Source organism: Eulemur rufifrons, chromosome 30, assembly GCF_041146395.1.
Source record: "Eulemur rufifrons isolate Redbay chromosome 30, OSU_ERuf_1, whole genome shotgun sequence".
NCBI classification, from domain to species: domain Eukaryota; kingdom Metazoa; phylum Chordata; class Mammalia; order Primates; family Lemuridae; genus Eulemur; species Eulemur rufifrons.
The window spans coordinates 44,228,257-44,370,506 of NC_091012.1; the positions used below are offsets into that span (position 1 = coordinate 44,228,257).

The 142,250-nt window shown below is 46.7% G+C and overlaps 3 protein-coding genes and 1 pseudogene across 4 annotated transcripts; 2 read left to right on the top strand and 2 right to left on the bottom strand.

Moving 5' to 3' along the window:
* Positions 1 to 1,914: 1,914 nt before the first annotated feature.
* ZDHHC9 (zinc finger DHHC-type palmitoyltransferase 9) lies at positions 1,915 to 36,260 on the top strand. 2 transcript variants are annotated; one of them, XM_069464564.1, is made up of 11 exons: positions 1,915 to 2,079; positions 2,442 to 2,510; positions 3,688 to 3,989; positions 14,854 to 15,014; positions 19,241 to 19,399; positions 26,149 to 26,286; positions 27,215 to 27,261; positions 28,369 to 28,473; positions 30,490 to 30,593; positions 30,998 to 31,094; positions 34,577 to 36,260. In XM_069464564.1, exons 3-11 carry the CDS (start codon positions 3,823 to 3,825, stop codon positions 34,691 to 34,693), a joined length of 1,095 nt encoding a protein of 364 aa, XP_069320665.1. In that variant the 5' UTR covers positions 1,915 to 2,079; positions 2,442 to 2,510; positions 3,688 to 3,822; the 3' UTR covers positions 34,694 to 36,260. The 2 variants fall into 2 exon arrangements, with proteins under 2 accessions (XP_069320665.1, XP_069320666.1); XM_069464565.1 differs by lacking the exon at positions 2,442 to 2,510 and having other exon boundaries at positions 27,215 to 27,263; positions 28,371 to 28,473.
* A 17,222-nt stretch (positions 36,261 to 53,482) lies between these two features.
* SASH3 (SAM and SH3 domain containing 3) lies at positions 53,483 to 67,984 on the bottom strand. Its single transcript, XM_069463300.1, has 8 exons — positions 67,777 to 67,984; positions 60,475 to 60,570; positions 59,980 to 60,126; positions 57,944 to 58,085; positions 56,215 to 56,369; positions 55,857 to 56,066; positions 55,554 to 55,704; positions 53,483 to 55,028 (listed from the first exon to the last, which is right to left on the bottom strand). The coding sequence occupies exons 1-8, from the start codon at positions 67,831 to 67,833 to the stop codon at positions 54,838 to 54,840; spliced, it is 1,149 nt and encodes a 382-aa protein (XP_069319401.1). The 5' UTR covers positions 67,834 to 67,984; the 3' UTR covers positions 53,483 to 54,837.
* Positions 67,985 to 77,103: 9,119 nt separating this feature from the next.
* On the bottom strand, positions 77,104 to 100,965 carry XPNPEP2 (X-prolyl aminopeptidase 2). Its single transcript, XM_069463527.1, has 21 exons — positions 100,917 to 100,965; positions 99,255 to 99,328; positions 97,642 to 97,752; positions 96,390 to 96,453; positions 95,283 to 95,387; positions 94,941 to 95,027; positions 93,897 to 94,043; positions 91,114 to 91,215; positions 90,362 to 90,443; positions 89,844 to 90,039; positions 88,998 to 89,087; positions 87,936 to 88,045; positions 87,203 to 87,280; positions 86,020 to 86,091; positions 84,279 to 84,339; positions 82,938 to 83,007; positions 82,251 to 82,355; positions 81,749 to 81,808; positions 81,105 to 81,181; positions 78,196 to 78,285; positions 77,104 to 77,633 (listed from the first exon to the last, which is right to left on the bottom strand). Exons 1-21 carry the CDS (start codon positions 100,963 to 100,965, stop codon positions 77,439 to 77,441), a joined length of 2,025 nt encoding a protein of 674 aa, XP_069319628.1. The 3' UTR covers positions 77,104 to 77,438.
* An 18,356-nt stretch (positions 100,966 to 119,321) lies between these two features.
* Positions 119,322 to 120,286, top strand: LOC138378884 (apoptosis-enhancing nuclease pseudogene; annotated as a pseudogene).
* The last annotated feature ends 21,964 nt before the right edge of the window (positions 120,287 to 142,250 follow it).

Here is a 142,250-nt window from a genome sequence, read left to right on the forward strand (position 1 = left end):
AGAAGAAAGTGCTATGGAATGTTTGTCCATATAAATTTTTAAAATTTTTCTTTTAGTGTTGAGCATGATTGTAATACAACAAGCCTGACTTACATAGCCACTTAATCCCAGAGAGTGTGACCCAGAGCAGGGAGGGGCAGAGTTCAGGAATGTGTTGCTGTGACACATCGATTCCAGGACTCTCCAAGCTTCACCTGCACCTGAGCTATGAACAAAGTATGTTTGGGTGCTGTGGAGGGTTATTTTTTACTGCTCCACAGTCAGAAGGATGGCAGCTGGGGTGATCATACTATTTCCAAGGGCATTTGATATACACAGACTTGGAAATCCAGAGAGATTTCTCTCCCTTCCATACCAAGTGTGTGCAATACCAGCACCCTGCAGAATTCAAAGGGGAGAACTGGAGGCAATGATACTGATCATACACTTCATAAGGCATAAACTGATGATTATAATCAGCCTAAGTACTAAGGAAAAATAGAAGCTTTATAAAGACATACTTTCCTCTACAAATTAATTATAACACATGTCTCTCATAAGAGAATTACCTAGTGATTTTTTAATCCTTCTAAATTTTTGATTGAAGGGTGCCATGAAAGTATCAAATGTAATTATCATTATGTAGTTTTTTGTTTCATATCGTGTGGGACCCAAATACTGTTAAGGAGAAATAGTTCTTAACCATATATATGGTCCTTCAACTAACAAAAAAAAAAAACTGCCTCAGGAAGAGGTTTGGCAGTCTCTTCTGTACTGATTCCAAATACCCTCGCCTAGAGAAACTTTTGTCAAGCTTAGGAAAGCTAGGCTGGTAAGGTAGGCGCTCTCTTCCAACAGTGTGGCAGGTAAGGAAAGGCCACCTTCAGTGTTATATTTTCTCTTACATCGGAAGGCAAGAGCCATACTAGTGGAAACAGACCCAGTGCCTTTTAAAGTCACCCTAAAATATAATACTGTGGTTCTCAAGTGTTTCCTCACTCCAATCTGAAACTTCTTTCTAAAGGATGCAACTCACTCAAGTTGGATCGGTAGCAGTGGCTTAGGGTGACAGTAAGCACAGAGGGAGGTGGCAGAAGGAAAGAATCAATCTGGTTGGTGGGTGAGAATTCTGCTTTGGATTCCTTCCCCTCTGAATTATCATAAGCTCTTCAAATCTAATAGAAATTTACAACTTTTTTGGTAATCTTTACTTCATTACCTACATGCAAGGATTTATGTCCTCTCCGTGGAGTTTCTCTAACTCCTTTAATGCCAATTACTTGTTTACGGTGCTGCAAAAGGATTCTAAGTTCTTGGGGACAGTTATCCCTTTTAACATCCTTTTTATGTTTGTTTGTTTTGATCTGAAAGTCTTAGGGATGCAGGCCGGGGTTACTGGGATGGAGGTGGGGGCCCAGCTACTGAATGGGACTTGGGAGGCAGAGGACTTGTCTTTATGCTGATGAAGAGTGAAATCTCGAGTTTTGGTTGGTTTTAATCAAGCAGAGCTGGCGAGGCCCAGGGAAGACCTAGTTTGGGATGAGCACCCGGATCTGTGAGCTAGTGTTGCTTCAGCATCTCACCACGTATGTGTGTAAGGGGGGGGCTGATCCCCGCCCTTCCCTGTCCCATTGGCACTATCCTTCACCTCCGTCTCTGCGTAACTATATTAACAGAAGGCTACATTTCACATACTGGCGCCCAGATCCCAAAGAGAGGCTGGCAGTAGCTTGGCAGGTGGGCATGTAGCAGGGAGATGGGTGGGGGAGTGGGCGGAGTGATGGTTGAGTGGCGTTCGTGGTGGCCAATGGCAGTGCGGGGCAGGGGCGACAGGGGAGGAGGCGCCGAGGCCTATCAGCCAATGGAGGGCGAGCAACTACTGGAGCGACCTAGTGACGTGAGGAGCGTTCCATTCGGCCAGCGGTGGGCGGTTGCCACAGCTGGTTTAGGGCCCCGACTACTGGGGCCCCCTGTCAGGAGGAGACAGCCTCCTGGCTGGGGAGGAGAAGTCGCTGCCACCTTTGGCGGCCGACGGCGGTCCCCTGAGACGGTCCACTTCCTGCCCTCAGTTGCCGGCCGAGTTCGGTTTCCCTCGTTCAGGTAACAAGGGGTGGGGGTGGGGGTCTCCTGGGCTCGGCTGTATGGTGGGCTGCCTCCCCTTCAGCCGCGCCGGGACGCGGGGACGTTGGCACCGCCCTTCTCAACTCGGCAGCCACCGAGCCCCTGGCCCGGGGTGACTACACGTGGCGGGGCGTGTGTGAGTGTATACGAGCGTGTGGATGCGTGTGCGTGTGGATGTGGCGCGCGTCCCAACCTGCCTGGGGCGGTGGTCCGTTGCGTGGCGGAGGCAGGGCGGGCCTCCTGAGGCCGCACCCGCGGCCCGGCCCCGGACTCGGGCCTCGGGCCCCCGGCTGGTGGGCCGGTCGCTGCTTCCCGACGGATTTTGATCTTTGTTCTCCCAGTCCAGGCTTCCCCTTCCTGGTCTCTCTTCTCCCGCTGGGCCGGTTTATCAGGAGGATATTGTTTTCCAGGTTAGTTTTACACAAAGGAAGTGTTCTCTGCACCTCTGGGTCCCCTTTCCCTTTCCAAAGCCTTATTCCTTCTCATTTCCCTGCCTGGCTCCTAGTCTTCTTTTTGGACCCTTGCCCTCTCCAGCTCGGGAATGATCTCCGTCGGTTTTAGTCAGGCTGCTGGCTTCCGCCTCGGTCTTGCCAGCGTGGGGCATGTGGTGTCAGTAAATAGAGGCCATAGCACCACACCTGAGAGGAGGAGAAGGGTGGCAGTGGTTGAGAAAGGCTAGGCCTGGGAATTCAGGATGCTAAGTAGAGATGGTACTTATGAAATGTCCCAGAAAGCGCCCTTAAGACTTTTCTTAGCTGCTGCCATCCCCCCATCCCCCTACAAACCACCCATCATCAGTCACTAATCCTCCCACAATCTCTCCTGCTTAGGTCAGCCTTTCACCTACAGGTCTATGATGTGGTTTCATTAAGATTCCCACAAATGTTAGGCTAGACCAGCAAGATTGTTTCATTTCTCGGACTCAGGAAGTTACAGAGGGTTTGATTAGGGGAAATCTGTTTTGTGTAAATACAATGTATGTATGTGTACAGAGTGTCCAGAACCTCGTAGCCCTGCCAGAGGGTGACTTGTTCCCTGCTGTGATTCATATCTGAGTGGCTAATTGAAGAAAGATGGTGAAGCAGTGGAGGCGAGGAGGGAGGCTCCCTAAAGACAGAAACCCCAGTATTATTTTTAGAGTCCTCTTAATGATGATTGAAGAACACTGTGGCATAGTGGAACCTGCCCTGGACTGGAAGTCAGCAGATGTGCTTTTTGCTGCTGTGTGGCCTTGGATAAGTTATTTCCTCTCTCTGGTCCTCAGTTTACTCATGTACAAAAGAAAGTAGTTGGGACAGTCACCTATAAAGTCCTCTCAGGTTCCAAGGTTCTAGAATTATCAGATCATCAATATTAGATTGGAAGCACAGAGGTTTATTTAAGAAGAAATACTAGCCCTCTTTTTTTTTTTAAAGAAACTTTAATCATTTCTCCTTTTAGAAGACAAACACAGATTGGAAATAAACTTTTTCCACTTCTCCATCCCCACCCCCTCAGGCAGTGTTCATCTTTCTGCCTCTGACAAAGGAGGGTTGAACTGCATTTTCTTATTCCTGCCTCATTTTTTTCTTTTGTGCTTTCTTTTAGGACCAGAAATTGGACTTTTGATGATGTTTGACCCAGTGGCTGCAATAGCAGGCAACGTGATTTCAAAGCTGGGCTCAGTCTCTGTTTCTTCTCTCGTGTAATCACAAAGCCCATTTTGGACCAGGAATTCTAACCATGTCTGTGATGGTGGTGAGAAAGAAGGTGACACGGAAATGGGAGAAACTGCCAGGCAGGAATACCTTTTGTTGTGATGGCCGTGTCATGATGGCCCGACAAAAGGGCATCTTCTACTTGACCCTTTTCCTCATCCTGGGGACATGTACGCTCTTCTTTGCCTTTGAGTAAGTTTCCATTGAGTAGAGTTGCCTGATATGGTTACTTTGGGTCCAGGGGAAGAACTTTCTTTCTGGGGAGTTTGTGGCCATTCCTTGGGTGACTTTTACTGTCTTCTTGAACAATGTCTGTAGATCATGTCAACTGAATTCATTGCTTTGTGGTTATAGCAGAGTATGTGCTTCCTAAAAAGACTGAGATCTTTGATACTAATTGTATAGCACTGATTTGGGGCTACCCCTGACAAACTTGGGAAATAAGAGAGTTTGTCTTAATGACTCACCTCCTCCTTTTAGTGGTCTCCTGAAGAGCTTAGTGACAAACTGTCTTCTCCCCACTCCTTCCAAGCCTTTTCTGTTATTCTGGGTCCTATTTCCATAGGGCACAGCTCTCAGCTAGCTGAAAAGCCAGCTGTATTGGGAACCTGCTGATTGGTTTCAGCCTCAGCTGTACTGCAGATTAGCTGTGTATGTGGCACATATGTGCATACTAAAAGTGACTTGCTCTTTCTTTCCATCAAAATCGCTCAACATAAACAACTCTCTATTCTGTATATGCCTGATACCAGCCTTGGAGTTATTTTTTTCTGTGATGTAATAACTAGTACTAGAGCCACTGTTTGAAATCTGTGTAGGTCACTGCTCTAGGGAGGTGGCCAGTTGGATTCTAGGGCACTGTGGCGTGACAACTGGGTGTGCTGAGAATGGTCTACACTCTAGGGATGGGAGGAGTGCTAATTGTTTTGAGATTACTGTGCGGAGGGCCTTGAGGAGCCAAGAGGTGTGTGTGTCAATTGTGAGCCACACCTGATGTGAGCCTGCTATAGTGTATGTACCTGGGTGACCTGGAAATGGAGCTCCCATGCAGGGGCGTGGCCATGAGAGGTGGGAGGGGGCTCCTTGGCCAGCCTTTCTGGGTAATTAAAATGAGCTCTGATCCCTTGGGGCTCATTTTTGTCCTTCTGTAAGGGCTTCAGACTTTCCCAGTACATCCAGAGTGATTTTCAGGCTGCTTTGCCAGACTTTTTGATGGTTGCAGCTGGCTTAAGTAACAGCAGGGGGAGGAGGGGGACCCAGTTTATAACAGGGCTGGGAAAGTAAGGTCAGAGGAGCTGTTTGTTAAAGACCCTCTTGCTGCTGCTGCTGGTGCTGACTTTGTGAAGTATTTGGCGAAGTCAGGCAGGTTACAGAAGGCTTCTTAGTTGCCTTCCAGTTTGAGTTTCATGTCTGAGTGTGCATGTGTGTGCATGTGCTTGTGTGTGGTATGAGTGAGCATGTGTAGTCAGGTAGGCATATGCAGAACACTAGACTATTTTTTCCTTCTCCTCACCCTTCTCTCCAAGTTTGCTTTGCTTTGTTCCTGCCTTGCTTCTTTCTGGAAGCGTAGAGCTGAACTCTGCTCTCTATCATTCTTCCTCTCTTTCACCCTTTTTGTCCTCCCTCCACCTCTGTGGTTAAATTTTTATGATTGGAACCATTCAAAACACACATGAGCCTTGTTTCTAGGCTCTGAGTGAGTTGGTAGTTCTGGGCCCAGGAAACCTCAGGTTTGACTGGCCAGGGCCACCTGGAATTTGGAGCTATTGCTGTTTGGCCCTTTTTGTATCTAGGAGCTAGTGAGAGAATCTTATTTGGATCTGTTATTTTTAGGCCCCTGAAGGCCCCTGAAGAAAACTGCCGGTGGGATGAAGCTTATAATTAGCCAAGTTACTGTTTGACTGAGACAGGCTGAGTTTCCTACTAAGATGACTTTTCTCCCAAAGTTATTTCTTAGCTTTGCCCTCAGATATGAAGGGCAAGGTTGTTTGTAAAACCGCCCTCAGTTCCAGCTGTCTGTGTGAAAAAGTAAATATTTTTGAAGGTAAGGCTGGGGGAGGAGTAGGGGAGAAGGAAGTAAATGTGTTAGCTGAGGAGTGGGGTGGGGAAGTATAAATCTGACCAAGGAGGAGAGGACCCTGATGATGGATCCTTTTTATTGAGAATGGTGGAATCTGTGTGTGTGTGTGTGTGTCTGTGTCTGTCTGTCATATACAGACACTCCACGTTGTGGCTGTGTTGTGCCTAGCCAATGACAGGCTATGCAAGGTATACTAGCATACTTCTGAGAAATGATGTCTTTTTCTGGTTGATATTTTTCTTTGGAGTCTATAACTTACTACCAGCCACATAGTGGGATGTAGGACTTGGGGGTCAGAATATGGGCTTCCTTGTTAGTATTATAACTTAGTGAGACCTCAGAAAATCAGCTGATCTAGCCCCCTGCCTTTAGGCAGGTGAGGATGTCTGAATAGACAAACAGCTGTCTATTTTCATTCTTAAATTGTCCGGGAGCATAAACTCTACATCCTCTGGCTGCTACATTTTTGCCTGGTGGGAAGCTAGTCCAAATCTTCAGGCACATCTGGATCTGCATTTTAGTAGCAGGGTCCTGCTTGCAGCAGGTGCTTAGGAACAAGTGTGAGTTGATTTATAGCTGCCCATGACACAGCTCTGGGCCAGCCAGATGGCTTAAGAAATCTGGTCAGGCTTGTGGGTACCCCTTAATGAAAAACATGCAGTGTTAGTAGGGCTGGTGGATATCCTTTTATTTTTGGATTTTGCCTTTACAGATCTTCTGGAAGACTTTTTAAAGGAGGGACGTGTAATTTTCTGTGGACAGACAGTAGGTTGAATATATAAAACAAAAAAGGTTGTCCACTTAGGAGCCAGTTAGCTCGGTATTGTTCCAAGTGTTTCAGAAGAAGCTGGATGGATATCTCTGAGGGCTGCTATCTGAGGGTGGAAATGGGGCCAGATACTCACTAAGCCTCTTGCAACTCCAGGAATCTGAAATTCTGTCTAACTCAGTATCTGATTGGAAGATTCAAATGCACACAAAAGGAGAGTCTAGATTACCAGTAGGTGGCTATATTTAAGTATAATTGTATTCATTGTAAATATATTTGAATTTAAAAGCAGAGTGAAAATCATACAACGCTTAAAGAAAAAGGATTTCCTAATTAATTCTTAGCGTGAGGTATTTAGGAAATGTGAGTGTGTATGTTAGTTTCAGCTTTCAGCACATGAACCATTTTCAGTCCTTTTTGCTGAAGCCCTGTCCAGCTTGTGTGATGAACACACAGCTACTAGCTTGGCTTGGAATGTCAGGACACTATAGCACAATGACACTGACAACCTGTGAGCTGTCCAGCTACTCAGAGGCTATTGTGATATTCAGTCAAACTCAACTTTCTAATAAAGTGTGGTCCTAAGGAAAGGACTAAGTGTATTGTCTTCTGGAATTGGCTTCCTGGCTTTCTCTTTTAACTTTCTGACCAGACCACTAGTGGGGTCAAGGTCCTTAGATTTCTCTTGTGGCAAGAATGACTCTGTGCCTCTTAACCCTGAAATAGAAGTAGCTTGCTGCTGTGATCAGTGCTTATGCTCTCTCTGTGCCGTATATGGAGGAAATTGTATCAAAGCACTGTCAGACCAATTTCTGTTGGACTGGTCCCCATGGGAGCGTTTCATGTACATATTGACAGAAGAGTCATTGAATTGGATGAACTGAAAAAAGCTTTGTAATACTGCTTAGTAATCAATCATCCCAATTCTCCTAGCCTATCCAAATTCTACCTCTCTTTCAAGTTCTTTTTCGAGTGTTCCTTCATGAAAACTTTCTAGTAATTTCTACATTCATTGGGCCAATTGTACCTACCACTCATTTAACAAATAATCATATGACATTTCTTATATTTTGGAATTCTATGGTGATAACACTTTTCACTTGTCCCCCACAGCTAGATGTGATCCCTTTCAAGGTCAAGGACTATCTCCTATGGCTGTGTAGCCCCTGCAGTGCCCTCTACCAGGCCTCACATAGAGTAGGTGGCAAATATATGTTGCTGAATTAAAACATTCTGGATGAACTTAAAATTTAACAATCTTGACTTACAGAATCATAGGATGGTAGAGCTGGAAGAGGCTTTGGAGACTATCTCCATCCTTTTGTGGGAGAGGAACCCAGGCCCACAGAAATAAGGTTACTTCATCAATATTGGTTGGCCAGCCAGTGTCTCTATATGATACTACCTTTTATCTCATTGTTACCTTTTGGCTATGGAATCCTGAAGACATTCAAATGCACATGCTTTAGCAGACCCAAATGCTAGACCAGCATATTCCAGGTTCTTGTGAGCTAGTGTGTGTGTTACCTAGTGTCATCTAGGTTATTTGGGTCTCCCAAGCTCATGTTCCTAGTAAATGTAGGTGTCTTCATGGAGAACTGACAGCATTCCAGCATGGCATTCTTGTAGCCTTGCAGGGACAGGGAAGCCCTTCTCTGAATGTGAACTTAGAATGTAAGGAGCTTTATGAGTTAACAAGGAATCATCACTGCTTTGGCACCTCCTAGTCCCTGCTGCTAAGGTGAAGATGGCTCAGAGAAAAATTGAGCAATGTGTGCTCCCTACCTTGTTACTCTGTGGGTTATTGTGATGAAAGGGGCATCATGTCCTTGCAGACAGATGGAGTAGAAAAAGTAGATCTGACAATATGAAGTCACCAGGTTTGAGGAGACATAGGATGACTATGTAGACCAAAGCCAAACTTTGACATGGTAGAATGTTAGCCCCTGTAGTGACAAGGTCCAGTTTCCTGTAGAATATCCTTAGGTGAGATTGGAAGTAGGAAAAAGTGTCTTTATTGTGATCTCTAACCAAGAGAGCATTCTCTAGAGAATTACCCTATGGAGGTCAATCTTGTGCTTCATCTAGCCTAGGATTCTATCTGGGACTTGGCCAACCAAATGACAGCTTTAGAAAGGCATAGTTGCCTCTTTGATATCAATTTGTTATAGTACTTAGCTAAACTTAACTTCCTGATAAAGCATGTTCTCTGAGGAAGGGTTGGATTATGTCTCCTGAACATTGCTTTCCTTTAACAATTCTTTATGGTTCTGTCATTCAGAATTTCCCTGTATGTTTTTAGTCTCTACTACCTTTTGTAGTAATGAGTTTCACACTTTCAGTCTCCACTGAATGCCTCTACCATCTTTTGAGAATGACTTTTAATTGGGTATAGTTATCCTCCGTTTTGGGAAAAGCGAGCTGAAAGAACAGGAATGTCCCTCACCATGTTGACATCAGTTGAGCTGTTTATTGAGGGAGAGAAGAGACCTCCTAAATCTTCCTCCTCAGAGATGCCACAGCTGGTAATGTATTTAAGAACAAAGGAGGCACCTTATGCCTTTTAGAATAGCAAGAAGTGAGCTAATTCAAGGTAATTAGTGGGATGTTTCTGCAATAGAGCAGTGAGAAGACAGGAGCCTTATGATGATGATTAGATAAGGCCAGTTAATGGAGGACCTCAGAATATTGGTCTGTGGAGTTTGGTGGTTAATATAGTAGGCAGCAGGGAATGGTTCTAAGTTCTTGAACTGGGGTATATTATAATTAAAATTTGAGCTTTGTTATTATAACTGAAATTTGGCAACTACTGAGAAGGTTTGCCTGGATAGAGATTTTGATCCTCCTCTGTGAGAGGATGGCTTATCGCCTTAGAATTGAAAATGTCCCTGTTTGGTTAATTTTCTTCATTGCTATTAGAGCAAAAGAGGGTTGTGCATTTTTCTCTGACCTTTGCATAGCAGTAAATTTGGAGGCGAATTTTAAATTATGTTTTTAGTGGTAAGGGAAACTTTTTCCCTCTCAGCAGACTCTGAGTGTCATTAGAAGAACTAGAAGAACCTTGGAACAATCTTATGAGTGATTCTACATGTTTATTGTGCTCTAGAGATAGTATCTTGATCTGTTCAGGCTGCTATAACAAACTATCATTGACTGAGTGGCTTGTAAATAACAGATATTGATGTCTCACAGTTCTGGAGGCTGGCAAGTACAAGATCAAGGTGTCTGAAGATTTGGTGTCTGGTGAGGGCCCGCTTCTTGGTTCATAGATGGCCATCTTCCCTCTGTTCTCACGTGGCGGAGGGATGAGGGAGCTATCCAGGGTTTCTTTTATAAGGACACTAATCCCATTCATGAGGGTGGAGCCTTAGGTAATCTAACCGTGTCCCAAAGGCCCCATCTCCAAATACCATCACTCTGTGGGTTAAAATTTCAGCATATGCATTTTGGAGGGGACACAAACATTTTGTCTATAGCAAGTAGATAGTAAGAGGACAGATGGTCATCCATATCAGGGAGGTCTTATAGCAAAGGCTTATTTCTCTCGTGTGTGACCAAAGGGCATCATGGGGCTCTGATCCTTGGGCCCTTTCTGCTGTTCCAAACACAGCTCTTCCTTAAAGCCATTCCTAACAGCTGCTGTTTGAGCAGTTTCAAGCAGCCACCAGCTTCCGCAAGAGAGCTCTTCTCTGACCACTTACAGTCCCTAGAGTCTGAGTCACCATTCAAACACTTGATTGTTAGTCTTATTCTTTAGCTGTTTTATATGTTAGTTATGTTTTCCCCAACAAAATTAACTCCTGTTTCTCTTGTTCTTCGTTTCTTAGGCCAGTAAATACTTGTTGGCTTATTCATTACACTGATAAAAGAACAAATGATCAAAAATACAGCAAGAAAGCTATTAGGGAGACTTAGAAACACAGTATTGTATAGAACAAAATCCAAGCTGCCAGTCTGTGAGGTGTGGAATCTGTCCCATTTCTTACCAACTCCACTCACGAATCTCTTTTGAGTTTTCTCATGTGAATTGAAGTCTGTGTCATTATCGTCATCTCTCCAATGAGCTAGCATGCTAGGGATGGGGGATGGGACATGACATACCAGCCCAGCCTGGCACTGCTGGTTACCGCTGATCAGTACCACCATGTGGCCTGTGGGGACATGTGGCAGTCTAGTTGTCTAACTCGGCTATGGAATCCTGAGCCCAGTCAAGAAGTTGGTAGAGGATGGCTTAAAATGATGATGTCTCTTCAGGTGGCAGAAATGAAGACTTAGTTGCAACATGGTTGCATTTATAAAACTCACAAGGGAGAACAGGAACTTCTAACCCCCTGGAAGGAGGAAAGCCTCTTGGTACTTTGAAGACAAAGGACAGTTCTGTTCCAAGAAGTGTATGGATGTCATTATTCCAAAAAGCGATATAGATGGAAAGCACTAGAAGGTTTCAAAAACAATTAGCTTATGTTTGTGGATGACAGATCCAGTCTTTCTCTAAGACAAATTAGTGATGTTTGAGGATAGACTTTTGAGGTCAGTATAGGGAATTAACATCAAATCTTCTCACAGCTTATTCCTCTCAGAGATAGACTTACAGCTTACTGCAATTATGGGACTAACTTGGGGAGGTATTAAAATTTTTTAAATTGATGAATAAAAATTATATATATCTATGGTATACAGCATGATGTTCTGATATATGTATACTTTGTGGAATGGCTAGATCAAGCTAATTAATATATGCTTTATCTCACATATTTATTATTTTATTTTTTGTGGTGAGAACACATAAAATCTATTCTCTTAGCAATTTTCAAGTATGCAGTATATTGTTATGAACTATAGTCCTCATGCGGGGCAATAGGTCTCTTGAAATTATTCTTCCTTACTGAAATTTTGTGTTCTTTGACCAACATCTCTCCAATTTCCCCACCCTAGAGGGGTGTTTTTTTAATCATAACTTTTTTTTTTTTTTTTTTTTTTTTTTGAGACAGAGTCTCACCCTGTTGCCCAGGCTAGAGTGAGTGCCGTGGCGTCAGCCTAGCTCACAGCAACCTCAAACTCCTGAGCTCAAGCGATCCTCCTGTCTCAGCCTCCCGAGTAGCTGGGACTACAGGCATGCGCCACCATGCCCGGCTAATTTTTTCTATATATATTTTTAGCTGTCCATATAATTTCTTTCTATTTTTAGTAGAGGTGGGGTCTCGCTCTTGCTCAGGCTGGTCTCGAACTCCTGAGCTCAAACGATCCGCCCACCTCGGCCTCCCAGAGTGCTAGGATTACAGGCGTGAGCCACCGCGCCCGGCCTAATCATAACTTTTGATGACAGAGGCTACCAGTTGTAGTTCCCAATAGTCTTAGCTACTGGCTCTCAAAGTTTCCCCTTACTCGGAGTAGAAAGGCCTGCTGGTCCCACATCTGCATTCCCAGCCACACCCACTCACTAGAGACAACTGGCTGCCAGTGCCTCATCTCTAGAGGAGAACAATACAATGGGCCTGTTGTGTACTTGTTGACATACAGAGTGGATTGTTTTAGCAGGTGCAGAAGATAGTCTGTGTGGAGATTACAGAGACCTTTATCCTTGATAGCGTAGCGTAATTCAAATCTAAGTTGTCCTTTGTCTGGCCTATAAGCAGGTGTTGGAACTGGACTTAGTTAAGCTTGGGTCCTTCTGTGCAGGGGGCCAGCATTAATTTTGAATTGTTTTGTGATTGTTCTACTCGTTTTGTATCTTTTCCCTTTAATAAAAAATTAAACTCTTTTTGGTGACCAATTAGATAGGTCTGATTTTTCTAAGACTTTTGATTGGAAACTGTATACCCAGGGCAGTTTGAGTCCTGGAGACATTACTACTTTGTCTTCAAGAGTGATCTTAGTGATGGGCAGCAACTAGGAAGATGGCTATTTACTGTTTTTTTTTTTTTTTTTTTGAGACAGAGTCTCGCTTTGTTGCCAGGGCTAGAGTGAGTGCCGTGGCGTCAGCCTAGCTCACAGCAACCTCAAACTCCTGGGCTTAAGCGATCCTACTGCCTCAGCCTCCTGAGTAGCTGGGACTACAGGCATGCGCCACCATGCCCGGCTAATTTTTTCTATATATATTTTAGTTGGCCGCTATTTACTGTTAATGTGGTGATTTTACTTGGCTTATTCATGAAAGGAAGCCTCATGCTCCTCCTGTGTCCTTCGGGTCCCTGATAAGTGGAGATGATTTTCATTTCTGAATTCCCTCTTTGATTGTCTGTACCAGTGAAGGAGTGCAATGGAAAAGAGGATAATACACAAGCTAGTGATATTCAAGAACCTTGATTACCCTGAACTCAGAGCTGCCAGATCCTTCAGTTCCCGAAATTTTTCTCCCTACCCTTGGCTTTTAGGAGAAGGAAGTAAATCATTAAAAAGCAAACTAAGACCAAGGATTTTGTTAAAAATAAACAAACAAACAAAAAGCCACTAAAATCATCTAGGTTCAATACCTATGTTCACCTTCATCACAAACTGCTTAGCCTAATATACACTTGGTTTGCATCCGTCCATGCAGTTGTGTGTGTGTGTGTGTATGTGTGGCGGGGAGGTGGGGGAGGCTCTCATGGGGGTTGTTCGAAAACTGCAGCGGATATACAACCCGGGGTTAAACATTTGCTCTGAATGGATAGCAGCTTGCTTATTCCCTATGCTGATGAGGTAAGCTTTTTCCTTTAGCTTACTTTCTCTGCTCTCCCTCTGCTCCTTGCTCATCCACTTATAGTTTGCCTCCAGGAAGTGAAATCTCTGTTTTCAAGGAGAAATGTGCCTCAGGAGGAGGAGAATAAAAATAGGTCAGTGATAACTCTCATCACATATTCCCATTTATTTGGTTTGAAATTCAGTTCAGATCAACAAGTATTTATTGATAGCTTTGTACCCTTACTTGTGTTTAGCTCTGGGAGATACAGAATCATGATGTTAGCAGCTAACATTTACTTAGCGTTTACTATGTGTCAAGTGCAGTTCTAAGCACTTTATTTATATGAATGCATTTGATCCACATAGTGACCCCATCAAGTACTGTTATTATTCTCATTTTTCAGATAAGGAGACTGAAGTTAACTAAGTCACCCAATTAGGAGCTGGTAGAGCCAGAATTTGAACGTAAGCATTCTTGGTCCAGTGAGGCCAGGTTCTTGCTCTTATACAGTCCATTTGGGGGAGATGCAGTGAACATGTTGAGAAATAGCTGGGAAACCATACAAGGCTCTGGAAATGAGGATTATAGGGAGTAGGGAAGGGAGAGATTAGTGCAGCTTAGCATAGGCCTTTTGGAGGAGGCAAGACTTCTCTAAGTCCGAGATTCTTCATCTATCAAATGGGTGTAATGGAATCTGCTTAATAGGTTTAGTGTGAGAATTGGACAAGATAATGTATATAAAGAGCTTAGTGCAATGCCTGGCATATGGTGAACACTCAATAAATTGTAGTTGCAATGATGACAAAGATGGTACCTGAAAGATGAGTAGAGTTGGGATATCCAGAGAGGAAGAGGAGTGGTGCATTATGAGGAAAGAGGGGAGTGAACATGATGTTGGGAAAGGGTACTAAGGACATAAGATTTTCTTATTCCCTTGCTGATGGTCATTAGTCACCTACTAGTTGAGCTAATTAAGGAGATGAGGAATGGATGTTGCAGAGTCAGGAGTCCTGAAGCTTTTCACTGGTTTTGAAGCCAGCTGAGAAACCCTCTGCCTGACACTGTGAGCCTGCTTCCTGATTGGTCCTCATCTTTTCTCCCGCCTCATTGAGCTCAGCCCTAATGCCAGATGAGTGAGTGTGAAAAACCCTGGACATCCCCAGAGTGAGATCAACCTGTGGTGCTTACAAATCCAGGTTCAATTGCTTTCCTGTCCTTAGCAACTGTGAGCCTTTCCTGAGGCAGAGGAAATGTGCGTCCCGGCGGGCTGATAGAACTGGAGTTGGCAGGGTAAGGGAGGTCCTTTGAGATTGTCTTTTACATGTTATAGGTAGCATCAATCAATGAAGTATTTGTCAAGCTCCCACTATGTGTAGAACCATATGTTAGAAGTTTTGGGTAGTTCAAGAGAGGTAAGAAACATGGTCCCTGCCCTTGAGGTGCTGCTGGTTTTGTTGTGGAGATCAGATTGATACAGTAGTTAACAGTTGGAGATCGGCATAGTGTAGGTATAATTAAATATTGGGTTGTCTACATTCTTCAGGTGCCGCTACCTGGCTGTTCAGCTGTCTCCTGCCATCCCTGTGTTTGCTGCCATGCTCTTCCTTTTCTCCATGGCTACGCTGTTGAGGACCAGCTTCAGTGACCCTGGAGTGATTCCTCGGGCACTACCAGATGAAGCAGCGTTCATAGAAATGGAGATAGGTGAGTCTCCCAACCAGCTGGCAAACTGCTGTGCAGTAGGTGGCCATAATCAATAAGAGAATGGAACTATAATAGTAGTTGCACATTAACAATCACTTCTAGCCTTTTCCCTCTGAGATCATGACCATCCTGTGAATTTGGTAAGGCAGGTGTAGTCTTCCTTCCGTTGGGTTGCATTTCAGAAAGGATTTGTTACCAAGGCCCTGCTGCATTGTTCCCAAGAGGACGGTTTGGTTGGCTGGTTGGTTTGTTTCTCTCTCTCTCTCTCTCTCTCTCTCCCCCCTCTCTCCCCTCTTTCTTTCTCTGTTTCTTTCTGTCTGCCTTCCTATATTGCTCAGGCTAGTCTTGTACTCCTGGGCTCAAGCAGTCCTCCCGCGTCAGCCTCCCAAGTAGCTGGGACTACAAGCACAAGCTACCACACTGGGCTGGTTTTTTGATGAAAGCCATAAACCTTCCCCCCAAAATATTCTTATATGCATGCATATACACACAATTTTGGATGTAATTTAAGAGATTCATAGATCTTCTGAAGCACATTCATGCCCTCTACCTCCTACCAAAAATTCCTGCTTTAGGAGAACATGCACAGTGAGAAGGGGGCACTTAGGGAGCCAGGAACCCTGAGGGTTCTAGAAAGGGTAAAAGAAGCAATTGCAGTCTCAGTTCAGTACAGACTGTAGCTCAGGATAATAATCTTTGGGACAGAGATGATGTGCTACACTATCCAGGAGCCAGGGTGGCTTCATGAATGGAAGCAGAACATCCCAGGGCTAGAGGAGGGAGATATCCTGGGAGCTCAAAATAGAAAAGAAGGGTATGATGTAAGTTCGAGGGGAGTGGGAGCCCACCAGATCAATAGCAGTGCCTACCTAAATAGTTCTCAAGTTTGGTACTAAGAAGTTATGCCAGTAGAGTACCAATCTGTGGCTAGCCTTTAGTTCTTTGAGGGCCCTTTGAAGGCTTCCATGCTTTTGTATTTCTTTTGCTTTAGCTGTGTTCCCCTAGCTTCTTAGTAGATTGCTTTGTGAAACATACAGGCCTGTTTTAGTTGGGCTAAGGAGAAATTGATTTGTACACATGTGAGCTAGAGCTACTTGGGGGTGGGGTAAGGGTGGGAATAGTGGGGAAAAAAGCAGAGGTAAGGTGTGTTGGCATGTCTGGAATTCTGGGGAGAACTGGTAGAACTGGAATTAGTTAGGGACAAGATGGTGATAGTGAGGAAGAGTTGTGAGTGCTGTTTTTCTCCATCTTGGTTATTTTATAGTCCCCTCTCCATTCACATATGGAGAAACCGAGGGTCAAAACAGTGTGTTGACTAGTCATCTTGCATCTAACAGCAGGTTTTGATTAACAAGGTTAGCTCTTTTCTGCCCGATCACTGGGCCTGGGGCCCAGACTCAAGCTGTCACATTGTGACCTCTGCATTTAGCATGTTTCTCTCAATAGAAGAGTACATTCTTGAGTTCTTCATATGTATGTTTATGTTAGCAAGTTTTTGTCAGCTTATATTCAGTCGGGTACTGAGTATGCTGTGAGCGGGGGATGGAGAAAGAAGTCATGTGGTTTGTTTGCCTCTTAGCTCCTCCTGGGGACAGTGAACTATGAACTCTATCTCCCAGGTGCCCTCATGTAAAGCATATGCAAAGGAATATTAAGGTGGCATGCTGGTACTTATATCATCCTCTAATGAATAGCTATCCCCATCCTTTTAAGACTTATGACACACTGTTATTGTTTGATTTCACAGCATCCACCCCACTCCACAAAAAAAGGAAAAATGTTCCATATGGCAGATATTTTTAAAATAAAAGTGAATTGAAAAATATTCTGTTTTTAGAATTATACTGCATGGTGAGGGTGCAACAAGACAGGCACTCTCATATGCTGTGGATGGGCAGGCATGCAAATTCATACAATTTGTCTGGGAAGCAGTTTGGCAATAAGGAATATGGGCTTTAAGGGTTCATACCCTTTGGCCCAGTAATTGCACTTATCTAAGGGTTTAAGCTAAAGGAAATAATCAGAGATTTTTACAAATTACTGTAGAAAAATTTTTAGTGCATCATTTTTCTTTTTCCTGTTTTTTTGGTGTTTTTGTTTGTTTGTTTGTTTGTTTGTTTGAGACAGGGTCTCACTCTGTCACCCTGGTTGGAGTGCAGTGGCGTGATCATAGCTCACTGCAACTTTGAAATCCTGGGCTTAAGTGATCCTCCTGCCTCAGCCTCCCAAGTAGCTAGGACTACACATGCATGTCACCATGCCTACCTAATTTTTTTATTTTTATTTTTTGTAGAGATGGGGTCTCTTTATGTTACCTGGGCTGATACCAAACTCCTGGCTTCAAGTGATCCTCCTGACTTGACCTCTCAAAGTGCTAGGATTCTACTGTTCCCTGCCTTTTTCCTTTTTTTTCTTTTTATGATAATATGAATAGCTATTTTTTTTTTTTTTTTTTTTTTTGTTGAGACAGAGTCTCACTTTGTTGCCCAGGCTAGAGTGAGTGCCGTGGCGTCAGCTTAGCTCACAGCAACCTCAGACTCCTCGGCTTAAGCGATCCTACTGCCTCAGCCTCCCGAGTAGCTGGGACTACAGGCATGCGCCACTATGCCCGGCTAATTTTTTCTATATAGATTTTTAGTTGTCCATATAATGTCTTTCTATTTTTAGTAGAGACGGGGTCTCGCTCAGGCTGGTCTCGAACTCCTGACCTTGAGCAATCCACCCGCCTCGGCCTCCCAGAGTGCTAGGATTACAGGCGTGAGCCACCGCGCCCGGCCTGAATAGCTATTTTAATGCCAGCAAATTCATATATTACTGCTCAGACTTCAACATGCTTTTCTTTTTTCTGTTTTAGAAATTAATTTTAACACATGAATATATTCTTGGAAAGGAAGAGGGGACTGGGATTAGGGTGGAAATCAAAGGGGATTTAAGCTTTTATCTGTAATGTTTTAAGGTTTTACATACAACATCATTTAAATAGTAAAAAATCAGACACAACTTAAATGTCCAACAGCATGAAATGTTTCAATAACTTATAGTACATGTACATGATGGAATATTGCCAATAATGATGTTTTAGAAAAAATTAACCATGGGAAATGTTCATAGTATAATGTTAGGTAAATAATTCATGGTATAAAATTGCATTTATAATGTGATTTCAAATTTTTAAAAATCATGAATGTTTATCTGTAAAGAGAAGATTGGAAGGAAATATACCAAAATGTATGAATATCTCTTGAGTTGAGGGACTATCAGTGATTTTTATATTTTATTTATATATTTTTTCTAACTTTTTTACAATAAGCATGTATTACTCCTATTTTAATAACTGTTTTTCTAATTCTAATTACCAGTCTTTGTTCATGCATATATTTTGTTTGCAAGATAGTATCCTTTTATATATATTGCTTTTTAGCATGCATTTTCATTTTGTGATATATTGTATTTTCCTATGTCACCGTTTTTTCATCTATATCATTTTAAATGGCTGCATTATATTCCATTCCATGCATATATCATAATTTACTTAACTAGCCTCTTATGTGACATTGAGGTTATTTTTAGTTTTTCACTATTAAAAGGGACTCTGTGACGAATATCCTTATAAACATTTTTTGTATATCTCTTTATAATTTTGAAAAGTTCCCAGGAGTAGAATTGCTAAGTCAAAGAGTATGCACATTTATGGGCCCAGCACACTTCTGCTGTGCAACTCTGCTTACACATTTAAATCTTTGGTGGCTGCTGTCATATTCCTTGCTGGTAAGCTATAAGAATGACCTTTGTCCACCCTTGCCAACACTGGGTATTTTTATTCTTTTTACTATTTTGCTATTTGTTAACATAATTGGTAAAAATGGTATCTTTGTGTTTTAATTTTTATTTCTCTGAGTATTAGTGAAGTTGTATGTTTTCATTTCATATATTTTTTAGCCATTTTTTCTTTTATGAAGGTTTTCTTTGTACTCAGAAAAAAAAAAACCTTGAAGAAACACTTTTTTGTATGTGCACAGCAGAACTGCATGGCACTCAGTGGAATTTTTTTGTGAGGGACACTCTGCGATCTTAAAAGTATAGTCTGGAAATGCTCGCCTGGAGAAGACAGTGGGCTAAGGGAGCCTTTGATCACCCTCTTCCCCCATTGCTTTTGGAGAGGTGGTGAGACTTTTGGGCTCAAATAATGGCTAGCTGTCATGTTAACTTCCCTTACTGATTTACAGAAGCTACCAATGGTGCGGTGCCCCAGGGCCAGCGACCACCCCCTCGTATCAAGAACTTCCAGATAAATAATCAGATTGTGAAACTGAAATACTGTTATACATGTAAGATCTTCCGGCCTCCCCGGGCTTCCCATTGCAGCATCTGTGACAACTGTGTGGGTGAGTAAAACCAAGGGGGTGTTGCTTGGGGGAAGGGCTGAGTTGAACAAGAAAGTCAGGGTGGTCACCAATTCTTGGGAAAAATCGGTGGGGGTGGGAAGATAGGTAGATGGGAAACAAGCTAGATTTAGATAGGAAATTTAGATAGGAAACAAACTCCTAAACAACTGCAAATCAACTATACTTGTGTAGATCAATTCATAACTTAAATATCTCCTAGTCTAAAATTAAAATAAAACCTCTTTGGTAAATGGGAAAATAAACTTCACCTGTTTTTGAAATCTGGATTTTCATCTACTGGATCTGTTGCATGTGGGGCCCACCTTACACAGGGGAGGAAAATCCTAGTCCACTGGAGGGCAGTATTGAGGAAGGAAGGCCTATATAAGAAGCAGTGTTCACAAGAAGAGGAAAGTTGCTAGAATTTATTGAGTTTCTACTACATACTGGACACTGTGCTAAGTGATTTCCCTTTCTCTCATTTAAGACAAGTAACAACCCCGTGAGATCGGTATTATCCCCATTTTACAGATGTGGAAATAAGTGTAACACCTCTGTGTAAGTTCCTGTAATTTGTATGTGATGAAACTGGAATAGGTGTGATACCAAACTGCTCATTTCTTCTATCTTTGCTGCTGTTGCAAGTGTGTTGGGTGTATGTGTGCATAATGCAGGGGTCTGTGATTCCATCCACATATATGTAGCTTAGCTGTAATCACTGCCTACTGTGTGCTGAACCCTGGGAAAGATCAGAAACAGGCCATAAATATTCCTCTTGATAGGCATATATGTGAAATTGCTTATGTTAGCACTAGGCATACTTTTAACATTCTATAAACCATGTAGCATGTCTGAGGACATTGCTTTCCTCTTACTAGCCAATTATTCTTTATTTTTTTACTTTTTTTTTTTTTTGGGACAGGGTCTTGCTCTATTGCCTGGGCTAGAGTGCAATGGCATCATCATGGCTCACTGCAGCCTCAAACTCCTGGGCTCAAGTGATCTTCCTGCCCCAGCCCCTCAAGTAGCTGGGACTATAGGTGCACGCCACCACGCCTGGCTAATATTTCTATATTTTTTGTAGAGTCTGGGTCCCACCATATTGCTCTGTCTGGTCTCGAACTCCTGGCCTCAAGCGATCCTCCTGCCTTGGCCTCCCAAAGTGCTAGGATTACATGCGTGAGCCACTGTGCCCTGGCCTGTACTGGCCAATTCTTTAGGCCAAGGTTGGGAGATATATCTTGCTTTATATGTTAGCTATATGTAGATAGGATTTTTATAAATCGAAACTCATTTTTATTTTTTTTATTTTTTTATTTATTTATTTTTTTTTTTTTGAGACAGAGTCTCACCCTGTTGCCCAGGCTAGAGTGAGTGCCATGGCGTTAGCCTAGCTCACAGCAACCTCAAACTCCTGAGCTCAAGCGATCCTCCTGTCTCAGCCTCCCGAGTAGCTGGGACTACAGGCATGCACCACCATGCCCGGCTAATTTTTTTTTTTTTCTATATATATTTTTAGCTGTCCATATAATTTCTTTCTATTTTTTTAGTAGAGATGGGGTCTCGCTCTTGCTCAGGCTGGTCTCGAACTCCTGAGCTCAAACGATCCGCCCACCTCGGCCTCCCAGAGTGCTAGGATTACAGGCGTGAGCCACCGCGCCTGGCCAAAAACTCATTTTTAATTAACCAGGAAACTTGATGTTCAAAGAAGGTCTGATTGAGGTTTTCATAAAGAATTCCCTATCCTTATTAATAATAATATTCTTAACTATAAAGAACTCATGTAAATCAACTTTAAAAAAAACACTAACATTCAAGGAGAAATATGGAGAGCTTATAAAATAGGAAATATAATTGACTCATTAACATGAAAAAATGTCTATCCCTACTAATAATCAAATAAATATTAAAACAGGATGCTTTTTTAAATCTAGAAAATTAGCAAGAAAAACCTGATAATGCATAGTGCTACACTGGTAGGAGTGTAAACTGGAACAAACTCTTTGGAAGACAACCTAGTAAGAGTCATCAAAAGCTTTAAAACATGTATATCCTTTGATGCCAGTGATTTACTTTCTAGGGACTCTATCCCATGAAATTGGAGATATGGTAAGATATTTAGAAATGGAAATCCTAAGTAAACCTCAGGATTATTATAATGAAAAGTTGGAAAGAACCTAATAGTCCACCGATAGATAAGTGGACAAATAAATTATGGAGCATTCATACAATAGACTTGTGGAAAGAGCTCATACCAGAAAGGTAAATGACATAAAACAGGAAATAGGCTGCATTTACAGTATGATCTCAGTTACATATTTAAAAATATAAGAATGTGTGAAGAAATATGTAAGGAAGTACACCAGGATGTTTATAGTTCATTATCTATAGTTTGTGGGATTATGAGTGATTATGTTTCCTTCATTTTTCTTTTTTTTTAAGTTTTCTACAATGAGCATGTATTACTCATATTATCAGAAAAGGTGTGATTTAAAATACTGTAAAAAAGATATATCTGTATAGCCATTCTTCTCTACACCTTCCTTCCCTTTAACCAGGAGATGTACCATTCTTACAGCCTTATTTTTTGACCAGTACACAGCTCACTATTTTTTAAAAATGATGTATTTTATTATTTGTAGCTTTTTTCTTTTCTTTTCTTTTCTTTCTTTTCTTTTCTTTTCTTTTCTTTTCTTTTCTTTTCTTTTTTTTTTTTTTTGAGACAGAGTCTTGCTCTGTCATCCTGGCTAGAGTGGGTGCAATGACATCATTATAGCTTACTGCAACCTCAAACTCCTGGGCTCAAGAGATCCTCCTGCCTCAGCCTCCCAAGTAGCTAGGACTACAAGCACACACCACCCCGCCTGGCTAATTTTTTTATTTTGCGTAGAGATGGGGTCTTGCTCTTGAGCTCAGGCTGGTCTTGAACTCCTGTCCTCAAATGATCTTCCTGCCTCAGCCTCCCTGAGTGCTAGGATTATAGGCTTGAGCCACCTCACCTGGTCTATTTGTAGTTTTTTTGATTCATTAAAATAATACATGGTTATTGTAGAAAATATGAGAAGTACAGAAAGTATAAATAAAACTTAATCTTTTTTTTTTTTTTTTTTTTTGAGACAGAGTCTCGCTTTGTTGCCCGGGCTAGAGTGAGTGCCGTGGCGTCAGCCTAGCTCACAGCAACCTCAAACTCCTGGGCTTAAGCGATCCTACTGCCTCAGCCTCCCGAGTAGCTGGGACTACAGACATGCGCCACCATGCCCGGCTAATTTTTTGTATATATATATTTTAGTTGTCCATATAATTTCTTTTTATTTTTAGTAGAGACGGGATCTCACTCTTGCTCAGGCAGGTCTCGAACTCCTGACCTCGAGCGATCCACCCGCCTCGGCCTCCCAGAGTGCTAGGATTACAGGCGTGAGCCACCGCGCCCGGCCTAAAACTTAATCTTAAAATCACTCTCCATTTGGCTGTATTTCCTTCCAGTCTTTCTGTGAAATTAGACCACATATAATAGAATTTTTAATCCTGCTTTTGTCATTTAACATCCTATCCTGAGCATTTTTCTACATCTTAATAAATGTGTTTTGAATATATTTCTTAATGACTACATAATCCATCATATGGTTATAGTCTAGTTTATTTAGGCAGTCTCTTGTCATTAGACATTATTCACTCTTCCATTTTATTCATTATTATAACACTATAATCAAAATTATTAAATTTAAGGATGTGAAAAAATTGGAACCTCCATACGTATCTGGTGGGAATGTAAAAGGGTGCAGCTGCTGTGGAAAACAGTTTGGCGGTTCCTCAAAAAGTTAAATATAGAATTACCATATGACCCAGCAATTCCACTCCTGGGTATATACTCATATTAGTCTGCTCTGGCTACTATAACAAAATACCACAGACTGAGTGGCTGAAGCAACATAAATTTATTTTCTTATATGAGAAAGTTTTTCTTATCTAGGACAGTTCTGGAGGCTGGAAGTACAAGATAGAGGTGCCAGCAGGGTTGGTTTCTGGTAGGGCCTCTCTGGCTTGCAGATGGCTGCCTTCTTGCTGTGTCCTTACATGGCCTTTTCTCTGTGCTCACACACTCCTGTTATCTCATCTTCTTATAAGGACACCAGTCCTATTGGATTAGGGCTCCATCCTTATGACCTCATCTAACCTTGGTTACCTCCTTAAATGTTCTGTCTCCAAATACCACTGTATTGGGAGTTGGGGCTTCAACATATGCATGGAGGGGCCATTCAATCCATAACATACCCAAAAGAATTGAAAACAGGGACTCAAAACATATTTGTACACCAATGTCCATAGCATCATTATTCACAATAGCCAAAAGGTGGAAACAATCCAAGTGTCTATCAACAGATGAATGGATAAACAAAATCTGGTATATACATACAGTGGAATATTATTCAGTTATAAAAAGGAATGAAGTACTGATACATGCAACAACATGGATGAACCTTGAAAACATGCGATGTGAAAAGAGCCAGACACAAAAGGACCAATATTCCATTTATATGATTCCACTTATATGACATATCCAGTTTAGGCAAATTCATAGAGAAAGAAGATTAGGGGTTGCCAGGGGCTGGGGGAAGGGAGAAATGGAGAGTTACTGCTTAATGGGTACAGAGTTTCTGTTTTGGGTAACGAAAAAGTTTTGGAAATAGATAGTGGTAGTGGTTCCACAACATTGTGAATGTAATTAATGCCACTGAATTGTACAGTTAAAATGGTTAAAATGGCAAGTTGTATGTTATATATATTTTATACAATAAAAAGTTAATAAAGAATTATTGAACATAAAATTTCTGCATACATTTCTATTTCCTTTTGAGAGATTATTGAAAATGGACTTAATTCTGCCACAGAGGTATGAATATTAAAGGCTCTTGATACGTACTGCCAAATTGCTTTCTGAAAAGGTTCTCTCAGTTTTTACTCCCACAAGCAGTATATTAGAGTGTTTTACCTTATTCTCACTAGCGTTGGATATTATTATTTATATTCTTATTTTGATGGGCAAAAAAGTATCAAAGTATCTTATTTTACTAGTATTGTACTAAATTATTAGTGAGTGTGAAGAAATTAAATATATGTTTATATGATATTCATTAACTGTTTTTGATTTCTTTTCTTTTTTTTTTTTTGGTTTGTTTTTTATTTTGTCTTATGCACAGTTGACCCTTCAACAACATGGGTATGAACTATTGGGGTTCACTTATATGTGGATTTTTTCCCCCAATAAATACAGTTGGCCCTCCCTATTGACGGGTTCCACATCACAAACTGGGTGAAGGGCACACTTATAACTTTGACTCAAACTGTACAAAAGCAAATTATGTAACCAAAATGTGTGTATCCCCACAAAATCCTGAAATATAAAAAAGAAAATACAGTTGTCCCTGGGTATCCTCAGGGTATTGGTTCCAGGACCGTCCTTGGATACGAAAATCCACCCATACTTAAGTCCCATAGTCGGCCCTTTGGAATCTGCGGACACAAAAAGTCAAACCTTCATATATGCAGGTTTCACATCCTAAGGATACTGTCTTTTCTTTTTTTTAAGAGAAAAGGTCTCATTCTGTCACCCACGCTGGAGCGTGGTGTCATGATCGTAGCTCATTGTAACCTCAAATTCTTGGGCTGAAGTGATCCTTCCACCTTAGCCTCCTGAGTAGGTGGGACTACAGGTGCACACCATGGTGCCCTGCTAATTTTTAAATTTTTTGTAGAGACAGGGTCTCACTATGTTGCCCAGAGTCATCTTGGTCTCAAGTGAGCCTTCTGCCTTGGCTTCTCAAGATGTTGGGATCATAGGGGTGAGCCATTGTGGCCAGTCTTTTATAGCATTTAAATTTTTTTCTTACCAAGTTGTGAATTAAGTTTTATGGTATTTTTAACATATACAATTTTTTTTAAGTTTATGGAGTCAAATCTGTTTTTCTTTGTCATCTGTGTTTTCTTCCATGACTTTTATGCTTTGAAAGCCCTTCTGCATACAGAGGACAAATGTACATTTATTTTTTATAGTTATTTTATGGCTTCACTTTGTTTTTACATTTAACTCTTTAATTCATGTGGAATTTATTTTGACAAATAATGTGAGGACAAAAAATCTAACATTATTTTCCACCAAATAGCCAATTGTCTCATAATTGTTTATGGACTAATATGTCCTTTCATCTCTGAATTTGTAATGCTGAGTTTATCAGACAGTAAATTCTTATATATTCTAGGGTCTGTTTCTGGGCTTTTTCTGTTCCATTGAGCTATGCTGCACCATTTTAATTGTTATAGTTTTACATTTTTAATAACTGGGGGTTAAGAAAAACACACTTCTCATTTTTCAAAATATCCTTGGCTATTTTCACCTTGTTATTCTCCCTGAACTTAGTAGGCCCATCTGCTAAGGTTTTTATTTGGAAAAGCAATGTCTCTGCTGTAAACTGGCAAAGTGAAGCAGATCGCTTAACCCCTCAGTGCCTTAGTTTCCTCATCTGTAAAATGAGGAAAAGAGTATCTCCTTTTGCCCAACTTCTAGAGTGATCGTAGGGATAAAATGAGAGGTTAGGAAAACATTTTGAAAAAGTAAAAAATAGAAACCCATGTTTTTTTACAACTGCTATAGGCAATGACCCTGGAGGTCTTTGAATTAGGTATCCCGGGGATGGCAGGGTTGCTTTTTGTTCTGGAGGCTTTGTCATTCGACTTTCTCTTTCTTTTTACAGAGCGCTTTGACCATCACTGCCCCTGGGTGGGGAATTGTGTTGGAAAGAGAAATTACCGCTACTTCTACCTCTTCATCCTCTCTCTTTCCCTCCTCACAATCTATGTCTTCGCCTTCAACATCGTCTATGTGGCCCTCAGTGAGTATGGAGGGCAGTGCCTGTTGTTGGAGTGGGGGCAGGGTGGGGTGGGGGAAGACTTAAGGACAGCTTACGGGGGTGGTTGGGTTTCTTGGTGGGACTTTTACCATTGTGAAGGCACCTTAGGACTGGTTAGAAATGAGCACTACTATCTGTTCTTGAACAGGACTGCAAACCTCAGCTCATATCAATAAGTATCTACTGAGTATGTTGGCTGTCCCCTGGCCATCTGCTGGGGGCTGGGGACATAATTACTTATCTATAGCCAGAGCACTGCGCATTTCTGAGGTGATCTCAAAGGTTGGGGGTGCATTTTGGCTCTGCATATCCTCTCTTCTTCTGTCTTGTAAGACCTGCCTTATGCTAGGGGGCAGAAAGGGTTTTGCCTGAGAAATGTCTTTTAGTAGCTTATGATCTAGTTTGGGAGATAGAAAATACATACTCACATGTGTGCACATTCACAACACACACATACAACAATCAAAGGGCAGATGGGAGGTGGAGTTGAGAGAGTAGTCTTAAGATAGCTTCCTGGAAAGAAAGGAGTTCTGAGCTGGATTTTCAGCAAGGGGGGGTAGGGCACAGATTGGTGAGGAGAAAGGATTTTTCTTGGTATTTCTGATTTCTTTCATCTGTTAATATCCCACTGCATGTCCATGGTTAGGGGCTAGGGAAAAGGGAAAGGAGCCTGATGCTTGGCTTCTGCCCGACTCTAGTTCGGGCTTGGCCCTGCACTGGAAATGGGAACTCGTTGGTCATGACATTACCAGTTTGGAGGTGACATTCTTCACCCTTGCCTGAGTGAGAGCTTCTTTCTTGTCAGTGTGTAACACAGGCTAGGGAGGGAAGGAAGTGAGTAGGCACTAGGATAGTATGTAGTTTTGACTAAATTCACTAATTTTTCTTTCTACTCCTCCCAATTTCACAGAATCCTTGAAAATTGGCTTCCTGGAGACATTGAAAGAAACTCCTGGAACATATCCTCCCCTGGCAGTATGTCCCTGTGAAGCCTTCTTAAACTACTTTCCAGCATGCTTTCTCCCCACAGTTCTCCCACCATCTAGTTTTTCAGACACCAGAGAATGCCAAGGTCTAAAATAAAGAAAATGTAGTCTTAGTGGTAGCAACCAGAATGGAAGATGGCCAGGGCTTAAAGGGAGGTCTTTTTCTCACCCTCTTCTTGGCTGCCTCCCTCCCAAGTCCTTGTGATCCCAGACTCAGCTCTGTCTTCTCTAGTGAGCTGTACTTTGCCTCAGTGCACCTTTTATATCACTTACTGGAAGCCCCGCCTTCCCGTTATAGCCAAGGCTTATTTTGGACAGTGGCTGCATTTTTGTAAAGGAGATTCAGATAAGATTTCTATAAATCACATCTTTTTATCTCACTAATTTTTCATTTATATAATTTAATTTTTTTTTTTTGAGACAGAGTCTCACTCTGTTGCCCAGGCTAGAGTGAGTGCCGTGGCGTCAGCCTAGCTCACAGCAACCTCAAACTCCTGAGCTCAAGGGATCCTCCTGTCTCAGCCTCCCGAGTAGCTGGGACTACAGGCATGCACCACCATGCCCGGCTAATTTTTTCTATATATATTTTTAGCTGTCCATATAATTTCTTTCTATTTTTAGTAGAGATGGGGTCTCACTCTTGCTCAGGCTGGTCTCGAACTCCTGAGCTCAAACGATCCGCCCACCTCGGCCTCCCAGAGTGCTAGGATTACAGGCGTGAGCCACCGCACCCGGCCTTATATAATTTAATTTTTGATGAAATTTGCATTGACAGTTACGGCCAACATTGTTTAGCTTGGGCCCCTCCTAAACATCCCCTTTAAAGAGCCAATGATGAATAAACAGGCAAACAGTTAAATACACTAGAGATCTACTCATAAGGAATAAATAGAGATCCTGTACCTTTCATAAGGGGTCTATCCAGCAAGTTCAGAATTCATCTGTTGATATATACGGATACTTGGTTTTTTGTGATACACATTCCAAAAGGTAAAGATGGTATGATTGGTGCCATGAATATGGGCTGAGGCCTGGAGTCCCCTGGTGTGGCTTCTTCAACATTCCTTAACCTCACCTCACTGTTCTAGAAGTGCTCATTTGCTTCTTCACTCTCTGGTCCGTCGTGGGACTGACTGGATTTCACACTTTCCTTGTGGCTCTCAACCAGACAACCAATGAAGATGTGAGTCAACTTTCTCTTCTCTTTACCACATATTCTTCTCCCCAAAGCCTGTTCTCTTGTTACCTGCTAGATAACCGAGTCTCCAAGGCCTAGGAGAATGAGGCAAGCAGAAACCTGGTATGCAAGATTATTAAATCAGATGTGTGGAAGAGAAAGCAGAGGGCTTTGTTTAGAGCTGCGTGCATGTAGGGCATTAGGAAGAAGAGCTTGAAAAGTTGGGTGGGTACAAGGCCTTTAACTCTTCATAGGTACTTAAAGGCTAGCTGATACCTCTGGATTTGGAATGGAGAGGGACAGTGCACTGAATGAATCCTTGCTTTTAAAAAGTACTGATTAATCACACTCATAGAAAATCAGAAAATAGGCCGGGCGCGGTGGCTCACGCCTGTAATCCTAGCACTCTGGGAGGCCGAGGTGGGCGGATCGTTTGAGCTCAGGAGTTCGAGACCAGCCTGAGCAAGAGCGAGACCCCATCTCTACTAAAAATAGAAAGAAATTATATGGACAGCTAAAAATATATATAGAAAAAATTAGCCGGGCATGGTGGTGCATGCCTGTAGTCCCAGCTACTCGGGAGGCTGAGACAGGAGGATCCCTTGAGCTCAGGAGTTTGAGGTTGCTGTGAGCTATGCTGACGCCATGGCACTCACTCTAGCCTGGGCAATAGCGTGAGACTCTGTCTCAAAAAAAAAAAAAAAAAAAGAAAATCAGAAAATACCGATGAGCAAAAAAGAGAAAATAAGCCCCTCTTTACCTCCTAGATATCACCTTTGTTAATGGTATGATTCATATAGTCTTCTGGACTTTCCTAGACTTGTTTCCATGTTTGTATGTTTATATTATGTATTTTTTTATCTTTGTACCTTTTATTTATTTATTTATTTATTTTTATTTCAGCTCATTATGGGGGTACAAAAGTTCTGGTTATATATATTGTCCATGCCCCCTCATCCCCCTGAGTCTGAGCTTCAAGCGTGTCCATTCCCTAGACAGTGCACATCGCACTCATCATGTAGGTATGCACCCATCCCCTCCCCCCACCCCCATCCCCCCGAGTCAGAACTTCAAGCATGTCCATTCTCCAGGCAGTGCGCATCGCACTCATCAAGTAGAATGAAAGTAATACATATCATTCAGTTATCTGCTTTTTTCACTCTATGCTGAACATTTTTTCATGGCTGTATATGTATTTTTTGTTGTGATAAAATATACACAATATAAAATGTGCCATCTTAACCATTTTTAAATGTACAGTTCAGCCCTGGTGATCAGTGGGGCGAAAGATGTCACAGCCAGATTGCCCTTACATCCTAAATGTATAGTTCAGTAGCATTCAGTACATTCACATTGTTGCGCAACCATTACCACCATCCATCTCCAGAACCTTTTTTTTTTTTTTTTTTTTGAGACAGAGTCTCACTCTGTTACCTGGGCTAGAGTGCCATGGTGTCAGCCTAGCTCACAGCAACCTCAAACTCCTGGGCTCAAGCCATCCTCCTGCCTCAGCCTCCCGAGTAGCTGGGACTACAGGCATGCACCACCATGCCCGGCTGATTTTTTCTATACATATTTTTAGCTGTCCATATAATTTCCTTCTATTTTTAGTAGAGACAGGGTCTCGCTGTTGCTCAGGCTGGTCTCGAACTCCTGAGCTCAAACAATCCACCCACCTCAGCCTCCCAGAGTGCTAGGATTACAGGCGTGAGCCACCACGCCCGGCCCATCTCCAGAACTTTTTCATTATTCCATCCTGCATGTATTTCTTCAATGTAATTGTGTAAGAGTTTTAATTTATTATTTTATTTTATTATTATTACTTTTCAGAGACTGGGTCTCTCTCTGGGTCATCCAGGCTAGAGTACAGCAGCATGATCAGAGTGCATTACAGCCTCGAACTCCTGGGCTCAGGCGATCCTCCCGCCTCAGCCTCCCTAGTAGCTGGGACTACAGGCATGCACCACCATACCCGGTTCTTCAACATAATTTTTAATGTAAGCCTGGGCTTTTATCTTGCAGATCAAAGGATCATGGACAGGGAAGAATCGCGTTCAGAATCCCTACAGCCATGGCAACATTGTGAAGAACTGCTGTGAAGTGCTGTGTGGTCCCTTGCCTCCCAGGTACTCAGGGGACCGAAAGGTCCTGGAACTCTTGGGATGAGCAACTCAATCCAATCTTGTTACCTGGTCTGATGGATTATCATGAATGTGGCCCGTTGGTATCAAATAGGTCTTCCCAGGGCATGTCACTTGGTACCATATCTACATGGACCATAGACCATGGGCTGGTTGTATGGAAGGAATGATCTTTCACTCTTATTTCATGTGTTTATTTCCTGGTTAATGTGGCATTCCCTGGTTTGTGGAAGAAAAAGTGAATGGAAGATAGGAGGCATGTGCTAGGATCAGGCCAGATTGCCAAAAGACAGGTTTATGTTTTCCAATTTACACAGCAAAGTTGAGTAGGCTGGGTGAGTAGATGTGGGGAATGCCAAGTCCATTGTTAACTCTCTTGTCTCTTTCAGTGTGCTGGATCGGAGGGGTATTTTGCCACTGGAGGAAAGTGGAAGTCGACCTCCTAGTACTCAAGAGACCAGTAGCAGCCTCTTGCCACAGAGCCCAGTAAGTGTTCCTGACTTAAGGCTGAGTCAGTGATGGAGAGGGTGGAGGCTAACTTTATAGCTTGGAAATATAATTAGGCAATTTTGTATCATAGTCACCCTAGCTTCCCTGTCTTGGCGTCTGCCCTGACATTGTCTTCAGATCTTTGTGCCCTTGAGGTAGATTAAGATTTATTCATATCTTTGGCATATATTACGTAGCTACTCTGTGCCAGCTACTGTGCTAGGTGCTGGGGTTCACACCAATGAACAAGGCAAATGATGGCCCTGCTCTTAAGGAGCTCATTGTCTAATGGGGATGAGAGACAAGAAAATAGACCATTGTTCAACATTGTCAAAAATTCCTTGATGAGGGAAGCATAAAGTGCTAGAGGAGCAAAGATAGGGGTCAGGGGATCATGTTGGATTAGTGATATGGTTACCTTGGTAATCTTAGAAGGGGGCTTCCTCATTGGAATATGCAGATGTTGTGGAAACTCTCCCAGCTGTCCTGCTCAGGATATGCTTTATAAAGTATTTTCCTAAAAAGTTACTATTTTAACTTTCTTTTTTAAAAATAAGAGCTTTATTGAGATATAATTCACATACCATATGATCCCTATTTAAAACATAATTCACTGGTTTGTAGTATATTCAGAGTTGTATAATCATCACAACAATCAGTTTTAGAACATATTCATTCCTGTTTCCCACAAAAATCCCTATATCCATTAGCAGTCACTTTCTCTTTCCCCCCAATTCCCCCAGTCCCATCTCTAGGCTACCACTAATCTACTTTCTTTTGCTATAGATTTGCCTCTTCTGACATTTCTTATAAATGGAATCATGCAATGTGTGGTATTTTGTGACTGGCTGCTTTCACTTAGCATATTTTCAAGGTTCATTTATGTTGTAGCATGTAGCAGTACTTCATTCCTTTATATGGCCTAATAATATTCCATTATATAGATATACCACATTTTATTTAATCCATTCATCAGTTGATGGACATTTGGGTTGTTTCCACCTTTTGGCTGTTATGAATGATGCTGCTATGAACATTCATGTGCAAGTTTTTGCATAGACAAATGTTTTCATTTCTCTTGGCTATATACCTAGGAGTGAAATTGCTGGGTCGTATGATGACTTTATGTTTAACCTTTTGAGGAACTGCTGTACTTTTTTCCAAAGTGCCTGCACTGTTTTACACCCCCACTAGCAGTGTATGAGAGTTCCAGTTTCTCTACATCCTCGGTAACACTTAACTATCTGACATTTTGATTCTAGCCATCTTAGTGGAATAGATGTGAAGTGATATCTCATTGTGGTTTTGATTTGTATTTCCCTGATGACTAATGATGTTGAACACCTTTTCATGTGCTTGTTGACCATTTGTATATCTTCTTTGGAGAAGTGTCTATTCAGAGCCTTTGTCCATTTTTTAATTGGGTTATTTATCTTTTTTAGTGTTGAGTTGTTAGAGTTCTTCATATAATCTGTATACAAGTCCCTTATCAGATACATGATTTGCAGATATTTTTCTCCCACTTTCTTGATGGTGTCCTTTGAAGCACAAAATTTTAAAATTTTGATGTGGTCCAATTTATCTAGTTTTTCTTTTGTTGTTTGTGTTTTTAGTGTCATAACTAAGAAACTATTACCTAATCCAAAGCCATGAAGGTTTATACCTCTTTTCTTGTAAGAGTTTTATAGTTAGCTCTTACAGTTAGGTCTTTGATCCATTTTGAGTCAATTTTTATATATGGTATGAGGTATTAGGGGGGGTCCACATTCTTTCTTTTGCCTGTGGATATCCAGTTGTTGCTGTACCATTTGTTGAAAAGACTATTCTTTTTCCATACTATTGTCTTGGCATGCTTGTCAAAAATCAATTGACTGTAAATGTGAGAGTTTGCTTCTGGACTCCCAATTCTATTCTATTGATCAATATGTCTGCTCTTATGCCAGTACTACACTGTCTTCATTACTTTAGCATTATAGTAAGTTTTGAAATTAGGAAATGTGAGTACTCCAACTTTATACTTCTTTTTCACAATTGTTTTGGCTATTCTGGGTCCCTTAAATTTTCATATGAATCACCTTATCAATTTCTGCAAAGAATCCAGCTGGAATTTTGATGGGGATTGCACTGAATCTATAGATCAATTTGGGGAATATTGCCATCCTAACAAGATTAAGTCTTCTGAGCCGTTAACATGGGCTGTCTTTTCACTTAGTTAAATCTTCTTTAATTTCTTTCAACAATATTTTGTAGTTTTCAGAGTATAAGTTTTAGACTTATTTTGTTATATTTATTCATAAGCATTTAATTCTTTTTGATATTATTGTAAATGAAATTGTTTTCCTAATTTCATTTTTAGGTTATTTATTGGGAGCGTATAGAAATACAATTGATTTGTATATATTGATCTTGTATACTGAAACCTTGCCAAACTTTTTTATTAGTTTTAATAGATTTTTAGTAGATTTGAACTTTGTTTTAAAATAGAATCCTACTTTTATTTATTTATTTATTTATTTAAGACAGAGTCTCACTCTGTTGCCCAGGCAAGTGCCGTGGCGTCAGCCTAGCTCACAGCAACCTCAAATTCCTGGGCTCAAGCGATCCTACTGCCTCAGCCTCCCGAGTAGCTGGGACTACAGGCATGTGCCACCATGCGCGGCTAATTTTTTTATATATATATATTTTAGTTGTCCAGATAATTTCTTTACATTTTTAGTAGAGACAGGATCTCGCTCTTGCTCAGGCTGGTCTCGAACTCCTGAGCTCAAACGATCCACCCGCCTCAGCCTCCCAGAGAGAATCCTACTTTTAAATGAATGTTTTTTATAAGGTAGATAATTGTTCTCTACTTTGATTTTCCTAAATTTTGAATTTTCTTTTTAAAGTACAGAAACCCATGTTAATATATTATTGTCATAATTTGGAATGTCATTTTTTTCGATGAGTCTCATCTCAAATCATAACAATCTAGGTTAGTGATTCTTGGTTGAATGTGGGGAAGAGTGGTATTTTAGAATCAATTAGGGGCATTTCCAACCATATGTGATCATCTGAAGATTTTTACACCCCACCTTCTTTGGCTGAGAATCATTATTCTAGTGAGCTGTGTGTTAGGGCAGAAACAGAATTGAGAACCATTGGGTCAGGCCTTGTTAGAAAAGTACATTATGACATCTTGTTCCGAAGGGTTGGGGCGGGGGGACCTGTGTAATTATTTGTGATCCCTGTTATTATCATGAATAATAATGGAAAATATGTCCACAACAGACAGTTAAGTATATAACTCAAATAAACTTCAGTTGCATTCTGCTGAAAAGACGATAGCCATATCTTGATTCTGAGTTTGGTGTCGGTGGCTGCATCTCTGTAGCATCAGTGTGGTCAAGGGGTTCAGAGAAAGAGTTCAGTGTCTGTGGATTATCTGCATTTGGATTTTGAGAGAGATCTTTGTGTTGAATCTGGTATCGTTTCCTTCTCAGGCCCCAACAGAACATCTGAGCTCAAATGAGATGCCGGAGGACACCAGCACTCCCGAAGAGATGCCACCTCCAGAGCCCCCAGAGCCACCACAGGAGGAGACTGAAGCTGAGAAGTAGCCTATCTATGGAAGAGACTTTTGTTTATGTTTAATTAGGGCTATGAGAGATTTCAGGTGAGAAGTAAACCTGAGACAGAGAGCAAGTAAGCTGTCCCTTTTACTGTTTTTTTTTCCCCCCCGCCTTTGGTCTTCAGTCACCCAATTGCACACTGGCATTTTCTTGCTGCAAGCTTTTTAAAACTTCTGGACTCAAGGCAGTAGCAGAAGATGTCAGTCACCTCTGGTAACTGGACAAATGGGTCTCTTGGGCCCTGGCACTGGTTTTCCATGGCCTTGGCCATAGGGTCTCCTTGGACCCCCCTCTCTTCCTTCTAGAGCCTAGCTCTCCTGCTTGGGGTCATTGGTCTCATTCTCGGGTTAAAGGTTGAGACTGGCTCAAATCCTCCCAAGCTGCTGCATCCTAACTGGGTTCTTGGAGCCTTCAGAATTGAAGAGGATGGAGAGTGGGGTTGGAGGATTCTCCTGGCTACCAAGTGCCAACATTGCCAGCTAATCCTTTTAGGAATGGGGCAGGTAACTTCCACTTGTATTTATTCGTGTAGTTTCTCCTTTGTCCCCCGACCACTTCCTAACACCCAAGCCCACTTTTCCCATTAGATATATGTAAGTAGTTGTAGTAGAGCTAACAATTTACATTTCTCGTAGACTACCCAGAGACTTTTTAATACCTGTGCCATTCTCAATAAGAATTTATGAGATGCCAACAGCATAGCCCCTCACACTCTCTGTCTCATTTCTCCCTTTTTCTCATTAGCCTCTTTTAATTTGTTTTCCTTTCTACTCTTGCTCTCATTGGGAGCAGGAATGGCAGTAATAAAAGTCTGCACTTTGGTGGTTTCTTTTCCTCAGAGGAAGCCCAAGTGCTCACTTAAACACTACCCCCCTCAGATTCCCCGTGTGAGGCCTGCAGAGGCCCTGAATGCACAAATGGGGAAACCAAGGCACAGAGAGGCTCTCCTCTCCTCTCCCCTCCCCCGATGTCCCCTCAACAACAACAACAAAAACAGGAAAGAAAAGGCTAACCAATACTTCCACTAAGCCTCGGCTGAGTAAGCGAAAGCCCAGCACTGCTGCCCTCCTGGGTAACCCTCTCCAAGGCCTCAGCCCACCGTGGGCTATGGTAACCACACCAGGGGCTTCCTTCAAGCCCCACTCTTCCAGCACTTCCACCGGCAGAGTCCCAGAGCCACTTCACCCTGACTAGGGGCGGGCTGTGGCCCCCAGTCAGCTCTGCTCAGGACCTGCTCTATTTCAGGGAAGAAGATTTATGTATTATATGTGGCTATATTTCCTAGAGCACCTGTGTTTTTCTCTTTCTAAGCCAGGGTCCTGTCTGGATGACTTATGGGGGGAGTATAAACCAGAACTTTTAATCTATTTGAAGGCAATTAAACTGTGTCTAATGCAAACTGCCTGCCTCCTCCTTCCCCCTTCTATTTCAAGAATGTTTGTGTGTAGGGTGGGGGTGGGGGTTGGAAGGGGTTGCTTGTTACTACCCACACTTCCCAGGGTCCCCTTGGGTTGCAGAGAGAGCTCCCAAACTCTCCATTGATCTATACTACATTCTGGGCTGAAGTTTATCTTACTCTGGACCATGAAGAAAGGACTTTCAAAGCAATATACAGTATGAACAAGATCAGGAGGGTGAGGGGATTATATTTACTTAGGAGAACAAGCTCTATATTAGGATGTTGTTTTCAACAAGATGGATGCTATTAATTGCAAGTGAGTCTTGGTTATTAAAGCAGGCTCATAGGGCCTCCCCTTGGAAATGTTTGGTTAGTGGTCTTTTACAAGTGACAGCATATATTTCTTTTTAAATGGTGTGTAATCCAGATTCTTTACCAATTCCTATTTCACACTTCCCAGTTAATTGGAATTAATGAAATTTGGCTGCTTCCAGATTTTTCTCTATGTCTTCCTATTTTCCTTATAGCAGGAATTGAGTTGAGCATCCCTGAGGGAGAGAGATTGCAAGAGAGACTGACTCAGATTCCTCTTCTATCTGCCTCTCCTTTCCCATTCATTTTCTGGCTGTGTTTTTTCTTTTTTCTTTTTCCTCACAGTTAGATTTTAGGTAATTCAAAAGAGCACCAAGCCCGGAGAGTTTGGAAGTTATTAGGTTTTCTCATTAACCTGGCACTCATATGAACCCCTTTTTAGTCAGTACTCAGCCTGTCTCCTCTCCTGGGCCAAGATGAATTTCTGTTCTCCCTCAACTTACCTCAGCCACTCTCCTGCTGACCCTTAGGTCAGTCACAGAAGCTTTTTCTTTCTGATGTGAAGGGTCAAAATGGAAATATTTTATCTCTGGTGTGAAATGATCTTTTTAAAGTTTCTCCTTTTTCATACTCCCTGCCCTCTTTCTTTTCCTTTATAAATCTTCTGTATTTAAGACCTTGGCCTGAAGCTCCATCCCATTCATACCATGCACCAGCTGGGACTGTCCCTAGTCTGAGTTCTGATCAGAGGAGAGATTGAAGAATTGATCTTTCTGGAGGGGAAAAGGGCCTTAAATTGTTTGATCTTTTCAGTGGCTGACACTCTCTCCAACTCTCCCCTTCCTTCCCCTTCCTCAAGCTTCCTTTGCACCCCACTTCCCCAGGCCAGGATGGTTGGCACTGATCCCAAACCTCTGGGGGTGGGTAGAATTTGGCTCTGTTGGGCCATTTCTTCATGTCCATTTGGCTCCGAGGCCTTCCGGGCCCTAGCTGAGATCATCATTGTCCCCCTCCCCGTTTCCTTTTTTCCCAGGAGCGGGGTTGGGTTAGAGGTGAGTTCTAATTCTGTAGCAGCTAAATTCCATTCTTCCTGTCCTGACTCTCCTGCCTTTACCTCCAAGGCTCCTTTTCCTACTGACCAAATCTCTTTACCTTGTTGGAGAAAAAAAGTATTTTGTTTTTAAATCTATTTTCTAACTTAAATGCAATTTAATATGTAAATCTCTGCACTTTTATGTGAGCCTACAAATGTGTATGTGTTGGGGGTTTTTCACTCTCTGGTATTTCTTAATAAAGAAATCTTTCTTTTGGGGGGAAGCCAATTAATGAAGGAGACTTGAATGGTTTTAGAAATGCAGGGCTGTCTGTTTCTTTGTGCTTCTGCCTCATTTCTTTACTTGTGCCTAGTGTGAGTGATCAGCCTCCCTCCCCCACTCTTTGACCCCCTCTTTTGAGAGGGCCCTCAACTTAGTGGGGCAGAGAGAGGGACCTGTCCTGTATCTGGTACCCCTCTGGGACCACTTGGATTGGCTCAAGCAGTAACCTAGCAACCTAGCCCCTTCCTTCTCCCCGTGGCCTGGCCCTGTTAGTCCTTTTCTTCCGGCTCAGTTCATTTTATACTCCTGGGGCTGGGGCCAGGCTAGGGAAAATAACCAAGGGAGCACAGTAAATGGTTTTAAAAAATGATAATTTGTTCTCATGCCACGGTGCTACTAAAGAAGAGCCATGTTCCCAATAATTCAAAAACATTTGTGTCAGTTTTAAGAATATGTTCTAGGAATCTCTTGCTGTTCTTAGGTGATAGGTTTTAGAAATAGTGTCAAAGGCTAAAACTCTGAATATCATTAGTTTTAAAGGATACAAGCCCAACTCACACAAAAAAATCATTGTGGATTTCATGTTTTGAATAAATATGATAGGGGAATGGGAACTATAAAATCTGCATTTGTAAAACTTTGAATGCCCTACCCAACATTAATGTAAGTGGAAAAACCTGGTATAATTAGCAGGGTCTAATTATTTTACAAATGAACACAAAACGTTTTTACAGTTTTAACATATACGCTGAGTTTCCAGGAGTGCAACAACTGTGTAAATTGCGGGAATATGGTATTTTATTTTATTTAGAACTTTACCAAGAGTTGCTCGTGACTTTTGAAAATCATGTCACTGGCGGCAATGCCATTGATGGGGTGTTTAAGTTGCCAATACAACATACTTGGACGAGTCTTGATTTGCAGTGATCGCATTCGTGGTGATTTTACATATAGGTAGAAGCAGCTCGCTAATTTATTATATTTTTTAGTATAGTCTTGCCCCAGGTATTTGTATATTCAAATACATATTATCTTATTATAAATCACTTTTATTTCTTCTTTATAGTATAATTAGTATATTATTATTCTTGAAATTATGTATATGAGCAGGTCGTATTAACTGTGAGGTTCATTTCAGGGTGGCAAAGGGTATATTATAAAATACTGTATATGCCAAGGAAGGGTTGGAGCTGCTAGGGTTGAGAACCACTGGACTAGATTATCTCAAAGGTCCCTTTCTAACTCTGAATATTTGGAAAGCTTAGAGAGAAAATAAGCAAACATCTCCCTCCCCTCACACCTTTACTGTACTTTTTACAATTTTAAAAATAATACATGTTCATTGTTGAAAGTTGGGAAAGTATAGGAAAGGCAGAAGATTTTTAAAAATCACCCATAAATTCATCACCAAGATACAATAGTCACTGTTAATGTTTTGGTGTATTTCTTTCCATTTTTTTTCTGTACAAGTATGTTTTTAAGTATAACTGGATTTCAACTATAAATATAGTTTCATAAACCTGCCTTTTAACTTAGTATTTCCCATATCATTAGAAATTATGTGAAAATACTTATTAATAACTCCATAACATGTACATAACCCTCCCCTAATGTCATACATTTAGGAGTTTCCAATTTTTTATTATTGGAAATAATGCTGTGATGAACTTCCTTATATATGGGCATATCTGTGATTATTTCCTTAGGATAGGTTCCTAGAAGTAGAATTATTGAGTCAAAGGGAATGCTTTTTTAAATGCTTTTGATAAATATGAGCAAATTGCTTTACAGAAAGGCTCTCTCTGTTTTGCCAGCAGTATAACAGAGAAGCTGCTTCAACCCATCTCATTTAAACATTTGGTAATTTGATAGTTGTAAACTTACACGTCAGTGTCATTTAGTTTCTATTTCTTTGGTTAATAGTGAGGTTAAACACTTTCTGTACCTCTCATCTGCCTTATGTTTATTACCATTTGCATTTCTTCTGTGAATTGTCCCTCCAAGGCCTTTGTCTGTTTTTCTTCTGGTATTAGGATGTTTTCTAATTAATAAGTTAGATCTTAGAGCTCACACTTCACCATGGGCCAGGAAATGAGGGGGCCTTTGATTTAGAAGTAACTTTACAACTGTAGAACATGGAGTAGAATCACCTCCTTGAGATTCCATGTCCCTTCACTTTCTTCACGTCCGTTTCTCATGGCCTTTTCTGCCACCCACTGCCCCATCGTCAGCTATTTGGCTATTTCAACTTGGTTAAAAGGATTGGAGTTTTGTGCCCAAATAAGAGACATTATAATTATTTGTCATAAAATACAGGTTCTGGCCAGGTGCGGTGGCTCACGCCTGTAATCCTAGCACTCTGGGAGGCCAAGGCGGGAGGATCGCTTGAGGTCAGGAGTTCGAGACCAGCCTGAGCAAGAGTGAGACCCCCGTCTCTACTAAAAAAATAGAAAGAAATGATCTGGACAGCTAAAAATATATATATACAAAAATTAGCCGGGCATGGTGGCGCATGCCTATAGTCCCAGCTACTCGGGAGACTGAGGCAGGAGGATTGCTCGAGGTCAGGAGTTCGAGACCAGCCTGAGCAAGAGCAAGAACCCTGTCTCTACTAAAAATAGAAAAGAAATTAGCTGGACAACTAAAAATATATAGAAAATATTAGCTGGGCATGGTGGCGCATGCCTGTATTCCCAGCTACTCGGGAGGCTGAGGCAGGAGGATCGCTTGAGCCCAGGAGTTTGAGGTTGCTGTGAGCTAGGCTGACGGCATGGCACTCTAGCAAGGGCAGCAGAGCGAGACTCTGTCTCAAAAAAAAAAATAATAATAATAATACAGGTTCTGTTGAACAACATAGCTGAAAGAAACATGTTGATCATGTAGCCCCTGCTTCCCCCTCTCTCTCTCTCGCTCTCTCTCTCTCTCTCTCTCTCCCCCCTCTCCCCCACCTTGATTTTCTTTTTTTTTTTTTATTTGTTTTTTTTTTTTCATCTTATTGTTATGGGGGATACAGAATTGCAGGTTATATACGTTGCCCATGTACCGCCTTTCTCCCCAAGTCAGAGCTCCAGGTGTGTCCGTTCCCCAGACAGTGCGCATTGCACCTATCATGTAGGTATATATCCCTCCCTTCCCCACCCCCCCTTCCCGAGTCAGCACCTTCAAGCGTTACCATTCCCCAAAGGGTGCGCAACGCACTCATTGGTAGGCATACACCCATCCCCTCCCCCACCCCCCACCTCAGTCTGATATCCGATTGGTGTCGTTCCTAGATGTGTATTTAGGTGATGTTCAGGGAAACCAATTTTCTGGTGAGTACATGTGATGCTTGTTTTTCCATTCTTGGGATACTTCACTTAATATAATGGGTTCCAACTCTCTCCAGGAGAACCATAGAGATGTCGTATCTTCATTATTCCTTATAGCTGAGTAATATTCCATGGTATACATATACCACAGCTTACTAATCCAATCATGTATTGATGGGCATTTGGGTTGTTTCCACATCTTTGCTACTGTGAATTGTGCTGCTATAAACGTTCGGGTACATGTGTCTTTGTTACAGAATGACCTTTTTTCCTTTGGGTATATGCCCAATAATGGGATTGCTGGATCGAATGGCAGGTCTACTTGAATCTGTTTAAGATACCTCCATAATGCTTTCCACAGGGGTTGCACTAGTTTGCAGTCCCACCAGCAGTGTATGAGTGTTCCTGTCTCTCCACATCCACGCCAACATGTGTTGTTTTGGGTTTTTTTAATAAAGGCCATTCTCACTGGGGTTAAGTGATATCTCATTGTGGTTTTGATTTGCATTTCTCTGATGATTAGGGATGTTGAGCATTTTTTCATATGTTTGTTAGCCATTCTTATATCTTCTTTCGAGAAGTTTCTATTCATGTCCTTTGCCCACTTTTTGATAGGGTTGCTTGATTTTTTCTTGCTAATTTTCCTGAGTTCTAAATAGATTTTTGTTATCAGTCCTTTATCTGATGTGTAGTATGCAAAAAGTTTTTCCCATTCTGTAGGTGGTCTGTTTATTCTCGTGACTGTTTCTTTGGCTGTGCAGAAGCTTTTTAATTTAATCATGTCCCATTCATTAATTTTTGTTGCTGCTGTGATTGCCTTGGGGGTCTTCTTCATAAAATCTTTGCCTAGGCCAATGTCTGTAAGAGTCTTTCCTACATTTTCTTCTAGAATTCTGATTGTATCACGCCTAAGGTTTAAGTCTGTTATCCACCGTGATTTGATTTTTGTGAGAGGTGAAAGTTGTGGGTCCTGTTTCAGTCTTCTACAAGTGGCTAACCAATTCTCCCAGCACCATTTATTGAATAGGGATTCTTGTCCCCAGAGTATATTCTTTCCTGCCTTGTCAAAAATTAGGTGACTATATGAGGATGGTTCTATATTTGGATTTTCTGTTGTGTTCCACTGGTCTGTGTCCCTGTACTTGTGCCAGTACCAGGCTGTTTTAAGAACCACGGCCTTGTAGTATAGTTTGAGGTCTGGCAAATTAATACCTCCCATTTTGTTTTTGTTGCTTAAAATTGCTTTTGCTATACGGGGTCTTCTCTGGTTCCATACAAAGTGTATAATTATTTTCTCTACATCTGTGAAGAATGATGTTGGTAATTTAATAGGGATTGCATTGAATCTGTAGATCACTTTGGGTAGTATAGACATTTTAACAATGTTGATTCTTCCGATCCACGAGCATGGTATATTTTTCCATCTATTTGCAAGTTCTGCTATTTCTTTTCTCAGTGTTTCATAGTTTTCCTTATAGAGGTCCTTTACCTCTTTAGTTAGGTATATACCTAGATATTTTATTTTCTTTGTTGCTATTTTGAAGGGTATTGAGTCTTTAATTTGGTTTTCTGATTGACTGTTATTGGCATATTAAATGCCTCTGATTTGTGTATATTAATTTTGTAGCCAGAGACTTTGCTATATTCGTTAATCAATTCCAGGAGTCTCATGGTTGAATCCTGGGGGTTTTCCAGATATAGCATCATATCATCAGCAAAAAGTGAGAGTTTGATCTCTTCCTTCCCTATTTGGACTCCCTTTATTTTGCTCTCTTGCCTGATAGCTCTCGCAAGGACTTCCAATACTATGTTGAAAAGTAATGGGGACAGTGGGCAGCCCTGTCTGGTTCCAGTTCTAAGTGGGAGTGCTTTCAATTTTTCCCCATTCAGAATGATGTTGGCTGTGGGTTTGTCATATATGGCTTGTATCATTTTTAGGTAGGTTCCATCTACGCCTATTTTGTTAAGCGTTTTTATCATAAAAGAGTATTGAATTTTGTCAAATGCTTTTTCTGCATCTAATGAGAGTATCATATGGTTTTTGGTTTTGCTTCTATTTATGTGGTGAATTACATTTATAGATTTACGTATGTTGAACCACCCCTGCATCTCTGGGATGAAGCCCACTTGGTCGTGGTGGATTATTTTTTTGATAAGTACTTGGATTCGATTTGCTAGTATTTTATTGAAAATTTTTGCATCTATATTCATGAGAGAAATTGGTCTGTAGTTCTCTATTTTTGTTGCGTCCTTTCCTGGTTTTGGTATCAATGTTATATTGGCTTGGTAGAACGTGTTGGGGAGAATTCCATCCTTCTCAATATTGGAGAATAGTTTATGTAGGATGGGCACCAATTCTTCTTTGTATGTATGGTAAAATTCAGGTGTGAACCCATCTGGACCAGGGCTTTTCTTTTTGGGAAGGTTTTTTATTGCTGTTTCAATTTCGGTTCTTGATATTGGTCTGTTCAGGTACTCTATTTCTTCCTGGTTGAGCCTGGGAAGACTATGTGTTTCTAAAAATTTGTCCATTTCCTCCACATTCTCCAGTTTGTGTGCATAAAGGTTTTTGTAGAATTCATAGATGATATCTTGTATCTCTGTAGCATCGGTTGTGATTTCTCCTTTCATGTTCCTAATGGAGGTTATTAGAGATTTTACTTTTGTGCTCTTGGTTAGTCTAGCCAGAGGTGTGTCTATTTTGTTTATCTTTTCAAAGAACCAACTTTTTGTTTTATTAATTTCCCTTATAGTTTCTTTGTTGTCCTTTTCATTTAATTCTGATTTGATCTTAGTAATTTCTCGCCTTCTGCTGGGTTTGGGGTCGTTCTGTTCTTCTTTCTCCAGCTCTTTGAGTCTATTCGTTAGGTTGTCTATTTGCAGGTTTTCTGTCTTTTGGATATAGGTATTTATGGATATGAATTTCCCTCTCAGGACTGCTTTAGCTGCGTCCCATAGATTTTGATAAGTTGTATCTCCATTGTCATTTAATTCAAAGAAACTTTTGATTTCCATCTTGATTTCTTCCTTTATAGAATAATTATTCAGGAGAAAGTTATTTAGCTTCCATGACTTTGAGTAAGAGTGAGGGTTTCTGTTTGTGATCATTGTTACTTTTATTCCACTGTGATCTGAGAAGATGCATGGTATAATTTCTATTTTTTTGAATTTTTTAAGACATGCTTTATGTCCTAGGACATGGTCAATCTTAGAGAATGTCCCATGAGCTGATGAGAAAAATGTATATTCTGTGGACTTTGGGTGGAATGTCCTATAGATGTCAGCCATGCCCATTTGTTCTAGCATTCTATTTAGGTCCATTATATCTTTGTTTATTTTCTGTTTAGAGGATCTGTCCTGTACTGTCAGTGGGGTGTTAAAGTCTCCAGCTATTACAGTATTATTATCTATCATTTGGTTCAGATCTAGTAGGGTTTGCTTTATGAATCTAGGTGCACCTAGGTTGGGTGCATATATATTGAGTATAGTCATGGCTTCTTGTTGAATTGTGCCCTTGACCAGTATGTAGTAGCCATCTTTGTCTTTTATTATTTTTGTTGGTTTGAAAGCTAAGTTATTGGAAATTAAGATTGCCACACCAGCTTTCTTTTGGTTACCATTTGCTTGAAATACCGATTTCCATCCTTTTACTTTCAGTCTAAATGCATCTTTGCTCGTTAGGTGGGTTTCTTGAAGACAGCAGATACTTGGCTTGTGTTTTTTTATCCATTGGGACAGTCTATGTCTCTTGAGCGGGGAATTCAAGCCATTCACATTTATTGAGAAAACTGATAAGTGAGACGGTTTTTTGTTCAGCTTGTTGGGTAGAACTTCATTGCGATGTTTTCTCTCCTGAGCCATTGTGGTATCTGGAATTTCATCTTTAGCTCTTGAGTAGTTTTACATTCGTGGATCTTTCTTGTGCTGATCCGTGTGTAACTCTCTTTTGAGTACTTCTTGTAGGGCTGGTCTTGTCTTGGTGAATTCCCTCAACCTTTGTTTATCTGAGAATGTCTTGATTTCTCCTTCGTATAGAAAACTTAGCTTAGCTGGGTACAAGATTCTAGGCTGGGCATTATTCTGTTTCAGAAGCGTGAAAATGGGGCCGCAACCTCTTCTTGCTTGTAAGGTTTCAGCTGAGAAATCTGGTGTAATTCTGATGGGTTTTCCTTTGTAAGTTACCTGTTTCTTTCTCCTTACAGCTCGGAGAAGGGACTCTTTAGTGGATATTTTGGTCAGCCTGATGACTACGTGGCGTGGTGTTTTCCTATTTGCTATGAATCTCCCAGGGGTCCTTTGAGCTTCTTCAATCTGTATGTCTAGAGTATTGGCAAGGCCTGGAAAATTTTCCTCCATTATGTCTTCAAATAGCTTGTCCAACCCTTGCTTATTATCTTCTTCACCCTCAGGAATGCCAATAACTCTCAAGTTAGGTTTCTTCACATAATCCCACATTTCTTGAAGACTCAGATCATTTCTCTTACTTTTTTGATCTATCTCTGTGACTGACTTATTTAGTTGGAAGGAGTTATCTTCAATTTCTGAGATTCTTTCCTCTGTTTGATCTACCCTGCTTTTGAGACTTTCCACAGTGTTTTGTAGCTCTCTGAGTGAATTCTTCATTTCTAGGAGTTCAGTTTGGTTTTTCTTCAATATTTCAATTTCTTTAGTGAATTTTTCCTCCAAATCCTGTATTTTTTTGTGTGTTTTCCTTGTGTTGTTTATCCATTGATTCTTGTATATTATTCAGCTTGTTTATGATCCATAATTGGAATTCTTCCTGTGACATGTTGGTGTTTTGAGTCTGGTTTGTGTCAAATGGTTGAGAGCTGGTATTTCTCTTTGGGGGTGAGCTTTCTGTTTGATTCTTTGTGCTTCCTTTGTTTTTTCGCTGGGCCCTTCCCATCTAGATTAATCGTTGGATCTTTTCTTATAGATTTAGTCTGGTTAACAGCACTCTTTGTGCTCTATTCTTAGGCTGTGAAGCAGTCTAGGTATATTGCTTCCTTTGGCAAGAGGGGAAGACTGTTGTGAATTGTTTAGAGATTTTTCTATTTCAGTTGGGGGACTGCTTCTGATGAGTCCAATCGTAGAGGATTGGAGTGATCCAAGACTGCTTTGGCGAGTTAGGACACTGTGTTGTGGTCTTTCAGAAGGCAGGCAGGGTCCACACTAGTAGTAGACCGAAATTCTCTTTGTTTGTTTGTTTCCCTTTGGTTCTTCCTCTATAGGGGTGGTTTCTGTCTCTATCTGCAGGAAAGATACTAGCTATGGGGAGTGGACGGTGCCCTCGCTCGCTCACCGCCCCAGTTGCTGCAGCTCCCACGGGCAAAAGTCTGCCTTGGCCCAATGTCCCCAGGGACCAGGCTCCACACTCTCACTTCTGGAGAAGTAGTCAATGTTTAGACATGGGCGGGGTCCCTATATAAGGTCTGTGGACCAGGGGAGGGGGCCGTCCAGGGAGCCTCTTGGCACCCTATTGCTCCGCAGTGACTTGGCTGTGGGCTCCAAGATGGCGATTGCGTGCCCGCAGATCGCCGGTGTTGGGGGTGACTACTCAGGTTCCGGTATGTACCAGAGCCAGGGGCCTGGCCCGTTCCGAAGCTCACCGTGGCTTCCCAGTTAGAAGGCAAAAAGAGAGAAGAAATAAAGAAAAAAGAAAAGAAAAGACTAGCACTCTGGGAGGCCGAGGCGGGTGGATTGCTCAAGGTCAGGAGTTCGAGACCAGCCTGAGCGAGACCCCGTCTCTACTAAAAATAGAAAGACATTATATGGACAACTAAAAATCTATATAGAAAAAATTAGCCGGGCATAGTGGCGCATGCCTGTAGTCCCAGCTACTCGGGAGGCTGAGGCAGTAGGATCGCTTAAGCTGAGGAGTCTGAGGTTGCTGTGAGCTAAGCTGACGCCATGGCACTCACTCTAGCCTGGGCAACAAAGTGAGACTCTGTCTCAACAAAAAAAAAAAAAAGAAAAAAGAAAAGAAAAGAAAAAAAGGAAGAGAAAAGAAAGAAAAGAAGGAGAAGAAAAAGAAAGAGAAAAGAAAAGGAGAAGAGAAGAGGAAAAAAAGGAAAAAGAGAAAAGAAAAAACAAAACCAAAAAAAAACCACAAAACAACAACAAAAAAAAACCAAAAAAACAAATAACACAAAAAGACCTAACCCAAAAACACCAAAAACACAAACACAAAAGAACAAAAACAGAGCTACACAGCACCACAGCACATCGCTAAACAAAGGGATACACAAATCTGAAGTATATAGTTCAGCGGCTCAATGATTGTGTTTTTGCGCCTTAGCGCAGCTCCTCCCCTTCACGCCCGCTCCCTTGGGTCCCGAGCGGGGACTCAATGTTTTTTTTACGTCTTAGCGCAGCTCCGCCCCTTCACGCCCAGCACGGCCCCGGCGGAGATGGGGCGGGCCCAGAGACCAGCGGAGGGTGCCGGGGAGAGCCGCTCGGCACCTTATGGCTCCCGAGCGGTTCCGCCTTTGCTTTCAAGATGGCGCCCACAGCGCTCCGGGGTGGGAGGGGGACCAGCTCCCTGGCAGGCAGAGACCAGAGACCGCCGCTGCGGGGGGGGGGGGGGGGGGGTTTGGCGGGCAAAGCCGCCGGGGGCCACCGGCTGAAGAACCACCGACAAAAGTAGCGCAGAGGTACAGCGCAATTCGCTGATCGAGGATCCTTCGTGCCCCTCGCCCCTGGCGCAGGTCCGTCCCTTCTCGCCAAGGGCTGTCTCAGCCGAGACTTCCCAGGTTCCAAACTATTCTCCCGAAAAAGCCTCCTGTCTGCAATGCCCTACGTCTCCCTCGGTGATTCTGCTCTGGCTTGCGGGGGGTCTCCAAGCAATTGGGGGTGGAGGTCAGTGAGGAGCGCAAGCCGCTTTCCCAAAAGAGTGCCCCCGCCCCACCTGGGGGCGGGCGCAGCCGGCCGAGCTCTGCTGGCTACTGTCTGTTCCGCGCCTTCCGCAGACTTCCGCGATCTTAATTTTCTTTCACCTCAGACCTCACTTGCTCTGTTTGTCCCACGCTGATTCTCCGTGGATTCACACCGCTGTTCCTGTGTGGGAGCGGTCCTCTAGCGTTGTGGCAGGTCCGGATCCATGGCTTCCTCGCCGGAGCGCACATCCAAGCAGTCACCACCACTCCGCCATCTTCTCGATCTCCCCTTTTTTTTTTTTTTTTTTTGAGACCGAGTCTCACTCTGTTGCCCAGGCTAGAGTGCCGTGGCATCACCCTAGCTCACAGCAACCTCAAACTCCTGGACTCAAGCGATCCTCCTGCCTCAGCCTCCTGAGTAGCTGGGACTACAGGCATGAGTCACCATGCCTGGCTAATTTTTTCTATATATTTTTAGTTGTCCGATTAATTTCTTTTTATTTTTTTAGTAGAGATGGGGTCTCGCTCTTGTTCAGGCTGGTCTTGAACTCCTGAGCTCAAATAATCCTCCCGCCTCGGCCTCCCAGAGTGCTAGAATTACAGGCGTGAGCCATCGTGCCTGGCCGCCCCCTCCCCCCACCTCCGAATTTAGTACCATGACTTACCCAAGACCACATAGAGAGTTAACTGGTAGAGCCAAAACCAGAACTTCGATGTACTGATTCCTAGTCCAGAGAACTTTCTGGCCTAACTCACTGCTATTCTGACAAGCAGGTGTACACAGATAAGAGTTTGAATAACTACAGATGTCACTTGAATGAAATGAATCTTTCATTTATTTAACATTCAATAAATACTTGTTGAATACTGTGTGCTAGGGTTAACTTTAGGAGGAATTGCATTACCAGCTCCATTCTCTTGTTAAGTTGAGAAACAGCAATGCTTTTAGGATTATTTGCCATTTTGGATTAATATTACTGATGAGCTCTCCATTTTAGGTATACAGAAGACTGACTATATATAGTAGGGCTGATCTGGGGGTGGTTGTTGGGTTTTTGTTTTAAACTTAACTCTCTTAAATCTTTCTCCAGACCCCTGCACTTAGGTTGAACTGATGGTGGGTTTCTTTAGCACAGAAAGTCAGGAAGTTGCTTTGCCGCGTTCCCACAGTCAAGTTGGCTGTCCCTTTGTGAGGACCATTGCCCTGGGCTCTTTCTGACGCTATCCCTGGCAGGTCCCAGAGGCAATGGTATACAAATGCTATATTGGTCACTGTGAAGTTATAGGAAAAGGTGAAGCTTACATATCAAGTGCTATAGAATTCCATTTATTTAGGTCCTTCCTGGAGGAGGAGTCTTGGCTGGGTCTAGAGGGGAGGCAGTTCCTTCCCACTTGATTGTGTTGTCGGCTGAATAATATGTAATGTGGCCCACGTTGTGTGAGAAGCTAAGGTAGCCTCTATTGTGAAGGAGAGGTGGGAGAGCCACTTCTTTTCCCCAGCTGGGAAACCTCATACCTCATCCTGAGTTTCCTGACTTGGGAGGGGGGAAAGTGTTGGGCCTTGTTGAGACTATGGTGATCAGTACCCTTTTTTCCCCCCTCAAAAAATACCTTATTTAGCCTTTGTTTTAATTCCCTGGGTCTCTAATAGCCCAACTGCAGCCTCCCCTTCTGTGAAGAGCCTGGGCATCGAGCTCTATGAGTGAGAAGTTGGAAGCCAACTCGCAGGGCCTGGGGCCTCTGTGCCATGTATCAGCACATGGAGCCATAGGGCAGGAGAGGGAATTTGTGGGCCTTTAGAGGAGCTGATCAGAACCTGCCTGGGGTAGTCTAAGGTAAGGTTGTGACATGTAGAGCCAGCGAGCGGGTCGGGCAGGGGAGATAGTTTGGCTAGGATGTGCCAGTGCCTTGAGCTGCTTCCCTTGATGGGAAAGAGAGGTGGAAGGTGGCTCTAACTCTGAACTGGTGAGGGGCTGGCTAGACTCTAATTCTTTCTTCTTGAATCTGGTCTTTATCCTTTTCCTTCTAGTGGACCCTGGAAGTCCAAGAGAGTTGCCCAATGTAAGTCTGATGCCCAGGGCTGATCAACTTACTGTGAACTGGGCACAGCCAGGGCTGCCCCAGGCTCCTCAGGTGGGCCTTCTCTCCATCACCAGCCTCTCTGGGCACCAGAGCTGGCACCCTCTACCCCTGAATCCCAGCACCTCCTGGGGGCTCACATATCAGTTTGTCTGTGGGCCATGGCAGGTCTGAATGGCAGTCAGTCTGCAAACAAGCACATATCGACATGGCCTTTGTGCCCAGTCTTGAGCTCAATACTCTGGAGATTACAAAAAGGTCAAATAGGCACCATTTAATGTCACTATGTGCCAGGAACTTTATACGAGGTATCTCATTTATTTCTCTAACAACCCCAAGAGGTAGATATTAGATCATTATTCCTATTTTACGGAAAATAATTGTATATGTATGGAACTTACCTGAAGTCATGTAACTAGTAAGTGGTAGAGCCAGAATTTGAAAACATTTCAGTTGAGATCCAAAGCCTTTGCTGTTGGGCATTGCACTAACTAGGGGTCAGAGGTGAGATGGCCTCGAGAAGAGCAAAATGGAGGCACCAAGATGGTGCAAATTGAGGCAATCAGACAGGTTAACATTCGCCGAGCATTTATTTTGTGCTAATGCTAAGTACTTTCCATACACTAGTTCATTAACTAGTTTGTAACAGCCCCATGGGGTTAGTGCTATTAGCTCCACTTTATTGATGCAGAAACTGAGGCTCAATGAGGTTAAGTGACTTGTTTAAGGTGACCCAGGTAGTGAGTGACAGAGCTACGACTTGAACTCAGGTCAGCCTGAGCTCCTAAGTGCTAGGCCTCCTGCCCTATAGAAGCTTCCACTTGCTGTCCCCAGGCCCTAGTGAGGTGCAAGAACAGAGGAAGAGCCTCGTTGTCTTCTTGGACCAGCTTTTCTCAACCCTTCCAAGGGGAGCTAGAGGCTACAGCTTCCCAGGCCTCTGACATCCCCGGCTGGAGTGGAGGAATAGGGTCTCCAGCTGTGAAGAGTCAGCCTCTTGGACCCCAGACCATGGTTGCTGGGCTCAGGATGCCACTTACCATCTAGAAGTCCACAGAGCTGAAGGAGAGATTCCAGCAGCCCTGCCTGGAGGAGTGGCTATGGGCCCCATAGTGCCACTTAACCCTGCCTTTGTCACCCCTCAGGCCCAGCCTATTCTACATTTCCTTGATTCCCCTCCTCACCTGCCTGTCCCAGACTCCTGTGGTCATTGGAGCCCTTGCACAGCTGCCTGCTTTTAGCCCGTAATCACCCTGTAGGCCCAACTGGAGCCCGAGAGCTCCAGACATACTCCCACCCTCCAGCTTCCTTCCCAGGATGGGGGAGGTTTTCAAAACATCATGTTCTCATGCATTCCTCTTTTTCTGACCTTTTCCTTTCCCCAGGTGAGAGCTAATATGTAGCCATTGCCCAGGGATTTTACAAGCTTTAGGAATCTCCTTTGGTAGGGGCCCCCTGGTATATATGGATTTTAAGCACTTTGGGCATTATTTACCCCTCGTCTTTCCAGAAACCTGTGCCAAAAGGCAGCAGGATAATGACTTTGCTGCTGTTACCCCATATTGGAGGCCAGAGGCGGGGGCCCTATTTATTTGTTAATTTAGTTTTTTTGTTTCAAAAATTGAAATATTATTCCCCTTTTTCATAGATATAAAAGTAATAGATACGTTTGAAATTCAAATAAAACAAGAATATAGAAAGTGAACACCTTTCTCCCTCTCTACCCAGTCCTACCCCAGGTCCTTTCCAAGATCACCACTGGTAGCCACTTCGTACAGATCTTTCCAGTCTTTATTCTGTGTGTGTTTTATTTTTCTTAAGAACAGAATCACCCTATATGTCATGTTTTAGTACTTGCTTTTCCTCTTGCAATAGCAGGAACTTCTTTTATGACCAAAATGTAAATTATTTGTCTAATTTTTTTTTTTTTTGAGACAGAGTCTCACTCTGTTGCTCAGGCTAGAGTGCCGTGGCGTCAGCCTAGCTCACAGCAACCTCAGACTCCTGGGCTCAAGCGATCCTCCTGCCTCAGCCTCCCGAGTAGCTGGGACTACAGGCACACAACACCATGCCCGGCTATTTTTTTGTATATATTTTTAGTTGCCCAGCTAATTTCTTTCTATTTTTAGTAGAGACGGGGTCTCACTCTTGCTCAGGCTGGTCTCAAACTCCTGAGCTCAAATGATCCACCCGCCTTGGCCTCCCAGAGTGCTAGGATTACAGGCGTGAGCCACCGCGCCTGGCCTTCTTTGTCTAATTTTAAAATTTAAAATTAAAAAATAAAAAAATCACAAAGATTTTCCCCATGTCATTAAATATTTTTCTACAACATCATGTTTAATGGCTACATGACATTGTATAAATGAACCATAATGTATCCAACTAATTTCTCAGTTGTGGTGTTTCCAGTTTTTTATTACGAGACAGAGCTGTTGTGAATATCTTTGTCCTGCACTCATGTGTCTCTTTCTGTAGATCAAATTCCGGAAGGGAAATGGCCCAGTCAGAGGGTCACATTGCCCTCTGAAGTGCCCAGGGCCTTTGAAAGCTTGTCGGACAAGGCCTTTTGAGAAGCAGTGTGGTATAGGAATTAAGAATGTGGGCTCTGAAGGCAGGCAGACTTCTTGCTTTGCCACTTTCTAGTCAACTTCTTTAACCCCTCTGAGCCTCAGTTTCCCCCTCTGTTAATTGGGATGATGACAGTACCTACCTCAGGGGAAGACTGTGAAGATTATATGAGGTAATATTAATGTATGCAAAGCTCTCAGTGCTCGGCACAAATGTAGGTGCTCACTAAATGACAGCAATTATTCAGTGCCCTTGGGGCTCGGAGGCTGTTAGGGTTCTTGTTTCTTTGGTGAGAGTAATGCTCGCAGTTTCCTGAGGCCCCCAGTCACTAAGGGCAGTGGGATGAGTGCAGCTGAGACCAAGGCCTGGAAGCCCAGTGGCCTTGTCCTCACTCTGGTGGCAGCTCTTGCTCCAGTTTGCTCTCCCTAATGCATTCATGCTGGCAGAAACAGAAAGGAAACCAGGGGTCTTCATCTCCATCCCATTTCCCAAGAGATGGTGCAGCTCTAGTGGGCACAGGGCGGGGCCCAGAAAGAGGTGCCTTTAAAGGCAATGCTGACCCCAAATCTCCCCCTCTTGGACCCTGGACAGCTCCCCAATGGGGGCCCTTCTTCACAGGGGTGAAAGCCTTCAAGGCTCCCATAAAAGTGGGCAGTTATAGGAAGGGGGAAATAGCTATCCCCGCCTCCCCCTGGACCCCAGCAAGGCCTGTGCCCACGGGATCCTGAGCCCTGTTCTGAGCCAGAGCCAGCCTGGGCTTCGGACTGGAACTTTAGGTCAGCAGAGTCAAGGGCACTGAGCATGTCAGGGAAGGGAAAGATGGCCCTGAAAGGACAACAGAGGGACATTTTGCTGAGACTGACTTGGAAGGAGATCTGTCTCTCCCCAAGACCCTCTCCACAGGAAAGAAATGGAGGCAGTAATTCAGTTCTACCCATGTTTATTGCTACCAGCTTGTCTCCCTCCACCCCCTTATATTTACACCCAAGCCCTTCCCCAAAGCTAACTTCTACCAAAGTTCCTGGTGGGAGGTCAAGAAGTGTGTCCACTAATCAGGCAGTCTTACATGTAGTGGGCACTGTTTGTCCTCAGGCCAGTTGGGCACCAGGAAAGGGCTACTCTGGGAATTCAGGGCACAGACTTGGTACGGGGATCAAGGGAGGCCCCCACCAACAGATACTCTCCTTTCCTTCGGGAGCTTTGTGACACCAAGACTTTAGCAAAGCGAAGTCGGGGTAGCAGACTCCTCAATGTCAAGTGTAGTGCTTTCTTTTGCTTGTAAAGACCTACACAAGTGGCCAAGGCTGGACCCAGACCTGCATCTGGCTTCCAAGGGGCATTTCTGTCCCTGGAAGCCAGGTCTGACCACCTGCCATCAGCCTTGCTGGAAGTCTTGCTTGAGGGGGCCAGGAATAGAAAAGGAGGGCGCAGATTGTGATGAGGTGTGGGTATTGTTTTAAGCTGGGGGAAGTTGCAGCTTGTCCTGAGTTACGTGGGGAGGGATAAAACAGATGAGCAGGAGGAGCCATTTCATCGGAAAGCCCGAGGCCCCTCTGGCCCCTGTGATAAACCCCTCTGTTGTCCCAGGCCACAGGTAACAGGAGAGCATACATTTAATGTTACAGAATGTCAGAGCTGGCACGGCCTTCAGTGATTACCCATTCTAACCCCAACCAGTCCCAAGCCCAGAAAGGGAAACCACTTGGTTCAAGTCTCATGGGATTTAGTGGCTGAACCTCTAAGAAAGTTAAGAAGGAAAGCCGGACTAGTACACGTGGCTTTCTTCAGACCTTATTTAGGGAAATCTGGATTTACCCAGGATCAGTTGGGGTCCTTTTAAAGAGCCAGCTTCTCTAGGGTTTTGAGACTGACCTGAAATACTGACTTGGCCCCCTTTTCAGGAGCAGGGCAAGAGGGGTAGGTGGTATGGGAGTGAAGAGGGTTTGGGGGCCTTGGTGGTGCAGGATATGGGTGAGGTCCCTCAGTGCCCCACTTGCTGTGGCGGTGGCCAAGGAGTGGGTGGTGCCAGGAGGGGCTGTGCCATCAGTCGCTTGTGGAGGGAGGCGTTCAGGCAGGTGGGATGTGCCCCTGGGCGGCTCCTCATCCACTTCAGCCGAGCTTGTTGGGCCCTGTTCAGGCCTCTGTGGCCCTAAGTGCCCCTGGGGAAGCAGGGCCAGGCTCGGCACCAGTCTCCTGGGCCCAGGCCACTGCAGGAGGCTGGGCCTGTCCCTGTGGCCTTTGCAGTTTGGGCCCAGCCTCGGCCTGTGCCACCTCTACCTCAAGGTGCCCCAGCCAGGGAGAGGCCATGCAGCTGCTCCTCAGTGCTCGCCAGCTCTGCCTCATCACGCCCGCTCTCTGAGCCCTCGAAACAGCCGGAGTCACGTGGGATGTCCACCTTGGGTTCCGACACCGTGTGTGCCACTGGCTCCTGGCTGCTCTCAGCGCCCTCTTCTGCCTCCTCGCTGCCAGCTGCCAGGGGTGAGGGAGGGAGTTCAGAATATAAGGGGCTTGGTCCTTAGCTGGGGGGTCAGAAGCCCCGAGGGGGTAGGGACATTGGGAAGTCCACTATAGGCAGTCTCTCCCTCTGGGCACTTGCCACCACCCTGCCCCTCTCACCACTTCCAGCTTAGAAGCAGCTGGGAGTTGTTTCCAGGCCAGTTCCATGGCCCAGGAACTTAAACGTCTTCAGCACTAAGCTGGAGCCAGGCTACCTGGGCTTGAATCCTGGCTCTGTTATTACCTCGCTTCCAGGCCTCGAGTAAATAAATGCCTTACCTTCTCTGGCCTCAGGTCTGACCTTTGATCCAATCATTCCTACAACCCTCTTTCTCCCACAAACTTTCCCTGAGATTCCAATGCAAGTGGAAAGTGCCTTCCCACTGCAGAGGGGCCCCAGGGCAGAGTGAGGTCAGGGGGCAGGGCCAGGGCAAGCCTGCCCTCCCTGGAATGCCAGCAGGCACACGCCCCCACCACCCTGCTTCTAAAGCCACTCACTGTCATAGTCCAGCAGCAGCTCGGCAGCCGTGAGCAGCTTGGCCCGATGCTGGGGGTCCGTGATGTTCAGCTCATTGAGGTGTGTTTCTCGCAGCTCTTTGAAGTCCTCCAGAGTCTGGTAGCCATTGAGCAGTAGGGTGGATGTGTGCTCCTGTTGGCAGAGGCAGGCCACTGGCACAGCTGCTTACAAGCCACCCCTGCCCAGGCTCTATCCCCCTACACATAGCTGTTGCCCCTGTCCCCATCCCTGGGGCAAGTGTGCCTCCCTTGAGACTAGACACTAGTGCAGGTCCCAGCTCAAACCTCCAGGCCGATTCGCTCCAGCAGCTCATGCAAAGTCTTGGGCTTGGGCCTCTTGCCCTTGCTCTGTCGGCGGCTGGGGCGGGCAGGCCCCACGGCCTCATCGGGCAGCACATCCACGTAGATGAATTTGAAAGAGCCCAGTTTGCCATTGAGCAGGCCCAGCCATGTGCCCACGGGTGGCTTTTTAGTGATGAGGATCACATCTCCTTTCTGTGTGGGGAGAGGAGAGGAGAGGGGAGCAGGGAAGAGATGAGGTGGCCTCTTGGCCTCCACTGACACTTTTCTACCCTGGCTCAGGCCAGCCTCCTTTATGGGTGTAGCCTGCCAGGCTCTGGAGGGGCCTGGATGCTGATCTTACCTGCAGTTTCAGCGAGTCGTGGTCATAGGGGCTGGGAGTGAAGTCGGTGTGGACTCGTGCCCGGCCACAGAAGGGCCCTGTGTACTGGGGAGCAGGTGGTTCCTCCCCAAAGCTGCCGGAGCCTGAGCTGGGGCTGGGGCTGCAGAGCTCACTACCTGCAGGAGATGGGCAGGGAGGAGGCTTACCTTTGTCCCAGGACAGCTGAGATAGTGCCCAGCAGCTGCCTTCCACGGGGTCTGCCTAGAATTCCCAAAGGTACATGCCAGAGAAGAAAGCTAGGCTCTGGCAAGCCGTACACTTCCGACCCATCACCTCAGCCACACTGCAGGCACATGGCTTCACCTCCAGGACCCCAGACATGAAAAGAGTTGGCAGCAGAAGGAGAAACTGCTTACAGACCAAAGAATGCAAATTGGGAGGGCCTCTAGAGACCACCTGGGCCAATACCCCAATGAACAGATGAGAAAACCTGAGCCCACGCAGGCCAAGTAACCTCCCAAGGCCTCTGACCTTATAATTGGCAGCACTGGGGCCATCAGACTCCAGGTTGCCTTACTCCTACTCCAGTGCCCCTTCCACCCAGGAAGCCACACCCTACGTTAATATTTACTTTCATTTTTTTTTTTTAAATTTGAGACAGAGTCTTACTCTATTGCCCGGGCTAGAGTGCCGTGGCGTCAGCCTAGCTCACAGCAACCTCAGACTCCTGGGTTCAAGCGATCCTCTTGCCTCAGCCTCCCGAGTAGCTGGGACTACAGGCATGCACCACCATGCCCGGCTAATTTTTTCTGTATATTTTAGTTGCCCAGCTAATTTATTTCTAGTTTTAGTAGAGACGGGGTTTCACTCTTGCTCAGGCTGGTCTCGAACTCCTGAGCGCAAACCATCCACCGGCCTTGGCCTCCCAGAGTGCTAGGATTACAGGCATGCGTCACCTCGCCCGGCCTACTTTCTTTGCTTAATAAGACTCAATGTTTAGTTACAATATCACATGGTAACTCAGACAGGCTCTTTCTGCCTGGGAAGGGAAGAATGATGGGTGTTTTAAATGGCTTTCTGTGGTGGGGGTGGGGGCAGGGAGGGGTCTGTGGAGCCAGAGAAAGAGGGGAAACTCAGAATGGCCTGAGGGGTGATAAATGCAGCGCTGAGTGGGGCTGCAGCCCAGCGCCCACGGCCCCTCCCCTAGGCAGGGAACCTCTTGTCCAGCCCCATGGGCTTCTAGAAGATGCCGAGTGGTGCCTTGAGTCCAGAAATCCAAGACCTGGGGCCTAAGAGGCTAACTTATCACAACAGGAGACCTTAAACCCCCACCCCAGCCTGGATCCTGGCATGTCAGGGGCACAAGAAGCTGTAGCTTCTAGCTCTCCTTGGAAGGATGAGGATGGGCTGGTCCAAGAGGGCAATGATGCTCTTTCTCTGCTCCTGGGCTTCTCCAGGGCCTGGGGACAGCAAGTGGAAGCTCCTCTAGGGTAGATCTGAGTTCAAGACTGGTCACTTGGGCAAGTCACTTAACCTCCCTGAGACTCAGTTTCCACATCAATCAAGTGGGGATGGTAGGACTGGCCCCACGAGGTTGTGAAGATTTAATGTGAAGAGGGCTGGGAAAGTTCCCAGCAGGCAAACAGTAAACATTTTTCCTCTTACCCTCCTCCCCGATAGCCCATTGGCATGGCTCTGACCCAATCTTTTCCTCCAGATTCAGCAGACGTCCCCGACATCCCCTACTCACCCGTCGATGCCTGGCGGCTAAGAACAGGGAGTTCACTCTCCTCCTGCTCTGAAAAGGCCAGCGCCATCTTGTCAGGGCCGGGGCTGTCCAGGCTGTAGTCTGGAGATGTCGGGGAGGCTGAGCCCTCCTCCAGAGTGTCTCCCTGCAGGGAGGGTAGGCAGGAAGCCCTGAGCAGCCTTGTGCACATGGAGCCACGGAAACGGGCCTGGGCTTGGCAAAGAGCTCGGGCCTGGCTCAAACCCCAGCTCTGCCACTTACAGGCTGAATGACATTCTCTGAGCCCTAGTTTCCTCTTTTGTAAAAATGGGAATGACCGTCCATGCCCTGCCTACCTCACAGAATGAGGCTCAACCAGGGTGTCATGTGAATGTGCTTTTGTCAGCTTTAAATGCTGATGTACACACAGAAAAGGCCGTGGTGGCAGAGCCCAGACTCAGAGCCATTGCTACGGTGCAGGCAAGAAGGCAGTGGCACTGGGGAAGAAACTACCTATTTCTGTGCTTCTGTGTGCCAGGTCTGCCTGCCATCTCATTTAATCCTCACAGTGACACTTGTGGGTAAGTGGTATGGTTGGCCTGACTTTACAGATGCAGAGTAACATTTCCAAGGCCCACAGGAACCCACAACCAACTTGGCCAAACTCCAGAGCTCTTCCCACCTCACCACACCTCCGTACAGTGGTAACTGTTTAACAACTGTCCCTGGTGAGTTGCCAATTCCTGTGTTCTAAATACAGCCTACCATGGCCAATGTCAAACTACCATTGTGACATGGCTGGATGCTTTGGCAGAAGAGATAGCTATGCCATTTCCACCACGCAGATACTACAGACGCAAATAACCTCAACAACATAGATAAATGTAAAAGGTAGTGTAAGGATTAGGAGCGATGAGTTTTGAAGATAAGATATATTATATTACCTTTTTTTTTTTTTTTCGAGACAGGATCTCACTATGTTGCTCAGGCTGGCCTTGAACTCCTGGGCTCATGAAATCCTCCCACCTAAGCCTCCCAAGGGGACTACAGGCCACTGCGCTTGGCTTACTTTTGTTTTTAATAGAATTTATTTAATTGTAAGTTTAAATAATTTGATTTTTTTTTTTTTTTAAATTTTTTTTTTTTTGAGACAGAGTCTCACTCTGTTGCCCGGGCTAGAGTGAGTGCCGTGGCGTCAGCCTAGCTCACAGCAACCTCAAACTCCTGGGCTTAAGCGATCCTACTGCCTCAGCCTCCCGAGTAGTTGGGACTACAGGCATGCGCCACCATGCCCGGCTAATTTTTTGTATATATATATTTTAGTTGTCCATATAATTTCTTTCTATTTTTAGTAGAGATGGGGTCTCACTCTTGCTCAGGCTGGTCTCGAACTCCTGACGTCAAGCGATCCACCCGCCTCGGCCTCCCAGAGTGCTAGGATTACAGGCGTGAGCCACCACGCCCGGCCAAATAATTTGATTTTTAATAATGGTTATGTTTAGCAACTGGCTAACAAAATTCCTGACAATTTGACCAGCTGCTCTCATGAGCTTTTACGCCCCAGCATGAGCCAATATGCGCCAACTTGACCACACCATTGCCTCCCTGCCTCCTCTAAGAGCCACGAGCACACCAGACTCTGTGATTTAAGCCACTTGGGCTGTGCCTGCCCCGCAGCCGTCTGTGCCACCCTTCCTCCCTGGGCCAAAGCCAGCCTTGTCTATTTTCTCTCATAGGGATCCCATGAGGGAAAAACAGGCCTTCCCAATTCCAGGGGCTAGCTCCAAGCAAAGCTTTGAGGTGGGCGGATTTGCCTTAGGCCATCTCATCTCCCTTTCAGCTGCCGCTCCCTCCCGATGGGTCTGCTGTAGGAAGCTTCTGTTGCCCAGACTTTCATCTCAGCCCACCTCCTGCCCCCTCAGGACTGTGCCTGGCTGGCTGTCGATGGCTCCCCTTCTTGTGTGACCTTCCTTCTTGCATGGAATAGGGCCTTCAGGCCTGAGCAGTGGCTGTCGAAGCAGTCATGCTCACACCCTGCCAGAGAGCGCCCCCGGCCTCACCATCTCCTCTGATAGGGCCTTCACCATCATCTTGCCCATCTTCCTGTTCATGGTCCGGGAAATCACTGCCCTCCACTTCTTTCCCAGCTTTTTGCCACTCTTCCCAGCATCCTCTGGAGTGGGGACACCTGAGTCATCTTCTGGAATCTGTGACAACAAAAGAGGAGGTTCAGAGACCCTGGTGACCCTGCCTGGGTCCCGGACTTGGGGCAACAAGGAGGCCTTTGGGTCACGGCACAGGCTGGAGCGGGTGGGACTGAGAGGCCCCCGTCCCCTTCCCCCTTGGCCCCAATCCTGTCCTCAGCCCTATTGCTTTGTAAATAATTTGCTATTTATTTTGTAGTTGAAAAGAATTCAGGTGAATGCTTAGTGAGGGGAGAGGTGGCCCTCTGTGGTAAAGGAGGCTTTGCTCCAACAATCCTAACATCTCCTCTTCCCCCTCCTCTCTCCCACCCCCACTCCCCTGTCAGGGCCTCAGGAGGCTCTGAAACTCACATTATCATCCAGGTTAAACTCCTTCTCGCTCACCACGGGAGAGCTGGGTTTGGATTTGGCAAAATCCTTGAAGCTGCTGGAGCGCTGAAGGGAGAGCTGGAAGAAGCAGGGGGTGTTGCCATCAGTGCCCTAAAATGGCTGCCCAAGTGCAGATCTGCTCTTGCCTCTCAACACACACATACACACACACACACACACACACCACCATGCCCCAGGCTGGGCAGAGCCACATGTGCCCTGAGGGCCCTGGGCTAATGGGGTGAAGTACCTAGATGTTCTTGGAGCCACTGGCTTTATCCTGTTCTTTGCCCTAACTCTGGCCACAGACCAAGCTCCTAACCTCAAGAGCTTCGCACCTCAGTCAGGACTCAGACTTAGCCTGAATTTCCACCAGTATCTCGTTTGGTCCCCAGAACCCTGGAGTGAAAGACTAAATGAGTCTGAGTACACTTATATCTGCTACTAGAGATATATCTCAGCACATATGAGAGCATCACTGGTTACAAAACCAAGGGAAAATCCCTCCCAAACCCTGTGGCTCTGCCTTCATGCCCTGGGCCTGCTCTGCAGTCACACTGATAGGGGCAAACATATTGGGACCTCCATCCTGATGAATCTGTGTCCCAAGAAGAGCAAGACAGTTTGGCCAGAAGCCAGCAAGACCCAGCATTACACTTTCTGGAAAACCACAGTAGAGGCTTACTCACAAAAGGGGCCCCAAAATTGGGACACAAATGATTGGGGCTAATTTAGTACAAGAAACCCCATTTTCTCTTTATTCATTTTAGCTTTTAGAGAAAGGTACACTTACACATTGTTGGTGGGACTGCAAACTAGTACAATCTCTATGGAAAGTAGTATTGAGATACCTCAAAGAACTCAAAGTAGACCTACCATTTGATCCAGCGATCCCACTATTAGGTATTTACCCAAAGGAAAAAAGAAGACATTTTATAAAAAAAGACACTTGTACTCGAATGTTTATAGCAGCACAGTTAGCGTTTAACCTTAGTCACTAATGTGATGAGTTGGCAACTGTGACATCTGCCGGTGTTTGGACTTTTAGGCATGATGTTTTGTTTGTGTCGATGAGACCGTTTTCAGGAAATGAGCTTTCTTAACTGTATACACATGTAAATGTCAAAATAGCAGGCAGAAACCAGCCCAAGGCAGGTAAGTGGGGTAGGCCGTAGACACAAGAAGTTGAGGCCGAGCTTGTATCAAGATAAACAGTCAAGACCAGAAGATACACACAGGAACCAGGGTTCACAGATGGCCAGACAGATAGAGTGGCACAGACTACAGACACCCATGATAAGGGCTTGAGGAACCGAAGCCCCAAACCAACACAAAGCTGAAGCTTTCACATCCTCTTTCCTACAAAAGGGGGTGTGTGTGTCCAGTGACAAGCCTCCAGGACAGTGGCAATATCACCTGCCCCCCAACACACACACAATCGGCCCCAAGTCCTGGGGACTGCAGTGTAGCAGTTTAGCACTCCTGGTGGGTCTTGACCAAAGCCAAGTCAGCAATTGGGGGTCAGGGGTCCCATGCCCTTAGAGGTCACAGCAAAGTAGTTGCCCAGAAACTAGGTCAGTGGGCAGGCCAAGCAGACACTAGCGCCATCAGGGCCTCATGGGTGTGGTGCCTGCAGCCTCGGTGAGAAAGCCTCCTCTGTGCTATGCTGGGGAGCTGGAAAAGGGGACCGTGAGCGGGCATAGTGAGGGGAAGGCATGACCGTGGGGTGACCACTCTGGTTCCCATGCTTCTCCTCCATCTTCCTTCCTTGGTTTTCCCCTCCCACTATTCTTTCCTCTTTTTCTCTCTTTCTTTCCCCTTCTCTCCTCCACCTTCCATTTATTTCCTCCTCTTGTATGGCTAGGATGCAGCTGCCTGGATAACTTCCTCCTCTTAATGCATGGAAAAGAGGGAACAGAGAGAGGGTGGGCACCAGGCTGCTATTTATAGGCTGATGGGGCCTATTATGGTCTTCTCTCCAGCACCCCTCAGCCTGGTCTGCAGCCCAGGAGGCTGAGAGTCGCCCCTGAAACCCTAGGGACTGGCGAGGCTGGAAAGCAAGGAGGGCAGGCGTGGGGCCGGAAGTCGGCTTTGTTGGGGAAGAGTAAACTCACCACCCGGCTGCCCTCTAATCGCAGCTCTTTCCCGAAGCCTTTTCCTGTCATTAATCTGCAGTCTGGGGGATGGGAGGAGGGGCCTTTGGCTCCCAGGCACTTGTGTGAAGGCCCCTCTGTCCCAGCTTTAGCCCAAAGTGGGAGGAGCCAATCCTAAAGGACCGCAGAGATGGCACTAGGGCTTGGGCCCAGTTGGCCGCACTCAGCCCAGGGAGATGGAAGGAACTAACATATGTTCTTTGGGTGACCAAGGCTGAGGGCTGGCCAGGGTGGCCTATTGCCAAGCCTACCTCCAACCTCAGGGGCAGCCCCAAATATCCTGACTGCTTTTCAGTGAGAGGTGGCCCTCACCCACGGATGACTTGAAATCCTTGAGCCCAGTTGAGTTTTCTGCCTGGCCTCCCTTTGGGATGAGGACTTCGTGGAAGTCATGCCTGGCAAGGAAGGTGACACCATACACAGTTGGCCCCTTTTTCATGTCTAAGGAGAGCACATGGGCCTCTTGGAAAGAGCTGCATTTCTCCTTGTCTGAACTCAGACATTGCTAAATTCAACTCTGGGCTGTGTGACTGCAGGCGAGTTATTTCGCCTCTCTGGACATCAGCTTCTTCACTTGGTGTCAGACGGCAAGTGTTCTCATCTTGGTTCTGCTGCTGACCAGCTGTGTAAAGCTGAGTCAATTACTAACTTCTCTAGGCTTCTGTTTCCTCATCACTAAAATGAAGACAAAAGCACCTGCCTCACTGGGCTATTGTGAGGATGAAATGAGTGAGGACAGGGGTTTTGGAACATTGTCTGACACAGCAGTCCCTCAGTGAATGTCGGTTCATGCTTAGCCTTTCGGACCACCCACCTCCAGTCTCTTATTCTGGGCGTTTCCCCACCTGGAATACTCTGTCCTTCTGTCAACTGTAGTTTCTTCCCTCCCTCAAATTCCAATATAAGTGGAAACAACCCAAATGGCCATTAACTGTAGAATGGATAAATTAATTGTGGCAGAATCATACACAAGACTAGTACCCAGCCAAGAGGTAGTAGTGCTGGCCCCAACAATATGGATGAGGCTTGCAAATACACTGCTGAGTACATATGGTATTCTGCTGCCTGCATAATGCTCAATGCCCAGCAGAACCTATTGTGCTGCTGGAAGTCAGGGTAGTGCTTACTCTGGGGGAATGAGGGCATGTAGTGACTGGCAAGGAAGCTTCTGGACTTTTTGAAGTGTTTTGCTTCTTGATCTGGTGCTGCCCACATGGGGATGATCACGTTATAGAAACTTATTGAGTGGTGTACTTATGATTTGTACACTTCTCTATGGATCTTATACTTTGATAAAAAGGTTTTTCAATTCCAGCGATCCTCCCCGATGACCACCGCCCCTCACAGCCTCACACTGCCCCAAGCGGTATCCTCTTCTCCTGCTTCCTAAGCAAACTTGGCTTTCCCCAGGGGTCTCCCGAACCACCCTCCCCACTCCTTCAGCGTACCAAGCATATACCGAGCACCCTGTGAGCCCCAGGCCCTGGTCTGTGTGTGTGGGAACCCTGCAAGGAGGTGCTCAACACCTCCCATGTGCCTGGCTCCTTGACGAGCGCTTCCTGTGTGCCAGCTTCCTCCAGCCTCACCACAGCCCCATGTCACATCCACATGCAGAGGACACTTGAGACACTGAAAATGCAGTACCCTAGGCAGAGTTACACAGCCGGTGGCGGAAAAAGCAGGTGTCCAAACCCAGGTCTGTAACTCTGGAAGCCCGTGCATGTTTCACTCAGCTTTCTTGCCCTCTCCTGGCACATCCTCCATTGGCAGGCCCGGGAGGAGGAGCGGGGATGGGAGAGAGAGGCCTCAGAACTCATGCTGTTATCCCCCCACCCATATAGAAGTGGCTTGAGTGAAGTGCTGACTGCAGATGGTGTTTGAACATAGCTCCCAGGAGAGTGGGTGGAAACGCGAAGGGGGAAGGGTTCAGGAGGGCTTCGTGGAGGAGGCATATTTGAGCTGGGTCATGCAGGGGAGGCAAGATTTCTCCAGGTGGAGCTGGGAAGGATTTGAAAAAGAGGAAAATTTAGGGACATTGTGGGCATGGTGATGGGATGGTGGGTAGGTGAATGGTTGTGGTGGTAGGTGGAACAGAAAAGGCCATGGAAGGCCCTTGGTAGCCATAGCAAGGAACTTAGGCAGTATTCTGTGGGCAGTGGGGAGCTACTGAAAATACCAAGTGTATGCTGGTGAGAGGGTCGTGCTTGAAGTGTGCTGTAGGGAGGGAGCCATGGGGAGCGAAATGTGCCAGGATGGGGCAGACAGGGGCGGGACGAGACTGAAAGGAGGGAAGAGTTGGGCACTTGGACAGGAGCATAGATTCTTCTCCATTGTCCCTGGTAAGAGGTCTGGGGGATGGTGGAAAGTGGTGGTGTGGTGGGGTGGGATCACCCTTAGGGAAATCAAGTCCAGGACAAACCCCTTTCCAACTTTCTACACCCCAACATTGGCATTTGGGTGAAATCAGATCAAAGGGAATGCAGAGCGAGAACTTATAGGAGGTGAAAGTCTCCAGAGGTCAGCTAAAGGGTGTGTCCCTCAACCCCAGGGCCTCTCCAGTCCTTCATGATCCACAGTAGGCGCCATGTCCCGGCCCCACCATCCTGGTGGTTTTGCTCCCTCTTCTGTTCTGCTGCCTGGAGGATCACTCACTCCGCGGCTTTCTGGGTCTGCTCCGTAGAGCTCTCCTCCTGATGGGTTTAGTCTTTTATGGTGCTCAGACTCTTCTAGTGCCATTGAGATCAGCAGGGGGACAGGAGAGTGGGGAGAGAAGGGGTTGAGACTCTGGAGTCAGACAAATCTTGGCTTGGAGCCCTGCTCTGCAGCTTACTAGCTGTGTGACCTCCAGAAAGTTGCTTCACCCCTCTGAGCCTTGGGTGTCAAATAGGGATAATGACAATTTCTGCCCCTACCTCACAGGTGGTTGTGAGGAGTCAATAAGCTAAGAGATGCACAACACAGTGCCTGGTGTCCGCCGAGCCGGCACTCAGTGGGGCTTCTAGCACGATTAAGTCTTGTTTTCTCTGCTTCAGGGCTGGGACTATGGCTTGATCTTCTTTGTAGCATGTCCCTACCCCCACCTGTGCCTACAGTATGCAGCCCCCGTGTGCATGTGCACACATGTGACAGAGTGCTCTCATATCTCTTCTTTCAGGAGATCCGTACAACCTCCTGAGGGGGCAGATCACGAGTTAGCCCCCTTTACAGAGATAAGGACACTGAGGCCCAAAGAAAATCAATGAACTGTCCAAGGTCCTACAGCTGGAACGTTGTAGGATTCCAACTTGGCTTTCTTGCCTCCTCCTGGCACATCCTCCATTAGCAGGCCCGGGAGGGGGAGCAGGGACAGGAGAGAGAGGCTACCCCTGGTTTTGTGCTTTCCCCTCCACTTTAGACTCAGAGGGGAAGGGACTAGCAGTGATGGAGCCAAGCCTCAGCCTCTGGGCCTGGGGAAGATGCTGTGTCTACCTTCCAGAAGCTTGGCTTCTTTCAGGTATTTCCATGGCGTCTGGGGCTAGGAGAGCATGTGGAGGCAAGCTCATCCCAGCTGTGGAGGCTGGTGCAGGCTCTTGCGGGGGTGGGTGGGGTTTACCTGGACTCCCTTCCCCTAAGGATGTGGACCTTAGAGCACCACATGGACCTTAATTCTTCTGGGAGAGGCCTGGGGGAAATCCCAGAGGCCCATCTGCTTGCCAAGCACAGAATCTGGGTAACTGAAGTGGGAAAGACGAAGGGGATTCCTGGCTTCCGTGTGCTTCTGGGCACCTCTGCCTGAGGTGGCACAGGGTCCCAGTGTCAAAGTGTCAGCTCTTTCTCAGACTCCTTCCTCTGGCTCAGCGCCCCTGTGGTTTGGGGCCTAGCAGCATCTATAGAGCAGTCTCTGCTTTCCACCCCCACCAGCCAGAGAACAACGGGAAGTGGCCCCAGTCGTCCAGGAGTGGCAGCCAATGGCAGCCCTGCCGGGCCTAGCGCTGTGGAGGGTTTGGACAGGGGTGACAGGGCCCGTGTGAAGATTCATGAACCTCCCCCTCCCCCGCCCACCACCACTGCAACCTTAGAGACGCAGCTGGGGTGCGGAGAGTATAGCCGGAAGTGGCAGCCACCCCAGGACCTGAGAGACGGGGCAGGATGCACACCCCAGTGCCCCGAGGCTTAGTCTTTCAGCTGCCTGGGCCTCCGCCTGGGAGCTGCTTCCCTGACAGGCCTGCTTTGGGATGGTTCTAGAATCCCACTGGATGTGCAGGATGTAAGCACTGACTTCCTGGGACAACCAAATCAAAGAATTAAGTCTAGAAATTCTCAAATCCGACCAGAGAAACCTAGATCTGGCAGAGGCTTCAAAGAATCTTCTAGTCCACCTTCCGCCCCAGGAAGATGAACACCTCAGCCGTCCTTGACAACTGCCTTTCCTCCTGGCCTTTCAAATCTGCTGACTTTTTCCTCCTCAGCCCTCACTCCTACTCGCTATCTCACCAGCTTCATTCCTCACAAACAACGTCTCCCTGCCTGGGAAGACCCTATGTGCCCCTTGCATCCCACTGCCATTTTGGAAGTACTTTTTCGCAAGTTTGAAGATCACCCCAGGCCCCATCTCCAGGGGCCCTGGGGAGCCGCAACAGACCTGAGCCAAGTGGGCAGGGCCTGGGCCATGGCCAAAGGGCGGGGGCCCTGGGAGCATCATGGCTCCAAGCTGGGCAGCCCGGTGGGGCCCTTTGAGTGAGATGGCTCCTGAGAGGCCACACTCGGGCAGAAGTGGTGGCAGGACCAGCATAGGGGAGAGAGAATTAAGTATAGTCTTAAGATTCAACGTGAGCATTGTATTTTGTCCTTCTTGAATTCTAGTCTAGGATTCTGGCCCCTAAGTTTAGATCTTTACCCGATCCATGTAGGGTTAAATTCTATAACTCTAGACTTCTGAGAGTCTATTCAGTAACTCTGTTGCCCCAGAATTTTAAAAGTCTCTTCTGTATTTCTGTTACTTTAATAACCTCTGGGTCCCTGTCCCATTGCCCTCTGGGTGAATGGCCGTCACCTACAGACTCAACATGTGGCCTTTGGCTCTTCCCACTTCTAAGAGTCCTGGAGAGCAGAGGAGGGAAGGAAGAAGTGAGTTCCCAAAGATGCTCCTCACCTTTTTCTTCTGAGTGGACTCCTTCTCGCTGGCGTTGGAGGGCTTGCGGCGCAGCATGGTCCTCCGCCCTGGGGAGACTCCGTCCCTGCTCTCCTAGGTGTCAAGATGCCGAGGCTGCTTGCTCAGCCTTGCCAGCGCCGTCCAGGGGGCACGGCATGGACCGAACCTCCGGCTGCCACTCTGACTGCTACAGTGGCAGCTTGGGGGTGCGGGCCATGGACACCCGGCGGCGGCAGCTTACAGGAAGCCCTGCCACGTGACCTGCTCTTACAGCAATTGCAGCCCCTGCCGGCCCCTGGGGAGGAAGGAAGTCCCAGCTTCAGTCTCCAGAGATTCTGATGTAGACGGCTCTTGGGTTGAACGGTCAGAGAAAAGTCCCTACCTTGATATCTCACGTCAATCATCACCAGTTCTTCTGCTTGTTTCTCCAGAGGTGGCCAATCAACTTGACATTACATGGCCTATCCAAGCCCTTTATCTCACTGACCAGAATCCACAAACCAGAAGTTGGACCATCTCTCTGCCTGTTGGGTCAATGCTCCTGGTCAACTTGCATCTACAAGGTCATCACTGTCATCACTACCACTACCATTACCCCTATGCCATCACCCCTCCAGCCATCAGCCCTGCAGCCCTCCCCGCTGCCATCAGCAAACCTACAGCTATCATCACGACAGTACTCACCTCTACAGTCATCACCGTTGCCACTCTCACACTTCCAGCCATCATCTCGATAGCTGTCACCCTTCCAGACATTACAGCCAGCCATCCCCATGACCCTCTCACCCCTACAACCATCATCCCTACAGTCATTGCCCCTACAACCATCATCACATCCCTGCAGCCATCAGTCCTGCAGTCACCCCCGCTGCCATCAGCACAACTACACCCGTCATCACTAGAGCAGTCACTCCTCTAGTCAACACTCCTCAGCCACTGCCAGGCTATTTCTCCCCACCACAGCTGAAAAGCACTTGCAGGCGACTCCGCACCACCAGCAAATGGCCCGTTCAACAGGCATTTATCGAACACCTATGTAGTATGTTCACTTTGTGGATTATCTGTGGCAGATTTTAACAACTTTAATGACTTATTCCAAAAGCAATCCATATTCATCATATACAATTGAGCAAACAAAGATAAACAAAAAGAAGAAATTTCAAAAATTCTCTGTAATTGTTTTCTATACTGCTTGGATGAATATCCTTTTCTGTTTTAAGCATCTATCTACTCTCGTCTATACACACTTTTTTTTTCTTTTTACAGAAACCCTACTGCACAGAAAGCAGATCATTGGTTTGGGGAGATGGGGAGAGGTCACAAAGGGCACCAGAAAACTTTTGGGGGTGATGGATACGTGCACTATCTTGATTTGGTGATGCTTTCATGGGTATATACATATGTCAAAACATACCAGACTGTACACTTTAAAATTGTGAAGCTTATAGTAGGTCAAGTATACCTCAATAAAGCTGTTTTTAAATTTTTTTAATTAAAAAAAAGGCCGTACTTCACAATCTGTTGGTCTCTACTTTTCACATTGAACACAGTACCATTAAGATTTTCTCTGGCTAGGAAACATTCTTCAACTATCTGATTTGTAATGGCTGCTTAATTTTCTTTATTATTATTCATTGAACATCCTTATGGCAAATATTCACATCCACAAGCTTTTCCTTAGGAGAAATATCCAGAAGGGTAATTGCTGGGGTAAAAGCTATGCACCTTTTTCAATTCTGTAGCACTTGTGAAATCCTGGGCTGGTCCACCCCTGTTCCCAAGATGTCCTCGTGACTTCCTCCCCCGACTGCGCTGCATGCCCTTGGACCGTCCACCTGTTGAGGGGAGCTCGGGGAAGACAAGGTCCTTCTCCCCAAGCTGAAACTATACTTTCTTTGGCTCCAGCCCACTCAGCCTGCCAGGCAGACTCGTGAAGATTCCACGCCCCATATTGCTTCCCCACTGGCCTGTGCTTTCCAGCCTGAAAGTCCCTCCCAGGCCACCCAGGGGCAAGAGAGAGCCTAGTAAGTGGCTTAAGGCTTGAGCCTGACACCCGTGTAAGGGACCCATAGGGCCTTTGGGGCTCGGCATGATCAGGGGCCGGAGGGCAGCCCCAGCAGGGACCGGGCTAGGGGACGCTGCTGCACGCTCCTGGAACACCTGGGGCTCGGGTGGCCGGGAGCCCGGCGCACGCGAGACCATCTCGCAGAACCTTCTGGGCTTGCGCAGCAGCGGCGGCGCGTCCCTGGGCGCACAGGATGTGCCCGCTTCCTGTTTGCTCAGCCTGTAGCTGCAGCTACCGAGCTCACACACTAACCGCAGAGCCTTCAAAGGCTGCCAGCAAACCAGGGCGCTGGGACACCGCCGAGGCCTGGGAAAAGGCAGCGAGGGGGAGGTGAGGGTGCCTGGAGAGAAATACAGAGAGGTGACCAGGCCCCAGGACAGAAGGGAGCAAGCGCTTTCAGCCAGGCCCTTCTTTCTCCTTTTCAGATCTGTCTCCTCGGATCAGCCGCACCCCCTCAACTCCCGCTCTGGGGGGTCCATAATTCCCCATCAGGACTTGCCTGCCTTCAGCTTTTCTCTTTCAACAGATTTCCCTGCAGGAATCCCAGGAGGTCAGGCCCCAGCTGGCTAATGGGCCCTAAACACTTGTTTAATAGGTTTTCCCCTTCCCGAAAACACATTTGCATTTTATAGGTTACGTTGTTCCAGGTACACAGAGCCCTCAGCTAAAGAATTTTTCCGGGTCAGTAGCTCAGTGAACAAGGCCACCTTAAACTTGATAATGGGCTTGCAGGCAGCACCTAGCCAGGAGCTTGCTGTGGGCACAGCCTTGTGCAAGGCACTTTGCAGAGGTACAAAATCAATAGCCATCAAGGTCCCTTGCACCTGGGAGCTGACATCCTAGGTGGGGTGGCAAGCTACATTCGCCTGGCACTTGTTCTTTGCCAAGCACTACCATCAGGCATTTCACAAACGTTATTTAATCCTACCACAAGCCCCTGACGTGGGTAGTTTAAACTGGGATAAATCCCTTAAAGATGTGCCCAGAAGTATAAATGAGGGGCAAGGAGAACCTTGATTTAGTGTCAATATTGCAGGATATTTGTGTGCCTGTGTCTGTCTATTTGAGGTTCCACTGATAGATCAATCTGAATCCTCAGAGGGTGGACACAGGACTGCCAAAGACACAGGTCACTGTAGGCTGTATTTGCATAGAACAGCCCACCCCAGCAGCTTGCCCCACGAGATTCCCATTTGGCATACAGATGATCATGAGTGGGATATTTGGGTCAGGTGGGATCCAGACACATACGAAAGCATCCCCCACTCTCTGAATGGATACATGTCTGATTTGAGATAGTAAGAGTTTGGATCGGGAAGGATACCTATATTTGGAACAGCTCTCCAAAAGATTCTGTTCCATTTCCTCCCAGCCGACTCCCCCCACATCCAGCTGAAGAGTGTTACACCGCATGGCAGGAGGTGGGCTTTACAGCAACTTGATAAGTCAGGCACTGTTTTTATCCCCATTTTCCAGGGAGGAAGCTGAGGCCCAGAGGGGTTAAGCGAATTTCCCAAGACTATACAGCTAGTAAGTGGTGGAGCCGAGTCTTAAACATAGGTCTGATCTTGGTCCAGGGCCCACACTATTAACCACTCAGCTCTAAAGTGCCTCCGATGCAGAGTTCCTGAACGGGGAGATGAGAGAATTGTGGGGCCCTCTACTCACAGCCCCCTCTTGGCACCCGATATTGGTTTGGGTGCCACAATGAGTGCCACAGGGCCACCTTGAAGTAGGTCCAGAGGGGAGGGAACAGGATGGAGAGGGCATCTGGAAGTCGCGTCATACGTACAATAGCTGCAATAGTTGGGCCAATTAAGTGAGGGTGAAATATGTAGGGAAGCCCTTGTCAACATGTGAAGTACTAAACACCTGTCACATTGAATCTAGAGCATTGGGGTGGGAGGCAAGTGACTAGGGATGATGGAGAACAGATAAGTGGAAGGTTTGGGTTCATTCCAAGGAAGAAATTTGGATATTCAGATGGTACTAGTTCAGCCCTGGTAAGTGGTTATCTCTCCATGTCTAGAAATATCCAAGCAGAGACCACATAGTCCCTTGAAAATACCTGGACATTTCCAAGGTGAAGCTCACCTTAGTAGCCTGGCCCATTAGCAGATTTCATGGAATTGCTGGGAGGAAAAGGAGGGCAGAGGAGAGCAACAAGACAAGGGGCAGGCAGCTCTCGCACCCGTTCGTCATGCACACAACATGCACACAGTGGGCAACTTGGGGAAGGCTGGTAGCAGTGCTGATGGGGAGGGAAAGAGAGTGATCTCTGACCTCGTGATAAGGTCTTGGTTTAAAAACAAAAAAACACCTGTACTTTGGTGCTAAGATGAAAACACACTCATGACTCACTGGAGGGCCTTTCTATGGGAGGACTGGACTGCTCTGCCAAGAACTTTGTCTCAAGGTTACAGGGACAAAGGTCTCTGAGCACTGGGCCCTTGGCCCCATGGGGAGAGTTGTTCGAGGCTCTAGGGAAGAGAAGCAAGAGAATGCCTCCCAGAAATGGAGTCAGGTTGTCTGACTGGATTCAGATTGTCGTATGATCACCTATCGGCCACATGACCTTGGACAAACAAGTGACCACCTGCATGAGCCTTAGTGAAGACAGTAACAGTGGTAATGTGGGCTTCCCTTGTGTGTGTGTGTGTGTGTGTGTGTGTGCATGTGTGTATGAGAGAGAGAGAGACACTAGGGTTCCTACCCAGATGACATGCATAGAGGCAGTGCTCTCAGCCCAGTGCCCAGCTAGTGGAAAGTGCTGGATACCTGGTGGGTGACTCCACATCAGTGCACTTCAGGCTCCACTGGGAGATTTTCCTCTTGCCAAAGCCAGGAAGCCGTTGGTGACCATTTGGGGCTGCTGCCTTCTCTTCTCGGCACCCCCTTGGCATCTGCTTCTAGATTCTTTTTGGACTCCATCTGAATCTCTGCCACGTGACCCTGTGGCCCATATCCGGTGTGTCTCCACCTTGTCAAGGGCAGGTCCCTCCGCCCGAACTATTCTAGAACACAGGAGGTGTGATAAGCCAGAGGGCTTGAAGCTGCTCGGGCCTGGCTGGGTGGGAAAATAGCTTTTCAGCTTCGTGGCCTTGCCATGGACCACTGGGGCTTTCTCAACCACCCATCCTACCCCACTTGAGCCACTTGCTCAGTTCCTGTTTCACAAAGAAACAAGGAAGTGAAGAGATGGGCCGGCCTCAGGGCAAGGGCTGGCTGGGTGGGGGTTTGGGAAGCACCTCCCACTCCCAGCTGTGATGAGCCGAGGGGGTGGGGCAGGGATGAACAGGGAGGAAATAGTTGCTATTGAATCTTTCATATTTCTATTTTTTTTTTTTTTGGTACCAAGAGTGCCCAACCACTGATTTTGAGGAAGTGCCCAGTGAGTTGGTAAAATTCACTGCTGACGTGGTTTAGCTGGGTGAAGAGGGGCCAGCCCAGCCCCTTCCGAGGTCCCAACTCCTGAACAGCTGGAGCCAGATGGCTGGCAAATGAGTGAGGACTGACTTAGTTATTATTTTAAAAATGAACTATTTAGACTATTGTGTGTGTACGTTATCTATCTATCGTCTTACCCATGCCCTTTTCTATTCAAAAAAGGATTTCTATTCCAAAAAGTGTCAAGAAATGTAGCTCAATACCACTATCACCATTGTTGTCACAGCTGTGTGACCTACAACAGGTCTTCTTGGGCCTCACTTTGTTCATCAGAGGCAGTAAGGGAGTGGCAGAAGCACGCACTGAAAGTGAGAGAGGAGCCGTCGCAGAGCTGAGTCAGGGTGCTGGGGATTTAATCCCCACTCTGGCCCCAGTGAGCTATATGACCTTGGGCGAGTCCCTTCCTCTTTCTGGGCTGCCGTTGAAGTTTTCCCATCTGCACACCAAAACGAATGAACCGTATTTTTTGTTTATTTGGTCATGGAGCTCCTCCTATTCAGGATTGGCTATGGAATATGTGGGCCCTGGTGCGAAATGAAAATGTGGGGCCCCTTGTTAAAAAATTATGAATTTCGGGACAGTGACAGGACTTGCACTGCATTCAAGCAAGCACAGGACCCTTCTAAGCATGAAGCCCTGAGCGACTGCACAGGTCATACACCCATGAAGTTGGCCCTGCGACTACTTCAAGTACAATTTTATGGGAAGCCCATCAGGGCTGCTTCTGTGACAGTCCTCGTGTTTCTGAGGAAACTCAGGCTCCAGGGAGCATAGTTGGAAAAACATAAATTAGATGCTTGCTTCAAAGCCTTTCTAGTTTTGACTATTTATATATAAAATTTGGGTCCCAAACCTTTTTCTTACCTACCTCCAAAGATGAAGCAAGAGTTGAACTTGTGCTGGGCAAATAATAGCATTATCATCTTTTGTCTGTGTGGCTTCCTGGTTTAGAGCGCTGCCACATCCGGGTCTTATGGGCCTCTCACTGTAACCTCAGAAGGACGCAGAACGAGTAGTTTACAGAAGGGATAACTGAAGACCAGAGAGATGAAGTGACTTGCCCAAGGCCATATAGCTGGCACAGTTGGGACTAGAACCCCAGAATCTTAATTCCTGGGAAAAGGGACTTTTCCACGTGTCCTGCTCCACAGCAGCAATCAGCAGGTGAGGGGAGGTTTGGTAAGCCCCACCTTCTAGCATAAAAACACAGGGCCAGAGCCCAAGTGGACAGTTATTTATCTTCAATTTCTAATGATGTCACAAGAGCCCCGCATGTGTTAGTCTGCTGCGCGTGCCCTGAATGTCTCCCTGCCTGACCCAGAGTGAACCCCTTAAAGCAGAAACAGTTCCAGCCATCTGGGTCCCAGGGAGGGGAGGGGCTGAGGTGGCTGTGACCCCTCTGCAGCCACGTTCTAGGACCGAGGCTCTTAATTCCAGAATGGTGGGTTGGAAGGAGCAGTTATGTTATGGGGAGGAGATGAGGCGGAGTCCTGGGTCTTGGGCTGAGGAGAGGAGGGGGGAGCACATCAGCTGCCCGGGGCTGAAAGGCCTCCACGGGGGTCTTGGTCAGGTGTCCAGGGCCTTCTTGCTGCCCATGACCTACCATAACCCCAGGAGCAAGTGCCAGGGTGCAAAGGTGAAGGTCTGGCAGGTCTTGGGCAAGCAGTATGGCGCTTGATCCTGCTCGAGTCTCAATGTTCTCATCTGTAAAATGGTGAGAGCCATACCGCTTATCCTTTTCTGAAAGAGTAGATTCTAGAATCATCTGACTGGCTTGAATCTTGCTTTTTTAATTTACCTGATTAGAAAAAAATGACCTTGAGCCAGGTAGTTAATCTCTATGGGCCTCACTCGGTTCCTTCACTTGTAAAATGGGAATAATAAAAGTACCTTTTCATAGGTTGTGAGGATTAAATGAGAAAATGCATGTAAAGCCTTTTGCACAGTGGTTCATAATAAACACTCAGTAAATGGCAGCAATGATGATGATGAGGGTGACTTTAATTTTATTATTAGTAGCTGTCATTGTGGGGCTAGCAGGTGAGAGAGCAAATGACTCAGCAAACAGAGGTCCAACTTTGAGTGCTACAGGCTGTTAGTGAGGGTGGGTCAGGGCTGGGGCCTTTAGATACAAACATTGGTGGTGGTAACTGTCACAAGTCACCCTCACACTCAGCAAAATAGGCTTGATGGTCCCAGACTGGGGGACTTCTCTGCCTGGTGCCTTTGCCCAGCATCCTGCACCCAGGGCCTTAGTTCTCCCCTTCCACCCAACTGTGCTCTGCTGGGCAAACATGCTGGCCCCAACTTTTCTGGACCATATTGACAGGTCCCCCAGTGTGGAGCACCCTTCTGTTCCCTCCGCAAGGTTACAACACCTTTAGCACAGGCTGCAGATGGCTGGCTGGGCGTGGCATGCATGTGCGTCCTCATACATGCGCACACGGACTTTCACACATGCTCACACGCACGTTCTCAAGCCCATGTGCACCCCCACTGGGCTTCTGGGAGCCTCACGTCCCCACCCCCATCTCACCCTCTCTTCTTCCTCCCGCACCACAAAAGCCACAGGTAACAGCAGTCACTGGCAACACAGCGGACACAATGCAAAACCCAGAGGCAGGCGTCTTTACCAGGCTGTTTTAAGCATCTTAGCAGGATGTGAGTGCAGGTGGCTAACGGCCGATTTGGCTGGAGCAAAGTCTTCTCACCGCAGCGGACTCAGAGAATGAGGAGGGGGCTGGGAGGTAGGCTAAGGGACCACATGGCGCTGAAGGGCATAAGAACTGCACTGCCGGCCCATCTGGCCCCACCATCTCCCAACCAAATGTGTGTGTCCTTGGGCAGGGCCCATCCTCCATCTGGAGCTCAGTTTTCCTGTCTGTAAAATGGGGAAACCAGATTCTGTCCACACAAGGTTAAGGGCCATCCAAGGATACGGGAGGATTAAATATTAACAGTATTGGCACTGCGGCGGCAACTTGGAAGGTTCAAAGGGCAACCTGGATGCCAGGGAAGTCTGGGATGGTGACTTGGTGCGGCTGTCCAGGTTGTTCTCCAACTTCCAGTAGGGCCGTATTCCAGAGTGCCTTATCGCATTCTTTCCTAGCCCATGGCCAAATTCCCATGGCTTAACTTCCTCTGCTGTCACTTGGCATGGAGCCCACCCAGGGTTTAGGAGAGATGGGCTCACGTATGGGGGGCTGCTGTGTGCCCCTGGATGGTCTCCAGCTCCAGGCCCACTCTGCCCTCACTACTCTGTTCTCCCGACCCTGGGGTGGCAGTCTGCAACCATAGGATTCAGCAACCCTGTGCCTATAGGCACAGCAGGCAACCTGGAGGGAGACCCATCGTAGTGCTGCTGGCAGGTGGGGGTGGCTAGGGCAGCCTCAAGGCCATGGGAAGACCAAAAGGTCAAGAGCTAGTGTGGGTGGGAACAGGTCTGGCTATATCCAGCAGGTGATGATAGGGTCGGGCTCTCCCAGGACCATGGAATCCCCAGAGTTAGAGGCACTGCACTATTGATCTTTTATTTTGAGGGAAGGGACTAGTTGGCTCTCCTATCGGGGGCCTGGGGTGGGGAGCACTGGGCAAGGTGTACAACCCCAAGGCAGGGTGCAGGTGGCGCTGCCTGGGGCCAAGAAGCCATTGTCCCTGGGGCCTGGTCCTGGGGAAGGAGGCTGAGAACAATGGTTTCTAGGCAATGGGCTGGCAGGGGTTCTTTTTTTGAAATTTTATTTTATTTATTTACTTTTTTTGAGACAGAGTCTCACTCTGTGGTCCACCCGGGCTAGAGTGAGTGCCATGGCGTCAGCCTAGCTCACAGCAACCTCAAACTCCTGGGCTCAAAAAGTCCTCCTGCTTCAGCCTCCCGAGTAGCTGGGACTACAGGTGTGCACCGCACCACCACGCCTGGCTTTCTTTTTTATTTTTAGTAGAGACAGGTCTCAGTCTTGCTCAGGTTGGTCTCGAACTCCTGACCCCAAGCCATCCTCCTGCCTCAGCCTCCCAGAGTGCTAGGATGACAGGTGTGAGCCACTGAGCCTGGCCCTGGCAGGGGTTCCTGGGGCATGTACAGTGCAGGGGTGAAGGGAACTGAGCAGGTGAGCCCCACATCTAGGTGGAGGGTTAGCAGTAGTGTCGGGAGCCTCTACGCACTCCAGCCCAGGATGGCAAGAGCAGAGGCTGTCAACAGAGAAGCCAAGGAGGTGGTGCCCGGGGCCCTGGCGGACAGGGGCTCTGTGTGCTGCTGCAGCCACTCGTGCTCCTCCAGCAGCTGGCGCCGCAGCAGCTCCGGGCCCACCTTCTCGCGGATGGTCTGGTAGTAGAGATTCAGGTACTGGAGCTGCAAAGGGTAGAAGGGGTGAGAGCCCCGGCAAGCCAAGCTACCAAGAGGTGAGGTCTTGGTGCCATCCAGTCCCCTGCTGTGATACTCCAGCCGCCCACCTTGGTTCAGGTGAACACAGGTCCCCAGCCACCATCAGGCCTCAAGCATTCTCTGGGGCTTTCTAGAGGCAGTTTCCCATGGCGGCTGTTTAATGTCATAGTGACTTTAAGGCCCTTTAAGGCCCAGGAATGAGAGTAAGCAGAGCAGGCATTATGATCCCCATTTTACAAAAGCAAAGACTGAGGCCTGGAGAGGGGAAGGGGTTGCTTATAGTTCCAGGCCTTGTAGTGGCAGAGCACAAAGGCCTGGTCTCAGACTCTTCAGGTGTTCACCACCTGAGGTTGGGCAGGCTGGTCTGACTAGAAAGTTCTAGAAGCTCTGGGGTCTCTGGTAAGCTGGGGAGGGATGCCCCAGTGTATGCCTATAGGTGCCACCAGTGCGGAACCTCCTGGGAGAGCAGAAGGGGCAGAGGGTCTTGGGGTAGGCGGGGAGCAGAGGAACAGTGCTGAGGGGCACTCACATGCTCGGGGGACAGCAGGCTGACATTGATGAGGTTCCGGTCATAAGGCACCAATGACACCACTTCAAAGGTCAGGTAGGTCCCTGGGTACTAGGAGTCCACAGGGAAGGTGGGTAAGCAGGACAGCGAGGGGGGAGGAGGAGCTAGGCCGAAGGGAGGGGGAGAGCACACCATCCAGAAGCTGCAGGCACAGGGAGCTGACCCTCATCAACCCTGGACACTCCGGGTAGGCCCGAACCTTCCAGAGTCCCTTCTCTTAACCAGCCCCCTTGTCTACCACATAGTGCCCCATCTTTGGCGCTTCCCTCCTGATTCCTGAAATTTCAACTTAGGTCTGTGTTTTTCAAAGTGTGTGCTTTAGCAGCACTTAGGGAGCATGGTAAATATGTAGGTTCCAGGGCCCACCTCCCAAACCTACGGGGGGCAGAATTTCTAGGACAGGGCCTGAGAACTTACATTTCAATAATTTTAAAAGAAGTTATTAGGTTTTTCTATCCATCCATGTATCTATTTATTGATCTATCTATAGAGATAAGTATAAAGAAGAAAAAAATAGCCTATAATTCTCATCTCCCAGACAGCCCTTGTATGTGTGTTGTTAGGAAACTCAAACTACACAAAGATACACAATAAAGACAGAAGGTTTCTTCCCTGCCCAATTTCCTTCCTGAAAACATTTCAGGCATATACAGCATATATATATATATATGTATGTATATATATATATATGTATATATATGTATATATATATATATATGTATATATATATATATTTTTTTAAATCCATGCAAATGGATCCTACTGTATACACTTTTCCACACCTTCCTCCTCCCCTCTTACTTAATAGTTAACCTAGAAGAGTGCTCCGTAGTAGCACAAGGAAATCAACTTCACTCTTCTTAAGGGCTATGCAAGATTCCACAGTATGTGACTGTTCCATGATTTATTCAACCAGTTGCAGATATATAGGCTGTTTCCAATTTTTTTACTATTATTATCAATGCTACCAATCCACATCTTGGTGAACTTTTAGGACTATATCCAGAAGGTACATAACTGGTACAGGGATTGCTGAGACAAAAAGTACAGGTATTTTTAATAGGTATTTTGATAGATATTGTCAAACTGTCCTCCAGAAAGGTTGCATCACTTGTATCCCCCCAACAGTGTATGAGAGTGTCCATTTCTTCACATACTCACCAGCACTGGGTATCATCGTCTCTAATTTTTGTCAATCTGATAGGTGAAACATGGTATTTGATTGTTGTTTTGATTTGTATTTCTTTAAGGATGAAGTTTCACGTGTGTGTGGACCATTTTAGTGAATTGCCTTTTCGAGTCCTTTGTTTTTTCTGTTTTCTCTATTTTTGTCTTATTGATTTGTAAAAGCTCATGGCAAAATGAGGACGTTCACCCTTTCTCTGTGATACATGCTATATTTGTCATACATCTTTTGGCTTTGTTTATGGTATTGCTTCCTTATAGATGTTTTCTATTGAATTTAGTCAGAGTTATTAATCTTTTCCTTCATGGCTTCTGGGTCTTGCATAGAAAGACGCTGTTCCACTCGGGTATTATAAAGGAATTTATACATGTTTTTTCTCTAGATCTTTTATGGTTTCATTGTTCACCTTAAAACTTTGGTCCATCTGGAGTTTTATTTTGGAGGTTATTCAGTTTAATCCCCCGAAGCTATCAGCCATTAGTTTCCCCTGACCATTTATAGAATAATCTTTCGTACTGTTTCAAAACATCAGCTTTATTGCAAACTAAATTCCCATGTCATTTATGGGAATTAGAGGGTTTATTTCTGGACTAATTAGTGTGTTCCATTGTTTTGTTTTGTTTTATTTTGCTTTGTTTTTTGAGACATAGTCTTGCTTTGTTGCCCGGGCTAGAGTGCTGTGGCATCAGCCTAGCTCACAGCAACCTCAGACTCCTGGGCTCAAGCGATCCTCCTGCCTCAGCCTCCCGAGTAGCTGGGAATACAGGCATGCACCACCATGCCCAGCTAATTTTTTCTATATATTTTTAGTTGTCCAGATAATTTCTTTCTATTTTTAGTAGAGACGGAGTCTCACTCTTGCTGCAGGCTGGTCTCGAACTCCTGACCTTGAGTAATCCTCCTGCCTTGGCCTCCCAGAGTGCTAGGATTACAGGCGTGAGCCACCGTGCCTGGCCGTGTTCCATTGTTACAGGTGTCTATTTCCTTTCCAGTGTCATACTGTTTTAGTTATGGTAGTTTGTGTTTAAATCTCATAGGGCTAATTTCCCTTATTGCTCTCCTTTTACAGAATTTTCCTAGCTACCTAGCTATCTCTGCATGTTTATTTTTACAAACAAACTTTACTATCAATCTGTGAAGTTGCAGAAGTATTCAGTTAGCACTGAAATTCAGGTTGTCTTGAATTTATAGATTAATTTAGGGAGAAATGACATCTTAACAATATTGAGGCTTCTCTCCAGAGAGCACCATTTACTTAAACCTTTTTATGTCCCTTAGAAGAGAGTTTCTCCATGTAAGTCTTTTTAAGTTTATATGTAGGTATTTTATCTTGTCTGCTATTATACCGAATTTTTACTTCTAACAAGCTCCCCTGGTGATTATTATGTACACTGAGAACCAGTGATTTAGGGCAGGGATACTGATTCACTTGGTCTGGAGTGGGGCCTGGGCTTTGGCATTTAAAAAACCAAAAAGCTCTCCAGATGATTCTAATGTGCAAACAGGTTTGAGAATCTCTGATTTATAGAATCCCTACAGCGCTAAAGAAGACTCCAAATAAATACATGCCTGCACATTAAATGCACTTCTCCTTTGACCTTCCTCACCATGCCCCCCCCACCCATGCAGCCCAAAGTCACTGCCATGCTGCCCCCACTTCCAGCCCATCTGGATAGCACTTTACCTTGGTTTCTGCTTCTACTACAAGGACCACATCTTCAATACGGATCCCAAACTCTCCATCCTCATAGTAACCAGGTTCTGGGAGACACAGAGATGCTGGTGGCATTAAGCACGGGGAGGACCCAAGCCCAGGCTTCCTGTACCAACTAATGAATGGCTGGAGGGCCCGGCTACATAGCTGCCCCCTGGCTGTTGACTCTGGCAGCCCCATGACTTGTCAGATGCTTATTGGCCAAACAGAGGCAACCCATCCCTGTTGGGCCTCAGATTCCCCACAGGTGAACCTCTGACTCACCCTCCCTCCCCTGTAGCCCAGCAGGGAAGCCCTAAGAACCCACTTGGGTCCTGGGTGCCACTATCCTGTTACCCCAGCATTTGGTTGGCAACTCCAGAGTCAGGATGTACAGCTGGGAACCAACTCCCAAGGGCAAAGAGGGTCTGGGCTGCGGGGGCTTGGGGTTGGAGTGGGACAAGCCACCTGGGGCTAGGCGTAGGGGTGGGAGTGGGGAGCGAGTGCCTTGGTGGAGCCCGGGGCCGTGCCTGTGCTGGGTGTGCTCCCCGGAGGCTGGAGTGCCCGAGACTGCAGTCCTGGGCTAGCCCTGCTCTGGGAGCGGGTGGTGGGGAAGAGAGGCCCGAGAGCCGTACCAATGGAAGTGAACATGCCCTTGTCCATGGCTATGGCACTGGAGTGGAATCCCACTGGCCCTGAAAAGGAAGGCAAAGGCATGGTGTCAGCTCTCCTGTACTCACCAGCTTGGAAACGAGCAGGCTCCAGGGAACAGCAGGTACTGGGGCTCCCTGGGCATCTCTAGTAGCATATGTTCACTGCATCATTGTCTACCTGGGGCTGGTACACACCAGACCAGCTCTGGCTTTTATTTCTTTGGGGTCTATACAAGTTAGCCACTAGGCCTTTGTCCTCTTTCTGGCGTCCTCCTGGATGCCAAGCAGCCAGCAGGATTGGCCAACTGCCAGCATTCCTCACTTACCCTGTGGAGCTGGCTGACCTTGGCCGGGGGGGGGGGGGGGGGCGGTCAGGGCACCTCTCTGGGTCTCAGTCATTTCCATACTTGCAAAATGCTCTACTCCTTCACAGGGGGGTGTCACACAAAGGGAGACCCTACGGGAGTGCTGAGAAGGCACCTACACTCATGTACGCCCAGGAAGTTGCCAATGCCATGGCCTGTCCCATGACCATAATTGAGTCCAACGTTCCACAAAGCTCTGCGGGCAAAGGCTTCCATCAATCTCCCTGGAAGGGAAGAGAGATTGCCACCAGTCAGTCGGCTGCACCCCAGACCGTCCCCCTTGCCCTTTCCTGCTCAACTCCCAGCGCAGTGCCTAAGGAGAGGGCCCCCGAGAGGCCACTAAGACATGATGATGTTGGACTGGGATGCAGAGGAGCTGATGGATGGAGTTAGGGGCTCCCTGGCCAGACCAGCCCCCCACTATCTCCAGGATACCATACAGTGTGCCTATTACCTGGACTGATGACTCCATTACAATTTCTGCCCATCCATCGAGGCTTAGCACTTTGACACCTATTTCTAGGAATCCTCCCCTGACTGTCGCAGCCCACAGTGATCACCCCCACCTCTGAGTGACAGTGTTAGATTAGGAGGCAGGAGACGTGGGTTCAAGGCCTGACTCTCCCACTAACCCTCTGTGTGACCTTGGGCAAACAAGTTACCTTCTCTCTCTAGGCTGGATTTTCTTATCTATAGAAGGGGAAGGATGATATAATCCCTGTTCCCCTCGCCTCCCAGGGCGGTGGTCTGAGTCCTGTGAAATCAGGGCCTGAGGCTCTGGGTCCAGCCTGGTCCCTGAAACCCACCTGATGTAGCAGCAGGAAAGACGAGTCTGGACAGGTCGATATTTCCTATCAACACGCGGGTATATGCCTCCTAACGGGGAGAGGAAACGCTGATGTGGAGGACGAGAGGGGGAACCGGGGAGCTTCTGGCTGCTTGGCCTATGGGCACATGGGTGTGGGGGCCCAGGCCCATTCTCATATGTGGTTGCCCGAGTTCTGGAAAATGGCCAAAGGAGGCTGATGGGAGCCTCCCCAAAGCTGGGGCTCTGTCATGTGCTTCCCTGTGGCTGGTCTACAGGGGTCATTATAATGTGTGGCGGAGACACTTGTAGATGGTGGTGAGCTGAGGCTGTGACAATAGCGGTGGCAGGTGGACTTCCTGGGGCAGAATCCTGACTCGGCCACTCACACACTCTGAGACCTTGGGTAAGCGACTAATGACTCTGTGCCTCGATTTTCCTCATCTGTAATAGGATGATAGTAGCACCCAGCCCCTAAGGTTGTTGGGAGGGGTGGGCAGACTGATATACATAAGGGGCTGCAAACAGATTAAAGGCTCCAATAAAGGTTAGTGCTCATCCCTATGATTGTGATCATCCTTTAGTTGTCTTAAGGCCTAAAGTTTGGGTTGGGGTCTGACAATCTGGCAGGTCAGCCTCCCTCTGTCTGGGGAGGGAGGTGGGCTGATGGAGGCCTGTTCTGGTCACTCTCAGAGGCGATGTGGTCAATCCCCTTCCCCACGCACAGGCACAGGCTTGTCATCTAGTGCATGACAGCTGGAGGCAGCAGACTCAACCCGCTCAACTGTGAGCTCCTGGAGGCCCGGACAGCGTCTTTTCCCTCTCTGTTTCCAGCATGATGTCTGACCCGTGGTCAGCTTGCTGACTGCATAAACGCAGCGCCCGCTCCAGCCCCAGAGGCCCGTAACGCACAGAGACAACGTCCCAGCCTCTGCCTCAGCTGGCCAGCCCTCACTGTTTTCCTGAACACCTCTGGCTCCTTTCCACCTGTGACACTTGGCTCGTGCTGTTTTCCTCCGCTTGGAATGCCTTTCTACTGAGCACAGAGCCAGGCACACAGACAGCAACAAGAAAAAAATATTTGCACATTGATTTGCTGAAATAGGATGAGGATAAGTTTGGGCCGGGGCCTTGTTGGTTTCCTGAAATCTCTGTGGAAGCCGCAAGGAGCACTGGGTTTTCTGGCACTAACTCATGCCACCTTGAGCCAACCACTTAACCTCTCTGGGCCTCAGTTTGAGCCTCTAAAATGAGAGGGCTCTTGGTGGGGTGATTGCTTAGGTGCCCTTTGGTCTCCCCTGGGGGGAGAGTGGAGGGGTGGAAATCTGGGCCAGAAGCTTACCTTTTGGAAAGCAGAGGGGGTGCCCCAGTGGACTGTTCTGGTGATGTCTGTGGTCCCGTCCCTGTGGAGAAAGGAAACCAGTATGTCCAACTCTGCTGAATGCTTGGGGGCAGGGACCACAGCCATGTGCTTCCTGTGTGCTTTCCACTGGGGTTCAGGCAGCGGGGCTGGGATAAGGGAAGGTGGGAGGTGCAAGGAAGAAGATCGCTACCATCATCAAAATCCCATCTCAGCAGCTGTGCAGGAAGGGGCTCTGCAAAGCTATCAAGTTAAAAGTCACTGTGTTGTCTGACAATCACAATCGTCCCCTCCGCATTCCTCCTCCATACCACCCACTTTGGCTATTTTGTACATCTGGGATTCCTTGGGTCAGCCTAGCTTCTAAAGGAAAGCTTCTTCCAGCCTTCCTGGGAGGCAGGAGGGGATTGTCCCCTTTTTACAGATGGGGAAAACTGAGGTCCAGAGAGATTACATTATCATAACACTCTCACATTTAGATAGTTGTTTACCATTTATAGGATACTTTTGCTGTTCCCTGGGAAGAGCAGGCCTCATTATCCCCATTTCACAGATGAGGCAATTGAGGCCGTGAGACTGTTTCCCTTTCTGAGCCTCACTGAAGCCAGGCTGGGAGCAAGCCCTGGCTCTCCACACAGTTCTCTGCATTGGAAACACGGATCTGACCCAGTGATTTGCTCAGAGTTCCAGTGAGGTGAAGCCAGAAGCCAGAGGGTCTGACTCCCAACCACCCGCTGCAGTGGTTTCCCCAGGATGGCCCCTGAGGTCATGAGAGACATGGTCCCAAGGCCCTGGGGGCTCCTCCTTGGGAGCAGGTCACGGGGTGTGGTGACCTTCTTCTTCAGAGGGAGAGAAGAGGAAGTGAGGTGACCATTTCCCCGGCTTCACTCTACTCCAAGCACACCCCAATCCAGCAACACCCCGACAAATTCACTTCCCCTTTGCACACTGGCTATCTCAGATACTCACAGCATCGACCTGGTGACTAGCAGAGGCTGCTAAGCTAAGAGCCTGCCATGCTGGCTGAGAGCTGTGCTGAGAATAAGCGAAGAGCCTCTACAGTCATCACGTTCACCCTTTCCACAGGATGGAGGCTGAGAACCCATTTGAAACTACTTCTTGTTCCCCCATCAGGTCAGCACGCCCCTTCTTTTGCCCCACCCCTAGCTACCCACAGTCTACTTGCTTCCTAGATGAGAAGGGAAAATCTTTCAGGTCAGCTCCAGTGTGAATGATTGGTTGCACATTTGGAAGAACGGGGTTAGCCTATTCTGCCCTGCATGACAGTGCAAGTGTTCAGGTTGTGCACTGTACAAGGGTAACACATCTAAAGGGTTGCTTTGGTGGTGTGTGTGGGCTGTGTCCAGGTGTGCACGAGTGGGTGAGAATATGGGTGTATATGTCCGTGAGTATAGTTGTTCAGACTGTATAATAATATGCGTATTTAAAAAAAACATTTTACTTGAGCAAGGGGAGTCTTTTCCTAATTCTCACAGAGCTGCTGCCTGGGCACTCCCACTATTCTAGCTTCTGTGTGTTTCCCACTGTGCAGGGACCCCCACGTGTGAAAATGGGAAGGATGCTCAGGGCTCATTCAATCCAAGTCTCTCTTTTCTGGGACAAAGAATCCATGGCCTGGGCAGGGGAAACTTTGCCAGGCTTTAGGCTGGCCCAAGATGTCTGAACTGAGACAGCCAGGCCAGGGCTGGGTAGGGGTACATACCAGTATTGTCCCCCCGAATCCAGCAGGTACATCTCATCTGTGGACAGCTTGCGGTTTAGCTCCTTGGTTGGGCTGTTAAGGGGAGAAAATGCTGAGAGAGGAGCGGCCTAGCACTGCACTGGGCAGTGTGACGGTCCCAAGTGGTAGCAGAGGACCCCCCTCCGCCCCTGGGGCGGGGCTCCCAGGCTGATTCTTTCCAAGGGGCCCTGGGAGGGTGCTCAGCGTCTGCTGCTATTGTCTGCATCACACATCTGTTTATTCTGCACCCGGCCGAGCCAGGCCCTGGTCCCCTGGGAGGGGAGAAAAGGAAGAGCCCAGAATGTGGGAGCTGGGAGAGCCCTAGAGACCACCTGGTCAAGCCATTTTGTTTCACATAAGGAGAAACAGGCCTTCAGAGGCCAACGGGCTTGCACGGGGCCACATGGTAAAGCAGTGCGGGGCGGATGCTCCATCCAGCTCTCTGTCTCTAACTTCCTGTTGCCTCCGAGAGCAGAGGGCCCCACGAAGCCAGAGCACAGGAAGGGAGGGTGCCTCAAGGGTGGGGCTGGAGAACAAGAGGTGGTAAAGCTGAGGAGTGCCCACCCTGCCACTTTCTAGCCCTGGTGGGGTCAAGAGACACCAGAGGACACCAGGCGAGGGAATTCTGGGATATGCCAGGCCCTCCCTTGGAAGGCATCGACCTCTTCCTGCTGTGCCCATGCCAGGCTGGGGCATCTGGTCAGCTCTACCCACTAAATATCATCAGGCAGGACTGCAGGGGTTTGTTTTCTATAGAGCCAAACATCTGGCTAGCCTGTGTCTCGCCCCCACTTTAGTTGGTTCATGCTGAGTGAACAGGCCTTTCTCCATGTGAGCTCCTGAGCTTTAAGAATTAGCTAACAGAAATAGCTCACAGGAAGCCAAGAAAACGCATCCAACAGCATCAGTGCTTCCCTTCCAGATCCCTCAGTCCTGAGCGCACACAAAGTCCCATCCCCTTGGGGAAAAATTGCTCAGGCCTTTTATAATAATTTCAAGAGACTCCCGACCCCAGACTGAGCACCTCCCGCAGCTCTCACAGTCCTGAGGGCCTCAAGTCTTCAATGTGGACTCAGGCCCCGGAGCATTCTCCACTACCCTGTCCCTCTGCACATACAAGGGGATCCCCCCACGGGGCCCTAGAAAATTCTTTCCCCTGAAGTACCTGTAGTGGGCCAGGGCAGCATTCAGGCCACTAGCAGAGATGGTTTCGAAACTGGGTCCAGAGGAGAACTCTTCCTCTCTGGAAATTACAAGGCAAGGAATGGACAACGAATGGGCCCAGGATATCTAACCAGCTCCAAGGAAGGTCACAGCTGCCTCTACCTCAGCCAGACTCCGTTTGGCTCTGCCAGCCCCACCTCTCGGTTCCATCTCCCCAAGCCCTGTCCTGTCACTTATAGAGCACTGAAGGTCAGAGAAGGACGGATTGTAGGCACCAATTATCCCCCCTCCTCCCCCATTTTACAGATAGGAGTGAAGAAATGTAGCTTCCTGTATCTGAAAACTCCCCAGCCCAGCAGCCTGTGCCTCCCACCCACAGTCTGGCCCTGGCTTGGGCCAAGTGTGCCCTCAGGAACGTCTCTCCCCACTTGATATTCTCCAGTGGTCCAGGGGCAGACCTGGCCTGAGCCAGCGTCCCCCAGGGACAGTGAGCTGGTGCCTGAAGCAGACACTAGAGGGTACTGTTGATTTGTGGCCCTTCAAGTTGTCCTGCTTCCAGCTGGGCTGAGGAATGTAATCCAACACCCCCTGCCCAGCACTCTGGCCACCCAAGATCCTGTCACTTTGTTCCAGAGATACAAGGAGCATCTTCCTTCCCCCTAAGTAAGGGGACCAATTCCCCCTCCCTGCTCACACTCCACACTAAAAGATAGCCAAAAAGGATGGTCCTTCACCCTCGGAACTTCTCCACCATCTCTGCTCCCGAGAACTCGTCCACGGTGCCTTTGGGCACGTTCTTCTCCAGCCAGACCAAGTACCGGATCACAGCCACAGCGTCCCGCACCTGGAGTGGCGGAAGCAGAGAGGCCGGCTGGAGTATGGTCCCAGCCGCGGGCTCTGGGATGAAGGAGATCAGATGGCTGCTCTGGAATCTGGAACTTTACAAACACTGGCTATTTGACATCAAAGGATGGTCATTAGTGTTTCCATATGATCATGGCATGCTCCTGTTTTTGAAAGAGTTCTTACCTTGTAGGGAGATACTTACTGGAGTGTTGACAGCAGAAATGATACCCTACCTGGGATTCACTTTAAAATAATCCGGCAGCAGAAGGTTGGGTAGGGGAGTGGAGGTAACGAATGTGGGGTTATAGATTAAACAAGATTGCCCGTGAGTTGATGACTGGTGAAGTTGGGTGACAGGGACACAGGGGGTCATTATGCTATTTTCTCTACCTTTGTATAGATTTAAAATTTCCCACAAGAAAAAAGTTTTTTTTTTAAGTGAGGCAATTTAACCTAATTTTAACAAGAATATTCTCCCAAAAGTGAACCATCCTCTTGCCAGGGTGGGGAAATCATTACAGTTAACACTTAGTTGACACTTAGAATGTGCCAGGCACTGCTTGAAGCTACACACACACACACACACACACACACACACTTATTGAATCCACACAACAACCCTAGGCTGTAGGATTGCTGTTATGATCCTCATTTTACAGAGGAGGTAACTGAGGCTGAGAGAGGTGAAGTGACTTGCTCAAGGTCACCCAGCTAGGAAGTGGGTAGAGCTGGGGTTTGAACTCAAGACACTCTAGCTCCAAGGCCCATGCTCTAAACCACTGTACTATAGTGGGAGAGAAGGGATGAAGCGCAGGTGGGTGCCCAGGAGTTTGGTGTCTGCTTCTTTGTTTCATGGGGGGTCTTCTTCAGGCTTCTCTGGAAGGCTTTCCTTTCTAGTCCATCAGATCGGGAGCTCCCAAAAGGCCGCACCTGCCCGAACGTGGACTTACGTGGCTGGCCTTCAGGAGGGCCTGCTCCTTGCTGTTCTTCACTGCCTTGGTAACCATCACTGGGGAGTAGGTGTCTGTCACGAGTTTCTCCTGTTAGGCACAGGGAGGAAAGGCAGGAAGCCGCTGCTGAGGTGAGACTTGCCACCCTGTTGTGGTGATGCCCTCTCCTTTGTGTGCTTTCTGGCTAGCAGGTCTTTCCTAGTCGTCCACGGTGCCATTTAATCCTTCCTCCCTCCAGGAAGCTTCCTTGTTAACACTGCCCTGCCTGGCAGCTCACTCCCTGCCCCTGGATCCCACCAGCACTCTGGGAGCGATCAGAGCCTGGCCTGCGTCAACTGATGGGCTGGTCTGACGGTGTAAGTCTCCTATACATAACAGCTACCATTTACTCAGTGCCTGCCGCGTGTCAGCCACTGGGCTGTACGTGCACTGTCTCCTTTAAATATCCACAGAGCAACTCCAGTGAGGTCGGGACTCTTATTGTTATTTTACTGGTGGGGAATCAGACCTAGATTGGCTAAGTCACTTGACCAAGGTCATAGCTCAGCCAGTTAGGGGCAGAGCTGGGATTTGGTGTCAGGTTTGGCCCACTCCAAAGCTGCTGTTAGACCAGGCCGTACTCTCTCTAGCCTCCTTGACAACTTTAGAAGCTCTCTGTGGACAGATATACTTATTTCCTCTTCCTTCATCTCTTCCCAGTGAGGCCTAGAAGACAACTCACTGTACAATTGTTGACTGATCAGCTGACTGAATAGCTGAGGGCCTTTGGCCCCCACTTTAGGTTGAAACTTATCAGGCCTGGAGGAGGTTTGGTGCCTGCCATGGGTTGGGGCCTGGCAAACCCACCTTGGGTATCACTTCATACATCCCATATGTGGTATAGCTGGTCCCGATCCAGATCCGCACGTCTCCTGAGGCGTAGGCCTGGACGCTGTCACGAACTTGGCTGTAATCCTCGAGTTGCACACACATGGAGTCTGTGCAACTGGAGTTCAGGTATGTCAGGGTCTCGGAGCTAAAACGACTCGCATTTGCAAATAACCTGGGGTGGGAGGGAAGACCAGGAGGATCCTAAGCGTCTGCTGAGGGCAACACAAAGGACTAGAGACAGACAGTCCCTTTGTTCCTGGAGGAGAGAGGAAGCCAGCCCCAGGGAGCCAACAGACCAGATTTGGGATTCAACGGGAACAGAGGTCAAGGGGTCAGGAAAAGCCAATAGGAGGTTTCTTAGAATATCCTGCTGGGGCGGGTACCAAGCTCATGGGCAGCCCAGAGGCTGTGTATGAAGGCGGGGTCAGTGGTGGGGCCGTGAGAAGGTGGAAGTTGGTGGAAGCGCGTGACAGCAAGCCAAGGAAAAGCCGTACCTGATGGCAGAGTCTGTGAGCAGCGTGTAGGAATAGAAGAAGGGGTTATAGGGGATGTCACTGCTGCGAAGGTTGAAGAGCCCTGGGAAGAGAATTGACGGGGACTATTTGAGGCTGATCTGCCTGGGTCAAGCATTTCTGACATTTTAGCCCCACTGTTTGCTTTAGCCCCAAAAGATTACCAGCAGTACACTTGCATTATCTGCCTCTGCATGTTTCTCAATATTTTGGGGGTCTTTTGAGATGCCCATGAAAGCTACGGACCATTTCTCCCAGAAAAATGCAGATACCCAGCGGTCAGCACACAGTTTCAGTGGCTCCCCAGAATATCTGAAGCTTAGCCACAGGGTTAGGCAAGAAGCCCTGAGCCGTGTTGGGACAAAGTAGGGTCACACTGGGTGCTAAAGCTGGGAGTGGGAGTGCCCTGGGATAGTGGCCAGGTTGTTGGGAGGTGTTTGCTGGTCCTCTTCCTCTTAATGAGACAGAAGCACTTTGCCACCATGGCCAGCCCATTCCTCCAGTGGCCTGTGGACTGGCCCCAGCTTACTCATGGCTCCCTGGTTTCCTTCCTCTGTAGATATGACCTCCTGCCCCCTTAACCTTCTCAGTTCCCACAGGCCATGGCCATGGAGCACTCAGGAACTGGCAGGTTCGTGGTTGTTTGGGGAAGAGCTCTGTGCCGCAGGGCCCAGGAGGCTTGGGGGACTGGGGAGACCCAGGCATCCCCCCCATGTCTGCAAATCCACACTCACAGGCCGTCTCATCAAGCGACGACAGAAGCACGGCAGTCGGGGCCTTGCTATGCTTCTGCATCTGGCTTCGGATGTCAGACACCTTCTCCTGCCAAGTGCTCCCTAGATGCAAAGGGGCCAAAAGAAAGCATAAGCGACACACCTTGCCTTTGGCACTCAATTCCTGGAAGGGCTCCCTTAGGGTAACAGTTTTCCAATTTTTTTTCTTAAATAGTAGAACCTTTTCTTCAAACAAACTCTTACTTGTGTAGTCATTAATGACATGGGCTCTGGACTCCGACTGGGCTCAAATCCTGGCTTTGACGTTACTAGCTGGGTGACCTTGGGTAAACTACTTAAGCCCTCTGTGTCTCATTCTGTGCATCTGTAAAATGGGAATGGAGTATAATAATAGTATCTACCTCAATGGGTTTCTGTGAGGATCAAATACATTAATATTTGTAAAGCACACAGAATGGTGTCTTGGTAATAGTAAGCCTTATATAACTTTCTGATAGATAAATAAACATACACAGCAGAGATCAGGAGAGCAGCTCTAGTTGAAGGGCAAAGGCATAGGGCTGGGGCCCTGTTCAAGCCTCTCCCCTGCAGTAAACTCCAGTACTTATTATACTAAGCCAAGGGCACTAGGCTAAGCACTTTGTGAACATTGTTTTAATTCTTACTTGCCCCATTCTACAGATAAGGAAACCGAGGCTTCAGAGAGGTAAAGTGACTTGTCTAGGGTTTCATAGATGCAAGGAGTGGAGCTGGGATTTGAACCCAGATCTGCCTGACTGCATAGATCACACTCTCAATCCGTACAGGCACTGCACTGTCTTGCTAACATTGTCAGTCTCCAAACCCATCCTGTCTAGGATGCTTGTATTCGGGTTCGAGGACTTTAGTTTTCACCTTCTATCCCTGCCCCCTGCAAGTCATATAAAGAGCCCACCCCTAGGCAAGACCAGGAATTTGCTGGCAGAAGGTCATAAGCATTAAGGGTCCTAACTGGGTCCAGATATGAGTATAAGTAATGTCATTTAAAAAACTTTACATAAACAGGTAAACCTATTCAACGAGAACCAAAGCTTTGGGTATGATACATTTTTAAGGTTTATCTTATTGTGGTAAAATATACACAACATAAAATTTATCATTTTAACCTTTTTGAAGTGTGCAATTCAGTGGCTTTAAGTACATTCACAGTGTTGTGCAACCATCACCACTATCAAATTCCAGAACATTTTCATCATCCCAAAAGGAAATCTTCCACCCATTAAGGAGTCACTCCCATTTCTCCCTGTCCCCAGCCCCAGGACATCACGAATCCATATTCTATCTCTATGGATTTGCCGATGCTGGATATTTCATATAAATTGAATTGTACGATATGTGGCCTTCTCTGACTGGCTTCTTTCACTTGGAATTATGTTTTCAAGCTTCATGAATATGATACACTTTTGAGAAAACAAATGACATCAAATTTAAATGGTCTGATGCACACAGGTATCTTTGAGTAGCTAACTTTTTGTGTTGGTGCACTCCTCCCTTCCCCTTTAAAACCTACAAGTGGCTGGAGAGGAAGTCTCTCTCGTCTCTACATGCTCATTGAAGCTGAACTCTGTTCTGTTCTTGGACTTCCAAGTCCAAGCTCCAGATGGCTTTTTCTTGAAGACTAGCAGCCTGGGATGGCTCAGAATCCCTTCCCTTGTGGGAAGTGACAAAACCCATGCGAATTCTCTCCCACTCCCGGGAAAGTTTTTTCCTTTTATCCTCTCCCCTTCCTGGCATAACTGTGACCTCTTTATCTGAATGAGATGAGTTTTACTTATGATTTAACAGTCTCGGATAGCAAGTTTCTTTAAAAATGGTGTCAAGATGCAGCAAGAATGATTGCAAGTTACATCAGAACAGATAAAGAAAATTGAACACAATTTTCACTTGTTTCACCATAGCTGCTATTTTGAAATTTCCCTCCTGCTTTTTTGACTCCTTTCCAAACAAGAAATATGCGTGGACTCGCGTATGCAAAGGACTTCTTGGATTGCCCAATATTGCTAGGAATCTGGCCCATTGGCTCATTCAGAATTCCTAGGGAGATGAGTGGTTGATGGCCAAGACACTGATTCCTGGTCCTGGTCAGGATTTTAGTTATGACTTACAAGAATCATATGGCAGACTGTTCTTTTATGACATATTTAGATGGTGTCAATAAGGTCAAGTTTATTGCTGTTAGATTTTTCTGGATCAGTTAACTTTCCTTTGTGGTCCAGCAAAACCTGACCCCTAATCTGTGCCACAGGCTGACCTCAAACTTAGTTATTTACTTCTTCCCTCCATCCAAGGCCCACCTGAGCCCAGCCATCTCGCTGATCTAAATTCCTCATCACAGGAAGGTCAGAAGTAAAGTTTTGAGTGATTCAGTATGAACCAGTCACTGCTACCAGACAAAACAATCATATCATGTTTTTTTTCTGTTGAAAAGGGTATGTTTTTTTTCCCATCTTTGTCTGACCCCCTTGTTTCCTCCCTTCCTGCTTCATCTTGCTTCTAACTCTAAAACTCTTTAATCCAGCATTTTCCAAATATAGTCTGAGGACCTTTGGACTCACCCTCCCTGTGGAGAGGGGGCCTAGAAATATGCATTTTAAACAAGCACCCCGGGCCGGCGACTCAGGTGCATGCTTAGGTTCGTAAACCATTCCTTTGCCACCTCCGATAATGAATTTTTCAGCCTAAAGAGCAGCAGCGAGGACCCCTGTTGCTACACGTTGGGAAAGAGAACTGGCTTGCTGAATCACCTGTGAACGCCTCCTGCAGGGCATAAATGGGCTGGTTTGGCAACAGGGGTCTCTCTGAGCCCCACACCAGGTCCACGAGGTTGACCGTGATGGACACCAGCTGTCTGTCAGAGCCTTGGAAGGCCAGGTCATAACTGTTCCAGGAGTCTGCAGAGACAGAAAGGATTCGCTTGTTCCCCACCCATTGACACCTCAGGAAAAATTGTGATTCAAGCAAAGTGAGTCCTGGTTCCCTTTGCCCCCCATTCCTCCCTGCAGCCTGGCTACCCGAGCCTGCCCAGCAGTGCGGCCCTCCCGGAATACGTGCCCCAGGCTGGGGTGTGGCCCCTCATCCTCCTATTTCTGCTTTTCAAGCCAAACTGCCCTGAGCCTACCCCAGCGCTGACCATCACTAATAGGGTTAGTTTGTCTTTTTCCGTGCCAGTCCCTCTTTTGGGTACTAACCTTTTTAACAGGGCTTCAATGTCACAGTCCAGAGAAATGGTGATGTTCAGGCCATTGGACAGTCTGGCAAAGAAGCCAGTTCTGAAGTGTGAGCCTTTCAGTACACATTTGTGAGGACTTCGTCTTTGGGGGTGTGGGCTGGCCGGCTGTCTGGGGCCCCGGAGCTCAGGGAACTATATTCTCAGGGACCCTTTTTTACTCAGCAGCCCTCCTGACTCCTTTGACCCTTCCAAGCCACCTTCCAGAAGAGGGCTACCAACCGATTCTAGCACTATAATTAGTAGAGTTTCAAGGCATAGAGGATGGTTCTGGGTTCAAGGATGTCCATGCACTAGATCTTTAATGATTCTTTAAGTCTTCTTTCTAGGTTGGCTCTCTGCACTCATGAATTTACAAATATTTGTACTCATTCTTTTAAATATATTTTAATTACACAATCCACGAATACAACCTTGTTGCAAAACATTCTATAACCACAATTTCAAACACTCTATAGTCTTACCACCCCTCCTTCTACCAAGGTCCATTTCTTTACATCTCAGGGAAGCTGAGTCACCCTTGTTGGTGTGGACAGATCCAGGGACTGAGGGAAGAACATACCGATAGACAAGAGGAAGGGGTCAAAGCCCACACGTCCTCCAGCAGGAATCTCAGTGAGGAGCCAGGTGGCAATGGGAGTGGTGCCAACTGAGAGAGAGACAGGAAAGAACAGAGAGGTCACCTCCAGAGCCAGCCCCTCAGGCCCTCTAGCCAGGGTTCTGTCTGTGACAGTCCTGCCACATGTGTCCTCCTTGATATGAGTCTCGAAGGTCAGGGATGGCCTCAAATTTCCCAAGCTTCACAGGGGCCCAGCATGGCCTTGCGTACAGCCCCTTACCTATACCTTCCTGAACCTAGTCTGGGTTCCAGGGCTTGGGGCACAAATCCGTGTGGCCCTTCTACCTTGCTTATGGAGCTCCCAATTGCAGTCCATCTGCCGCTCAGCCTGAGTCCAGTAGCGACTGTCCGTCCAGAGAGTTGCTTTCTCCATGGTCACCACTGCGGTTCCTGGGGCAGAAGAGAGAAACCTGGAGGTGAGGACGAAGGTGAGAAACATGGCTTTAATTGGTAGATGTGCAGTAAGTACAGTGCTGGCTCTGACAATGTCACCAGGGGCCTCTGGAAAGGGTTTCTCTCTTCCATTCAAAGGAAGTAAGGCAGGGGTTGTTAAAAAGAGCCTTGGGGAGAAACTGGTAGAAAGAGTGTCCTGAATTGGGCACCTTGAGGGGGCCACGAGGACTTCCAGCAGGAGAAGAAGTGGGGTCTGCATTTGGCAGCGCAAAAGAGCCCATGCTGCACGTAGGTGCTCTCAGGAAAGATGGGACTCGGTGTCAAGACTCGTGGCTGACAGAGATGCTAAGCCAGAGGCTTAGCTGAGGATTGGTGGGGACGACAAACCCAGTGACTTTGGAAAAGAGAAGAAGGGCCTGTGATGGGCAAGGCAGGGCAGTTTGAAGTCCAGGGAGGAATGTTTGAGGATCAGCGAGGGAAGCTTGGATTTTATTCAAGGTGCCTGGATCAGGGTGAGAGGCCCCTTCAGCAACTGTGGCCTCATCAAAGTCCTCTATGTCTGTGTCTCGTTTGGCTATGCAAAGTGATGTTGCCCATAAAAGGACCGGCAAAGTAAAACTTTGTCCCCAAATGAGCCATCATTGATGGGCATCCGAGGGCCCTTAGTGGCTAGATGTGGAAGGAGCAACTATCTCAGAAATGGAGCCCAGGGAGTGCTGGGCTGGGCCTGGCTGTGGCATTGGCAGTGAGCATGGGAAGGAAGCCAGGGACATCATTTCCCTCCTTTCTGCACAGAAATGTAGCCGCTGGGCCACGAGATGTTTGCCCTGGGGAACCCGATGGTTTTGAGGTGGTGGAGGGGAGGCAGAGAGAGAGTAGAAGGGGCCTTTGGACACTAGGGTCTGGGGCCCTGGCTGCTGAGGAACTCTCCATGCCAGGTCCTCTGTGACCACCTCTGGGTCTACAACAGAAGCAATGGGGCCGGGTAACGGCTGTCACCTGCAGACCCAGTAAAGCCTGTAATCCATGAATGCCTCTTGTCAGCTGTGCCGAGGTACTCGCTCTAGGAGATAAACAACAGCACCATTAGCCTTTTTTGGGGAGTCAGACCCTGCATAAAAGGCCCCCAACTGCACCTCACTTCTTTCTGTCAGTCAGCTCCAACCAGTCCTACAAGACCAAGCACACTGGGCACCTCTTTCAGGAAGCCCTCTGTAACTCCCCACTCCCACCCTCAGTATCTTCTCTTCTTTTGAACTATATCTCTTGGAGTCTAAACTCCATTGTCCAGCACTGGACTCAGTGGCACAATGGACTGTTCTGCAAAGGAGTCGTGTCACCCCAACCAGAATGCAAATTCCATGCAGTCTCGGGGCGTGTCTTTTGGTTCTTTTAGGTTCTCCCCTCCCCTATCCCTTCCCCCTCCCCAGTCTAGCACCGTACACTGGGTACATCATAGGCAGCTTCTGTAGAGGGCTTTACACATTATTGTATTTTGATCCCCATAATTCTTGGAGACAGATCTCATTATTCTCATTTTGTAGAAGACTGAAGCTGAGAGAAGTTCAGATACTTACCCAAGGTTCTTAGACCTTCCCAGCAGGAATTTGAAACGAATTCAAGCAAGCTCATTGATACTGGAAATGCCTTCTCTTCCAGCTGGGCTGGTGTGGGACAGGTGGATGGGGGTGGAGGTGGAGCCAGTGGTGGGAAAGGGTGGGATGGGTGGACAGGGGAGCTGCTTTGGGAAAAGCAGTTCTTGTTCAGACCATCTTGTTTCCTGTCTGCCCTCCCCCATAACCTATCCCCCACACTCGCATAGTCCAGGACTCTGGGTCATTCCACTGATCCATTCTACAGGTTATGGTAAGGCCTGGGCTGGAAGGGAGCTTGGAGTCCGTCCAGTCCAATTTCCAGCCCACCTTCCAACTTCCCAGGGCAGGGATGCCCTAAACATTCATTTTGGAGCTGCCATCTAGGAACTGATCAAAATTGATTCTGAAATTGTTGATAGTTTCATTCCTTGAGGTCAAGGAGATTTGGCAATGTCTTGCCTCCCATGTAAAGGCACACATCCTTTTAGTTGCCCTAAAACCACTGTACCCAAGCTCCTCACTTCCTTTCCTTCGCCTGTCAGATCCTTTTTCTGCCTTCATCTTCTGAGTCTTAATAGCTCCTGTCTGTGGCCTGTGCTCATAGGCTGACCCAGGGTCGGGGAGAGGGCAAGAGGGAGAGGAGAGCTGTCCCTTACCATGTGGGCATCCGTGTCTGGGATGATGTAGGCAGAGAGATTCTGGGTCTGCAACTGCTGGCGGAGGGCTGTGAGCCGCACTGTGGTATTGACCACAGTAACTGGAAGGTACTGACAGATGACAGGAAGACGCCAAGACACACACAAACAGATACATGCATTGCTTAGAGAAAATGACACCTGGGCCCCCAGCCTCCAGAGGAGCCACCAGCCTCTCTTGAGGCAGGGAGGGGTTGTGGGTAATTAGGCTGGTTTGGCCAGGGAAGGGATGGGGAGGCAGGTGATGTTATTAGTTCGTCTAGATTAAGATGCCTGGGCTGAGTGGAGATGGAGGTGTTGACGAGCTTGGAGAGGGACCCTTTGTGACAGTAACAGGGCCTGAGTCTCAGGGGTCTGAGCTCTGGCACTGGGCTAGGCCACAGGGATGGTCCCTCTTTAGACACACTGGAGTGGAGTTGCCAGATTTAGCAAATAAAAACATAGGATGCTCACCCAGTAACATCTGAATTTCAAATAAACAATGAATAATGCTTCAATATAAGTATGTCCCATGCACTACTTGGGGCATCCTTGTACTAAAATATTTGTTATCTGAAATTCAAATGTGATGAGTGACCTGTATTTGATCTGGCAACCCTACCCTGGGGGCTTTTACAGGTTGCTACCCATGGTCCCAGATGGCAGAGGAGAGTGAACAAGTACCCCTGGCAGTTTGAGACATTGCCCAGAATGATCCTCCTCAAACCAAACATTTCTTTAAAGCCTGTTTTATCTTTAAAACGAAAACCATGGTTTTTGTTTGTTTGTTTGTTTTGCTTTGCTTTCTACTCAACGATATAGCCATGTTTGTTTTAATAGAAAAGTAATGTGTTTTGCCCACCCGCCTGCCTGCCCCATAAAGTTGACACTGCTAACAGATGTACTACGTTTCCCCTGTGGCTTAGGGTAGGGCCGGCACGCCAGCCCCTGCCTGGAGAAAATCTTTAGCCCTGCTCTGGTTGTGGAAAGAACCACTCTAGTCTCTAGCTAGGAGCTGGCCACCCCTCTGGGACCCACTCTGGCTCCAACCTGCTGGGCCCCCTCCCGTCTTCACACCCTAGGCCACCTTCTCTTGCACTGCGCGGGCTCTTCTGGCCCCGTCTTCTTCTCTCCACTCTCCTGCGCGTCTCTCTTTGCTGTCACTGTACACATTGTCTTTTTTTTTTTCTCCCATCCTCCTCTCCTCTTCACCTCTGCCTAGCCTCAGCCAAAGGCCAGCTAGGGGCCTCCCACCCTCCTCCCTCCCACCTTCCTCCCTCCTCCCACCTGCCTCCTATTGGCGGGACTGCCCAGGCTCAGGACTAGGCGGCAGCAGATAACCTGCTGTGGGAATGAGTGGGCGGGAAGGGAGGGCACCGAGGGGGGAGGAGCGGGGGAGGAGGCAGGGGAGAGGGCAGGGCTTGGGGGGAGGTGTTAGACACCTGAGAAGGTGCTGCCCACCCTGACCGATGTTAATAAGAAACGGAGGCCCCAGAGTCCGGAAATCAGGAGAAACCTGGTAGGGGGAGAGGCCAGCTACTGAGCCAACGGGGGATGGAGAGGTTGGTGGGGCGGGCGGGGGAGCGCGGCCTCACCGGGGGGTTGATGGAACAGTTTCTCACATCCTCTCTTCCAAGGTCTGCTGGCTCTGGGTAGCCCCAGGCATAAGCTAGAAGCCGAGAGAAAAATCTAGGGTCATTTAGGGAACCAGATAGTTCCTAGAGTGCAGGGACGTCTTCCCTCAGCCCTCCTCCAAGGCCCCGCAGGGCCTCCACCCTTTGAAACAAATGACGCTGGCCAACTCCACTTGAGGATAAAAATAATCACATTTCATAGGAAATCAGGCTGAATTGGATGGCACCCTGGGTCACAATCAAAGAAATTTGTTTCATAGACAAACGACTGCCACTTTTGGATGGTTTAGTGCTCATTAAATCAATTTTTTCGTCCAATCTAATTGGGTCCTTTCAGGCTCTAGTGAAGTGGAAAAATTGTGTGTAAATTAAATTTTTGTAATAAAATTTTCTTTGAAATGCTCTAGAGGATGTCACTAAATTGTCACCCCCACCTTAGTTTTAGCCTCCTAGAAACCTAACTTTATATATATATATGTATTGAGTTTACTTAAATTCAAAATCCACTTGTACCATTTTTTTTTTACAGTCTAAACCTCTATCATTCCAGGCTCATTTTCAATATATAAGACAGAAATCTCAGTCTGGCATCATCACCTGGTAGAAAAAGGTGGATTAATTAGCATTTAAAGAGTTCCTACTATGTGCCAGATACTGAACTCCGCAATTTATCTGTGATATCTCATTTAATACTGGCAACAACCCTATGAGGTGAGCATTATTGTTCACTTTCTACAGAGGAGGAAGCCAAGGCCCAGATAGGTTTGTTAACTTGCCCAAGTTTTGCCACCATAAGTCAGTTAATGGTAGAACAGGGATTTGAACCCAGGCCATCTGAATACAAAAGAGGGTTGTGTCCTTTCTGTCCTCCCATTCTGCCACCATGGGAAGTGGGCCTGGAAAGGTCCTGCTGACAGAGCAAAGAGAAAGGACGCTGGGGTGGAGGCGCTGAGCTGGGCACCTAGCTGAGGACAAACGGGGCACTGTAGAGGTGATGAAAGACTCTCTCCCTGACCAAATTTTAGTTAGGCTCCCCTGAACCCTCTTCTTGACCTTGACCTTGGCCTTCAGTGTCTGTCCTGCCCTTGCTGGGCCTGCACTGCCCATTCTTAGCAAGAATCTTGCTAAGTAAGTTTAGAGAGAACTCCCCATCCTTGACATCTGATCACCCTGGCCTGCCTTCAGCAAGAACCCTGGTAAGTTGGTTTAGCCAGAATCCTCCTGCCCTTGTTGTCTCCTCTTAGTAATTTTCCATCTACCGACCCCTCACTCTGCTTGTTGCTATAAATCCCCAGAGATCTTTCCTATGTGGGAGTGGAGCCCCACCTCTCTTCCCTATTACAGTGCCCCGCTGCAGTAGCCTTCAAAAAGGTTTTCCTTACCATTTTAACAAGTGCCAGAATAATTTTTTCTTGAACAGGGGGAAATGGAAAGATGTCAAACTAGACTCTACCTAAGTGATAAGGGCCCTAAAGACTGGCCCTGAGGTTTGTCTGCCTCAAGACAGACAGGGGGACCAAAAGAACAAGAGACACATGGGCCCCAGCCCTCACTCCAACCCTTTCTGAGCCCAGAGCAGGGGAGGACAGAGCTGCTCTCCAGGAGAGGCCCAGATAAACATACCACAGAGGACGACCAGCCAGGGGCAGCAGCCCCAGTGAGCCCGGGCCATGGGGTCTCCAGATGCCAGTCCTGGGAGGATGGAGGGATTGGAGAGAGAGGGAAGGCTGTGTCCCTGGCCTCTTCCTCCAGGCCTTTCCTGCGCAGGAGCAGACAGGGGAGATGTCTGGCCTCTCTGGTCTTTTGTTTCAGAGGGCTCTGGGAGCCAGGGTGGGCAGAGCCTTGAAATGTGCTGGGCTGTCTGTGCAGGCTCCTAATCTTCTAGACTAGGGCGTGAGCCTGCCCCGGGCAGAGTCCAAAGATCTCGGAGATGGAGGTGTAACAGCTGGTCTCAATCAGCCTGTTTTTCTCAACCCCCTCTTCAGCAACTTGGCCCCAGCCATTCCCAAACTCTGTGCCCCTCTCTCCAGCAAGCTGTTTCCCATTAGCTCCCCTATCCCAGGCTCTGGCTACAGCTCTGCTTTTGCCTTGGGGATAGATACTTGCACCCCCTCCCTCCTCCTCCGAGATAGCCTGTCTCAGAAAAAGCCAGTGTTCCCCCCACCCCCCGTAGTGCCTGGGAAGCCCCACTGTACCCCTTGCGGAAGTTGGTTGCAGCTGGAGAGTTACTTTCTTGAGCTGGGCTGACACCGTTCAGGAGAGTCCGTTCTGTAAAAGTGCCACCAGCCCTTCCGTTGGGATCATGGGAGTCCCATTCAGCTGCACATTCTTGATTCTGGGAAATCCAAGCTATTAGGGCCAGTCACACCTGGGAGGGAATGAAGGTGTCACGAGATGACACCGAAGAGGGAAGAAAGACCCAGAAAGGGGAGTCTGGGTGCTCTGAGAAGACAAATTTGGTTAAGTGGAAATGCCCTTTATGCCACAGCTTCTAGAACAAGGATTTGTTTACCCTGAAGGTCAGGTCACTCCTAAACAGCATGACTCCCTATGCGGGAAGTGAAGAAGCCAAAGCCAGTGTTGTCTTCACACCCAGCCGAGTCAGAGGGCAGCGCGCTGCACCAGCGCCCAGGCAGCTCCTAGTAAATGTTTTCTAGAACCCTCACTTTGGGGGCTCAAGAAAGGTGATGTCCCAGAGAGGAATGTCTCCAAAAGACCCACCCAGTGGAGACGGATGCTCTCACCTAGCCTGGAGGGCCCCAGAGGCAAACCACCCATTCCTTTGGATTTTATTTTTAATGTAGTTACACTCTGCTTATGTCCAAAACAAGTTGAAAGCAGCTTTCAACAATCCGTTCAAGAATGATAAAATAGGCCGTTTTGAAGAGGGAAAGAAGACCTTCATGGGACTTCCTGAAGGGGCGGAGTCAAAGGGAGCAAAGAGCCTCAGCGAACTCCATCGTCGGGGATAAAAGCAGAGGGCACGTGTACTTGCCATCAAACTGGGACTGACTGATTAACACTAAGGTGCTCACACGGTAGTAATATTCTTGGAGGTTGGAGGGGTTGGGGGTGGGTAAACTCACAACTAATGGATGCGGTGAGTGTTGTAGGGGGGAAAGGACACACCTCAAATCATGGTTTGGGTGTGGCAAAGTCATAACATGTAACCAAAATGTTTGTACCCCCATAATATCCTGAAATAAATAATGATAATAATAGAAAGCAGAAGGCAGAAGCCCAAAGCCTCAGAGGACAGCCAGGGACAAGGACTGTGAGGAGGCTGTATCATCCTATGACTGCTAAAGGTCCCATTGTCTTTCTCCCTGGCCTCTTGCTCTCACCCCTTCCAGGACTGGTGATGAAGTTATTCCCAGAGACCAGAGGACTGGGAAGTCTCCCCTCAAAGGCCCTTGCCTCCTCTGTGCACCGTATTAGCCACCCTGAAGGGCACCCAGGCAGAGCTGATGGGGAAGGATTAAATGAGTTAATGTTTGTGACATTTCCAGAACATTCCTCGCAGAGAGTAAAGAGTAAATGTTATACAAATGTTTGTTAACTCAAGTACATACTAGAACTAAAGCCAGTCTCATCTGTACTTTGTTCTTTCTGTCCCTGGCATCCATCGCTGCTGAAATGGAAGTTAATATTATAGCCAAGATCAGCTGGGCTGAAGGGTCAACCTCAGAAACAAACAAACTGAACGAGGATCCCTGTCCCATCTTCTGGACTCTGCCTGGGGATGGTCCCCACACAGTGCTCAGCCATCTGGCTTCATGCCCCAGGTCCCTGCCTTAGCCTTCGTGGCAAAGATGACTTCACCTGCCTTTGCCCTCAGATCCTTCCTTATCTCCTTTTCTCGAAACTGCTATCTTTACTCTCATCAGTTGAGAGAATTGAACCCAAGTTGGCAACAGGCCTGAAGTGGAAAGAGATGATTCAGGATGGGGAGAGTTGAACGGCCAAGAGCCCTCGCATCAGAGTTGTTTGGAGGACCCATGAGGCACTGCAGTCTCACTGTGGCCTGCTCAGGCAGCTGGGGCTCACCAAGGTTCCTGTTGATTCTACTCAAGCCTCCATTTGGTGGTCTTTGGGCACTCTCCCAACCATACATCCTCTTTGGGAGCCTGATCTCTTCACTTCTCAGCCATCTTATGCCCCTCTGCATGCCATCTCCACTCCAGCCACACTGCCCTTCTTTCAGTCCCTCTTGCCATGTCCCCTCTAGCATAGGGCCTTTGCCTGTTCTTTCCCCTCTGCCTGGAATGCCCACCCTTCCTTCCTCTCTTTGCCCTGTGAACTCCTTCTCCTTCCAGTCTCGCCTGGAGTGTCCTTGGTTTGGAAGCTTTCCCTGACCTCCTGGCTAGGTTGACTCCCCATATTAGTCCTCTTACTGCCTTTGTCACACCCATCATCTGCCTCCTAACACTTCCCCAGTCATGGAGAGGACCTAGCTCATGGCTGCCTCTCTTCCACATGTCTGCCATTACCCCAGGTGACATCAAGGTTCCTGTCAATGACCCATCTAATGTCTGTCCTAGTTCTTCAAGTCCAAAGCTCCTCAGTTCTAAGCGCTTTCTCCCTGACTCCTCAGCTTCTCGCACCCAAAGCAGCATCTTGGGCCTTGTTCGTGCTTGGGATTGCCGTCTTCTGACATACTGAACTCCAACCTCCATTCTCTGACTGCACCCTCCTATCCTTCTATCTCTCACTCTTACTGCATGTGACTTTTCATTTCACTGAAACTTCCTGTCCCTTACCCTATGCTCTTCCTCTCCATTTTATCAGCACCCCCTGGTCTCCCTTCCTTCCTTATTTGATCCACACTACATAACCCATCACCACAACCTCCCTTTTACTAGCACATTTAACTGTCTTGTTTCTTTGTCCTTCCATTCCATCCATCCTGCCAATCTCCATCCCCAAGGAAAGCATGCTCCCACACTAGAGCCTTTGAGTGTACCATTCCCAAGTGCTTTTTTCCAGATGTTAACATGGCTCACTCCTTCATTTCATTCAGGCCTCTGTTCAAATGTCACCTCTGCAGAGAGGCCTTCCCTGATCTCATTGTTTAAGTAGTGCCTCTGTCATTCTTTATCCCCTATTCTGTTTTAGTTATTCTTCAGACATTATATTGTGTTTCTATTTATTTTTTGTCCACTTCTGTATCCTAGGGCTTAGAACACTACCTAGAGCTTAGTAGGCATTCATAAATATTTGTTGAATGAATGACTGAACCCCAGGACATTTGAACCCTCTGTCTTCTCCATAGGAGAATATATCCCAACTCTATGGGTTGGGGTCACTTCAAATTCACGATGTCCAACCTCAGCAGGCCTCTTGATTCTGCTTGGCAATCATTTTACTTATTCTGAGTCGGCCCCATTTCCCATTGCCCTTGTAGGCAATTCCAAACCTTTATGCTTGTCCTTAAACCCCTATCCCGCTTGCATTTCATAACTGGTGGACATTCAGGTTGTTTCTGACTTTACAGTATTACAAACAAGAGCAATGAAAATCCATGCACATGTAGAAGGGTTTCTCTGGGATGATCCATATCTAGAAGTAGAAAAGTGTACTTTTTTCATTTCAATAGATTCTGCCAAATTGCCTGCCAAGAAAAGCTTTACCAGTTCACACTCCTACCAACAGGGTATGAAAACCTTACAGGCCAGGAGAGAGTGGCATGACATGTTCAAAGTGCTGAAGGAAAGAATATTATATCCTACAAAAATATCCTTCAAACATGAAAAAGAAATACTTTCTGAGACAAACAAATGCTGAGCGATTTTGTCAACACCAGACCTGCCCTACCAGAAATGCTAAAGGGAGTTCTTCAATCTGAAGGAAAAAGACATTAAGGAACAATAAGAAATCATCTGAAAGTATAAAACTCACTGGTAGCAGTAAGTATACAAATATGGAATGCACTATCACTGCAATTGCGGTGTATAAACCACTTATATCTTGAATAGGGATGCCAAAAGACAGTCCTATCAAAAATAATAACTACAAAACTTTTTAAGAGTTAGAAAGCATTAAAGATATTAATGGAAACAACAAAATGTCAAAAAGTGAGGAAGGAGATGGAGTTTAAGTGTAGAGTTTCTTTTAGCTTTCTCTTTGCTTGTTTGTTTGGTTTTTGTAAGCAGAGTTAAGCTGTCATCTGTTTAAAACAATTGGTTATGGTTTTTTTTTTTTGCAAACCTCATGGTAATCTCAAATCAAAAACCCCACAACATACACACAAAAAATGAAAAGCAAGAAATTGAAACACACTACCAGAGAAAATCACTTTTATACAAAGACAGAAAGGAAGGAAGGAAGAAAGAGAGGACCACAAAAATTCCAGAAATCAAATAACAACATGGTAGCAGTAAGTCCTTACCTATCAATAATAACATTGAATATAAATAGGCTAAATTCTCTAGTTAAAAGACTAGTGGCTGAATGGGTTAAGAAAACAAGACGCAACTATATGCTGCCTATAAGAAACTCACATCGCCTATGAAGACACATAGACTGAAAGTGGAGAGATGGAAAAAGATATCCCATGTGACTGGAAACCAAAAAGAACAGGATTAGCCATACTTATATCAGATAAAATAGACTGCAAATCAGACTGTAAAAGGAGACAAAGAAGTCACTATATAATGATAAAGGGGTCAATTCAGCAAGAGGCTATAACAATTCTAAATATCTATGCACCCAACACTGGCGCTCCCAAGTATATAAAGCAAACATTACTAGATCTAGAGGGAGAGAGACTGCAATGCAATTAACAGTAAGGGACTTTAACACCCCCCTTTTAGTAATGGGCAGATCATCTAGAAAGAATATCAACAAAGAAACATAGGAGTTAAACTACACACTAGACCAAATAGTTTTCAGTGATATTTACAGAACATTTCCCCCAACTGCTGCAGAATACACATTCTTTCCATCAGCATGTGGAACACTCTCCCGAATAGACCAAATCTTAGACCATATCTATTTATTTAAGGCTGAATAAATTTAAAAAGTAGAAATCATATCAAGTATCTTTTCTTACCATGATGGAATAAAACTAGAAATCAATAACAAGAGGAACCTTGGAAACTTCACAAATGCATAGAAATTAAACATGCTCATGAAGGAGCAATGGGTCAATGAAGAAATTAAGGAAATTAAAAAATCTCTTGAAAGAAATGAAAATGGAAATATAACATACCAAAAGCCATGGGATACAGCAGAAGCAGTACTAAGAGGGAAGTTTATAGCAATAAATGCCTACATCAAAAAAGTAAGAAAGACTTCAGATAAACAACCTAACAATGCACCTCGAAGAACTAGAAAAGCAAGAACAAACCAAACCCAAAATTAGTAGAAGGACAGACATAATAAAGATCAGAGCAGAAATGAATGAAATTGAGACCAAAAAAATACATAAGATCAATGAAGTGAAAAGTTGATTTTTTGAAAAGATAAACAAAATTGACAAACCTTTGGACTAAGAAAAAAGCAAGAAGACCCAAATGGATAACATCAGAAGTGAAAAAGGAGACATAACAACAAGACCACAGAAATACAAAGAGTTATTAGTGACTATTGTGAACAACTATATGCCAATACATTGGAAAACCCAGAATAAATAAATAAAATTTCTGGAAACATACAACCTACAAAGATTAAACCATGAAGAAATAGAAAACCTCAATAAACCAATAATGAGTAACAAGATCAAAGCCATAATATCATAAAAAGTCTTCCAACAAAGAAAAGCCCAGGACCTGATGAATTCACTGCTGCATTCTGCCAAACATTTGAAGAACGACGATTTTTGTTTTGTAAGCCACTAAGTTTTAGGGTGACTTTTTTTTTTTAACATACCAGTAGATAACCAAAACAGCCTTCTACTTACAAAATCTAAAGAACTGTTTTAAGGGCACTAACCTCTTTGTGGGAGTTGACCTGGAAGAACTGTTCCCCTCCCTTCTTTGACTTCCTTGACGATTGTTTCTGGTTCAACTCCTCTGGTTCATCTCTGGCTGCTGCTGCTTAGTTTCCTTCCTCCACTCCTTTTATTTTCCCTTCCCCTTAAATATTGATATTCCAGCCTCAGTCCTCTTCTTTTCTGAGGAATCACACTCTCCCTGAAAAAGCTCACCCATCTCCAAGTTGATGCCAGCCCACACCTCTTTCCTTAGCTCTAGCCTCATAAAACCAATTTCCTACTGACCATCTCTACCTGGATATTTCACATTCAGTATGTCCACCATGGATCTCTTCATTTCCCTCACACCCCAACATGTCCCTGTCCACACAGTTGCACAAGCCAGAATCCTGAGGGTCATTTCAGACCCCTCCTTCTTCCCTGACTCCACATTCAGTTGGTCACCATGTCTTGTCAAATCCATCTCCTAATTACATGCAAAGAGCATCATTTTCTCTGCTTACTGCTCTGCCACAGACCCTAATTGGTTTGTCTTCCTCTGCTTTCTTCCTCTCTAAACTAGCCTCCAAACCATGGCCAGTGGTTAAGAACTTGGGCTTTAAAGCTATGTAGATCTGTTTTTATGTACCATCTTTGCCATTTGCTGGCTCTGTGACCTTGCACAAGACATTCACTTCTGCAAGCCTCAATTTCTTCACCTGTAAAATGGGCATAATAATAATTTTACCTACTTGCAAGGTTGGCACCAGGATTTAATAAGATAGTGCATAAGCTGCACTTTGCACATTGCCCGGCACACAGCAAATGCTCAATAAATGATTGTGGAATGTTTGAGAAGGGGACTTAGATGAGAATATGGATATCTCTAGCAGCTCACCTTCTTTACTGAAGATAACAGATCCAAACTCATGGACCACACCAGCTGTGATGTGGCTTGGCTATGTTGGGTCTGAATAGGGAAGACTGCTCATTTGTGAAGATTAAGGGAGAGCATGGATATTGCAGGAGACAGCCGCATTGCATTTTTGGAGTCAGAGTGGCAGCTAGGGCCTCGAAAAACTGACAGGTCCTTGGAAACTGACTTAATGGGCCCAACTGGAGCTAGCACATCTGGAGCCAGACAGCAGAGGGCAGCAGAGGTTGATGTGATTGCAGTTTCCTGGGTTGGACTGGGAGGTGGGGAAGAGAAACCTAAGGAGGAACTTGAGGTCCTAATTCCTAATGGGGGATTGGCTAGGGGAGCTGTCCAGAGAATGGCTGTGCTCTTGGGCTCATCCTCCCTTAGTGCCTGGGATAAAGATGGTTAAGAAAGCAGGGCAGCTTGGGAAGGGAGGAAGAGGCTAGAATTTAGGGGTGGAAGCTGAGCGAGTTGGGATTTTTACAAAATATATTAAGGAAAATGCTCTATCCTAGTCTTGTGTCTATTTGGCCTTTTCTCTCTTCTAGAAGTCCCAATGGTCCTTGTAAGGGCAGAGTTATCAGTTGGGGACCTCAGAGGGTGGAGATACTTAAGTGTTATAGATGATGAGTTTGTAGTACAGGTAGGGACCATATCCCCAAGTTATGGATAAAAGAAGCCTCAGGCTCATGAGGAAACCAAGGCCCAGAGAAGGAAAGTGACTTGCCTAAAGTCATATAGTTAGGATTAAGAGTGAAAGCCAACCAGGCGCAGTGGCTCACGCCTGTAATCCTAGCACTCTGGGAGGCTGAGGCAGGTGGATCGTTTGAGCTCAGGTGCTCGAGACCAGCCTGAGCAAGAGTGAGACCCTGTCTCTACTAAAAATAGAAAGAAATTAGCTGGACAACTAAAAATACATAGAAAAAATTAGCCGGGCGTGGTGGTGCATGCCTGTAGTCCCAGCTACTCGGGAGGCTGAGGCAGGAGGATTGCTTGAGCCCAGGAGTCTGAGGTTGCTGTGAGCTAGGCTGATGCCACGGCACTCTAGCCTGGGCAACAGAGTGAAACTGTCTCCAAAAAAAAAAAAAAGAGTGAAAGCCAATACTTACTGAGATCTTATAGGTGCTGCTGAACACATTACATGTATTATCTCATTTAATCCTCACAGTACCCTCATGAGGAAGAATCAGATGTTGTATTCTCACATTTTACAGGTGAAGGAACTGAAGCTCAGAAAGGCTAAGCCATTTGCCCAAGGCTGTGTAGCTAATCAGTGTTGCATCCAGGATGCATATCCAGGTAGCAGAGCTTGTGCTTTTTTTTTTTTTTCTTAGAGAGAGAGTCTCACTCTGTCACCCAAGCTGGAGTGCAGTGGCATGATTATAGCTCACTGCAACCTCGAACTCCTGGGCTAAAGAGATCCTCTCGTCACAGCCTCCCAAGTAGCTGGGACTATAGGCACACACTACCACACCTGGCTAATTTTAAAGATTTTTTGTAGAGACGTGACCTGACTGTGTTGCCCAGGCTGGAGAGCCTGTGCTGTTAACCGCCACATTCTGCTACTTGTCTAGGCCAGGGGTTGGGTCTCTGGACTCCCAAATCAAAGCTTTTACCATTACTCTATATTGTCTTGGATGGGAATCCAATTTTAGTAAGTCAAGTCCTAGTCTCAAATTAAGTATAATAGAAAGGCAGTTTGCTACTTTAAATGGATCCTCAGTTAATCCTTTTGTGAGGTAAATGATGCCATTTTTCATCTTCTCCTGTCTGTAATTTACCTGCTTTGTGGTGCTCCTACATTGTGTGAACTGTCCAGGGGACGTATGGTTGGTTTGCTTCCTACAGAGCATTACTGTGGGTATGTGTTCTGCTTTAGATGGCGTCTTTCCCGGCCAGCTCCGGCTTTCTTTTGGGCTGCCTTCCTATACCACGTTGTCAGTATGGTCCAGGCACAATGAAAGAAAGTCAGTTAAAGTGCTGGTATTTTTTTTCTGATGACCCTCTATTTTGTTTTCCTTTAGCTATTGCTTGTTGTTGATCAATCAACCATTCTTTCTTATTCAGCATCTGTCTGCATGGATGCATTCATTCATTAATAAAACACTTGCTGAGCGCCTACTATGTGCCAAGTATTATGCTAGGTCCTGGGGGTACGGTGACAAACCAAGCAGTGCACGGTCCCTGCCCTCATGAAATTTCGAGTCTAGAAGGGAAGTATGTCGAATCATCCCTCTCGGGTACCCCTAACTGGGATTGGGAACCACCCATCTGCTCCATCCCCACTGCCTTAGCTTGAGCTCTCATCATGTGTCTCTTCCTTGGATCACTGCAGCTGGTCTGCCAGTCTCCGCTCCTCCCAACCCCCACCCCAGCCTGCACACAGCAGACAGCAGCAGACAGACTCCGCCTTTGAAAACATCCCTTCCAACATGTCACATCCTTCCCCTGCTCAACCTGCTCAAAATCCTTCAATGACTCCCTGTTTCCTGTCAAATGGCATCCACATTCCTTCACCATCTGGGAGATTCGAGCAACTCCATGAGCCGATCCTGCCCCATGCTCCCCTCTCTATTCTTATTTCCTACCTGTCCTTCTGTTCCAGGTCTTCTTACTGTCCCCATACACTGCCAGCTCGTTCCTCACCTTCAGTTCCATGCCCTCAAATCCTCCTACCTGTCCTTCAGAAGCTCTAACTGGAGTACCACCTCCTGCAGGAAGCTTCCCCAAGGACTCCCCCTTCCTCTGCTCTTTCTTCTTTGTGATCTGGGGCCCAAGGCCTGGCTGATGTGAGGATCAAATGAGATGCCATGATGGGCAAATGCTTTGCATTACATCATGGGAGGCTTTCTTCTTATCTGTTCTCACATTTACCATTTATTATTCTCTGCCAGACAGTGGGGCTCAGTGGTTTACAGACATCATCACATTGACTCTTCATAACAGCCTATGAAATAGTATTTATTAGGCCCATCATTCAGATGAGGAAACAGACTCAGAGAAGTTGAGTATCTGGCCCAAGATCACACTTATAGATAGGTCCATCTGGGGAGCCCGTGTTCCTGCAGGAGGTGGTCCAGTGGACTGAGCTGGTTTGAATCCCAGCTCTGCCTCTTTTTAGCAACCTGTAGTGCAACTCTATGTGGTCTTTGAGCTCTTCAACACTTGATCTTTAAAATTTTCTATTGATATTTTCCCTGATCTTGATTCCCTGTTTTTATTTTGCCATTTTTTTTTATTGTTGTAAATCACCTTAAAGCCTTTGGGAAACAAGGCGGGGATAATTAACTACATGCAAATAAAATACGCTTCTCTAGTCTCCACTCACAGTGTCCAGGACAGTGGGCACTGGTGCTGGGGGAGCATCATCTAACTTTGTGTTCTATAAGGCCTTGTGGAAAAGGCAATCCAAATCAGAAGCCAAAGGTCAGTTCCTTCTTTGTGAAATAAAAAGACACAGAGTCTGTGCCAGGTCCTCTATCAAAATGCCAAACTGTGGCACTGACTCTATTTCCTTCCATGGTTTTATTTTTATTTTTAAGGAGCCATCAGGTGGTAATGGATGATTCATGCTTTACTTACCCTTCTTGTTTATTTCCCTTCCTCGACCTTCGAATTTTTTTCCCCTTAATGTTTGTTCCGGGTTTTTACAAAACACTGGGGTACTTGACTTGTGTTGGTAACTTTTTTTTTCTTCCTAATGTCTTCTTAAGAAAAAAAATGAAAGGAAGTGACAGTATTCCAAAACCATCTTCTATTCCATCAGTGGATGGATTGCACCTGCTACTTCTAAGGCCACTCTCCAATTGTTTCCTTTTACAGTAAAACCCAGTTAGAAGACGCTCCATTAGTACCAAATGGGAATGGCTCAGGCCCTAACTGGCCTTACTTTGGCCACTCTCAGCGAAGTAATAAATGAATTGAATAAATGGACTCTGTGCTTGGTTTCCACACTCTAAAGGCAGCTAACTTTGTCATTTCTTTGGCAGGATCATTTGCATACAAATGATCGATGCTGGGGATTCTTTTCATTTCATTAAGGCAAGTCTCCTAAGACCTCGATTAGGCTACAATTTGTTAGCCTACTTGGAGCTACTGTGAATTATTCAAAGCAATAAAGCTTCATTTCTTTACAAGTAACCTACAATACAAATGGCTCACTAATTTGAAAGGCTATCTCCAATTAGTTTGAGTAAGTGAGGTTGGACTGCATTAAATAGCAACTTATTGATTTCTTTCATCATACAAATCACTCTCCCTAGGCAAGAATTCTTTTTAATAGCCCCAGTACTCTGTGAAGACTGGAACAGTAGGCTTTCCCTCAGAGACAAAGATGTGGTGTCCACTCACCTCTCTTTGAGTTGGAACCTTTATAATAGGGATCCCTTTGCACTGATACATCCACACGCTTGAAGTCTTGTCCTTAGTGGCTACAAACTTAAGCTGAAGTTCAGGGTCAGTATATGGCTAGGATGGAGGATTGGTTCCGTGTGATGCTGGCCAAGTTGCTTTACCTCTTTAAGGTGAAGTTCCTTCATTTTGTAATTATTATATATACTCAGCCTGTGAACGAGATTAAGGGCAGCCAGTTACCAGGTTTAAGGCCCAGTGTGTGAACAGTGTTAGGGAACATCTAGGCTGGGGTTAGGGCTCAGTCAGTGGCCAGGGTTAAAGTGTGGCCTGTGAATAAAGAACTAAGAGAATGGGCCATTCTTTTCCACTCCTGGCTGATAGTAGCTCCATGCTCTACCCCACTGAGCTTAAGACACAAGATACCAGCAGCAACTAAAGGAGACTAGAATTATAGGACAAAGACACTTAGGAAGATGGGGAAGGATACAAATAATTTATATTCCCCGCCCAGTACCTCAGCATTTTCTATAAAGAAGGCAAGAGGGAGAGGGTCACTTCCACAGTCACTGGTTTAGCAAGGAATGCTCAGAATCCAAATAAATATTTGAAATGAGTGCCTTTTCCTTGATGTGGAGTTCTCTCTCAGGGACTCTGGCCATGTGGTGCTGCTGGGGTGTATTCTAGTCAAGCTGTCTGTTGCCTATCTCTAGTAAGGGTGGGGAAGAAAGGAGATGGGCTGGGCCACCTTGGCCATGTTTGAGTTACCAAATGACAATAGAATTCCTGCTTAGAATGCTAGGGAAATGGGTTTCTCTGATCTCCTGGGAGGAATTGTAATCATCAAGTTTTGAAAAGCCTAGGGAATCTGTAACTGAGGGCTGCTTTTCATTTGGGACAGGAAGAGACAGACACTGAGGGTGAGACTGATAAGTGAAAGGGCGTGAAGCACCATTTCCCCCAGCAGGATGTCAGGGCTGGGCTGGAGAAGATGCAACCCGAGCTGGTGGTGGCAATGAGGAACTCCACCCTGCCTGGCCTACAAGCTCACAACCACCCTATGAACTCATTACCATATCATCCCCTCTTTACAGATCAGGAAACCGAGGCACAGAGAAAAACAGAGGTGACACTGCTGGTGTGTTGCAGAGCTGTAATTTGAATTCCAGAACCTCCAAGAGTTATGGTTATTGGGAAGATCAAGTCAATTTGGAACAGCAGGGAGACAAGAAGAGATAGACAAGGTTATGGTAATATGGCACCTCAAGTGCTCTGAGGTGGCCTCAATGCCAAGAGGCAGGACAGTGTAGTGGTTAAGAGCCTACACCGGGAACCCAACAGTCTAAGCCAACAGTCTAGATTCAAACCCCAGATGTCCCACTTCCTGGCTATGTGACCTTGGGCTAGTTACTTGACCTCCAGATGCCTCAGCTTCCTCCATCTGTGAAGTAGGGACAAAGAGGGAAAATAATAGGGATAATAACCCTTCATGGGATTGGTGTCAGGATTGAATGAATCAATACAGGAGAGTGTTTGGACAACACCTGACACCTAGTGAGGGCTACCTTGCTGTTTAACGTCTAGTGTAGCAGTGAAGCGCCCAAAAGTTGAGTCTGTGGTTGTCTGGGAGCTCTTTGAGCCTCAGTTCCTCCCTACAACCTATTTTAGGGTTAACATGAAACATAAATGAGACAAGGCACGAGGAGAAGAACACACAATGAGCTCTAGATTTCCAGCAGCTGTTTTGCATTATTACATCAGCCCCTTACAACTCACCCAAGGGTAAAGTCTACATTGGCCTAGGATCTGCGAGTTCAAACATTGCATTAAATGAGTGTGTCAGTGGCAAGGGCTGGAGAAAATCTTCTGTAAGTGACCTTAGGTCCTGCTGACAGACAGTGAGGAGGGAAAGGACCATAGCCTCAAATACCATTGGGCCCAGATCTAGAACCTGAAGAATTCAAGCCCTGCAAGGTGGTAGAGCCAATGAGTAAGAACTCAGCCTGCAGAGCCAGACCTGCCTGGGTTCAAATCCCAGCTTTATCATATATTGTGTGACCTTGGGCAAGTCACTTCACCTCTCTCAGCCTCAGTTTCCTCAGCTGGAAAATGGGGATAGTATCTGTGCCTTCCTCACAGGGGTATTTTAAGGATTAACTGTGTGGACACACGTAGAGTGCTAAGAGCAGTGCCTGGCGTGTAGCATATTTGTTGATTTAATTCCAGACAAACCAGGGAGATGAGTGAGAAATGAAGGGAGGCTATGGTGCTCCTCTCCACCCTCTCCCCTTCTTCACCGGCTGGAAGATGCTCCTGTCCAAATGGGAAATTGAAGCCAAAATAGCACAATAAAGGAAAGGAAGCGCTCCCGGAGCAGATGGGCTCCCACTCGCGGTCCTGAGGAATGTGCTGACTATTCAGGAACAGGCCTTTGGCAGTCACTTAACACAATCACGAAGCAAAGGGAAATGATCAAGTCTGTCATCAGGGTCAGTGCCAATTTGTTTAAGAAAGTGGCTAGGCTGAAAAGGAGGATGTGGGGAATGGGAGGCCCTGAGCATTCCTGGAGCCAGTTTGGAAACCCTCCTGGGCAGCAATCCCAGGTGAATGTGGCTGGAGACCTGCCCTCCCTACATGCCCTTCTAAAATTCCCAAGTGAGCAGCCTTGCCCATGATGGGGGGCTAGTGGCCCACGTGGGCACAATCAAGCTGGCGCTCACATGCTTCATTTATGCTCTTCTGTGAACTTACATGGAGTGCCCACCCTGTGCCAGGCACCGGGCTAGGAGCCATGGGCATGCTGGGAAGAACGATACAGGTAAGGCCCTTGTCCTGGAAGAACTCCCAGAGGATCAAGGCCGTGTTCTCTACATATGGGGAAAACATCTGAGAAATGCTGAGAGGTCAGGGACCAAACAACTATCCCTTCCCAGGGGGTTTACCTGGAAAAAAAGAGAATGTCTGGAAAGGATAATGCTTAACATGGAATAACCTCTAATGGTGGAATTAGCGGGGGTGTTATTTCCTGGGGAGTGGGGATCGTGGCAGACTGTAAACTCATTAAATGAAAGGTTTCTGCCTCTGTCAATCCCTTGACCAGTAACTAGTATGACTTTACACCTAAAGAGACTTATAGGCCGGGCATGTAGAATTAGATCCTTCCAGCTTTTGACTAAGTGCCTAATGTGTGCCGGGCACAATGCAGGGTGCTCTCCCACACTTCAATATCACAGAAAATCAACCTGAGGTGGATTAATGTAAATATTGAATGACTGGACTTGAATCATAGAAGGGCCCTTTGGTGTAATATAAGCCAGTGGTTCTCAAAGTGTGGTCCCTGGGCCAACAACATCAGCATCACCTGGGAACTTGTTAGAAATGCAGATTCTTGGTCCTATCCTATATACACTGAATCAGAAACTCAAGGGGCGGGCCCAGCAGTCTGTTTGAACAAGCCTTCAAGGTGATGCTGATGTACTCAAGTTCGAGGGCCACTGCTCTCACCCAGTGATCTTTAAAGGTGCTCTGGGCTGCCATGGAAGTTTTGAGGGAACCTCCGGGGAGGGTGGGGGTAGCCGAGAGCAGCTCTACTTTCATCTGCCTTACATGTTGAGCTGCCACATTAGATTTTGTTTAAAGAAAGTGCTCCAAACTACATAAGCTTGAAAACCATGACTCTAGTCTAACCAACTGCCTTCTGCACTCTACCCATCCTGCCTCATCATTTGTACATATGGGGAACACGGAGGCCCAGAGATGGGTAGGCTCCGGCAGGTAAGGATGAGACCAACACCCAGGCTTCCTATCTGCCGGCCCAGGGTGCTTTGTGGTATCTCAGTCTGCCCCCTCGTGAGAGAGGAAACAGGAAGAGCTGTCTTTTAGGAAGATCCTGGGGCTGTCTGCTTCTCTTTCTAGTTATGCCCGGAAAGGCTAGAGGCTTCTAAGGTTCTTGGAGGAAGCCCTTCCGGTTCCTCTCTCCTGCAGCCCAGGACTTGTAGCCCCAGACCAATCTCCTAGCCAGTCTGATTCATCCCCCAACTGCACTCATCTCAAAGTGGAACATCCTGAGGGGTCTGCCTGAACTTCCAGCCTCCCCCTCCATTCCTCAGCCAGGCCTCTCAGGCCCACCTGATGCCTATCTGCATTTCTCTGGACTCCATCCCCTGCCTACCCCCGATCCAGGCAATGCTCTGTCATTGCCCTCATACTATGAACAGGAATCACTGTGAGCCTTTCCTGAGGGGTGATTGCATCCTGTACCATGTCTGCCCTTCTCAGCCCATAATGCTGCTAGGTCTATTGCCCCAGCAGGCATCTCACAGGGCTTGGTAAGTGGGTAGGGTAGATGGCGGTGGGGTCGGGGTCTGCCCTACCTGCTGCTGGTTCTGTCCGAGGCTCAAAGACCCACCTGGGAGGACTCTTCACCATTGCTGGGGCCCTTTCAGATGTCGGGCACCATTGTTGACTTTGGACTTGAGCCTTTGCCAACCTCTGATGGCTGTCTTTCCCCAGGGCAAGATCACTGACTCCAGCCATCTCCATAGTGGAGGGGAGAATGCAGTGGCTCCTCTGGGTGCCAACTGAGGACACCATCAAAGCTAGGGCAGGAGTCTCAAGCTGCTGAGCCTACGTGAACAAAGTCAAGGCCACTGTGGCGTGGTGTGTGAGTCAGCTGCTTGGCTCTTCCCTTCCTTATATGTGTTTGTGTGTGTGTGGGGGGGGGGGCTGGTGAGGGAGGTGGATTCTGGATGAGTGAGAGACTAAAAAAAATTGGAAACATGACCACTGAAAGAATAACATTTTCAGGCCAAGCCAGCTCATCCCCCCTGCAAAAGAACATTTGAAATCCTAGCCAAATCCGTCCCTGTCTGACCTCTTAGCCTCTGTGGATTGGCTTATAGCAATAATTTTACAGCTGATAGAAGCCGGTAGTGTGGTGGAAATAGCAAAGGGGCTCTGGAGTTAGATGGATGAACTTCAAATCTGGGCAAGGGACTCACCTCCTTGAACCTTGGTTTCCTCACTTCTAAAAAGGGTATGGTAATATTAGGTTGAATCATATGATAATGCTATTGGGTCAGAAAAGAGCAAATATTGCCAATTTCATATGGTTCAACCCAATAGCACCTTCCTCCCAGGGTTATTGGGAAGATTAAATGAGATAATATACAAAAGTGTTCATACCAGCACCCAACTCTTAATAAGTGCCCAATAAAGGATAGTGATGTTGCTGGTGATGATAATGGATATCTAACAGGCCACAGAATGAGCCCTGACCCCGGCCATTTCAAAAATACAGGTCCCAGATAGGCTGAAATACCTTGGTGGCATAATCTGTGGGGTTAAAATGTACCCCTGACCAATTACACTCCGTTCTGGTATGTCCCAGCTCTTAAGACTTTTTGTTTATAGGTCACTCTGTGGTGAAAACACTCTCCAACAAAGGCTCCCATTAAAGAATCCCCAAAGGGAAACAGATTCATTCATTCAACAGCTTGTATCAAGAGCCTATTTTGTTGCCAGGCACTGTGCTATGTGCTGGGTTGAAGAAGATCTGGTCCCTGCCTTGGATGAATTTGCAATTTGGTATGGGAGAAAACCCCCAGACAGGTAACAACAGTCCACTTTTGACAAGTGTCATAGCCATAAAAAGTGTGTCCCAAGACTTGTGGGGTCACCAAGGAAAGATCATCCTCCCTCCTTCCATCTTAACTCTGTTTAGTGGTCAGGGAAGGCTACACGGAAAAAGTGACATTTCAGATGGACTTTGAATGATGTGTAGGAATTCCTTTCATGGAGAAGGTGCCGGTTCAAGCAGGGGAAACCTAATATGTAGAGATGCAAGATTGCAAAGGCAGTGTGGGCACTTTTGGGGATTGGTTCTAAGTTCTGTGTGTCTGGAGCATGGGGTGAGGAAGGGAGTATCAGGAACTGAGGATGAAGTGGTAGATCAGGGCTGGGCTGGGCAACACATCCTGGATGTGATTTTGTAGGCAATTGAGAACAAACAAATGAAAATTTCCCAGCCTGACTTTGTTTGGAATGGGGCCTGAGAATCTGAGGTACAGAGTTTTCTTTATTATTAGTAATTATTGTCTACTTTATTGAGATATAATTTATATGCAATAAAATACATTCATTATAAGTGAACAGTTCAATGAGTTTTGATAAATGTTTATGCCCATGTAACCAGTACCACTTTAGACCTGGGCAGTTGGGGTTCCTGCCCCATGCCCTATACCTTGGGGGATATCTCTGTACTTTGCAGTACTTTCTTTAAAATTTTCAAAGTTCCCCTACAGTGTCTGAGACTGGCAGGGGCCAGCAATATCATTGGGGTGGGCTGTTCTTAGCTCAGAATGGGTCCCACGTAGACATAGGACCTGGTCCGTGTTTCTCCCCTTCAAGGCACTCTTTGAGCCTCTAGGCCCCCTACCCGTGCTTGGGGCCTACCAGATGTCCCAAGGAACTCCAGAATTCTCAACTATGGGACCCCTGGTTGGAACCCGGTTCCAGGAGGGCAGCATGGCAAGTAGATTGCTCCGCTAAGCCAGAGCAATATTTCTTTGGCAGAACTGCATGAAATTGGGCCACCAGAATGGTACTGACACACTAATTTTGCATCATTCAAATAGTGTGTATAGACAGGGGCCTCACAACATATATTTTCCCAGGCTCTGAGCACCCTAGGAGTGGCCCTGTGTGTAAACCCACTCCTGTGATCAAGATTTACACTGGAGTCCAGACGCCACATGCGGCCCAGAAGACACGCGTGGGCTTCTGGCTGCTGCCCCATTGGGGAATTACCTACCTGGTTTCCCTTGCCCCGAGCAGTGAACTGGCTGGGATGGTACTCCGTGAAGCCCCTGAGTCTGCCCAGTGCCTATGCCCTTCCCTTGCCAGCCTGAATGCCAAGGATGTGTTTCAGAGATGGCACAGGAGGAGGAGCCGACAGCACCAGAGGTTCACGGCGTGGAAGGCCTTGTTGCAGGAGCAGGGGCTGCTGAGCATGCCTCTAGAGCCAGGGGCCTCCCCGCTGCCCAGACCGTTGAGGGCAACACCAGGCACAGAAGCTGCCAGCAGTAGGAGGCAGCGTCCAAGGGCTGGAGCTGGCAGTGCCCCATGCAGCAGAAGGCCCGCCCCCAGGGAAGCCTCTGGGCCCTTGCCGAGCAAGTACGTGGCTATCGATTGTGAGATAGTGGGCACAGAACCCCGATGGCGGGTCAGTGAGCTGGCGAGTTACCACCGCGACACCCTCTATGACAAGTACATCCGGCCTGAGATGCCCATTGTTGACTACCACACCCGCTGGAACGGCATCTCTCGGCAGCACGTGCTCAAGGCCATCCCCTTCCAGGTGGCCCAGGAAGAGATCCTTAAGCTCCTGAAGAGCAAGGTGGTAGTGAGGCACACGCTGCACAATGATTTCCAGGCCCTCAAATATGTCCACCCTCGGAGCTAGACCTGGGATGCCACCTACATCCCAAACCTCCTCAACCTGCCCGGCCTCCACACCCAGGGGCCCACATCTCTCTGAAGAACTTGGCCCTGCAGTTGTTGCACAAGAAGATCCAGGTGGGCCAGCACAGGCACTCGTCAGTGGAAGATGCCACGACAGCCATGGAGCTCTACTGGCTGGTGGAAGTGCAGTGGAAACAGCAGGAGGCCAGTAACCCCTGGGCCCGCCCCAAGGACAGAGAGCCTGACAGCAGCACAGACATGGAGCAGTACATGGAGGACCAGTCCTGGCCTGAGGACCTGGCCCAGGGCAGCAGCGGAGGAAGGAGGCAGGCACAGGATGGAAGGGGGTGAGGGGGAGGTGGAGCTCCAGGCTGGCCTTCCCAGTGTTGGGGAGGGGATAAGGGCCAGGAGAGCCCTGGGCGCTTCATCCTGGGCAGGGCAGGGCAGGATACAGCCAGCCAGCCCCAGGGCCAGAGGCATAAGGACCATCTGTCCTCTTGCTGCCCTCTGCCCACAGCACGGCCTTCTGTCTCCCTAGGGCTCTTGTTGGTTATGTCTCCTGATGCCTGTGGTTTTGCTAATGGCACTTTATAGGTTCTGAGAAGAAGTCAGGTGGACTATCTCCTAGGGCCCGACAGACTGTTCCAGTTGTCACTGGCCTTCCCCACTCCCAACTCTCCTGAGTCATATGCTGTGCTATCTAAAGGGATAATGCCTCCCCCTGGGGGTGGTGGGTGGGGGTGTCAATATCCTGGAGCTCTCTTATCTCAATTCAGTGACTTGGGATAAAGTTCTCTTCATGTTGTTGCTACCTACTTCTTCCTCCAGAGTCAGTGTCAGGTTCAGAATAAATATGCCCTGAAGTTAATGTTAAGGCCTCTAAATGAGACAGTTCTTCCCCATCTCTCGAACCTCAAGCTCTGGCTACAGCCATGGTAGGAACTTGGTGCTCCTCGTGGCCTGTCACCTCCCTGCTAGGCTATGACAGAATAGCAGAGCCCACGGGCCTCCCATGGAGAGCTGACCCCCCTTCACGTACTTGACATCAGAAGTCACCGGGCACAACTCAGGGAGGAGGGAAGGCAGATAAGCTTTGGATAAGGACTGGCATTTTGGGGTGATATAGAACCTCTTTTGTTCTCCTGGATAGAGCTGGAACCCATTCTATTAAGTGAAGTATCCCAAGAATGGAAAAATAAGCACCACATGTACTCACCAGCAAATTGGTTTCCCTGATCATCATCTAAGTGCACATTTGGGAATAACACCAATTGGGTGTCGGACTGAGGTGGGGGTGGGGTGGAGATGGGTGTATACCTACATGATGAGTGCGATGCGCACTGTCTAGGGAATGGACACACTTGAAGCTCTGACTTGGGGGGATGGAGGGGCATGGGCAATATATATAACCTGAACTTCTGTACCCCCATAATAAGCTGAAATAAAAAAAAAAAAAAAAAAAGCACTGGCTCTCAGTTTCTGCTGGAGGCTAGTAGAAAAAAAAAAAAAAAACTGGCATTTTTGTTTTGACCCAAATCAGGGATGGCCCCTGCCCACCCAGCACTATGCTCTCTTAAGCAAAAGCCTGGGAAACAAGGCAGCAGTTTGAATTCTGGGGGCCTTTGTGCCGAAATGGGTCTGACCTTTATTTATTTATTAAGAGCAGGGCCAGTGGTCTCCAGTGGGACAGGGTCCACATGTCCCCTGGGGCTGCGGCAGGGTGTTGGCAGCTATGCTGTGTCCCCGAAGCTCATGTGGTGCCCCCTCAGCTCTCTGACAGTCACTGTGGCTGTTGGGTTTTCTCCTAATTTCTAAAAATGTTCTCTCTTCTTGTTTCTTTAGGGATAATTTTGAGATATTGCAGGAACCAAGAGCTCAGGTCACACAGACCTTTGAGCCCCATCTTTGCTTGCCACTTAGCTTTGAGACCTTAGGTGAGCATGTGACTTCTTCTTGAGCCTGTTTCGTTTCATTTCGTTTCTTTTCTTTTCTTTTTTTTTTTTTTTTTTTTTTTTGAGACAGAGTCTGGCTCTATTGCCCAGGCTAGAGTGCCGTGGCGTCAGCCTAGCTCACGGCAACCTCAAACTCCTGGGCTCAAGTGAACCTCTTGCCTCAGCCTCCCGAGTAGCTGGGACTACAGGCATGCGCCACCATGCCCGGCTAATTTTTTCTATGTATTTTTAGTTGTCCAGCTAATTTCTTCCTATTTTTTAGTAGAGACAGGAGTCTCGCTCTTGCTCAGGCTGGTCTCGAACTCCTGAGCTTAAACGATCCTCCCGCCTCGGCCTCCCAGAGTGTTAGGATTACAGGCGTGAGCCACCACACCCGGCCCCTTACCTCATAGGGTTGATAGGAGCATTAAAGATTAAGTGCTTAGCACAGTGTCTAGCACATGGGCAGCCACAGTCAGCGGGAGCTGCTATTTATTATTTACAGATAGGTTTCAACCCCTTCAGGATAACACCCGAACACGGAGCCCTCAGGTTGAGCAGCTGTGGCCCAGACAGAACTGTTCTTGCTTGGCTGTTCCAGCAGGTGGGTTTGGGCTGGGGTGAGGACGCAGCAGGGAGGTTCAGGGTTATCCCCGTGTCTCCCAGGTGCTGGCTTCTCGTCAGTGTCCTACCACTGTGTGTAGTGACAATGGAACAAAGCAGCACAGGGGTCAGGGAAGTAGGGACACTGCTGAAATCACACTATCCCACCCTTCAGCCGAGGCTCCCACTCTGCACAGAGACTCGGGGTCATAGATTGTTGAGTAACTGGCTCCCTCCCTGTGGTCACAGACCGAGGAGCTGGCTGAGTCATTTACCACTTCTGGCCTGGCTCCAAGACTTTGTCCTGGATTCCTTAAAAGTCTGTAGCTAATGCCATACTCAAAGCTGAGCAGTAGCTTCAATTCCTTGGATCAAAGGGTTGAAGGAAGATGGAGCTGTTACCAGTGGGGAAATGTACTGTGTAAAATTAGCTTTGCTGTAAAACAGTTTGCACTGGAATACAATTCAATTGGAAAAGTGAAAAAAAAAAAAAAAAGATTTACACCATTTTCATCATGGTAGAAAGTTTCCCCGAAGACCTTTACAATCAATCTCATTCCCACTTTCTACCCTTGAATACTAACTACCATCTTGCTTTCTGTCACTATAGGTTAGTTTTTACCTAGTCTGGAATTTCAAATAAATACAATCATACAGTATCTAGCCTTTGTGTCTGGTTTCTTCAATTAACATAACGCTTTTGAGGTACTCCATGTTGTAGCATATACCAGTAGTTTGTTCCACTGTATTGCTGAATATCCATTGTATTACTATGCCATCGTATATGTTGTATATTGATACAAATTATAATTATGTTGATATACCATTGTATTGGGATACCATCAATGCAGTCTATGGATATATCACAATTTGTTTATCTATTCACCCATTGCTAGACATCTGGACTATTTCTGGTTTGGGGCTTTCATAAATAAAGCTGCTATGAACATTCTTGTATAAGGCTTGTTGTGGGCACATGTTTTTATTTCTTTTGGGTTAATACCTAGGAGTGAAATTACTGGGCCAAATCATTGGCTTATGTTTAATTTTATGAGAAACTACCAGACTGATTTCCACAATGGTTGTACCATTTTATACTCCAACCAGCAATGTAAGAGAATTCCCATTGCTTTATTTCCACTTAGTATTGTTATTTATAAAATGTGGTATATGTATACCATGGAGTACTACTCAGCCATAAAAAACGACTAATTAATACCATTTGCAACAATCTGGATGGAATTGGAGACCATTCTCCTAAGTGAAGTATCTCAAGAATGGGAAAAAAAACCACCTCGTGTACTCACTATTAAATTGGAACTAGCTGATGAGCACCCATGTGCACAGAGGGAAGTAAAACTCAGTGGAAATCAACCAGGGGGGAAGGGAGAGGAGGGGGAAGGGCAAAAATCTACCTAAAGATACAATGAACACTATTGGGGTGATGGGCACAGCTTTCTGTCAACTTTTTCGTCTTTTTCTGCTCTCTTTTGGATTTTATATTTTCTTAAAAGACTTCCTATTTTAAAATAATTTTAGATTCACAAAAGAGTTGCAAAGAGTGCAGAGAGTTCCCATAGACCTTTCATCCAAACTTCTCTAATGTTAACACTTTATATAAACAGGATATATTTCTCAAACCTAAGAAATTAACATTGCTACAATACTATTAACTAGACTACAGACTTCATTTGGATTTCCCCAGTCTTCCCATTAATGTCTTTTTTTGTCCCAGGATCCCATCCAGGACATCACATTTCATTTAGTCATCATGTCTTTTTAGCTTCCTCCTGGTTGTGACAGCTTCTCCGATTTTTCTGTATTTTGATGACCTGGACAGTTTTGAGGTAAGGTGTTTTGTAGAACGTCTCTCAATTTGAGTTTGTCTGATGTTTTCATTTGATTGTTCTGTGGTTATGGATTTTTGTGAAGAACACCATTGAGGTTATGTGCCTTTGTCATCCTGTCATATCAGAGAGTACATGATATCAACATGACTTCCTGGCGATGTTAGCCTTGATCACTTGGTTAAGGTGGTGTGGTGTCTGCCAGGTTTCTCCACTGTAAAGCTACTGATTTTCCCTTTTGAAATTCTGTTCATTATATGCAAGTCACTAAATTCAGCTCATATTCACAGGGATGGGAATTAAGCTACATCTCCTGGAGGGGATGAGTATCAAGAAATTATTGAAATCTTTTAATTTTCTACTTTATCTCCACCACTGGCTCATTAGCTATAGTTTTGTTTTTGCAGTTGCTCTGGGGTTTAAAACAAGCATTTTAAACTTATCACAGTCTACCTTTAGATACTATTATATGACTTGTACAAGTAAGAATCTTACAACAGCATGTTTTTGTACCTCTTATACTTTGTGTTATTGTAGTGATACATTTTACTCCCACATATAACCCCAGAGCATATTATTATTTTTGCTTTAAACAGTCATTTATATATTTTGAGATAATTTATTGAGGTGAAATTCACATAACAAAAAAATAACCATTTTAAAGCAAATAATTCATTGGCATTTGCAGCCAATTATCTTTTAAAGAAAAATTTTAAAATGGAAGAAAGCAAGTCTTTTCATATTTACCCACAGGTTTACCATTTCTGGCACTCACAATTTCTTTTTGTAAATCTGTGCTTCCAACTGGTATCATTTCCCTTCAATCTGAAGAGCTTCTTTTAACATTTCTTACAGTATAAGTCTTTGAACACTTTAAAGATATCATTCCATTGTCTTCTGGCTTGCAATATTTTGGTTGCGAAGTCTGTGGTTATCTTTAGCTTGGTTCTCCTGTGTATAATATGGATGCTAGTTTTAGCATTTTCTCCTTACCAGTGCATTTCAGCAATTTGCTTATGATGTGCTTTGGTTTGATTTGCCTCATTTTTATCCTTCTTGAAGTTTATTGAACTTCTTGGATCTATAGTTTATAGTTTTCATTGGATTTGCCACATTTTCAGCCATTGTTTATTCAAATATTTTTCTGCCTCCACCTCCTCCTGGAACACTTATTACACATATATTCGATTGTGTGATACTGAACCCCAGGTCACTGAGGCTCTATTAATATTTTTTTAAATCACAGATTTATTGATATATAATTCACATACCATACAATTTACCCATTTAAAGAGTACAGTTCAATGGCTTTTAGCATAGTCATAGATATGTGTAACCATCACCACAGACAATTTCGTAACACTTTCATCACCTCCAAAGAAACTCCATGCCCTTAAGCTATCCCTCATGTCCCTGACTCCCCCCAACCCTAAGGAACCATTCATTCACTTTCTGTCTTTATGCTTTTGTCTATTCTGGACATTTTGCATAAATGGAATCATAGAAATTGTCTTTTGTGGCTGGCTTCTTTCACTTAGCATAATATTTTTAAGGTTCATTTATGTGATAGCATGTATCGGTGCTGCATTCCTTTTTATGGACAAATAGTATTCCATTGTATGAATATACTACACTTTGTCTACTCATTCATTCTGTTAACTTTTTATGAGTCTTTATTTTCTCTGTGTGCTTCATTTTGGATAGTTTCTATTGCTATTTCTTCTAGTTCATTGATCTTTTCTTCTATAGTGTCTAATCTACTGTTATGCCCATGTAGTAAATTTTTAATTTCAAACATTTTATTTTTCACCTATAAAAATTCTATTTGGCTATTTTAAAAATATTTTTTAAAACATTTCTTTCCTCACTCTATTCATGCTTTTCTATAAATCCTTGTTTTAAAAGTCCTTGTTTGTTAATGGTATCATCTTTGCCATTTCCAGCTCTGTTTCTATTGACTGATTTCTTTTTCCTGGCTGTGAAAGCAGCACATTTTCCCTGTTTCCTTACATATCTAGTAATTTTTTATTGGATGCTAGATATAGTGGATGTTTCATTGTTGAGTGGCTGGATTTTGTGCCTACCTTAAGGAGTTTTGAACTTTGTTTGGGAAGGCAGATATGTTTCTTGCACATCAGTCTGTGTCTTTCAAGGCTTGTTTTTAAGGTTTATTACAGAAGATCTAGAATAGCATTTATTCTAGGACTAGTTTATTCCTACTGCTGAGGTGTGACCCTTCCTGGAGCCTCTATTGGATGCCCTGGATTTTACACAAGGTTTCTATACTCTGGCTGTTGGGAAACTGCATGTCTCCCATGTTTGTGAGGACTCTGGGAATTTAAGCTTATGGTCTCTTGGTAGTTCTTGCCTGGACTTGCAGAGTTTCACGCTATGTACGGGTAGCTCAGTATTCAGCAATTCAGTCAAGAGGATCCCTATACAGATATTTGGAACTCTTTTTTTTTTTCTGTGTTACTCCTTCCTTTCCAGAACTCTGTCCTGCAAATTCCAGCCACCTCAGTCCCCCAAACTCCAGTATCTTTCTCACTAGCTCAAGGAGACCACTGTGTGATTCTGGGGTTTCCTCTTCTCACACCATGCTCCAGAATGTGCCTCCAAGCAGAAACCAAGGGTCATAATAGACCTCACTTCGTTTGTTCCCCTTCTCCCAGAAATCACAGTCGTGCACTGCCTGTTGTCCAATGTCTAAAAACAGCTACTTCATGTATTTTGGTCAGTTTTCTGGGTTTTGTTCATGGTAAGAGAAAAAGCCTGATACAGCTTACTCCAATGTGGTTAGAAGCAGAAGTTGCAGTAGAGGCTTTTAAGCAGGGGAGAGACCGATCATATTTGTTTTTAAGGAAAAGCTGGTGGGCACCTGATTGTCTCTTAGACGGACCAGGGGTAAATACTGAGGCAGAAAGACAAATTAGAGGTTATTTAAGTTGTCTATGAATGAGCTGATGGTGATGTTCACTAAAGGAGGAGGAGTGCAACTGGAGAGATGCGAAAACATTTGAGCTCTGGAGAGGAGGTGGGATTGACAAGACTTGCTAATAGATTGGATGTGGGTGGTGGGTGAAGTAAAGGGCAGAGTTCAGGATGAGCCCCCAGTTTTCTGGCTTGAACAACCAGAGGGATGATAGTGCCCTTCCTTCACTGAGATGGAGAAGACTGGGGCAGGAGAAGATTTTTTTTTTCTTTTTGTGGAGGTGTTTTGGGTTTTTTTGTTTGTTTGTTTGTTTGTTTGTTTTTTGAGACAGAGTGTGGCTCTGTTGCCCGGGCTAGAGTGCCATGGTGTCAAGCTCACAGCAACCTCAAACTCCTGGGCTCAAGCGATCCTCCTGCCTCAGCCTCCCGAGTAGCTGGGACTACAGGCATGTGCCACCATGCCCGGCTAATATTTTCTATATATTTTTAGTTGTCCAGCTAATTTCTTTTCTATTTTTAGTAGAGATGGGGTCTCGCTCTTGCTCAGGCTGGTCTCGAACTCCTGACCTTGAGCATTCCTCCCGCCTCGGCCTCCCATAGTGCTAGGATTACAGGAGTGAGCCACCGCGCCCGGCCTGAGGTGTGTGTTTATTTGGCGGATGGGTAGAGTGGAGATGGTGAGGTCAGTTGTGGACATGTGGAATTTGAGGTGCCTGTGAGCCATCCAGGTAGAGAGGGCAGCTGTATATGTAGGTCTGGGGTTCAGAGGACAGATGGGACTAAAGAAATGAATGTGGAATTTCGGGCATGTAAATGGTAACTGAAGCCATGGGTGTGAGAGAGACTGTCCAGAGAGAGAGAGGGTGTCCACTGAGAGGAGAATGTGGCCCAGGACAGGGTGAATATCCTCATTTAGCAGCAGAGAGCTGGGTGCTGAGCGAATGGGCCACAGTATAGGGTAGTTGCAACGGGGGAAAAATAGGGCAGAGTGGGAGCCCCTGCTGGTCCTCGCCCATGGAGAATAGGCCCTGGGAGGGACTGCTGTGGAGGCACAGGCCCCTGGGTGGGAGTGGGTGGTGCTGGAAGAGAAGCCACAGGCAGTGGGGCACACTCTGCTGACTTCACTGTTCTCCTTCCTTGCCCTCCTTGTCTCACCTCCAGGCACAACCACCAACACTATTAAAAAGAAAAGGGAAAACAGGGCAAAACAAAGGCATAATAGAAATGGAAATAGTTTCTAAACCCCAAAGTAAGAGAAAACCTCAACTGGTATTTTGGAGGCGAAGGCAGCAGTTGCCACTCTGTCTCCAGTGGCTGGCATTGTCAACTTGGCCCTGCGCCCTGCAGCTGGGCCCCGAGGGCTGGCCACACTCCAACCAGCCCACACATCTTCACCCCCACGTCTGGTACTGGGAAGCATGCCAGGGCCTTCTCAGGCAGCCAGCCATGTGGCCAGGCCCAGGGAGCAGAGGAGGAGGACCCTGGAGTGACTGGGATAGACAGGAAAAGGCAGGAAGCAGATAGTTCTGTGCAGTGGCGGTAGGGAGGCCTGGAGCCCAGGCCTGGGTACCCACCCTTGGTGGCCTCCCTGACCATTCTTGCCTGAGCTCTCCTGCTTCTCAGAACTAGTGAATTAGCAATGGTGTCACCACTCAGGTCCGACTGGAATTCATTCCCTGTGGCATCTTGCTCTCCGAGTGGATCCTACCTGTCTCCCCAGTGGGCTGGGAGATCCCCAAGGCCAGGAACCTGCCACAATTGCTGTTTGCTTGACTTCTCTACAGTATCCCCACAGCCATCAGTTTTACTGTCAGCACAGATACGTGGCATGCGACTGACTTTTGATGTACTACAGAGTTCCCTTTATGTGTGAGGCCCCTGGAGCGTGTGCAATGGGATCTACTTCCCCCAAATTTACTTTGCACTCAACTTCTCAAGGACACAGCTCTTGGGTAAAGTGAGGTACATCTGGATTTCTTTTTTGAATTAAAATGAATAAATATTTGGACATGTTGGGGAAGAATTTTCCGAGACTTCTGCCTGAGGGGAGAGTTGGTGCATGTTCTCCTTAGCAGTCTGGGAGCCATGTGAGGCAGGGACCCCTTCTAGGCCATCAGAAAGGAGCCCATGCTCAGCCCCTCCCACAGACCTGGGAAAACGATGCTCTCTTGCCTGTGGGTAGCAGCCCTTCAGGGCTGCAGGGGGCATATGTATCCATTAGGCTGCTCATCCTGACCCACAGGGTCTTCACCTTCTAGGTCAACTTGGGTCCTCTGAGAAGCAGACATCCAGATAGGACCAAATGTGCAGGAAATTTATGGGGGAAAACCTCTGAAGGATGCAGGGGTGGAAGCAGGAGCGCCTTCAGGCTGTGGTGCAGGACTGACACCTAAGAAAGGAGAGGGGCAAGGGAGGAGGCTGGAACAGGAAGAGTCTCATGCTGCAATGCAGGTCTCAGAAAGTCTGGCCAGACTCATGGGAGATCCCTGGGCAAGGGTTGCCTGTTGGAGGAGTCCCGTGTCAGGCAGGAACGGGCTGGGACTAGTATCCTTGCCAGGCTTAGTCATCGGCTGGAAGCAGCCTTTGGTGAACACCACCATAGATCCTAAAGCGTAGCAGCTGGGGCTGCCAGTTAACTCTACTCCCTGCAGAAGGTTCTCTTGGAGGGAGACCTGAACAGTGCATCTCCATGCCCACCTCACCATCCCTGCAGCCTCCTGGGACCTCTACCTTCCCACCTTGCCTGGGAACAGTCCTCAGGTCTGATATTTTGTTCTCAAGGCAATTGTTGCTCTCTCTTTCCCCTTCCAGCCGAACCCCAGGCCGATCTTCCTGAGCCTCATCAAGCTCTGCTGTAGGGCCCTGGCTCCCAGAGGCCCACCTTGCTGGAGTGTCTCCTTGGAGCAGGCAGGTTGTGGGGGCAGCCTGGGAGGGGCTGTGGGCTTTGATTCCCCTAGTGCTCAACTGGGCAGTGCAGGGGTGGAGAAGTTAACGATAGCCCCCAAAGGAAGGATGCTGTTGCTTCTCTTCCTTGTCTGCTCCCTCTGCTGTGATGCTGACCTGGAAGCTACCTCCTCTTCCCCTTGGCCTCCAAGGAAACATCGGTGTGGTTCCCTGTGAACGTATAGATGAGCAGCTCCCTGCGAGCTCTCAGCAAACCTGTGCTGCTTGTGGTGGGGAAAAGGGTAAAGGGATGGGGGTGGCTAGTGGGCAGGTGGCCAGGGCCAGTGGAGCCACCTCCAGCCAGGATCCTGGGAGAAAATATTTCCTGTGGATGGGTGGCCACAACACCCATCCACCTGCCTCACTGGTGGCTCCTCCTGGCCAAGTACTAGCTCTGCTTTGGTTTTGTGCCTCTAGTACCTCGTCTAAAGCCTGGGACACAGTGGGTGTCCAATATGTGACAGTTGAACAAGTGCCTTCTCTTGGCATCCTCTTTTAGGTCTCCCCTTTGCCCTCCACTAAAATGTCAGGTTAATGAGGGCTGGAATTTCTCTTTTTTGCTGCAATGTCCTAGCTCAGAGCCTGGCACATAATAGGCACTTGGCAAATATTTGCTGGATGGATGAACGAGTAAGTGTCCATTGGGTTCAAGAGCCCTGTTCACAGGAACACAAGAAGGTGGAAAGGGTAGGCCCTGCCCACAAGAGCTCCCAGCCTGATTAAGAGACACAGCCCCTCAGGCAGCAGATGGGGAGCCCGGACTTACTCTGTGAGGGAGCTAGCAGTAGGACCCATTTAAAAGAAAGCTAAGAGCAAGAACATAGCTGGCTGCAGCTGGCTGGAGAAGGCCCCAGCATTGAGGGGGGCGTTGGAATGATGGAGGTGACAAGTGCAGGCTACACATTTCCTTTCTAGGTTTCTTATTTATGAGGAACACATGTTCTCAACCAGAGCTCTGGACACAAGGCCTGACCAAAGCACTAGATGTGGGAAAGTGGGGCTGGCCTGGAAAATCCGACAGGACGCTTCCTCGTGTCAGGCTGGAACTGCTCACGGTAAGAAACAGTCCAGATGGAGGCCAGTCTCTTGGCCGGAGTCTGGGCCAAGTTCTCAGACAATAGGTCTTACCAATGGGTCAATTTCTTGCTAGAGATTGGAATAGCTCAAGTGTATCAAGGAAGGAGAAAGACTTGCTGCTCAGAGACTTCTTGGACCCATGAGAGAGCAGCAGCCTACTCCCTGCACCCGGCTCAGCCTGGGCACCCCCCGCAGGCTCCTCCACCATGGCACCAGGCCCCTCCAGGTCCTTTAGTCTTGACACAACAAGAGAGAACATCTTATCCATTCCTGGATTGCCTGTGGATTCCTAGCTTGAGATGGCAACTACTGAGAGGGCAGGTTCCAAGTGTCTGTCATTCCTTGGGGCAGACTGTCCTGTGCAACTTTGAATTGAGTGAGTGCTCAGAATCGAGAGAGAAGAAACAACAAACCAGTGTCATTCCCAGGAGCTGCCTTTAGTTTGTTTTCCCTACAGTGGGATGCCTGAACCTTTCACATTTCACAGGGCTGGGGGCTCAGGCTGAGGCCAGGATTACAGTTCAACCAGGGTTCAGGCCATGGCTAGGGCTAGAATGAAGGAAAGTGGTCCACACTGGGATGGAACCCACAGTGTCGGCCCCTACTGGGCTACAATAACCAAAGTTAACCAGCCTGGACATTTAGATACAGTTTGTTACTCCCAAATGACACACTAGGACTTGTTTTATAAGTCTTTGAGGAAAAGCTCAAAGTTCAAAATTTTAGTTCTAGCTAAAGGTATGGCCATCTTCATGAACGCAGGAGTTATGAATGGAGTCAGAGATTCAACTGTGACTGGTCATTAACTCAGCAATGCCTGTTCTTTTAGCAAGTGAGGCTTGGCAGAGAGCAGTGTTTGGAGCGAGTAGTTATTTTGCAGTTGAGCAGAGAATGGGTTGGTCCGCAGCCCCAAGAGGGCAGATTGTGAGTGGAAGGGATGGGAAGAACGCTAGATGAGGGCTCCAGCAGTGCAGTCATCGGTTTCCTCTTCCTCCTCTTCCTCCTGGCTGATGCTGTGTGCTGAGAACTGTGCTTATTGCTTCACAAGCATGATCTTATTTTGTCTTCAGGACACCCTATGAGGAAGGACTAATATGTCATCTTACAGATGAGGAAACTGAGGCTGAAGAGACTTAGACAACTGGTCTAAAGGTTCAGAACAGGGATGGGAGTTGGACCTAGGTCTGTATGACTCCAGAGATTTTATCACTGCCATGTTTTGCTGATGCTAGCTTTCCCTGGGCTTGCTGGGGGAACTCCCTAGGAGACAGGTGGACACCAGAGGTCTTGGTGCCCTTGACACAAAACTGTCACAACCGTGACTCATCCATAACATCCTTCCTGTCCAGTACACTGAAAGCTCTGCTCACCCTCAACTCCTCGGTCCTACTGGGCCTCCTTGGAGCTTCCTTGGGCCCACGTGGGCAGAAGCTTGCTCCTTGGCCCATGTGCTGTCTCTATAGACTCACCTCCAGTGATGGGGCCGGGGCCACCCACCCCAATTCCCTGCTGCTTCCTGCCCCTGTTTCCCTTAGCCCTGCTGCTCTGAAGCCCTCCCGCCTCCTGATAACTGTGGAGAGAATCTGGCAGCGTGCACATGCAGTTAGCTGGCCCCTGTCCAGGCTGCATTTCACATGGTGATTTCCTCACCATATTTCTAGCCTCCTGGGCCCCCTAGAGACCCTATCTCCATCTTGGCTGATTCTGAACAGTTGGTTTTAGCTCATCTGTGGATTTCATTAGTGTGCTGTTTCCTGGCATCTTGCAAAGTTTTAAATGAAGCCGTTCCTGGAGACAGAGCCTGGGCTTGGTCACTCGGGTTGGTCAGAGCTTGGTGCTATTGAAGCTGAGCACGTGGACCCCAGGCCACATCGGGCCCGGTGAGCTGGGCTGGGCTTCCAGCCACAGACTGAGGCTGAGCCCAGACCCCATTTCAGATTTAACCTGAATCCTATCTGCAGGCTACTCTGGGGCCTAGACTGTGGGGTGGCAGTGGGCATGGAATGTCACACTCACAAAGAAGCCAAGGTTCTTGCAAAGACACAGGCTTAGAAGTTTGTCCCAGGTGTCTTCTCCTCACTCACCTGCCTGCCACCCTCATCACAGGCTTTAACTCAGGCCTGGGCCTTCCTGCGTTGGAAAAGTGGGGTAGTGACCATGTGTGGCAGTGGGAGTGTACGAACCCTTCTCCCTGCCCTTTTATTGGCCTCTGGCTCTGGGCGCAGTGTTATGGTGTCTCGTGGGGGGAGATGGTCTTTGCCACCAGGGCTCCACTGGGACTTTGTCCTCCACTCCTTCCCCTTTTCCCAGCTGAACTGACCCTAACTGGCCCCTGAAAGAATACGGATGGCTGCCCTGGAGTGTTTATGGCTTCTCTGGTTGGGAAGGGTCACATCTGCCTCATTTCCAAGACAGCACAGAAAAGTGGGACCAAAACATGGAGACTGTGATGCCCTCTGTGCCCCCAGGATGTTGCCCCAGCTCTCTCTGTTCCAGTGGTGGAAATGGCTGGGCTGGCACTGAGCTGTCACATGCTCTCCCCTGGGCCCTATGTGTCAATTTACAAGGCCCTTAAAGGTGAAGCCTGTAGCTGGAAAACAGTGGAAACCACACTGGGTGGTTGAGGGCTGGGTCACACTGTTGCCCTCAGTAGTCCAGAGTTCTCCCTTAACCAATCAAAGGGGCCCTGAGTTCTGGGATGTTTTATACATACATACATACACACACACATATTGCAGCCTCTGCAAGTGCATAGACTCTGTCTTCTATTCTGGGTATTATTTTTCTCTACCTCCTCCCTCTGCTGAGTACAAGGGAGACAGACAGCAGAGGCCATGGGCCAATCAGCCTCCTCCTCTGCTCATCTGTGGTGCAAGGGTGCTGCGTTGCACAACCCTGGGGGGTGAGGGGACAGCCATGTGCAGCACAATGGGCATCCCAGCCCAGTGGGCCTTTGCAGCTGCCAAGCTAACTATGCCTGGCCCCAGTTAATGAAATGGGCCCCTCTGGAGTTTGGGTTGTCAACCGGAGCCCGAGGTAGCAGTGGCAGCAGAGCGCTGGTCTCCATTTATAGACTCTTCTCTAATGTTCCATTTGGTCAAACATCTCCCAGCACCTCTCTCAGCATCCTGTCTGTCACAGTCAGCAAAGCTCACAAGCTGGTCATGCTTCTAAGCTCCCTTTCTACCAAAGGCAACTATAATGCAAATGGATTGAAATCTGATCACATGCTCAGTTTGATTCAGTTCTGTGTGATTCAACAAACACTTACTGAAGGAGCCACTGCTCTGGGCCAGGCCCTGTGCCAGCACTAGGTACAAAGATACACCTTGATGCCTGTCCTCAGGGAGCTTACAATTGAGTTTGAGAGATAGGTAGGAGACACAGGGACCATCTCAGTCCAGCATAGTAAGGACACCAACGGAAGCCCAGTGACTGGAGCCCAGAGGAGGAAGGAAGTAACTATGCAGGGGCATGTAGGTAGAAAGAGAGCTCAGGGAAGTTGTAATGGTCTGAATATTTGTATCCCTCCAAAATTCATCTGTTAAAATCCTAACCCCCAGGATGATGGTATTAGGAGGTGGGGCCTCTGGGAGGTGATTAGGTCATGAGGGTGGAGCCCTCAATATGGGATTAGAACTCTTAGAAGAAGAGACAGGAGTGACCCTTTGTCTCTCTCTCTCTTTCTCTCTCTTTCTCTCTCCTCTTTGCCACGTGAGGATACGACAAGAAGACAGTCATCTCTAAGGCAGGAAGCAGGCCCTCACCAAGAACTGGACCATGATGGTGCCCTGACCTTGGAATTCCAGCCTCCAGAACAATGAAAAATAAATATTTGTTTAAATCACCGAGTGTATGGCATTCTGTTCAGCCCGAACAGACTAAGACAGAAGTCTTCACAAACGAGGTGATTCCTGGCCAGGGCTTTGAAGGGCTAATAGTTTCCTCAGAAAGACTAAATAAGGAGGGCAATGCAGGGCAAGGGAGCGACACAAGCAAAGGTGAGAAAGTGCGAGTGGCCAGGTGGGAACTGCAACTGTTTCAGCATAGCTGTTTGCCTTTTGCCTCCCGGTGTGCGGCTCAGTGCCTGGTACACAGCCGGTGCTCAGGAGGCGCTAGGTGAACCAGTGCACCTCCTTGGTCCCAGGGCATCGTGTGCATCTTGTAGGCGTTCTGGCTGTCTTGCTGGACTGTAGGATGGTCAAGGGTGGGCCTGTGAGAGAGAGAAGTGAGCACATCAGATGACACAGAGGGTCAGGCAAGGAACTGGTCTAGAATGCAGCTCTCCTGACTCTCAGCCCAATGCTCTTTTCACGCCACCTACTCTCCTCTCAGTCCACATGGAACTCTCCCTCCCCCGACCCCCTCAGGACTCACATGCAGAGCCACGTGCTGTCATACTGATGCCCCAGCTCTCTTGCCTTGTACACAGGTTCTTTCCAGTGTGTTCTGCTGGTCTCTCCGACCGGACTGAGACTGGGGCTTCTTCTTTTCTGCATTCTCTACAGTGAACAGTAAGTGTTCCAAAAAGAGAGCAAGAATTAAAGAAATGTAAAAAAGCTCTCTTTCCCTTCTTGTCCAGGAGCCTGGTGGACTCACTTTTCAAGGGCTGGCTTCCTCGAATTTAGTGGTTCAAACCCTCTCGGCGTACACACCTGTGGCCCTGCCCACATGGCGTGCAGGGAAATCAATGTGGTAAAGAACCTACACCATTCCTTCCCTTGGGGAACTCATTGCCTGGAAAGGAAGAAAAAATGGCTCCAAATATAGCAGAAGCGTGGATCTCTCTTATTTTGTGAATAAGTGTGTTCCTGAAACGTGTGTGGGAGTGGAATCCTATAGCTGATGTGCTGGGAAAAATCACTAGTTGAGGAAATCCTACAGTGACATTTTGGAAACAAATGATATGGAATCATTTATTTATTTTGTTTCCCCATGGCATCTTTTACTCATCGGAGTTGATATCTACTCAGTTATCAATAATCTAAGAAAAATCCATTCATCCCAATAAATTCATCCATCCCAGTAAATACTCACACAGAGTGAATATAAACTGACTTATAAAAAGGAATACACGTACTTTATTTGCAGTAAATTCTTTTTTAAACTGAAGAATCATCCCCTAATGGTCCCACTGTGTTATAGCAGGATGAGAAGCTGTGTACGAATGAAAGTGGTTCTTCTCGCTGTTCTCATCTAACAGATGGTGACAGAAGTGTAGTTTAGACTTGTATTTAAATCTCACTGGGACATACCACCTAGTTTCTCCTATGAGCCCAGTGAATCAGACAGACTGTGTTTGAAACCCATGTCTGCCACTTTCTGAGTGAAGCTTGGGCAAGTGACGTAGCTTTTCTGGCCCTCAGTTTCTTTGGCTCTAGAATGGGGATAATCATAGCCACTACTTCAGAAGATTGTTAGGTGGTAGAAGGGTGACACCGAATGTCAGGAGTGTGGGGAGACTGAACTAGGTAAAGGTAGGGACAGTGAGAGAGGGAAGTATCCTCTTCCTAAGGTGACCCTGAAGCACAAGTTACATTACTCTAGGGGCGACTTCTCCCCACCATGCACCCACAGTGGAAACTATTTTACTGATGTGAAGGAAGGCCTGAGAGTGGGGGCCACGGCGCATGTGGGTTTCAGCAGGCCATTGACAGATTCTTCCGTGACACCCCTATGGGCAAGGTGTCCACCAGGGCTGGATGGCAGTCATAATCACAGCTGTAAGCCAGAGCTCGTTTGGGTAGCTCACGCCTCAAAATAGGACAGTGGAGACACAAATGACATGCAAATCCTGGAAGCTTTCTGTAGCAGATGATGACGATCTCCCTCCCTCCCTTGTCTCCTGGGCCTAGCTGAGGTCCCCTGCAGCTGCAGGAGAAGGCTGTTTCCAGCCTGCCCACTACTCCCCACCTCCAGGGCCTGCAGCTTCTCTGCTAGAGGGAGGGCTTTCTGCAGCGCTGGACACAAGAACCCGGATTTGGAGGAGTTGACACCTCGAGGGTAACCCACAACTGATGAGGGATGGGAACCTGTGGGCAAATGCCCTAGTCCTCCTATGGGACAATTCTGAAGAGTGTCCCCATAGTTTCTCAGCGTCCCCTAGCAGGATGGAGCCCTAGTTGTCCCAAGGGTAACCTGCTCTTTAATATGGCACTTCACTGGCTTCTCTCCCTTTTCTCACAGGATCACCTGCCCATGAACCACCTGAACCCAAGTCCTTGTCTTCGGATCTGCTGTTGGGGGGGTGTCCCCCCAAAAAACACTTTTTCTTTCTGCTACAATTCACTCAAGATCCAGGTGTGGGGAAACAGGAGCGTGAGAAAAGCTCATTACAAAAGAAATGTAATCACCCCACTGACATCCGTTTTCAAAGCACTTTCTTTCACCTACATCCTTGTTATTCAAAGCATGACAAGCAGCAAGGGCATCACCTGGGAGCTTGTGAGAAATGCAGACCCACCCCAGGCTGGCTGGAGCCGAATCTGCATTTTAACAAGATCCCCAGGTGCTTCATGTGCACTTACAGATTGAGAAGCTAGTGAGCTTCCCGGCCCTCACGAGGGTCCTCTGAGAAGGTATTGCTATTTCTAGTAGGTTGAATACTGTCCCCCCAAAATTCACGTCCACCCAAAACTTCAATGTGCCCTTATTTGGACATAAGGTCTTTGCAGATGGAATTAGTTAAGAGAAAGTCATACTGGAGTAGGGTGGGCCCTAAATTCAATGACCAATGTTCCCACAAGAAGAGGACAGGACATACACAGACACACACAGAGAAGAAGGCCATGTGACTGAGATTTGAATTATGCTGCCAGAAGCCAAAGAACACCAGAAGGCACCAGGAGCTAGAAGAAGAAAAGAAAAATCCTCCACTAGAGCCTTTGGAGGGAATGTGGGCTGCTGACACCTTGATTTTGGACTTCTATCCTCCAGAACTAAAGAACACCTTTTGGTTGTTGTAAGCCACCCAGTTTGTGGTACTTTGTTATGGTGGCCCTAGGAAACAAATATACCACCATTCCCAATTTCACAGCCCACACGTGGCAAAGCCAGGACCTGGCCTAGGCACAGATAGAATTGCTGATTAAACACCCAGCAGCATTTCCAGAGCCTGTTTTTAGCCATGTCCTGCCATGTCCATTGCTAGCCAGGAATTGGAGGCAGGTACAGGGACACATTGCTCAGGGGTGTATAATATGACACGAGGCTAGGAGGGTTGGTTAACAAGATGGATGGTTGAACGGGGACTTGGGAAGATTTGGACAGGTTAGGACAATGGCCCAGACAAATGATGGAACCCAACAGAGATGAGAGTACAGCTCAACACTTGGGTTACAAAAAGCAACCATACAGAAACAGGATGGGGCTTGATGGATGTCCTAATGGAAAAAAAAATTACACAAGGTGGGTGAATAGGTTTAAGTGACCTCCAGCTCTGCTGGAGCCGAGAGTGCAATGCAGTTGGTGATAGAGGAACATTGCCTTCAGTGGCATTAATAGAAATGGCATGCCCCCAATAAGTGGGGACAGCACTGTCAGCTTCTACTTTGTGCTGCTCATGCCAGGCCTGGAACACTGTGCCAAGGTAGGGTACCTCTATTCAAAGAGGACACTGCAAACTAGGGAGTGTTTGGGGAGTGACCAGAATGGTGAGGACCCAGAAATGAAACAACAGTAACAGCTACCATTGTATCGAGTGCTTCCTATGTGCCCATGACTGGGCTAAAGTGAAATGAGTAAGACAAACACTGTCCTTGCCCTTAGGAAGCTTCCAAGTCTGCTGGGCAAAGGCAGACAATAAACCGAAACAGATAAATACATGTATTTATTTGAAAACCTACAAGTGCTGCAGAGCAGAAGAGTGCAGGGTGCTATTACCCAGATCCGAGATCAGGGCAGGCTTCCTTGAGGAAGCAGCACTGTCATCTTTGAGCTAATTTATGAAGGCTGACTCAGTATTACTCAGGGGACCATGGTACCTTTTAAACAAAAAGAAGGGCAGGTTCAAAGGCCCTGGGGCACATCTGGGGAACAGGGAGAAGAGTTGCATTAAGGGTTAGACTAGGGTCCTAGAAACACGGCTTTGGCTGTGTTGTGAGGGGTGGATTTGGGGGGGCAGCAAGAGTGGGTGCAGGGAGACCAGACAGAAGGGTTGCCGCCAACTTGCTTTAGTTTCCTATTGCCACTGCGACACATGACCACACATTTAGTGGCTTAAAACAACATAAATGTATTCTTTTACAGATCTGAAGGTTAGAAAGCCAAAATAGGTCTCACTAGGCTAAAATCAAGGTGGGATCCTGAGCTGGAACCACCCCCCTGAGCCCTTCCCACATTCCTGACCTGCAGAAACCATGAGAGATAATAACATTGCTTGCTGATGTCTTAAGCCACTAAGGTCTGGGATTATTTGTACACAAAAATAGACAAATGAGCTTGGTGAAAGTAGAGTGGTATTGTGGAAGAGCACTGATTTGGAAGTTGAGGGGCCTGGGTTTTTGGCCTAGTCCTGCCAATAACTTGCCATGTAGCCTTGGGCAGTACCCTTCTCTCTGGGCCTCAGTTGCACTATTTGTAGAAACATGAGGTTAGGACTAGATAATTTAGAGAGCCCTTTCTAGTTGTAAAAATTCCTTTGTAGTGATTATGCCTCAGAGGAGTTTGAACTTTATCATTGAGCAGAAGATGCTGGGCTGAGAGAGTTCAGAGATAAGAACATGTGGATGAAGATAGAGCTGGGAAATCCTCCTTCCTCTTTCTCAGCTGAGTGGAAAGTGAGCACCAAGGAGATGAACAGGTCCCAAGGAGATACCAACAGGAGGGGAGGGGTGGGAGACTGGGCAAGTCAGAGGAGACAGTCCACTGACCAGATTCAGAGCCAAAGCTGCAAGAGTACCAAAGAGGCCCCTCCTGTTTGGAGAAAGGGCTCTTCTTGTCCTTTCTCACCTCAGAACCATCTATCTCCTTCCACCTAAAGAACCATCTACAGTGGGATATTTTATGCTTTCTCACTTCTGGAATAAACCCACTAGTCCCACCACTTTACTCAAATGTAGCTGAGATGAGACCTAATCTTGTGCCCATTGCTCAGATGTCAGGGGCCTCAAGAGCAGTCATCATAATGCTCTCACTGCGTTGGAGCCTCAGGGCTGCCATTCCTGCAAGGGAGAGGTAGCCCCAGCTCTTGGCTTGGGATGGCCTCTTGGGAAAACAATGGGCAGGCTGGTGCCAGTGGGGATGGAGTAGATTTGCTTCTTAGCAACAAAGGGAGCATTTGAATGGAAAAGAAGCCAGGGCCCCCCTCTGGGACTGGCTCAATTGGTTATTTCTCTCTGCTCCTAGATAACTTCAGGCAGCTCAGGGATCTGAATTTCCTTTGCCTGTAGCCTGTGGCTAACACCTCCCCAGTGTGAAGGGAGGTTGAGTTTCTGGAGGAGTTGGCCTTTTCCACACCATCCCTGGCAAAGGTTCACAAGCTATTCAGAGAGTTGCAAAAACTGAGAGGCTGCAGCTGGGGAGGAGTTGGAAGGAGTGCGCTGGGAGAGAAGAGCAGCTTGCAACTGGCTGTGCTGTCTGGCAGGGCTGCATGCTGTCTTCCCTGGAGGGAGGTCAAGGGCACAGCTGAGGCCTATTTGCAGCCCCCTCCTTCCTGCATCCCTGTGATAATAGCTCCTAACATTTATTGGGCCGTTAGTATGAGCCAGGCACTGTTCTCAGCCTTTTTCGTAGATTATCTCATTTAATCCTTCACATTGGCCCTGTGAGGTAGGTCAATTATTATCCCTGTTTTAGAGATTAAATAATAATAATTTTAAAGCCCCCTGAGGTACATAGAGGTTAAGTAAACTAATAGGTGGCTGAGCCAGGATTACACACCCAGACAGTTTGGCTCAAGAGGACAACACCTAACCACTAGGCATCACTGCCTCTCACATGTAGCCAGGCTACATCGTCCCACACTCTGGGGCTGCCTTCTGAAGCGTCTCTCCAAGACTTGCTTTCTTGGGGCCTATCTCATGCTTTGAATATTATAACAGCCACCAATTTACTGAGTGCTTACTATACGCAAGGGGTTTGCTAAGCATTTGACATGGTTTACATGATTTATTTAGTATAACCCTCACAATGATCCTATGGGATAGGTATTGTCACTACTCCATTTTACAGGTAAGGAAACTGGGGCTCTGGAAAATTGAATAACTTGCTCAGGGTCAAACTTGTAAGTAGCAGAGCCAGGATTTAAATTGGAACCAAAGTCTATCTTATTCTGAAGCTCTAAGAACCTATTTCATTCATTGATTCAACCAACCAACCAACCAAAATTTTATAAACTGTCTGCTATATGTCAGACACTGTGCTTGACACAGGTAAGTATAGACAGTGACAACATTTATGACTCTATCTCTTCATATTAGGCTGCTTTCTAGAACTGCAGACTCATAAATCCAACTGTCTACTACGACATTACTATGTGGATGTTTAGTAGGTATCTCAAACTGACATGTTCAAAACAACTCAACATCTCCTCCAAATTCACTGCTCCAATGCCCCCCTCAGTTCTGTGAATGGCATCCCTATCTGCTATGGCCCAAATGTTGGTGTCCGCCTCCCAAAATTCATATGTTGAAACCTAATCCCCAATGCAATAGCATCAAGAGGTGGGGCCTTTAGAAGGTGATTGAGTCACGAGGGCGGAGCCTTCATCAATGGGATTAGTGCCCTTATAACAGGCCTGCAGGAGCTGTTTGTCCCTTCTGCCACGTGAAGACACAGCAAGAAGGTGCCATCTATGAAGCAGAGGGCGAGCCCTCATCAGACACTGCATCTGCTGCCACCTTGATCTTGGACTCAGACTCTAGAACTATAAGAAATAAATTTCTGTTGTTTATGAGCCACCCAGTCTAAGGTTTTTGTTGCAGCAGCCTGTGTGGACTAACACACCATCCATGAAGTTGCTCAAGCCACCACATAGAGGCCACA

Coding starts and splice junctions, on each gene's coding strand:
- ZDHHC9 (XM_069464564.1), top strand. CDS start 3,823: ATGTCTGTGATGGTGGTGAGAAAGAAGGTGACACGGAAATGGGAGAAA. Junction 3,990..14,853: donor ACGCTCTTCTTTGCCTTTGA/GTAAGTTTCCAT, acceptor TACATTCTTCAG/GTGCCGCTACCTGGCTGTTC. Junction 26,287..27,214: donor CATCGTCTATGTGGCCCTCA/GTGAGTATGGAG, acceptor CCAATTTCACAG/AATCCTTGAAAATTGGCTTC.
- SASH3 (XM_069463300.1), bottom strand. CDS start 67,833: ATGCTGCGCCGCAAGCCCTCCAACGCCAGCGAGAAGGAGTCCACTCAG. Junction 58,086..59,979: donor AGGCCCTATCAGAGGAGATG/GTGAGGCCGGGG, acceptor CCCTCCCTGCAG/GGAGACACTCTGGAGGAGGG. Junction 55,705..55,856: donor TGGAGCGAATCGGCCTGGAG/GTTTGAGCTGGG, acceptor CTCTGCCAACAG/GAGCACACATCCACCCTACT.
- XPNPEP2 (XM_069463527.1), bottom strand. CDS start 100,965: ATGGCCCGGGCTCACTGGGGCTGCTGCCCCTGGCTGGTCGTCCTCTGT. Junction 99,329..100,916: donor CTGGCTGGTCGTCCTCTGTG/GTATGTTTATCT, acceptor CTCGGCTTCTAG/CTTATGCCTGGGGCTACCCA. Junction 77,634..78,195: donor GCCTGCTGTCCCCCGAGCAT/GTGAGTGCCCCT, acceptor TACCCTTTGCAG/CTCCAGTACCTGAATCTCTA.